General features: G+C 51.6%; 8 protein-coding genes and 2 non-coding genes across 13 annotated transcripts in view; 5 read left to right on the plus strand and 5 right to left on the minus strand.

Moving 5' to 3' along the window:
• Window positions 1-28,040, minus strand: part of KIAA0100 (KIAA0100 ortholog) — a 37,026-nt gene extending 8,986 nt beyond the window's left edge. The window contains exons 1-25 of one of the 3 annotated variants that reach the window (XM_033171395.1): window positions 27,896-28,040; window positions 21,237-21,366; window positions 20,859-20,908; window positions 19,486-19,639; window positions 19,274-19,392; window positions 18,650-18,710; window positions 17,728-17,902; window positions 17,107-17,260; window positions 16,731-16,855; window positions 16,043-16,110; window positions 15,768-15,916; window positions 14,683-14,798; window positions 13,351-13,514; window positions 12,160-12,442; window positions 11,077-11,282; window positions 9,063-10,152; window positions 7,526-7,717; window positions 5,989-6,191; window positions 5,749-5,867; window positions 4,792-5,012; window positions 3,504-3,694; window positions 2,320-2,419; window positions 2,032-2,234; window positions 1,334-1,628; window positions 142-299 (exon numbers count right to left, since the gene is read on the minus strand). In XM_033171395.1, the coding sequence (XP_033027286.1) occupies window positions 142-299; window positions 1,334-1,628; window positions 2,032-2,234; window positions 2,320-2,419; window positions 3,504-3,694; window positions 4,792-5,012; window positions 5,749-5,867; window positions 5,989-6,191; window positions 7,526-7,717; window positions 9,063-10,152; window positions 11,077-11,282; window positions 12,160-12,442; window positions 13,351-13,514; window positions 14,683-14,798; window positions 15,768-15,916; window positions 16,043-16,110; window positions 16,731-16,855; window positions 17,107-17,260; window positions 17,728-17,902; window positions 18,650-18,710; window positions 19,274-19,392; window positions 19,486-19,639; window positions 20,859-20,908; window positions 21,237-21,366; window positions 27,896-27,966 (4,797 nt within the window). In that variant the 5' untranslated portion in view covers window positions 27,967-28,040. Of the gene's footprint in view, window positions 1-141; window positions 300-1,333; window positions 1,629-2,031; window positions 2,235-2,319; window positions 2,420-3,503; window positions 3,695-4,791; window positions 5,013-5,748; window positions 5,868-5,988; window positions 6,192-7,525; window positions 7,718-9,062; window positions 10,153-11,076; window positions 11,283-12,159; window positions 12,443-13,350; window positions 13,515-14,682; window positions 14,799-15,767; window positions 15,917-16,042; window positions 16,111-16,730; window positions 16,856-17,106; window positions 17,261-17,727; window positions 17,903-18,649; window positions 18,711-19,273; window positions 19,393-19,485; window positions 19,640-20,858; window positions 20,909-21,236; window positions 21,367-27,895 lie in introns of those variants that run through there. The other 2 variants (XR_004427942.1, XM_033171394.1) reach the window with 2 other exon arrangements.
• Window positions 28,041-32,182: 4,142 nt separating this feature from the next.
• SDF2 (stromal cell derived factor 2) lies at window positions 32,183-35,251 on the minus strand. Its single transcript, XM_033171562.1, has 3 exons — window positions 35,056-35,251; window positions 34,229-34,425; window positions 32,183-32,757 (listed from the first exon to the last, which is right to left on the minus strand). The coding sequence occupies exons 1-3, from the start codon at window positions 35,249-35,251 to the stop codon at window positions 32,470-32,472; spliced, it is 681 nt and encodes a 226-aa protein (XP_033027453.1). The 3' UTR covers window positions 32,183-32,469.
• Window positions 35,252-43,661: 8,410 nt separating this feature from the next.
• On the plus strand, window positions 43,662-74,448 carry SUPT6H (SPT6 homolog, histone chaperone and transcription elongation factor). Its single transcript, XM_033172429.1, has 36 exons — window positions 43,662-43,854; window positions 44,522-44,674; window positions 45,012-45,082; window positions 45,997-46,192; window positions 46,602-46,686; window positions 47,257-47,530; window positions 47,775-47,876; window positions 49,164-49,280; window positions 49,511-49,600; window positions 50,537-50,679; window positions 51,530-51,681; window positions 53,186-53,284; window positions 53,882-54,011; window positions 54,973-55,123; window positions 55,732-55,886; window positions 56,146-56,341; window positions 57,691-57,830; window positions 57,940-58,057; window positions 58,431-58,507; window positions 59,732-59,867; window positions 60,534-60,671; window positions 61,137-61,304; window positions 62,797-62,924; window positions 64,399-64,606; window positions 64,705-64,852; window positions 65,230-65,372; window positions 65,822-65,962; window positions 66,416-66,611; window positions 67,182-67,420; window positions 67,512-67,625; window positions 67,953-68,077; window positions 69,084-69,196; window positions 69,993-70,070; window positions 70,160-70,326; window positions 72,224-72,414; window positions 73,922-74,448. The coding sequence occupies exons 1-36, from the start codon at window positions 43,749-43,751 to the stop codon at window positions 74,106-74,108; spliced, it is 5,175 nt and encodes a 1,724-aa protein (XP_033028320.1). The 5' UTR covers window positions 43,662-43,748; the 3' UTR covers window positions 74,109-74,448.
• Window positions 74,449-75,862: 1,414 nt separating this feature from the next.
• Window positions 75,863-81,214, minus strand: PROCA1 (protein interacting with cyclin A1). Its single transcript, XM_033172412.1, has 4 exons — window positions 80,655-81,214; window positions 78,616-78,748; window positions 77,803-77,937; window positions 75,863-76,534 (listed from the first exon to the last, which is right to left on the minus strand). Exons 1-4 carry the CDS (start codon window positions 81,079-81,081, stop codon window positions 75,877-75,879), a joined length of 1,353 nt encoding a protein of 450 aa, XP_033028303.1. The 5' UTR covers window positions 81,082-81,214; the 3' UTR covers window positions 75,863-75,876.
• Window positions 81,215-83,376: 2,162 nt separating this feature from the next.
• On the plus strand, window positions 83,377-96,310 carry LOC117059755 (adenine phosphoribosyltransferase-like). The gene is made up of 8 exons (XM_033171563.1): window positions 83,377-83,526; window positions 83,726-83,858; window positions 90,495-90,572; window positions 92,440-92,597; window positions 93,799-93,892; window positions 94,473-94,619; window positions 95,669-95,764; window positions 95,920-96,310. Exons 1-8 carry the CDS (start codon window positions 83,377-83,379, stop codon window positions 96,075-96,077), a joined length of 1,014 nt encoding a protein of 337 aa, XP_033027454.1. The 3' UTR covers window positions 96,078-96,310.
• A 2,325-nt stretch (window positions 96,311-98,635) lies between these two features.
• On the minus strand, window positions 98,636-109,187 carry RAB34 (RAB34, member RAS oncogene family). Of its 2 annotated transcripts, XM_033172243.1 has the most exons (12): window positions 109,117-109,187; window positions 108,056-108,114; window positions 107,175-107,273; window positions 105,665-105,756; window positions 104,460-104,525; window positions 103,937-104,038; window positions 103,728-103,792; window positions 102,872-102,923; window positions 102,341-102,422; window positions 101,550-101,640; window positions 100,630-100,737; window positions 98,636-98,812 (listed from the first exon to the last, which is right to left on the minus strand). In XM_033172243.1, exons 3-12 carry the CDS (start codon window positions 107,226-107,228, stop codon window positions 98,745-98,747), a joined length of 780 nt encoding a protein of 259 aa, XP_033028134.1. In that variant the 5' UTR covers window positions 107,229-107,273; window positions 108,056-108,114; window positions 109,117-109,187; the 3' UTR covers window positions 98,636-98,744. The 2 variants fall into 2 exon arrangements, with proteins under 2 accessions (XP_033028134.1, XP_033028135.1); XM_033172244.1 differs by lacking the exon at window positions 108,056-108,114 and having other exon boundaries at window positions 109,117-109,181.
• A 2,381-nt stretch (window positions 109,188-111,568) lies between these two features.
• RPL23A (ribosomal protein L23a) lies at window positions 111,569-117,701 on the plus strand. The gene is made up of 5 exons (XM_033172032.1): window positions 111,569-111,666; window positions 114,406-114,586; window positions 115,599-115,775; window positions 116,671-116,740; window positions 117,545-117,701. Exons 1-5 carry the CDS (start codon window positions 111,642-111,644, stop codon window positions 117,557-117,559), a joined length of 468 nt encoding a protein of 155 aa, XP_033027923.1. The 5' UTR covers window positions 111,569-111,641; the 3' UTR covers window positions 117,560-117,701.
• LOC117060437 lies at window positions 115,439-115,511 on the plus strand. Its single transcript, XR_004427995.1, has one exon. It is a non-coding gene; the product is annotated as a small nucleolar RNA Z17 (small nucleolar RNA).
• LOC117060436 lies at window positions 115,845-115,908 on the plus strand. The gene has a single exon (XR_004427994.1). It is a non-coding gene; the product is annotated as a small nucleolar RNA SNORD42 (small nucleolar RNA).
• Window positions 117,702-128,780: 11,079 nt separating the features above from the next.
• TLCD1 (TLC domain containing 1) overlaps window positions 128,781-136,619 on the minus strand; it is a 7,968-nt gene continuing 129 nt past the window's right edge. The window contains exons 1-4 of the mRNA XM_033172309.1: window positions 136,543-136,619; window positions 134,462-134,544; window positions 130,848-130,930; window positions 128,781-129,220 (exon numbers count right to left, since the gene is read on the minus strand). The exon at window positions 136,543-136,619 is cut by the window's right edge and continues 129 nt beyond it. Of these exons, the coding sequence (XP_033028200.1) occupies window positions 128,840-129,220; window positions 130,848-130,930; window positions 134,462-134,544; window positions 136,543-136,619 (624 nt within the window). The 3' untranslated portion in view covers window positions 128,781-128,839. The remainder of the gene's footprint in view (window positions 129,221-130,847; window positions 130,931-134,461; window positions 134,545-136,542) is intronic.

Here is a 136,619-nt window from a genome sequence, read left to right on the forward strand (position 1 = left end):
CCCCCAAAAGCTGCCCAACCAAGCAAAGAATCCCTACAACCCTGACTGCTCACTCCGCTAGGCAAGAGGTGGCAGCAGCCCCCATTTCCCCCCCATCAGGGAGGCAAGAGCGGGGCTGCGGCAGGTGGTAGTGGCAAATACCTGGCAGTTGACCAGCTCGATAAGGCAGTTTCGGTTGAAGATGTCGTCCGTCTGGCAGGCAGCAATGCCACACAGCTGCTCGCTCACCCCTGAATCCTCCTCTGTGAACACCACAAAGCGGTCCGTCTCCTCTATCAGCTTCTTGAGCATGTAGGCTCCTGGGAGGGGGGGGGTGCACAGATTTCAAGAGTTGGGGGGAACCCCAAGGGCCAACTAGTGCACCCCTCAAAAGACAAAAGGCTGGGGTGAGAGGTGGGTGTAGGAAGAGCTCTGGGGTCTGGGTGTGAGAGGAAAAGTACACAGAGCTGGACCGGGAAAGTTTGGCCACAGTAGTTCATGCGCTGCTGACTTCAGGACTGGACTACTGCAGTGCGCTCTGTGTGGGGCTTCCAGTGCATGTGATTCAGAAGCTGCAGTTGGTGCAGGCTGCTGCAGCCCAATTGCTGACAGGAGCAAGGCTTTGTCAGCATTGAACTCCTGTGCTCAGATATATGCACTGGTTGCCAATTTGTTACTGCGCAAATTTCAAATTCAGCCCGTAATAACTTGGGACCAATTTGCCTACAATACCACCTGAGCCCACATGCACCTCGCTTGACTACTCTGATCGGCAGAACTTGCCCTGTTACAAGAGCCACATTATATCACCTGCACTTGGGAACTCCCTGCCTCTTGATATCAGACAGGCGCCTTTGCTGCACTCTTTTCAGCTAAAGACGTTCTTGTTTAGACAAGCCTGTCCAGATGTTCAGCCTATTGTTTTGCTGACTTTTCAAAAGTCTCAAATTATTGCTAATTCTTCTCAGGGATGTTTTATTGCTTTATCTTTCTCATCAACAGCTCAGAGGTTTCTTTACAATGGAGCAGTGTGTATAGATTTTATGTAACAAGCAAAATAAAGAAAGGAGGAAGCTAAAAAAGTGACGTTCTTTCCCACTTCCTCTCTCCGCTCTATGGTGCGTTTCAAGGCTCAGGTCCGTTCTATGGGGTCCAGCTCAGATATTTACATACACCCTCCCCTCTTTTTCTGTCGGGGGGAATGGGACACTGATCCATCAGTGATTAGTGACCGGGGTGTGTGTGTGCTTATAAAACTTGCTCCAAAATTGAAAACCCCCACACGCGAAAGGAGGGGCTCTTGACAATTGCTCCACCTGCTACTTTACAGCCGACCCCTTTCCCCCTCCCTCACCTCCGGAGGGGCTGCGCTCCGTCCGAGTGCTGCTGGGTGGGGCGATGGCCCTCAGCGGAGGCTGGTAGCTGGGGGGAGGCCCCCTCTTGGGCTTCTTGGCCGGCAGCTGGGGGTCAATCCTGAGCCCCTTCAGGGCCTCAGTGGAGAGGTTGCGCTTGAGGACCGCCGCTTTCTTGTAGCCGTCATAGAGGCCAAAGGCGATGTCCCGGTTTGTTGTGGTCCAGGAAGCCCGCAAGTCCACCAGGTGCAGCTGGTGCGTGTGGAAGACGTCGTCCCCGTCGCGAAGAGGCAGCTCCTGGCGGGGAGGGGAGGCTGTCAGGCACCACATGTGCCCCAGGGGAGGAGGCAGCGCAAGGGAATGACGGGGCCAGGAGCAGCACATCACGACTGCTTGTCACACGACTGCTTGCGTGCGCGCACACACACACACACACACACACAGACAGGAAAGCCTGGAGAGCTTCTAACAAAAAGTGTGGATAATGTGGAGCTACTGGTTCCACAGATCTTCCAGATCATGGGGACTAGAAACTTAAGTTTGTTTTTCAAGGGAAGAGCCAAATCTCGGGGACAGAGCACCTGCTCAGCTTGCAGAATGCTTGCACTTTGGGGGCTGAGGAAACCCCCCCTGCCTGAAACCTGGGGAAAGGCATGCTCCCTGCTGAAGGAAGGGGGGCTCCTGTGCCGCTGCTGCCCACCTCCTCGGCGGTGCGGACGCTGTGGCGCTGGTAGGCGAGGGAGGAGAGGCTGAGGAGGTGGGTCTTCTTGACCAGGGAGTCCAGGCGGTGGTCGGCATTCTCGTCGCAGGTGGAGGCCATCAGGTGCACCGTGACAAGGCTCAGGTCGCTCATCATCTGTGTGATGCTCCACTCGGAGATGAGGCGCCGCATCACCGTCCCAGCTGCAGGGTGAGAAGGGCGGTGTGAGAGAGGGAGGGGAGCAGCCAGATCTCCTCCCAGTTCCCCCCCCCCCGTGGGCCCACTCACCCTGGGGGATGAGCCTCTGGGTGCCTCGCGTGAAGATGTGCCCCTGCCCACACTCCAGCTGGATGCCACGCTGCTGAGCAAAGGAGGCCCAGTAATGCACCTGTGGGAGAGCAGGAGAAACAGGAGCTGCTTTTGTCTGGGTCTACGGGGAAGTTCGCTCAAACAAGGCACACAGGATTGGGGGGGGGCAGAGGTTTTCCACTCTCCCTCTTCTGCAGCGCGACACCCTACTCCCCCCAGAGCCAGCTGGTCTAGCGGTGCCGCTGCTCTTTCCAGGAACCATGCAAATTGCATAATGCGAAGAGCCGACCATCCACCGAGCGACAATGGCCAGGCTGCAATTCTAACCTGGGCTTCCCAAACTCGGGTCTCCAGCTATTTTCGGACTACAGTTCCCATCATTCCTGACCAATGGTCCTGCCAGTTAAGGATGATGGGAGCTGCAGTCCCAAAACAGCTGGAGACCTCCTGGGGTTTCCAACAATGGATTTTCAGAAGCAGAGCCACTGTGGCTAGGAGCCATTGATAGCCCAAGCATTTGTCCAATCCTGTTTATTAATTAGTTATTTTTTGCCAAATCATTTTTATTGATTTTTCCTCATTTTTACCAAATCAGCCACAACAAAACAAATTTTGCAAAAATTGGTTTCCCGCACTCCGTTCTTGATGCGCCTAAAGTTTCTTCTTGTTGCTGCGTTACTTCCCTAGTTACTTCTAATTCACATTCCATTCCTTACTATTAACTTTATATTACAACAGTTGGTTGTTGTTTTAAAACTTGCTGTCCTTAACCATCAGCAATCCACTTGCCAATTTCTGCACGTACAATATTTTAACACTTACAATATCTGCAAGTAAGGTTAGTCAAATAATTATCAGTCCAGAATAAATGATAATTATTATCATTTCTAAAAGTTATTTGAATTTATTGGCTAATCCTGTTTAAAAGCCACCCAGGTTGGTGGCCCTCAATGTGCTGTGTGAATAAGTTCTTCCCTTTTCTTGCAACATGCAGCTTCCATGGGCGTCCCTAAGTCCTAGTGCTATAAATCTGGGGGTCTTTACCATGCCAGTTGCCCCTTACACCCCTCCCCACTCGAGCCAATGGGCTTCCCAAGTGCAAATCTGAAGCCAGGTGAGACTCCACCCCACATCGACTTGTGGGAGCCTGGCCTGCATCTCACCTGGAGCTTTGGGAAGAGGGCTGTGAAGGAGAGCTGCCGGTAGTGCTGGCCCAGCTTCTTCCTGATGGGCTTCAGGTTCCCGAAAAGTTTTCCCCGGCAGATGGGGCGCGTGACGCTGGTCCATGTGGCCCAGAAGTTCTGCATCCAGCGCAGAGTGCTGCTGTAGAGCAAGATGCGGGGCTGGGAGGGCTCTGCGGAACAGAAAAGTTGTCAAGATCAGATCATCATCGCCATCAAGACAACAAGTCCCAGGGCAGGGACTTATACTCCCTTTAAATGGGATACTTGATCTTTAATTGCACTTTATTCATAGCAATATGGATGTCCTCAGAAGGTGGGCTCTCTTTTGTTGGGGTTTTTAATAATAATAATTTTCATTGATTGATTGATTGATACCTTGCCCATCTGGCTGGGTTGCCCCCGCCACTCTGAAGTTGGAAGGGACCCTGGGGGTCAGGAATCTCAAGTAAAGCACCCCTGGCAGGTGGCCACCCAACCTCTGCTTAAAAACCTCCAAGGAAGGAGAGTTGACCACCTCCCGAGGGAGACCGTTCCACTGTCAAACAGTTCTTGCACTCAGAAAGCTCTTCCGGATATTTAGTTGGAAATTGTTTTTTAAATAATATTTTTATTGGTTTTACACATTTTCAAACATTTAAGTGAAAGGTTCTTTTGAACCTCCGGACCTCCTTCCCTCCCTGGCTTCCATATTTAAAATAAGATATTCTGCATCTTTTACCATTATCCATCTGTTATATATCCACAGTTACCATAGATAACCCTGCCAATGATTCTAACTGTTTATAGTGGTCTTTTAAACGAATTAAGAATTTACTCCAGTCTTTTCAAAATACTTTATCTTCCTGATATTTACTTGGAAATTAAAATATTTCCTCTTGAGGGAATCAGACTCAGCCTGGCTCCTGTACCCTACCCTATATAAAAGTGGGGGGAACACATGACCCTGTCTTCTGTCATGGATGCTTCAGCTGAGATTCCAGCATCGCAGGGGGTTGGACTAGATCAGTGTTTTTCAACCACTGTTCCGCGGCACACTAGTGTGCCGCGAGATGTTGCCTGGTGTGCCGTGGGAAAAATTGAAAAATTACTTTATATATAGTCAATATAGGCACAGAGTTAATTTTTTTAACATTTTCTAATGGTGGTGTGCCTCGTGATTTTTTTCATGAAACAAGTGTGCCTTTGCCCAAAAAAGGTTGAAAAACACTGGACTAGATGACCCTTGGGGGTCCTTTCCACCTCTACGATTCTACAATTCCGCACTCACCGCCGCTGGGCCGCGTCAGGTCCATGCAGATGCAGAGGTTGAGGTTCTCGGAGCGGAAGGCGCGGTAGGAGTCGTAGTCCTGGCCCACGGGCACCTCGGGAAGGAACTCTGGGGAGCGCAGCACCACCCCGTGGTGGTCGTGGGGGTTCCCGTGGCACAGCCACGTCAGGTCCAGTGTCATGCACAGCTGCGGCAGGTGCAGGAAGCAGCAGTCGTCATACCTGCCCCGGAGGAGGAGGAGGAGGAGGAGGGTCAAACGAGTATTACACCCCACGGCAGGAGGGGAGCACCCTGGGGAATCTCGGCCTCATATGGATATTAATATAATTAATAAAGACATAATATTGTGCTTTGATGTTGTAACCCATCCTGGGACCTAGGAGTCAAAGGCAGCCAATTATTAAATAATAGCAGTGCTTTTTTCTGGTGGGAACACAGGGGGTACGCATACCCCTAAACATTTTGTGAATCTTTGTACTTTTGTCCATTTACTGTATTTATTTTTCACGATTTGAACTATAAAATGGTGTTTTTCTTGAGTCAAAATAAGATTACCCCTAAACATTTTTTAGAACAAAAGCACTGAATAATAGTAATAATAATAATAATAAGGCACCTTTATGCTCATTTTTCTTTACGCGAGGACAACTCTTATCCGGGTTTTTTCTTTCTTTCAGTGGCTTGCTAGACTCACTTGCTTAGCCCACATAACCCCCCCCCCCTGTATTCTGCATGCCTGGTTCATGCTTTGGTTTCCCATCTTTCCATTTCCACCTACTGCTCTCTCTGGCTCCCTTCCCACGCTACATTCCTGGGATTCTCTGGTTACTGAAGAAACGCCAACAGAGGCAGGATTCAGTACCAAACGCCTGGGCAAACGTGATAGCGCCCTCCCCTGAAGAACCACCTCTCTCCCCCGCGCTCCTGCCCCCGAAGCCCCTTCCCATGGCTGCTTACTTGGAGGCTGTCCGGACGTTGACATCCAGGTCCCCCTTGAAGACAAACTGCCCCGGGCGCCAGTGGAAGGAGAGGTGGCTCCACTCCCAGTGCATGTTCTCCGTGGTGTTGTAGGGGTCCTGCGGCAGAAGGCGAGGTTGGAGCAGAGACCACACTGCCCCCCTTGTTGGTGGCCGCCCAAGCCCCCGACCCGCCGGGCTCCCTCCATGCACTGCCCCGCCCCGCCCCGCCGGGCCTCACCTCCGTGGCCACCTGGTGCAGGTTGGCCTGCTCAATGTCCATGTGCCAGTCGCCGTGGAGGAGCAGGCGGCTCTTGTCCCACCAGGGCAGGGGGGCGCTGGGGTCCTCGGAGGGCTTGGTCAGCAGGTCAATGGCCTGCCCAATCAGCGTCCAGGCCGGGTCCCAGCACGGGCCCCACACGATGGTGTACTGGAAGACCTCGGCTGCGAAGGACAGGGGGCTCAGGCGCGGAAAAGCACACTCCTCCATTCAGAACCATGAAGACCAGGTACCTGTTTCGTTTTGACCGGGTGAGCTGTAGCTCACGGCCAGAGCCCCTGCTTTGCCTGCAGAAGGACCCTGGCTCCATCCGCTGCAGCACGTCCAGGTAGGGTTGGGATAGGCCCCCCCTGCCTGAACCCCTGGAGAGATGCTGCCAGACAGTGTAGGCTCCATGGGCTTGGGATAAAGCAGCTTCCTGTTTAAGTCAGCTGTTTATTCCACCCCATGAAGACAGGAACCTTACTTAACTTTCAAGGGAAGTGACCAAAGCTCAATGAGCTTTGCAAGCAGAAGGTCCCTGGTAAGAAACAATAACAGTAACAACTTTTGTTTTATATATAGCTGCTGTAAACCATGCTGGGGTTTTAAATGAACAATGGCATATAAATATTTTAATAAACACAATGCAGTAAAATACTATTATTCTGAATTCTAGATTCAGTCCCCAGAGGCATCACCTCTGGTGGGCTGGGAAAGATTTCCTGCCTGAAGTTCTGAGGAGCTGCTGCCAGTCCGTGCTGGCAGTACTGAGCTAAATGGACTAAGAGTCAGGCAGCTTCCAGCATTCCCATATCATTGCACTTTTCACTCCACCTTTCCTCTCTGACAACTTAGGGCACTGATTGTGGGTCTCACCAACCCAGCGCCCTGTTTTATCCTCACAACAACCTTATGAGGCAGGCTGGGCCATGAGACAGAGAGACTGGCCCAAAGTCACCCAGCGGGCTTCATGGCTCAGAGGAAATGTTAGTTCACACCTTCCTGGTTGGAGACCGACCCCTAAACCCAGCCTTCTTTGCCTTTGGGTGCCTGAATGTTGCGGGACTACAACTCCCTTCATTCCTGGCCGTTAGATTGGCTGTGGATGGTGGAAGTTGAAGGCGACAGCATTTGGGGGTCTAAGACAGAATCACTAGGCATGGAAGAACCATGCCACAGGTTCAATTCCTGGAAGCATCTCCAGTTTAAAAACAACAGACATTCTTTCTTTCTTTCTTTCTTTCTCTTTCTCTTTCCCTCTCCCCCCCATTTTATATTTCCCCCCTCTTCTCTCTTTCTGTTATGTTTTTCTATTCACATTAGCTTTTTAGTCTTGATAAAAATAATAATCTTTTTATCCCCCCCCCCCAAATTTTAATAAAAGAAAAAAGGACCAGGTGGCAGAAGTGGGATTGGGGCAAGGACCCTTCTCTCTGCCCAAGATCTGGGGGGGGGGGGGCATTGGGGCTGCCTCCTGCTCCTTCCTCCTAGCCTGGAAACCCTCGCGGGGACTCACAGTGGAAGTCGTGGTAGAACTTCAAGGGGGGCATGTTTCTCTCCACCGAGATGTCCCCCCACGGCGGCCCCAGCTTCAGCACTTGCCGCCGGCGGGAGCAAGGCTGGCCCCGCTGCTCTGCCCCGGCCAGACGCCCCGAGAGCCGCCAGTCCCGGATCTCAAACAGGTAGCGGGGGTAATCGCGGATCCGCACTGCAAAGTCAAGAGGTGGAGCGTCAGGAAAGGGCAGGTGAAGTGACCCAGGGGATGTAGGAGCGACAGCTCTCTGAGGGAGGCTGCAGCATTTGGGGCTTTTGGGAGAAAATGCGAGGAAGAGGCGGAATGGCAGAAATTTATAAAATGATGCATAGCCTGGAGAAATTGGAGAGGGGAAAATTTTCCTCCCTTCTCTCATAACACTGGAAGTCGTGAGCATCAATGAAGCTGAGTTTTGGAAGATCCGGGACAAGTAAAGAGAAACAACTTGTGCAGGGTTAAACTGTGGAACTCCCTCCCACAGGAGGCAGTGATGGCCACCAAGCTAGATGGCTTTAAAAGAGGATTAGCTGCATTCATGGAAGGAGTAGGTGGCTATCGACGGTGGCTCTGCTCTACCTGCACAGTTGGAGGCAGCAATGCTTCTGAATACCAGCTGCTGGAAACAAGGGGGGGGGGAACTGCTCTCGTGAATCCTGCTGCTTGCTTCCCATTGTGGCATCTGGCTGGCCTCTGTGAGAAGAGGATGCCGGACTAGACTGGCCATTGACCTGATGCAGCAGAGCTCTTCTTACGTCCCCAATAGTGCCTCTGAGCATGTGCAGAGGGGATTCCCCCCCCAACAAGTACCTACACAACCCACCCCGCATTCTCAAGACAAATGGAGAGGAGGAGTCCTGTGTACACACCACCCTGAGCTTCTTGGAGAAGAAAGGTGGGGTGTAAATGGAATGATAATAATGTTTAGAGCATTGGGTGGTTTATCAGTAATGCTCAACTTATTTATTTAATGTCCCACAATTTTTCCTCTGAGGAGCTCATGGGTTCCCCTCTCCGCGTTTAATCCCTATGAGGTAGTTGAAGCTGAGAGTCAGTGACTGGCACCCCCAAGCTTACCCGCAGCACTTCAGTGGGGATTCAAACCCTGCTCCTCCAGGGAGAGCCACACTCTGGCTCTCCCTCAAGATTTATGAGGCTCAATAACAAATCATTAATTAGCTGCAGCTGGCCCCCAAACAGTCACCTGAGGACAGCGCAGAGACCTTTCCACTAGAGAACCCCTGGGCTCTAGGGCTGGGCGACATTTGGTTATCAACATTGCGATATATCACCAGCTAAACCAAACCGGAAGACCGGAAGACTCACTTCCGGGTTTGTGGCATTCGGGAGCCAAAACATCCGGGTACCAAGGTGTTCAGGATCCAAGGTATGACTGTGTATCAATATATTGCCCAGCCCTACTGGGCTCCCTCCCTTCGCAGCCCCTCAAATACCCTCCCCACACGCCCTGGGATGAGGACAGCAAGCCCCCCCCCCCATGCTGGGAGCACCAGGCCCTCACCGAAGAAATTGTTGATGCTCCCCTTGACCATGCGGCACCAGTGGGTGATGAGGTCCAGCCCGTCAGCGGGAAAGGGGCTGGTGGCGTCCAGCTCGCGGATTTGCCGCAGGACCCTCTCGGCACCATGGAAAGACTCGTCAGCCAGCGCCACCAGCTCCAGGCCGGCCACTGTCCAAGTGAGGAGGGCTCTGCGCATGGGCGTGTTGCCATAGAGGCGCTGGGAGCGCTGGATGTAGATCTCGATGTTCTTCTTCTCCAGGGAGGCGTACAGCTCCTCGATCTTGCGGGCCGGCAGCAGCTCCCCGTGCTGCTTGCGCAGGGCGGCCACCTTGGCATCGAGCAGGTGCAGCCGCTTGGCGCTCTCCTTGCTCTCGTCCTTCATCAGCTCGTAGTTGTCACGCAGCTTCACCTCAAAGACGTCGTCCAGGAAGATCCAGGAGAACTGCTGGACTTTCAGCAGCAGGTCTGGAGGGAGCCGGGAGCCGGGGATTCCTCCGGCGCCAGCGCCGCTTCTGCTATGGAGGCCCTTCAGCCACTTCTGGATGCCCAGGGCTTCATCCAGGGTGGCCGAGAAGTCGTACTGGTAGGGGAACTCCACCGCCACGCTGGCGCACGACAGGGCCCAGACGCGGTTGCGCAGCGTGCTCAGGGAGTGGAAGGGCCCTCGGTGCAGGATCATCTCCTCCAGCTCAGGGAGGGCTTGCAGCTCGACCTCCTTCAAGACAAAGATGCTGTTGCCGTCAAAGCCGGCCGCCAGCCCTGGGCAGTAGGCGTGGAGAGACGGGCCATGGCGGTTGACCAGGAGGCGCTCGGCTGCCAGGCTCAGGTAGTGCATCTCCGAGACGAAGGCTGTGGCCTTGAGGGAGCTGAGCTCCAGCGTCAGGGTCAGCAGGCGCCGAGGAGGGGAGCTGGCCTCAGGGGAACCCCCCTCGGCGGGGGCGGGGTGGCTGTCAGGGGGCGGGGCAGTCCTTGGCGGGGACAGCAGGTCCCGCAGGGTCTCGTAACAGTGCAAGGTGGACAGGAGGTGCTGGAAGAGGTACATGTGGTTGGCGGGGCTCCAGAGGATGGTCAGGCTCTCGCCACACTGGACCTGGCGGGTGGAGAGGGGCAGAAGGGTGAGGCAGGAAAGAGGAGAGAGAGAAGGCAAGACCTACCCCCAAAACGCGGGGGAAGAAGTGGCTGAACGGTGGAAGATTCGGGACACAGAAGAGAAAGGAATTCTACATGCAGAGCGGAGTTAAACTGTGGAACTTGCTGCTGCTGCAGGAGGTGGTGATGGACCACCAACTGGGATGGCTTGATTTAAAGAGGATTGGGCAAATTCATGGAGGAGGAAGAGGGCTTAGCCTCTGGAAGCTGGGGTGGGGAGAGGGTGGGGAGGCTGGACTAGATGGGTCACTGGCCTGATCCAGCAGGCTCTGCTGACGTTTCTATGAAACCTCCTGGTCCAGATGCAGTCTATCTAGGGAGGCATCTGACCACAGGGCAAGGTAGGCCCCCTTTGGCCCAATCCAGGGGGGCTCCTCTTATGTCTTTATGTGCATCGATAATAATTATAACAACAAAATAAAAATTCTATACCGCCCTTCATCCAAAAAGCTCGGGGCAAGCCACAAAATAAAAATACAGTCGTACGTTGGTTTTCAAACAGCTTAGTTCTCGAACGTTTTGGCTCCCAAACGCCACAACCCCGGAAGTGAGTGTTCCGGTTTGCAAACCATTTTTGGAAGCCGAACGTCCTATGGGGCTTCCACAGCTTCTGATTGGCTGCAGGAACTTCCTGCAGCCAATCAGAAGGCGTGCTTTGGTTTTCAAACATTTTGGAAGTCGGGCGGACTTCCGGAACGGATTCCATTCGACTTCCGAGGTACGACTGTACAGGTAAGAGCACAAATAAATAGTTAAAAGAGAAACAAACAATAACGCCCCCCTCCCTTGATGCCCCTTCTCCCAAGGTCCCAGGGGAGCAGGGAATTGCTGCCCCTCCCCCCTCGACAAAGGTGGGCAGTGATACCTCCAGGGAGCGGATGCTGCTCCGATAGGTGAGGGAGAGGCTGGAGAGGTCGGCCAGGGGGCTGGGGATGGCAGGCGCTTTGCAGCAGGGCTGCATCTTCTCCGTGATGCTCTTCACCAAGGCCAGCGCCACCCCCTGGACACTGATGGTACAGCTCTCAGCACTGCCCAGCATGGTCAGGGTGTCCAGCCTGGCCTCTGTGGCCCCTGGTGGGGGGGGGGGAGGGAGAGAAGGAGAAGGAGAGGGAGGGAAGGAAGGAAGGAAGGAAGGAAGGAGGGAGAAAGATGGCACGCCAGTCAAGCTCCACTTATTTATTTATGATATGATTGTCTTATTGCATTATTAGAATTAATATCATTAATAACCACCTATACTTCAACCCGTCCATACAATGTTAAAAACAGTTGCAAACAACTCACAATCCATTTTTGTTTGTTTGTTTGTATGATGAAAAGAGAGTTCTGGGAACAGCAGTTTATTCTGGGTGCTGGGAACTGTAGCTCCACGAAGGGCGAACTACAGTTCCCATGATTCTTTTTGGGGGAGCGGCTGCTTTAAATTTATCTTATTTATTTATTTCATAATTTACAGACCTTGTAAAAATAAAAAAATAAAAAACCAGACAAACCTCAAAGCAGTTTACAAAAAGAATATAAAATAAAATCATTCAAAATCAGTAGCAAGAAGTGATTAAAATCAGCTAAAAGGCAGATGAAAAGCCAGGTTTCTTTCTCTATAGCATGGAGAGGCTTTGCAAAGGTGCCTGCCTGGTGTCAAGAGGCAGGGAGTTCCAAAGGGGGGAGTGTGCAACTCTAAATGACTGAAAATGATTTCTTCCTCTCTTGTAACACTAGAACTCAGACATCCAAGGAAGATGAATGCTGGAAGAAACAGGACGGATAAAGGGAAGTCCTTCTTCATGCTGCACTGAGTTAAAATTTGGAACTCACTCACTTGTGTTCCTAGGGAAGGGTGCCCCAATGGGTCACTGAGACCCATCTCCAGTCTGTCTGACTTTGGGGGGCAGAAACAGCCTCCACTGCACCTCAAAGCTCTTGTTCCGCCCCCCCCCCCAGCACTCACCGGCCAGGCTGGACAGAGTGAAGAGGTTGACATCCTCCACCTTCAGGTCAACCTTCCAGAGGACCCCCAGCTCCTCCCCAATAGAAAGAGCCTCCTCCTCCTCCTCCTCCTCTGGGCATCCCGGGGTCTCCTCCATCCTCTGGGGGCGCCAGAGGGACAGCACCCTGGAGAGGCACTCGGAGCAGGTGTCCGAAGACTCCACCTGCAGTCCGCGGAGGGTGCAGTCCAGGAAGAGGGTGTCAGCGTGGGTGCTGGAGGTGCCCAGAGGCTGGTTGTAGCTGCCCTGTGGAAGAGGCCAGAAAGGAGTCGCTGGGGCGTTGTGATCCCATGAGGACTAGCATCTCGGTTTCGTTTTTTTGGGTAGATACCGCTTTAGAATTGTGAGGTCCAGAATCTTATTTTCTCTTCAGGAAAGGGCGACAGCTCAGGGCAGAAGGGTCCCAGGTTCAATTCCCCCAACGGCATCTCCAAGTAGGGCTGGGAGAATCCCCCGCCTGCAGCCCTGGAAAGCTGCTGCCAGTCCGTGTAGACAATACTGAGCTAGACAGACTTGGTTAAAGGGTGCTTCTTAATGTCCCTTTAAAAATGTAGAAACACGAGGGCAAAAACTTGCTTTGGGGGGGGGGAGGAGTTGTAGCTCGGCGGCAGAGCTCCTGCTGTGCACACAGAAGGTCCCAGGTTCAATCCCCAGAATATCCAGGGAGGGATGACCCCCCCCCCGAGACCGCAGAGAGCAGCTGCCAGTCAGTGCAGACAATACTGAACTGGCCTGACTCCTGCATTCCCTCCTACAGCTTTTGCTTTGCAGGGGGAAATCAAAGCTATGCTCTCCTTGAATATTCACGGAGGTGGGAACTTGGATTAGCACCTTCACTTTTCTCCCTCTCGCTTCTCTTCTCTCCCCCCCCCCATAAACCCTCCATCTGTTCTCAGCTCTTTCGCCCCACCCAAAAACAGGACAGGAGATGCAAGATTCTCTGTGCCCTGGGATGCAACAGGGATGGGAAGGCCTGCAGAAAAATGGGATGGGGGCAGCCCTGGGATGCAAGGGTGGGGAGGCCCTGAGGTATACGGTGGGGGGTGGCACCCAAGCCGGACACTGCCAGCAACCTCCCAGAATCTGTGCCAAGCTCCTTCCCCCCACCCCCACCCCCCTGCCCTCTCTGCCCCAAGCCCCGTCCCCTCATTCACTTGCAGATTGAAGGAGTCGAGGATGAGGGCCTCTCCCCAGACGTGCATGTTGGGCGGGTGGGGGGCACGCTGGATGTGGGAGTCAGCCCCCACGCGCCAGCAGAGGTGGTCGACTGCCAGGACAGCTCGCTGGTGGACGCTCTGCGGACGCAGGTGCTGGCAATCTAGAAGGCAGAGGGAGGGAAGGAGGAGGAGAGGGAGAGGGAGAGGAGAGAGGGAGAGAGAGAGAGAGAGAGAGAAGGAGGAAGGAAGGGAGCTTATCCAAAAACTCTGCTGGGAAAATTTCCCAACAAACAAAATTCTCCCCAAAGCTGCAGGAAATTGCTGGTCTTTGCGGACCCCTTAAACAACAGCTCCCAAAGTGGGCAGTACCACGGGTTTACTTGGGGGGCATGTGAAGAGGCAAGGGGGTAGCAGAGGGGCAGGCTGCAGGTGTCAATGACCACCCAACTTTGACAGCTGGCATCACTCGATCAGGTTTTTGATCCATTTGTTGCATTTATATCCCACCTTTTTCAAGGTGGTGCACATGGTTCCCCCCCCCATTTAATCCCTCACAACAACCCTGTGAGATAGGTCAGGCCCAAAGTGAATGACTCTCCCGAGGTCACACCCTGGGAGAGCTTCATGGCCAAGTGGGAGGATCCGAACCCTGGTCTCTCGCAGGTCCTAGTCAGATGCTCCAAAAACTGCTCCACCCTGGCTCTCAATTAAAATAAATGGTTTTAATTTGTTTTGGAATCAATGCGTAATTAATTGTGACTGTTCTGAATTTTATTGCGTTATCATCTCAGGCTCCAGAGCAGCCGACAGATGTGCCATTTTGAACGAAAAAGAAGCAAGTCCTTTCACACATATTAAAACTCTTAAAAGAATTGCCATTAAAAACATCTGAGATTGGTTACAGTCACAGATGTATTGCAAAAGCAATAAATTAGAAACAGTCAAAACTTTTGAACAACAGTTTTAATGCTTTATATCTAAGCATGCCAATTTTCTAAATTTATAGTATTATTTTTGAAAATAATATCTATCTATCTATCATCTATCTATCTATCTATCTATCGCTGCAAATGGACGAACCCCGTTTTTTTTTTAAAAAAGAGGCCAGTCCCCAGTGAATTGCAGGGGGTTGGGCTAGATGACCCTTGAGGGTCCCTTCCAATGATTCTACGATTCTACCTGGCACTACTAGTACTACTAATAGTAGTAGTAGTAGTAGTAGTAGTTGTTGTTGTTTATTAAATTTGCATAACACCCTATACCCGCAGGTCTCGGGGCGGTTTGCAGGATTAAATCACAATACAGAAACACAAAATGCACAATCCCTACCTAGGGAGACCGAGTTCAGGCCCAAGGCAAACGGTGGGGTGTCTCCCAGCTGCACGGAGACATTGACATTGGAGACCGAGGCACTGAGGATGATGGTGGCCAGGATCTGCGGCATCCTAAATGGGGGAGAAATGGGTGTTGTTCTGCATTGGATCTGCATCCCCACCAGAGATGCCATATTTGAGGAAGGGTGGTGTGATGGACCCAAGGCTCCTCTGGTGGCTCTGCTGCAGCAGGCCAGCTCCATCAGGCCTCCTCCTCTCCCCCCAACTGTTGCCTGGGGGCCGCCATCCCACCAGGCTGCCTCAGTGAGAAAGGCAGGAAGCACTCCATCACCTCTGCTGAAATAGCAGGGGGTGGGGCTAGAAGACCCTTGGGGCTCCCTTCCAACTCTGCGATTCCACAATTCCATGAAAGCCCAGCTCCTTCAAGCACCCCTTGCCCCTGAACTGTGCCACCTTGTCAATATAAAAAACCTGGTGCCTGAGCTTGCTTCTTTCCTCTACCCTCCTTGGCCCTTTTCCCTCGTGTGTTGTGTATTTTATATCATAAGCCTGCAGGCAGGGGATGCCTTGCTTTATGTGACTGAATGCAAACCCTCTGGGAGACTTTTCGGCTGAAGGGGGGATGCTAATATCCAGAGCGCTGCCATGTGGATGGTGGAGGAAGCTTGTTTTCTACTGCTCCGGAGGGGAGGACCAATGGATTCAAATGAGAAGAAAGGAGATTCCAACTAAATGTTTGGAAGAACTGACGGTGAGAGCTGCTCGACCGTGGAACGGACTCCCTCGGAAAGGGGTGGGCTCTCCTTTGCTTTAAACAGAGGCCAGTTGGCCATCTATCAGGGATTCTCAGACTGCGATTCCTGCGTGGCAGCGGGTTGGGCCAGATGACCTCCTGGTGCCCCTTCCAATATAACAATTGTATGCTCCAAATAAATAAATCTTATTTTTTGAACTGCCCTGAGACCTGCAGGTATAGAGTGGCATACACATTTAATAATAACAATTGCAATTATAAATACGCAGCAGGTCTTTGGGCGCTGAGGGAGGGGGGCAGCGGGGAGGGGAGGAAGAGACCCTGACCTCCTGTTGCTGTTCCTGGCGGGGGCCGGGGGCCCCTCCTCTCTCCGCGCCAGAGCCAGCATGCTCAGCCAGTGGGAGAACTCCTGGTGGCGGTAGTGGACAATGCAGGTGTTGAGCACCACGGCGACTGAGATGTCGATGGCCATGACCTACAGATGGGTGAGAGAGGAGGAGTGCCATTGGCCGCGCGGCTGCGGCGGCCAGACCTGCGTTGCGGGGGTTGGGCTAGATGACCCTTGAGGGTCCCATTCAACTACAGCAAGAGAAACACTTGCCTGCAAGGTGGCTTTCAGCAGGCTGAGGCAGACGATCCGCTGGCGGCTCTGAGAGAGCAGGAGCCCATCTGCAGGGAGAGCAGAAAAGAAGAGGGGCTTCGTCGGGGTTGTGGGTGGCGGAGTCTCCCGCTCCCTCCCGTGATCGGATTTATGTTCCTCGCCTAGAGCACGGGGGCCACATTCCACTCCGAGGGGCCAGGTGCAAAGGGACACATTTCACCCCTTCCTGAGGTTGGCTGGTCTCCTCCCTCGAGGAAACTCCCGTGTAGGGAGGACAAAGGGCGGTGCAGACATTCAATATATAAAATAAATGAATGAAAGCAAGGGCCAAGCTGGATCTAGACACATCAAAGAAGCGCTTCAGCTAAACGCGTTGCAAACTTTGCATGAGAAATTGGGTTAGCAAAAACGCAACTCCACAGCGCCATCTGGTGTCACAGTGTTAGAATGCACAAACCACATATAAAGTGCTTTTTCGTTGCCTATGTAGCTGAGTCCCCAGTGAGCAGTGTGACCTAGGGAAAGAGGATGTGGCTAGGGAGAGGTGTGACCTAGGGGAGAGGGTGTGGCTAAGGAGGAGGCGTGGCCTAGGAAGTGTCATGAGGGCCGGAGAAAGAGGCTCTAAGCGCACACCATGTGCCCTACTGTTCCTCTGCCCTCCTCTCACTACTTTCCTCTGAGCACTTGCCTTCCAGAGCAAGTTCGACGCTCATCTGGGGCAGGTCGCAGGTGGGCGTGAAGCTGCGGAGTGGGATCTGCTCCCCGTCACACTGGTACGCAAACTGCAGCAGCTTCAGGGTCCAGGTGAGGTGCCTGCAATGGAGACGACAAGGGGAAGCTCCCCTCAATATACCAAGTGGGACTCTTTGCCCATCTAGCTCAGTGGTGCCTACTCTGACCGGCAGCAGTTCTGCCGGACTCCAGGAAGGGGGTCTCTCTCCCAGCCCCACCTGCAGAAGCCAGGACTGAGCCCAGGACCTTCTGAGCTAAGCTGAAAGCAAGATTCCAGTCTTCATGGCTTTGGATTAAAGGTTTGCTCCCTGAAACCCCCCACTCTCGGTTACCTCTTCTGGCTGTTCATAGAGAGCACCAGGTTGGTGTTCTGCAGCTCCACCTTCACCCGGCAGGGCACGTACTTCAGGCTAGCCAGGCTCACCATCGAGGGGCGCAGCTCAACGGCAGGGTCTGGAAGTCGGGGAAAGGGCCATGCGTGAGAGGCTCATGGGCGTCTCAAACCCAAGACACTCGCTCGAGGGCACTGCACATGAGGAACGGAGGAGAGCCAGATCCCTCTCCTGGCTCTCTCCCTCCCTCTCTTGTGCACTTGCCAGTTTCAGGGCAGCGAACTACAGACCCTTGCACCCCATGACAACCCCCCCCCCCACCGCAGCTGGTTCCTTCAACTATCACACCAACCATTCATTTGGAGGCAACCCGCTGAAAACGGAAGTCAGCAAACCAAGGGTTGGGGGTCAGGACACCAGGCACCCTTTCCACCAGCGGGGCAAGAGAGTATACTTCGCTCACTTGGGAGGAGCGGGGCCATCGCCCCAGGTGAACAGGCGAGTTGCAAATTGTGCCTGAGCTCTGGGAATCCAAGGAGCAGGAGGAGGAAGAGGAAGGAGCCCACCCTCAGCCTTTTGATGCCCCCTCCCAAACACCCCGGGGAGCCCAGAGTTCTCGACCTGCCGTATCTCCGCCTCTGACGCGCCGCAGCAGCTCGCTGTGGAAGAGTCCCTCATGCAGCTCGGCGTGGAGGCTCCAGACGCCCACCTCCAGGCCACGGAGCTGCCACTTGCTCAGGCGCAAGTCCAGGGAGACGGTGAGGGCCAGCGACAGCTCAGCCAGGCAGGCGTCGGCCTGCAGGGGAGAGGGAGAAGGAGGAATCCGCCATGGGCGAGATGCATTGATGCCTGTTAGGGCTGGACGATATATGCCAATCTGAAATCCGTAGCATGGTATCGGTTTCATAACTTTGGAGCCGGCAATATATCGCAACTCATGATGTGTGTTGTTTAGACAAGTCAGCCTGGAAACTTGGAAAGCTGGTGTGAATTGTAATATGTTTTTCGTCCACTGCTATTTTAACTTTTGGAAAGTCTTAGGCTTTTTCTTTTCTTTTACTTATTGACCTTTTTTTTTTGCAAACCGTTTTGAGGGTGGTGGCTGTTTTAACAACCAAGTGCTGTATATGAATCAATAAAGCATGCAGATCTGAGAAAGGCAGGAGCCATTGGGGCAAGGGAAGGTTGCAGCTGTTACTGATTGTCAAAAGTCGGGCACTCAGCACAGCATCCTTGATGCTGCAGGACATGCATCCAGCAGAGATGCAACAGGCACCCTCTCACTTTCAACTTCTGGGCATCTCTAGAAGACTCAGACCTATGCAGTTACAGTACTTCTAATTATGCTTTTAAAGAAAATCGCTTTCTTTTATTTCTTAGTGCTGGACACTGTTTTATTTCTTAGTGCTGGACACTTAGTGCTGGACACTGCTACATCTTATCCTACAGACTGGCAGTCTGGAAACACTTTTGCAAATAAATTGACAGAAGCAAGCCCCCAACACCAGGTGTTTCTCTCACCTCCCCCCCCCCCCCGCCTTACCTGTCGGCTGCTTTTCAGGACTTTGCTGTTCACCTGGGAGAAGGTCGCCTCGCAGGCCATGCTGGGGGAGGGGAAAGGGTGGGGGACAAGAGCAATCCAACTTTCAGTGATCAAGGAACAAAGAAAAACACCCACAACGGAGAGATTTATTTTTTAAGAAATAGTACAGGCATAAGAAGCGCCTGGTTGCTGGATCAGGCCAGTGGCCTTCTAGTCCAGTCTCCTCTTCTCACAATGATAGGAATCTAGATAGACTGCCTCTGGACCTGGAGGTTCCATAAGAACCAAAGAAAAGACTGATGGATTAGGCCAGTGGCCCATGAGTTCCAGCTTCCTGTTCTCACAAGGAACAACCAGGTGCCTTTAATCCGAAACCCACAAGCAGGATCTGAGCATAACAGTGCTCTCCAGTTGTTCCCCACTGCCTGGTATTTGGAGGTAGACTGTCCCTGGGCATGGAGGTTCTGCTATACCAACATACCTCAATAAGAAGAGCTGGATCTGGAGACCCCGGGAAATGAACCCAGAACCTCTCGCACGTTAAGTCAGGTGCTCTGTCCTGAGCTGCAGACCCTTCCCACAAGGCAGGGCTACGGGTAGCCAAAACCACCCCCATAGACTCACCGTCTCCCGTCGCCATCCAGCAGGATCTGTGTCCTGGTCACCTGCACGTGCCACAGGGACTCGGAGGCTGCCGCATGCAGGACCATGATGTTGACCGCTTCCACGTGGACAGAGCAGAGCTGGGGAGGGCACAGAAGGGGGTGTCTGTGAGGAGGCATGGAGGTCCAGACCCACCCACCCAGGCTCCCTGCCCAGACCTGAGCCTCTCTCACCTGGCTGAGGAGCCGCAGCAGCGAGGGTCCAACAGAGAGCGCTTTGCCTTGCTCAACGCCACCATCGGCTGGGGCCTCCGAGGATGGCAGCCTGGGTGCCTTCTGCAGGTCAACGCGGACGCGCACCTCGCCAAAGCAGAGTGCCAGGTAGCGCCTGCAGAAGGAAGGAAGGGGGGCGAGAATGGGGTCAGGAGCAGGGGGTGCAACCACCTTCCCCCTGCCAACCCTCCCACCAAGAGACAGGATTTCAATGCAAGCAGAGCTAGCCCAGTTCGGTGCCAAGGCTTAAAGAGGAATTTTTAAAGTGTCTAAAAAGCAGTTTGGGGATTCGTAGGAAACTGACTTCTCCTCCGACATTTGGGTCTGTCCGCACTGACTGGCAGCAATGGCTCTCCAAAGGGTCCTTCCCTGTCCCTCTTGGAGATGCCATCAGGGATTAAGCCTGGGGCCTTCTCCCAGAAAGCAGCAGCTCCTCCTCTAAGACTGAAAACAAGATTCTAGTCCTCATGGTTCTCAAGGAAAGCTTTAAGCAGGGGCACAGGATGCTGCCTTACACTGAATCAGGCCATTGGTCCGTCTAGCTCTGTACACTGACTGGCAGCAGCAGCCAGTAGGAAAAGTGGCCAATGGACAGAGCAGTGGGAGCTGAAGTTCAGCAGCGTCTGGAGGCCCACAGGCTCCTTTCTGCTGTAGGATGGTGGTACAACCATCACCACCAAGCCCTGTTTCCCAGCCCTAACTGGAAATGCAATGGGTCAGCAGAGGTTATTCTTATCTTCCCCGATTTATATACTGCCTTTAAGCAGAAGATCCCACAGCAATGTACAACATAAAGAACATAATTTATGTTATGAGGGGCTGAGTGTGTTCTGGGGCCAAGCAGAGGTTTTGACACCACCCTTCCTCCCCAAATCTGGCCCATAATCCACCAGGGTTCAATATCCACCTGCCCTGCAGGGTTCCATGCCAGATGAGTGGATGCAGAGAGCGTTCACTGAAGGATCGACCGGTGGGGAAACTACAAGGCAGTAGAGGCAGTGTGGTGTAGTGGTTGGAGTATTGGACTAGGACCTGGAAGACCCGGATTCAAATCTCTCACTTGGCCATAGAGCTCCCCGTGTGTGACCTGGGGCTCTCCCTCTCAGTCTAACCTGTTGTGGGGATTCAAGGACTAGGACCCAGGAGAGACCAGGGTTCAAATCCTCACTGAGCCATGAAGCCCACTGGTCAACCTTAAGCCCAGTTGCTTCCTCTCAGCCTAACCTCCCACACAGGTTGTTGTGAGGGTGACATGGGGAGGATGAGGACCACATGCGCCACCTTGTTAACGTTCGAGCAAAGGTGGAATATGAATGCAATAAATAAATACTCACGGGACATCTTGGTTCAGGAGCTTGCTGGAGATCCAGACGCTGTCAATTTCCTAAAACGGCACAGCCAAGAGACACCCATGATGGCTGCATGTACATCCCTGCTCCCAAACTTCTCCTCCCAGGTATGTGCCCTCTGCCCCATAGATTCAGTGTGGCACACCCACCGCTATTCCCCCGCCCCCAGGGACAAGGTTCAAGGGGCAGCACCAGCTTAGTAGGGCTGGAGCAGGGGAAGAATCACACCAATGCCAAAGCCGCCTCTTGCGTGTGGCTCGCCTCCTATTGGGGCAAGCCTCGCCACAGCTGAGCAGGAAAGTCTGCAAGCCTCACCAGACCAGTGTCTCACACACACACACACACACACACCCCGGTACCTACCACTGTCTGTTGCTCCTCCTGGAACTTCAGGCTGAGGTTCTGGATCCAAAAGAACCCAAAAGAGCCCACCTTCAGCTCTGCCTGCAGCCGCCGGCGACACCAATTGGTGACCAGGATGTACAGGAGCCACCTAAGGGAACGTCAGGATTCGAATCAGTGGCAGCCCATGCAAAATGCAGTCTTCCCTACGGCACCTGTTTTCTGCAGTATAGCTCAGCAGTGGGGAAACTCTACCCCAGGAATCAAACGTGTGACTGTAAGGAAATGAAGAAGCAGGAAATCTCCCCTACTGCAGTTTCCAGAAACTGGTATCCAGAAGTATCGCTGCCTCCAACTTTGGGGGCAGAGCAGAGCCCTCTCCTCTTCCATGGATTTGTATAATCCTCTTCTGAAGCCATCCAAGTTGGCGGCCCTCCCTGGCTCCTGTTGCAGGGAGTTCCACCGTTTAACTCTGCCCTGCACGAAGAAGGGCTTTCTTTTATCTGCACCGAACCTCCCAACAATCAGCAGAGGAAGGCAGCCAAGGTGTCTGGAAGCCAAGATGTGGCAGACTCAGCAGGCTAACCACCAAATGATGAAGTCACGGATCCCACCACTGACTCCCCCTCACGGTATGCTATTGACACAAATGTCTTCCATTTACCACAGGCTAAGTGTGTCTTGCGTGAGGGACTTGCAAGTCTCAGGTGGGAGCTGACCCAACAAGAAAAGTTCCATTTGGATCAGGAGAGGCGTTCTTTCAGGCAGAAGTTAACTTATGGCTTGTGCTTCAGGCTGAAACACAAGAGGCACAGCTTCTCTGGAAGTTCAGTGACTCAAAATCAGTTGTTACACTTCAGTTGGAAGTTTCCACAAGAGGTAGTAAGATGCAGGGCTGGATTTAGGTTTGATGAGGCCCTAAGCTACTGAAGGTAATGGGGCCCTTTATATGTCCAGCTGTCCTTTGACTGCGGAAATGGATAAAAGCCCCCCATCCAAACAATGAATATCATCAGTGAAGGTAAGAAATTTTTTAATTTTCATTTTTATCATCTACAATACTGTTTTATTTCTTTTATAGTACAGTAGCCTATATTTATTGCTTTCATTTTATGGATCAGTGGTCTTGTTAGATAGTAAAATTCATGTTAAAATTGCTGTTTTAGGGGTTGTTTTTAAAAGTCTGGAGCGGATTAATCCGTTTTGCATTACTTTCTATGGGAAAGCGCGCCTTGGTTTTGGAACGGACTTCCAGAACGGATAAAGTTTGAGAACCAAGGCACCACTGTATATATAGAAATGAGCAAACCAGTGATATTCTAGGGAGCAGGCTAGCAGGCAGGGCCCATGACTTACATCACAGGAGCCTACACAAGACAAAACACTGTTGCTGTATGGAGGTTTTGGAGTTTCCTTGGCAGGGGTACTGGAGCGGCTTGCCAGTTCCTGCTCCAGGTGGATCATGTTGGGTCAAAACTCTCCACTCTGACCTGTCCATCTTGGGTGGCCCTGCACAGCACAGCTCATAGCTTCTCTGAGTTATTCCAGCCCCTTCGCCACAACAAGGCACCTCACGAGAAGAGAAGCCTCCCTGGAAAAGACCCTGATGCTGGGAAAGATGGAGGGCACAGGGAGAAGGGGACGGCAGAGGACGAGGTGGCGGGACGGTGCTCTCGAGCCTGACCAAACTGCGGGAGGCAGTGGAAGACAGCAGGGCCTGGCGTCACAAAGTCGGACATGACTAAACGACTGAACAACAACAACAACATCCTGTAGGTTTTGTTTTGTTTTTTATCTTCTATTTTGGAAATGTACATCCAGTTTTTTCCCCCTTTGTGTTTTTTGGGGGCCCCCAAGAGAGTGGGGCCCTAAGTTATAGCTTGTTCAGCTTATGCGCAAATGTGGCACCGAGGAGATGTTCCTCTGAGCTTCTGCTTACTCTCATTCCTTTACTTAGTTGTGACAGGTGTCAGTTATAGTGAAATATTTTGGACGCAGCAAAATCTTCCTTCGCCGCTTCATACTTTGGCTCCCGAGTGAGGAGCCCTTTCCCTCAGTTGCCCTCTCTCTTAGCAATGCCCCTCCTGAGGCGTTTTATTTGGGATACCAGATCCCAGGGAATCCTCTTGGCCCTTGTAACTGGCTTGAGAGCCTCCTCTTTCTAGAAGATCTCTCCCAAGAGGAAGAGTGGCTTAAAAAATAAATTAATTAATGTACGGTATTTTTAATCTTTTGTTGGAAGCCGCCCAGAGTGGCTGGGGTGACCCAGCCAGATGGGCGGGGTATAAAATTATTATTATTATTATTATTATTATTATTATTATTATTATTATTATTATTATTATTATTATTATTATTATTATTATCACCACAGTGTCTGCCTCTCCTGCCTCAGCCCTCCATTTCCTTCCCCAGACCCTCAACCGGGTCTTAGAGCCAGTTCTCCCTCAGCCCAAGCCCTGACCGACTCTCTCCCTCAGAAACGGCGCCTTTTATTCTCCCACCCAAAAGAGCTGGCTCCGCCCCTCCCGCCGGCTGCCCGTCTCAACAGCCAATCGGAGAGAGGCTCCGGCCCTCCGGAGGAATCCTGAGGGACTGCAGAGCCAGACTTGGGCTCTGCTGTCCGTCACACGCGCCTGGTGAGGAACGGTCGAAGGAGCTGGGGATGTTGAGCCTGGAAAAGAGGAGACTGAGAGGAGATAGGAGAGCCATCTTCAAATAGCTCAAAAGTTGTCAAATGGAAGAGCGAACAAGCTTGTTTTCTCCATCTCCAGAAGGTGGGACTCAAACTGATGGCTTCAAATTGCAGAAAAGGAGATTGCTTGCTTGGAGGGAAACGGATGAGGAGAGTCTGTGCAGAAACTAGCCTACCGTCCAAAATGGGAAATGTGCCTTAGTTGCTCCGCCCACTTTTGCCTCTCGCCCCACCCACCAGCAGCATGCAGCCTTTTTTGCAAGTGATTCCTGGAAGGTTGCATAGAACTGGATTTGGTTGCTTTTAGAAGACAGGCTGAACAGGTTTTTAATTTTTTAATATATATATATATATATATATATATATATATATATATATATATATATATATATATATAATCTGCAAATGTGTGCCTTCAAACACTATTGACCTTATTTCACACAGTTCCTCATCCTGATCTTCTGAACGCTTCCCAGTAGCATATACTGTACAGCTAAAGAGGCTCTTGGGAGTGCTATATTATTTTTTGCTATAACAAATCCACCTCAGTTCTCACCGAATGCCATCATTCACTGGCTTTCCACTCTAGCCTGAGTTAGCTCGTTTGGTTTTAATGAACTGCATTGTATTTTTTAGATGTATAAGACTGGTGAGACATATTTTTATGGACAGAAGAAGGAAGGAAACAACAAGAAAAATGTGAGAATTCCACATCAAAAAGTTAATTCCAAAATTCCGCGCGGCAGGTAGAATTCTGCAAGCTGAATTGAACACCAACATTTGCACCTATTTGTTTATTTTGCACAGAATTTGATTCCGTTTCCTTTCACGTTAGGGAGGTTTCTCCTCCTTCTTCACCACTCCAATCTCAATCCCATCTCTCAGCAGCCAGTAAGGACTAGAAACTTTAATTCCGCACCCAACGGTTCTAAATTCTGCACTGGCACAGCGTCACTACCGGAGCAAAAAAATCTATGCTGCAACAGCTAAGCCCCTCATCATTCCCCTCACCTCCCCATCGTGTCTGTTCCATGTAGGGGGTTGGACCAGATGACCCTTGGGGTCCCTTCCACCTCTACAATTCTATGAAATCGAGATTGCTCATTTTTTCAGTATGTCAAAACCAGACTATTGATCCACCCGGCTCAGTATTCCTTACACTGACTGGCAGCAGCTCTCCAAAGTTTCAGGCAGGGGATATTCCCAGCTCTGCTTGAAGATGCCACTGGGGATTGAGCCTGGGACCTCCTGCATGCAAAGCAGATGTGTTGTCCCCCCCCCCACCTCCTCCCCCCTAAAAATGAAGTAGAACGCTAGTCCTCATGATGTTAATAATTAGCTGGCTTAAATAGGAACATAGGAAGCCAGCTTGCACAGAGTAAGACCACTGCTCTGTGTAGCTCAGTGTTGTAGACACTGACCGGCAGTGTCTTCCAGGGTTTCAGGCAGAGGAAACCCACAACCCTATCAAAAGAAATCGGGCTCTGCCACTGAGTTACAGCTCTTCCCCTAGAGAAAGGCTATTAAATTCAGGACCAGGAACACAGCAAGTTGTTTTATATCACGGCCTTTGCTGTCCCCACAATCATCCAAAATGCTCACAGCCAAACACAGAGCGACTCGCTATGGAAGAGGAAGATTTTGCTCTCCTGAAATCAACTCTTTCCCCCCTATCACTCCAAATCAACCGCTGAGGATACCGCCATAAATAAGCCCTGATCCGCAACCACGGCTGAAGACAAGCCTCGCACCCGGGACCCAGACAAGGCCTACAGGATCAGAACTGCAAGGAGCCCAAAGGGAAACCTGTGGTCCTTTAAGGGTGCTGTAGTTCCCAAACTGAACCCCGATAAAAGGGGTCTCCCTGACCTTTGCAAACAACATCTCCTGGGGAACACTCGAGACACCGTCTTTGCATACCTGGAGCCTGGCAGGTGTTTTGGACTACAACTCCCATCAGCCCCCAGCCAGCACGACCCAGGGGGCAAAGGCTCTTCCTCCCTGTGACCAGGCCCCAAAGGATGCATTCACTCTGATAACTTGGGCGCAGGCACACACACACACACACACACACACACACACACACGTGAGCTGCTCTTGCTTACTGGCAAAGGAAAAGAACACTGCACAAGCTCAGGGGCACTCCTGTCATCAGGAGTATTCTTCATTGCAATTAGTATTATTAATGCATTTCTGTCCTGAACTTTCCCCTTTCAAGGTGGCATGCATGGCCCTCCCCACCCTCATTTAATCCCCCCAACAACCCTGTAAGGTAGGTTAAGCTGCGAGGCACTCTAACCACTACACCACACTGGCTCTCGCTAGCACCTTGTAACGTTGTCACACACACACACACACCCCAAACTGTGTGGGGCAAAATGAGCGAAACGCTTAACTGGCAAGGTGGTATATTTGGATTACCTATGTGGTGTAGTGGTTAGCAGGGGTCGGCAAACTTTTTCAGCGGGGGGCCGGTCCACCGTTCTCAGACCTTGTGGGGGGCCAAAGTATATTTTGAAAAAAAAAATAAGGAACAAATTCCTATGGCCCACAAATAACCCAGAGATGCATTTTAAATAAAAGCACACATTCTGCTCGTGTAAAAACAAGCTGATTCCCGGACTATCCACGGGCCGGACTGAGAAGGCAATTGGGCCGGATCCGGCCCCTGGGCCTTAGTTTGCCTACCCATGGGTTAGAGTCCCCCCCTCGGCCATGAAGCTCACTGGGTGTGACCCTGGGGGCCAGGAACTACCTCTCAGCCTAGCCAACCTCACAGGGTTGTGGCGGAAATTAAACAAGGAGGAGGAGAACCATGTGCGTTATCTTGAGTTCGAAAAAAGGTGGGACAGAAAGGCAGCAAGTGACCATCAGACCCTGGAATCTGGGGAGCAGAACAAACCCCGATAAAAGGCGCAAAGTTTAGCAGTGTTGTGGGCAGCACGGGGGGAGCAATGCCAGCAAGGGAGCAAGGAAGGAAGGGCACCGTCAGCCCCAGTAAAGAAGCAGAGGGCATCTGGGTGGGTGGGCAGCAGTCCAGGGACAGGAGACACCAGGGGCTCAGATTTGGGGGAGCAAAGGGGTTGAAGACTGGGCCGGTGGTGTCGAAAGACGGCAAAGTGGGACAGGCAATGCCAGGCAAGGAGGGGAGGGGTGAAGGAGAGGCTGGCACAGATGCAGACAAAACAAACAGCACAGCCACTGGCAGCTTTGCCAGCCGTGATGCCATGCAGAGTGGGTGTAAGGCAGCCCCGACTTGTAGAGGTGCCCACACCTAACAGGGTGTTTGGGGAGCCTGTGGGTGGCATTTTGGATGAGGGGGGAGAACAGGTGCTTTGAACCCTGGTTTCTTCTCTCCAACACTACACCACAGAAGCCAGACATGCCACCCCACTGCAGAAGGACTTCCCCAATTCCGCCCCTTGCCCTTGGGGGGGGGTGCGGAATCGGAGAGCCAGTGTGGTGTAGTGGTTAGAGCAAGCCGAGAACTTAAGGAAGGGGCTTTCAGAGGCCGGAGCTGGCAGCGCTACCTGGAATCTGAGTAGTGCCAGGCTGACAAAAGGTGGCAGCGACCGCAATCTGTGCCATGGCAGATAAAAGTGGCAACGTTTACCCAGGGTGGGGGACCAGTTGGCATGAGGAGGGAGGGAGGGAGGGAGGGTGGGCGGCACACACAATAGTTGGGGGAGGGAGCTAATGAAACTGGCAGTGCCCCCTGGCATCCAGAGTGGGCAGAGCTGGGGGGCAGAGGACTAGGCCAGGGTGGCAGTGCCAGCTCAGCTGCAGAGAGGTGAGCAGCAGGGGGTGCCCAGTTTTCGGGGTTGGGGGGAGCGGGGAAGACAGGCTGGCAGTGGCACCTGGTCATGGCAAGCGGGGGTGGCAGAGGAGGGTCTCGGGCCTTAATGGGGACGGGGAGGGCGCCCCCTAAAGCGATGCCCCCCCTGGGGGAAAAGAGTGCTGCAATCTCCCTCGCTCTCTCCCTTACCTCCCCAGGCAGAAGCCGCCCAGTAGCACCAGCAGGACCAGTAGCAAGGCGCCCAGCACCGGGCCCGCCATCGGGGGCGCCTGGGCAGCTCCTTCCAACCGCCCGTCGCCGGCAGCGCCTGGGGAAGGGCCGGCGGGAGCGCGCGGGCAGGGAGGGCGGGGGAGGCGGAGGTGCGCGCGCGGCCCCGTGCGCTGCAGCCATAGGCCGGGGGCCGGGGGAGGGGCGGGACTAAGGCCTCTCCGGGGAAGCCGCGCCCCTGCCTGCCGGCGCGCCAGCCTCCGGGTACGCACAGAGCGCTTCGGCAAAGGGCGGCTGCCAGCGCCGGAGGGAGCTGCTGGGCAGGTTCAAGGAAGGGGGGCCCTGCGGCACCAGCGCCCCCAGAAGGCTTGCTGAGCGAGCCCCCTCCTCTCTCTCCCTCTCCGACGGGCAGGGGCGGGAAGGAGGGGATAAAGGCTCTGTTGCTCCCGGGAAGATGCAACAGCGAGCGGATTAGTGGCCCTCGCGTCTGCATCCAGCTCCTCCTGGAGCATTCTGGGAAATGTAGTCCCTGGCCTCGGCCTGCCCAACTGAAAAATCCCCAGGGAGGAACCTGCCGCCTGTGCAGTGTGCAATCGAGGAAGGAGCAGAGGCTTCAGCCAACAGCTTCCAGGTTTTGTTTTGTTTTGTAAGAATGCTGTGCTCTCTGCAGGATGTCTTTGCCCTGCCGTTGTCCCCCAACTGCATCCATCCACGCGATTGTCAGCTTTCACCAATCAGCCTGGGGGTTGGGGCTCCTGGGAGTTGTAGTCCCAGACATCTGGCGGGTGCCCAGTGGGCGAAAATAAAGAGAGACAGCACATTTAGTTTTTGCACCACTGTGTGTACTGTATTTTATTTCGCTCCTGGATTGCAGGGGATTGGGCTTGATGATCCTCAGGGTCCCTTCCAATTTTCAATTCTGTTATAATATGCTCCTTTTTAGATGGATCAAATGTGGAACTTAAAAATAATTAAAGGTGCTTTAAAATATTTAACTGTTTAAATATGAAAAGTTTTAGCCCTACACGGGAAAACAAGCATTGCAATGAAAAAAAAAGTCTGTGAGGGATGCACTGCGTCATTGTCTGCTCTACAACATACACTCCCCCCCCCCCCAAATGCATTGCAATCTCCTTAAGGATCACTTTTAGGGAGGGCTGGGAGACTACCCAATGGGACGCGGGTGGCGCTGTGGGTTAAACCACAGAGCCTAGGGCTTGCCAATCAGGTCGGCTCCCTGCTCCTGCCAACCTAGCACATGGGTAGGCAAACTAAGGCCCGGGGGCTGGATCCGGCCCAATCGCCTTCTAAATCCAGCCCGCAGATGGTCCAGGAATCAGCCTTCTAAATCCGGCCCACGGATGGTCCAGGAATCAGCATGTTTTTACATGAGTAGAATGTGTGCTTTTATTTAAAATGCATCTCTGGGTTATTTGTGGGGCATAGGAATTCGTTCATTCCCCCCCCCCCAATATATAGTCCGGCCCCCACAAGGTCTGAGGGATAGTGGACCGGCCCCCTGCTGAAAAAGTTTGCTGACCCCTGACCTAGCAGTTTGAAAGCACATCAAAGTGCAAGTAGATAAATAGGTACCGCTCCGGCAGCAAGGTAAACGGCAGGGGCGTAGCAAGGGGGGGGGGGCATGGGGCGGACTGTCCCACTTTCCATAATGGAGGGGGTGACAAATTATCAAGGAACAATTACTGCCCTACTAGGGCGGTTCATAGAAAACTTTTTTAAAATGCCTGCTCCAAAGGTCTTATCTTACTGTACTAGGGATTATATAGCTATACAGTATATGAAATTTCATGCATATCAGTTAATATCTTGACCCTCCTCCACCAAAACAGCTGTTTACTTGGCTGTTTTCCTATGTCGTGAAGGCTGAAATTTCAGTTCAATGGAGCACTTACTGTTCCCAACCCTAACCCTGTGGAAAGCCATCTAAATAGACTTTAATTTGATTTTGAGATATTTTTAGGAGGTAATTTAATTATTGTTTGATTTTATACCAATGTTATGTATCTGATGTTAGCCACCCTGAGCCCGACTTCGGCTGGGGAGGGCGGGATATAAATAAAAGTTTTTTTATTATTATTACTTGTTATTATTCCTTTATAAGAAAATATGAAATAACGTCAACCATTTTTGCAGGGGGGGGGAGAATCAATGGGGGGGTGACAAGAATTTTTCCACACCGGGTACCACCTGACCTTCCTACGCCTCTGGTAAATAGCATTTCCGTGTGCTGCTCTGGTTAGCCGTTAGTGGTTTAGCACATGACCCGGAAGTTGGACGCCGGCTTCTTCAGCCAGTAACGCAAAATGAGCGCCGCAACAACCCTAGAGTCGTTCGCGACTGGACCTAATGGTCAGGGGTCCCTTTACCCTTAGGAGACTACCCATGGGGGGGAGGCAGGATTTCTCCTCCCTCTATCCCCATCTCTAAGACCAGCACTGCGTTCCATGTAACACCCATTCCACATTTGGGAACTCAAGCCTTTTAGTGCGGCATCACTTGCCCTTTGGAACTCCCTGCTTGATACTAGGCAGGTGCCTTCGCTGCAAACTTTTGGCTGCCTTCTAAAAACATGTTTAGAAAGTTGGTGTGAGCTTAAATCTGCTTTTAGTCTATTGTTGTTTTAATTTTGCAAAAGTCCTCTATTGTTAATTTAGGTTTTTTCATATTTTTATTGTTTTATCTTTTCTGTAAACCACTTTGTTTTTTTGTGTTTTTTTACGATCAAGCAGTATATAAATTTTATGAAACAAATGAACACCAAATATGTGTGCCACCCTAGGAAAAGTTCCAACCATTCTCTTTATAGGTAGCTGAAGAAAAGGCCCTGTTGGTGTAGGGCAGATTGTGTGGCAAGCATGCAGCCCTCCAGATGTTGCCAACCCCATCACCTCTGTCTATTGGCCATGCTTGCTATTTCAGCAATATCTGGAGGGCCGGAGGTTCCCCATAGCTGGTCTTGGAGGAAAGCTGCCTCCAGAAGCCGCCTCAACTGAGTTCTGAAGTCACACCAGAATAGAGCAGAGATACTTGCAAGGGGTTTGCAGAGGGAGGGAGAGATTCTATTTATTGGTTCAAATGCAGGACGTCACAAAGCATGGACTGGATGGAATGTATTCATAAAAATCAAACATTAACTCGGTTTCCCCAAGCAGGTGACCTCTGGAAGTTTCCGACTGCAATTCCCCTTCGCTCCAGCCACCACTGGCATAGCCAGAGATCGCTACGTGTCAGAAAAAAATGACAAGACTTTCATTTCACAAGTCAAGGTTTCTCACCAGGGAATGAGGAAGGGCCTTTGGCAAGCACAAGTGTGTTAGCTAAGCACACAGAAGGTCCCAGATTCAAACCCAGGCAGTGTCTCCAGGTAGCGGTGGTCTAATCAGTTTATGCCCATCTCATGTCAGTTTATCCTATATGCAAAAAAGGGCTCCATGTCATCCTATTTACATACAGGTGTTTTTTGGTATCAAAAAAACCCCTTTAAAATCTACATCCTTGTGTTTTTAGCTTGTGAATTGCCCTGAGATCTTTTGATGAAGGGCAGTATATAAATCTAATATGTAAATAAATAAAATGAGCGCATGCATTCCCTTGCAGACCATGCTGCTCCCAGCAATGTAAACAAACCCACAAGTTACTAGCTTTTAGGGAGGGCTAGGAGACGTTTTCCAAGGCTGATGGAAGCAAATTGGTAATCCTCCTCCAGAAAACCCGCTTGCTCCCCTGGATGCAATTCCTCTTTGCCTATGGCTACATGGAAGAACTGGAGCCATACAGGACTCGATGGGGAGTGGAAGGAGGGTCCTGAAATGATGGCTCAGCTGAAGCAGTGCACCAAAATTAGGAGGGAGGGGACAAAGTAAAGGGACAAAGCCAGCTCCTACATGGGAACATGCATTTGGCATCTTCCTCTCAGTGCGGAGAAATACAGAAGAGACCTTTAGAGTGTGCATGTGATCTTGGCTACCATTGACCAGCCAAGAGCTGCGAGCTCAGCACAGGTGGGCTTTCACCCATTAACTTTTTGTAAAAACATGAAGCTGTCCTGGGGAACTGCCGGCTTCCTTTCAATGCCTTTCTTTGAGAACTGATGTGAGAAACAGAAGATACTATGAATTGTGAGGTGATAGAAGGAAACACCCAGTAACAGACATTTTAGAAATCTCACTGCTGACTCACAGTAAGATTTCTGTTCTTACTGTGAACATAAGATGGGGAAGAGAGAAAAACCACAAAGTACTCATTGCACCGGTTTGACTAACCTGCATTTATTTATGGCTGACTCCCAGGCACACGGGTGCTTGAATATCAGCAATAGGTGTGCAGGGAAGGAGGGATGGGGGAACACTGTTGTGCGGTTGCAGATGGCGGCACACGGAGTGGCAGATAACCTTTGTCCTGGTATTCCCACAACAGGACAGCGTCTTAGCACCACTGCAACACCTGCAGCCTCAACTGTCTAAGGATCAACATGGAGCCTGCTGGCCCTGAACACCAGGCTGTTGGCAGAGGAGGAGGGGGAAACCTTGATGCTGTCATAGCTCAGAGTGGTAGATTTCTGCCTTCAGGAACTCGGACGGCTTCATGAAAATCCCTTCCATCGCCTTCCAGTAGCTGTCCTGGCTGGAGTAGGACATGCCGTGGACTTCCCTCTGGCCATGAATGGGCCGCCCGTACTGTTCACCAGTCACGGAGAGCAGCACGTCCGTGGAGGAGTGCTTGAAGCGCACCTCACTGTCCCGGTCCCAGTAGCTGCCCCCGCACAGGACAGTCCAGTCATCCAAGAAGTCCCCCTCGCCATCCTCCCCAAAGGCGCTGACCTCCTGGAACAGACAAGGCCACATTAACAGACGCACACACTCTTCCAAACAGAATAAAAAATAAAAAAAAATCCTTCCAGTAGCACCTTAGAGACCAACTGAGTTTGTTCTTGGTATGAGCTTTCGTGTGCATGCACACTTCTTCAGATACCAACAAGTGTGCATGCACACGAAAGCTCATACCAAGAACAAACTTAGTTGGTCTCTAAGGTGCTACTGGAAGAATTTTTTAAATTTTTATTTTGTTTTGACTATGGCAGATCAACACGGCTACCACCTGTAATCTTCAAAACAGAACAGCCTCCCTTTTGAAGGTGGTGGACTCTCCTTCCTAGGAGGTTTTTAAATAAAGATTGGATGGCCACCGGTCAGGGAGTCCTTAGTGGCAATTCCTGCACTGCTGGGGGTTGGACTAGATGACTGTCAGGTTCCCTTCCACCTCTACCATTCTATGCAACACTCATCAATGGCAAGTTAATGTAAGGCAAGTGACAGAGAACCTTTGCCACTAGCTAGAGCAGCTGGTGCCAAGGTGGTGCCCTCCAAAACACATGGTGGGGGTGGGATACCAGGGTGGCAAAGAGTGGACTACAATTTGTAGAGCTCTACCATAAAGGGTGCCAGCCAAGACTTTCCAGTGACTCTGTTGTCATGTGAGAGAAGAAGCAAGTGGTTATGCGCTGTCCAGCACAGGGCTGGCAGCACAGTGTGAAAGGGGTGTGGAGACCTCCCCATTTTAGGTGTGCAATGGCCAAGACACTCACTTCTGTTGCTGATATCAAGCATTCAAGTTTGGGGGGGGCATGAAAAACAAAAACAAAATAGAAATCTGGGGTTGAAAAGAGCTGCAGATCACTGGAAGAGCCCCTGCTTTGCATGCAGAAGGTCCCTGGTTCAATACCCAATGGGAGATACTTCCTGTTCAGAGTTGGAGTTAACTCTTTATTACAAAAAATAAAATAAAATGATCTTCACACTCAGCACAGCGGCTCCTCCTCTGTAGGTCTTACTCCATGAACCAGTTGCAGAGACTGAAAGTTGTATGCCCCACACAGCAGCCCACTGCACCTGGGTGTAGCCTGTCACTGCTTCACCCTCTTCATGCCTCTTCTGGTTTTGGGAGACAGCTGGGAGAGGAGACCCTCTGGCTCCTTCACCGGCCAGACCCATCTCGGCCTCTTGACCGCTCTCCTCCTCCCACTCACTGGCTTCCGCTTCTGATTGTGGACTCCTCTCTGCCACAGACTCTCCCAGCTCACCAAGCCCTGTTACTGCTTCAGCTTCCGGCACCTCCTCCCCGCCCCCCAGTCCGCTCATCATTGTCCCACCACCAGTCCCTGGGGTCTCTGAGCCTTCTTCCCTTGGTTCCCCAGCTCCCACTGTTCCTCTGTGTCCATGACACCACCCTCCACCTGGCAGTACAGGTGACAATTCAAGCCTTCCTCCTGCGTCACCTCCAGTCCACCAGCCTCACCTGGTTGCCCGAGAGGGGGGATGTGAAGTGGTGGCTGTGCAGGTTGCGTCCGGTGTTGATGTGGGTCAGCCTGATGGCCTGCCCGCACTGCACAGGGGTGCCCCTTTCACACACCGTGTCTGTCTTGCCCCGGACCCGCCAGTAGCTGTTGCTGTCGTCCACCGTTGTGACCCCCGTCACCGACTGCTGCCCGCTACCTGTGGGGAGAAAGGAACCCACAAGTTTGCCGCACCCTCCCTTTGTTCCAGGCGTGACGCCTGCAGGCTTATCTGGAGTGATCTTTGTCCGTGTGCTTCTATGTCATATAGTTCTGCATAGATATTGAAAAAAGAGCAAGGCCTCTTTCTATTTTTTTTAATTAATTCACTGTCACAGGAAATAGAATAAAAAGAAACATAATTTCAATGGGTCTACCCTAAATAGGACTTTTTACTATCTGCATTTTAATTTAATTGTTTTCATGTTGTTTTAGTGCTATCATATTTTCTTTATATATACCATTATATATCAACTTTCTGTGTTTTATCTGTTTTGATTTTTGCAAGCTCCCTGAGACCCAGTTTGGGGGGGGGGGGAATGTGGGATATAAAATAAACATAACAACAATTGCTGTTGTTATTTGTTCACGTGTTTTGTATACCAGGCCACTAGAAATATTTTGTCCAACCCGGAACTCGAACCCACGACCTGAGATTAAGAGCATGGGCAGAGTGCTGCCCTCCTCGCCCCTTGCGCCTGTTCCTCTGGGGGCGGGGCTTAAGGCAACCAAATGGCGAGCGACCCCCCCCCCCCGCGAACTCGAAGGGTCTCGAAGGCGGCGGCCTCACCGGAGCCGTATCGGACGTCGTGCGAGTGGAGGCGCACTCCGTGCCGGGGGTTGAGCAGCTTCACCACCGAGCCGCACGTCACCAGCCCCGAAGGGGAACCGTCGGCACCGCCTTCCTCCGCCGCCGCCGCCGCCGCCGCCGCCGCCACGGCGCCCAAGAGCAGCGCCGCCCACAAGCGGCCCCGCGCAGCCCCCATCGCCCGCCGCCGCCGCCGCCGCCGCCGCCTTCGTCGTCCCTCAGGCAAACCGGAAGCTCCCCTCAGAGGCTCCACCATCCGAGAGGGAGGGAGGGAGCGGCGCCAGGAGCTACTTCCAGTTCTGACGTTGGCGAGGTGGGAGGAGGATTCTCCCTGGAACCATAGAGAGAGGCAGCTGGGCGGAAGTTCCGGGAGGGAGGTGCGCATGGCTGACCATAGAGTACGGCTTGTATGAGGAAGGGGAAGAGGAACGAGATCGAGCGCTTCTGATCTCCCTGGTTCAAGGGCTGCCTGGGGGGACGTGTGCAGCGCGGGGGAGGGCAACTTCCAGCTGTTTATTTATTATTGATCCCGGTCGCTTTTCCTTTTGCACCAAGCCGTGCAGGCATGGCCAAACTTGGCCTTCCAGCTGTTTTGGGACTACAACTCCCATCATCCTTAGCTAACAGGACCGGTGGTCAGGGATGATGGGAATTGTAGTCCCAAAATAGCTGGCGGGCCAAGTTGGGTCAAGGGGAACTCAAAAGCGAGTTGCAATCAATATGTAAACAAACAAGCACGTGTTTGGAAAACAGGAGGAAAAAAACACAGGAAGGTTTTCTAAAAGGCAGCCCCAATCCCTCTTGGGCAGGGCCGAAGCATCCCGCCCACCTCAAGGAGGCCCTGGGTGTAACTAGGAGCCGAAGGCCTGGCGGGAAATCATCGGGAAGCTTTTAATGTTGGACATATTTTATTTTTTATTTCATTTTGCCGGAAGCCGTCCAGAGTAATGGGGGGGGTATAAATAACAATTGTCGTCGTCATCATCATCTACATACGGGTGTTTGGGAGGATGCCGGAAGTGGGTATGGAGAACCGGAAGTCCCCGCTGAGGCCGCTCTGCCCCGACGCCTCCTCTGCTCCCTCCCTCCCCGCCCCCAGTCTCGCCGCTGCGGCTGACGGAGCGAGGCCTCCATTTTGCCTGCGAGAGGCCGGCGCCGTGGCTCGGGTGGGTGGGCGGCCCCCGAGGAGGTGAGGCTGCCTAGCAGGAGGGCGGCGGGGACGAGGAGGCCTGAGGCCTTTCGGTGCCCAGGGGGCCGGGCTCCTTCCCGCAGGGGCGGGGAAGGGGGCGAAGTGTGTGTGGGGGGGGGGGTGTCGGGCTTCGCCTCCGAGGCCTCGCGGCGCCTTCAGGCCTCCTCCGGGCCCAGGCGGGGAAGGGGCGTCCAGATTGTGGGGTGGGAATTAGCCAGGGACAGAGGAAGGGGGAGGCGGGGGAAGTGAAAGGGAGGGAGGAAAAGGACCGGGGGGGGAGAGGGTCTTAATTGTTAGGGAGGCTCGTGGGGGTTGCAGTTTCCTTGCTGCTGCTATCCGTAATCGTGATCGGCGTGGAGTGGGTGGGTGGGTGGGTGGCATTCGCTGGTTATTGGTGTTCCTCCTATTAATCAAGGTGATCGGGGGGGGGGGGCTGGTTGGACTTCCCTTACTGATCTCCTTACTGATCGTGATGTTTGGTGCCCGCGCGGGGGATTGGGCTCCTCTTAGTGTTGTCAGCATGGAGCCAACTGCGACGGGGGGGGGGGTGCGTCTGGCACCGGATGGAAGTGCTTCTTGCAATATTTCTGGTCCTCCCATCCCCCTCCCACCCAAAAAAAAACCTGCTGGCTGCCGGAGTTTGAGTGCAAGAACATCTGGAGGACCACAGGTGTTCTCTACCCCTTGTTTACCGAAACAGTTTGTAATGAAATCCGCGTTTACCTTGTGGTTTCTAATGGCTTTTAATCTTTCCATAAGTCACTTAGAGATTTCTTTGGTGGTCTGTTTCTTATACTGGATAAATAACATTTGGTGTGGAGTTTGTTATGAGAAAAATAAACTACTCCCTTTTCCTTATGGGGTACTGCAGAGCCCGTATAGAGTCCTTGAGGGTTCCCTGTCAGTAGGAGGAAATAACAGAGGCCAACCAGAGTGTATTTGAGAAGCAAAGCGACTAGTAAGCCTAATCTTTAAGGGAAAATAAACTTTTGCAACAGGGTCCCCAATCACCACACGCAGGAGGGAGGAGAGCCCTGAACAAAATGGTGTATAAGCCCTTACATAGACTCTTGAAATTGCCCACCCTGTAGCACAATACCACCACCCCAAAACATCATACATCCATCACAGAAGGAGGCGGTCTACAGCAGAAATCCTGTATGCCTGATAATGGTCACTGATTGCATTACCTGGGCAGTCTGGCCATTCTTTTGTGATGCTTAATACACAAGTCCAGGTCACAGGCTCACCCTATTCATACCCAAATGCACCCTTAACTGACTGCAGAGGAATATTTGAGGTCATTGGGAGAGTCAAAATGGCTTCAGGATTGCTGTCCCATACTATTTCAGATACGTGGTTTATATACATGTATGTGTTTGCCTTGTAAGTTTATGAACATTTATTTTATATTTTATGCTTAAGCATTCTTATAACAGGTTGAAAATTGCTTTTTAAAAAGCATTTATCCCCCTTCTTAGTGGCTAAACAACAACAACAAAGCACCCAGCCAAGAATCTTGTGCTATCTGAAAGGCTAGCACATTCATTGCTTATGGGGCCCCCACTTTGTTATAGACTGCAGCATAGCCTCTTGTCCACGAAAATACCCTGATGTAATAAGTGCACTTGTTTTTAAGCTGCCACAGATTCTTCTGCTCAGGGATCCCCCTGAAGAATCCTCCCACGTTACTGTCTCTGGCACTTGCTCCATGTTTTCCTTGCCTTCTCCCCACCTCCCAAATTGCTCTCTGTAGCCAGGGTGGAATTCCCCCTTCTATTCAGAAGGAAAAAGAGGCTCTTTGGTGCCTGCTCTGGGGGATGTGGAAGGCAGCAGGTAGTATCATGCTTTACCTTATTCGTACTACACCACATCTCAGCCGCTGTGTTCCTCAAAGCTGCTTATATTATCATTTTTTTAACCCCCTGCTCCTAGGGCCAATCCTGTTGTTTTTGGAGGAAAAGTCTAAAAGGTCAGTGCTATTGACAGTGGGTGCTCTTGTGCAGGAATCCTGCTTGTGGATTTGCCATTGGGGCATCTGGTTGGCCACTTGGAGAACAGGCTGCTAGACTAGATGGGCCCTTGGCCCCTGATTCAGCAGGGCTCTTCTTAACATTCTTACAGAGGACAAGGCCATTAATGGCTACTAGCGACAGTGTTGATACTTCTGAATTCCAGTTGCCGGAAGCCACAGGAGGGGAGAGTGCTGCTGCACTCAGGTCTTGCCTGCGGGCATCTGGCTAAACCGGAGGCTGGAGTGGCAACTGGCCTGATCCTGCCAGGCTCTTCTTACGCTCTAGGCCAGTGACAGCCAAACTCAGCCCTCTAGCTGTTTTGGGACCACAGTTCCGATCATTCCGATCATGGCTGTCCTAGTTGGGTCAGATGGGTGTCATAACCCAAAACATCTGGGGGGCACCAGAAGAAGGCTGCGGCTTACATCCTCCACTCTGCATCCTCATCCTTCCCTCTGAGATGCAAAAACTATATAGGCTAACTTAAGAGGAAGGTGGTTTTTCATTTCCTCCTATTTATTTATTATTAAATCGCATGGATAGTGCTTTGTTGGCTGTTTTATGTCCCCAAGATCTTTTGTGATGGATCTGGGAAGTTGGATGGATGTAGGAAGCTACCTTATGCAGAATCAAACCCTAGGTCCACCTAGCTTGGTTTTGACTGGCAGCAATGCCTACCCATGATGTCAGGTTGGGAGTCTTTTCGAGTCCTACCTGGAGATTGAGCATGGGATCATCTTCATGCAAAACATGTGCCTTCCCCAGCCTGGTGCTCTCCAGGTTTTTCGACTACACCTCCCATCAACCCCAGCTAGCATGATATAATGGCCAGGGCTGATGGGAGTTGTAGTTCAGCAACATCTGGAGACCAAATGTCCCCCACACCTGATCTGCATAAAAAGCCAAGCATTTAAAGAGCTACTGTAGCATCATGACAGAGACTTGAGTTGTGAGCTGGGAAGCACCCATTTCAAATACCTTTTTTGTCCACAAATTAGCTGACTCTCTGCTCTCTGCCTTGGCTCCCCAGCTGCAACGTGGCAGAAATGGTTCTGGCATAAGGGTTGTTGCAAATATTACCAAGAAGCTGTGTGGTGCATTGAGTGCTCTAAAGTGTTCTCCTGCAAGAGCTGTGTGCTATTAATGCGGGAAACTGAGAAGATGGATGTTTTCTCAATGCCAAATGCTGGAGGAGCCAAGAAGAGCCTGCTGGATCAAGCCCAAAGGGGCCATCTAGTCCAGCATCCTGTTCTCATAGGAGCCAGACCAATGCTTCAGTGGGAAACCACAAACAGAACCTGTGCCCAAGAACCTTTCCCTCCCCTCCCCTCCCCTCCTGTGGGTTCCAGCAACTGGTATTTAGAAGCAATACTGTTTCTGACCATGGATGCAAAGCATGGCCATTCTTCATCCATCCCTCAGCCTCCCCTTGCCATTGCAGCATAGGAAGCTGCCTTCTCCTGACTCAGACCATTGGTCCATTTAGTTCATTGTCTGCACTAACTGGAAGCTACGATTCAACATTTCAGGCAGGAGGGACATTCCCAGCCCTATGTGGGAGATACCAGTTGTTGAAACTGGGACCTTCTGCTACAAAGCAAATACTCTACCAATGGGTTATGATCCTCCCTTTTTAAATGAGGGTGGCAGGGTCCCAGTTCTGTGCATCAATGTACCTCCGTGCTTTGAAGAATGCCACATCAGCCAGCTTTCATTCGTTGCTGGAAGTTTGGCTTGCTATTCTCCCCACACCCCAGTTAAATCTTGAATATTTCTTTTGGCTTCTCCCTTCTGTGCTCCCTGAATCAATGTGGTGCCACTGAGGCATGCAGGTCCTTCCTCTCTGCCTTAGTGACCAAAAACTGTGAGTTTCAGGAATCTGCAATGATTAACCCAGAGCCACATCCAATTCAAACCAATGGCCGGTGTATGAAGGGCCAAGGGTAGCCTGTCCCCCTCTGCTAGGGGAAAGTATCCAGCAGTAAAGATCTTTCCAGGAGTAGAAGGACGATGAAAAGCCTTTGATGCTTTGCCTTGGAAAGAAAACAAGAGGGCAGCGCTTCTGGATTGAAAGTAGACCCAAAGGAAATGGGCATGGTCCTTGGTGCCAACAACTCCTGAGTAAAGGTAAAGGACCCCTGGGCGGTTAAGTCCAGTCAAAGGCGACTATGGGGTGAGACGTTCATCTCGCTCCAGGCCGAGAGAGCCGGTGTTTGTCCACAGTTTTCCGGGTCATGTGCCTGCATGACCAAACCTCTACTAGTGCAACGGGACACAGTGACAGAAACCAGAGCGCACGGAAACGCCTTTTACCTTCCCACTGCAGCAATACCTATTTATCTACTCGCACTGGTGTGCTTTCGAACTGCTAGGTTGGCAGAAGCTGGGACAGAGCAACAGGAGCTCACCCTGTTGCAGGGATTCGAACCGCCGACCTTCTGATAGGCAAGCCCAAGAGGCTCAGTGGTTTAGACCACCGCGCCACCCGTGTCCCTGAGTGGGGTCAACAAAATAGGAACCATACAAAGCTGCATTACACTGAATCAGAGCAGTGGTCCACCTAGCTCAGTATTGTCTACATGGCAGATACTCTACCACTGAGCTGTCTCTCCTCCCCCCCCCCCCCGCCCCTGGTACATTTTGGATTCCTGTAAATGTGCACTGGGCTAAGAGCCCAGGTGGACAGAATTGTGGAAATCCTAGTTGAAATGCATTTTTCAAGGTCCCAGCTGAGGAGTAGGTGGGGTTTTTGTGGCCAGTGCTGTCAGTCTGCCAGCCTCTGGGTGCAACCCAGCCCCCTCCTTATGCACCTTGCCATTTTAAACCCCCTTTCCCTCTATGGGACAGTGGGTCTGAGATCTCTGCTGCCAGGATTGTATAGCATGCTGCAATGGGAGAGAGCCTGGAGGCTGTGGTAGTGCTGGAAAAACAGGAGGGAGCACTTGTCTGATGAAAGGCAAAGGGAGAAAAGAGAGAGGTGCTTTATAATTAGAAACCTGCCTATGAAGTAGGAACACCCTTGCAAAGTATTGTTTGGGCAATGAGGATGCCGTTTTGGAAAGGAGGATGGCTAAATACTGTATGTGTGATCTAACAATGCGCTTGCCCATGGAGGACTTGTTCCAGTCACAGTCATGGCATCTGAGCCAGGATTAAGAATTGCCAGGGGGGTCTGTTTCACCCAGGGAGGAGGAAAGCCTGCACAGAGCCTGGTGCCCGAGCAAGGATCGCAGGGTTGGTTGGGATCTGTCGCTTGTGTTGTGGCTGGAGCAGGGCATAAGCTGCTGCCCCCTTGCATCCAGCGTTGGTGGTTCTCACCTCTCACTTCTCGTCCCCCTCTGTCAGTAAACAAAATGCTGGCAAGAGGCCATTGATCTGCCTGGAGCCTGCAGAATGTGCAATCTGAACCCTTGGCCAGCCCCTGCCTCAGACCAACAGACAGGAGAAATACATGCTCCTTCACCTGTCGGCAATTGTCCCCTCATGGGAAGGATTTGGGGAGTGTCCCTGAGGATATCCTAGTGCCCACCTCTGCCGCCCAAGCTGCAACACGGAACCCACTTTCACATTTTCACTTCCGATTTATGCTTAATAGTGCCAACAAAGCATGCTGTTGATCCTGAGAGAGTAATTCACGGAGCAACGTATATCGTGTTACCTCAGCATTACTGCATTAATAAATGAAAATTACTACTGCTTTGTGGCAGCAGAAAGGCATGAGTGTGGTTTTGGCCAGAAATGCATATCTTATTTTTAAAAATGTCTCGTGCCTTTCTCCTGCCATACTCATGCAGCACTTGTGGAATCTGATAAAATGAGCATCTCCTCAGAAGAGTGCCCTAGTCCAGACACACGAGGAGTGCTCCTTTGGTCCAGTCAGCCCCAGATGGAATCCAACATTGTGGCAACAGCTGTGCCGTGACCCACCTCACAACCCAGTGGGTGAAGGCCTACAGCCCGGCAGATCACAGCTGGGTTTGGAATAGCTGGATATTTGACGGGGGCCTGAAGAAACCTCTGTGTTTGCATGTCAGGGTCAATGTGTCCAAAGCTTTGGGTGCAAAGAATGGGTGGCGTGGGGGACCTGTAGAGCTCCTGCCAGCAGTCTCTGTCCACCACTGACCACCCCAGTCTTTGTCAAAGAGACCCCTTCAAAGTTTCTTGGAATCTTGACTATAGCTTGTTGGAAGTTACATGAGAGTATCTGCTCTATATTTTGGAAAATGGGTTGTCTGTTCTCTGTAGGTTCCGCCACCTTTCTGGATATCATTGGCACGAGGGTTTCTAAGGTGGGATCAGGGGGCCGTTGTCAGATTTGGGCCACTGGCTGCCATTTTGAATCCAGATAGCACACCAGAACATTGCCTGGAAGAACCTGGCAGTGTGAATTGGCTCTTCCTTGGATAGAGAAGGATAACGGTGCACATGTCAAGCACAGTTGCTAAGAACAGCCAACACTGCCACAGCATGAGATTTGTGCGCAGTGGTAGATCTTGCGGCCGTCAAAAACAGTAAACCTGAGTGATTAAGAGGCTTAACCATTCCTTCTTCCAAAGTCCGTATCAGAGATTCTAACTATTTGTTTTTTTTTTTTAATAAGATTTTATTAACTAACTATTTGATCAAGCTTTAGAAATTTTGTAAGAAGGTTTGAGGAGGGGGCATAGCTCAGGAGTAGAGCACATCCTTTACATGTGCAAATGGTCCTAGGTTCCTGAGGTAAACATGTCACATTTCCAGGGCGGATATACAAAGGCTCCCTGGGAAACTGCTACCATTGTGTATAGTAGTGAGCAAAAGGAACCAGCGGCCTGACCTGTGATGGAAGGTAGTTTTCTAAGTTCTTAAGAAGTAAGCCCACCCAGAGTGCAGGGGGGCCAGACCAGAGAAACAGACGCTTGCGCTGGGGGTGTTGTCTCAGGGGTTCTGTTGGGAGAGGGGTTGTGGTTGATACTCATTTTTTGTATCTTTATTTTCATATCTTTTTAGAGTTATGTGGAAAATGTTCAATTTGGTTGTTTACTTTTTGATGAGTTTTATTTATTGTTTATGACTACTTTTGTTATGTTTGTAATTATGCACATTTTTTTCACATTGTAAGCCACCTTGAGCATGGTTTTAACTATGGAAAGGTAGCATACAAATAAAATGATTGATTGATTGGTTACTTTGCTCGATCTATGACATGGTGGGTCCACATTCACAAATTATGCAGTCGTGTTTTCTTTTCTCCTAAAAATTTCTGGGCCACGCCGGGCCCTTGCAGTGAGATCTGCTTCCCTTCAGCAGCTAGCCCTGCCCTGCCTTGCCCTCTTGCTTTCTTTGTGTGTGACGGCCTTATCCTTTGTCTCCTTCCCTCCTTGTTTCCTCACAGGTGCTGTAACCCAGCAAGAGAGGGCTTCTTCCTTCGCTGACTTTGGCCCCTTCCTCCTCCTCTTCTCCCCCCCACAGCCCCGTCTATAACCGCAGCCATGTCGGACTTTGTGGAGAGCGAGGCTGAGGAGTCCGAGGAGGAGTACGACGAAGACGGGGAAGTCGTCACCAGGCCACCCAAGAAGTTCGTGGAGGATGAAGACGGTGAGCTTGCTTCGCTTTCCCCCTCGGGTTTGGGAGTTGTGCCAACAGCCTGTCCGTGTGAGTCTCTGCCAGAAAGCTTCCAAGCAGCTGAGGGGGCATCTGGCCTACTCCACGGCAGCAATAACAACCAAGGCTCCTGTGACTCGTTTCGGCTGGCGGTTTTGGGGGGCTTTAGCCGACAAAGGCTTGCCCAGGAGCTGTGCCCTGGCAGGCCAGCTGCATTCGGGGTTTGTTCAATTGGGCACAGGCTGCATCTACAGGCCTTAAGTGACTGGAGGAATGTAATTGGATTTGGGGGCAAGAGGAATGAGCGGATTGAGAAAAACATCCACTAGGTGCCCCAATGTGAAAACTAGACTTTGGAAAGGGAACAGCTGTGTGTGAGCTTCAGGCAAATGGCACGCCTTCGTGGAAGTTTGGTGCTGGCAAACAAACCCCCTTTTATATTTTGTGTTTGTGCATTTTTATGTTGCGAACCACCCTGTGAAGCACAGCATACAAATTTAATAAGTAAATGGATAGATTTTAAAGCCATCTAGGTTGGTGGCCATCACTGTCTCCTGTGGCAGGGAGTTCCATAGTTCAGCTAATTCTTTGCCTCTGCCTCTGAGATTTGCTTTCTCTGCACCTCTGTATATTTATTGTATTGACTTTCTCCCTCTATCAGAGGAGGAGGAGGAAAACCTTGATGACCAGGACGAGCAGGGAAACTTGAAAGGCTTCATCAATGATGATGACGATGAGGAAGAGGAGGAGGAGGAAGAGGCCAGTGATTCCGGAGACTCTGAGGACGATGTTGGTCGTAAAAAGAGGAAGCGCAGTAAGTTATTGGGGGGGGGGGCGTCAGTAACAGGCAGGTCCTGTCAGTCTTCATTCTCTGTGCCAGCCCCCCTCTCCAACCTGGGTCTCTCTGGATGTTGTGAACTACAACTCCCATCAGCCCCAACTAGGCCAGATGGGAGTTGTGGTCCACACCATCTGAAGGGCAGCCCTGGGTCATTTGTCCTCAATGAATTCCACCTGCCCATAGCGCCACCTTCTGCCTGACCTGGGTGACGCATCTTCCCCCCCCCCCTGCTCTCCTCCTTCCCACCAATCTTTTCCAGCTTCCGTTTCTACTTGTTTGGGGTCCTGACTTTCCATTTCTCCCCCTCTAGATTTTGATGACCGCCTTGAGGATGACGACTTTGACCTCATTGAAGAAAACTTGGGTGTCAAAGTTAAACGGGTGAGTAGCACGTGGCACTCTGGTGATGGTTTGAGTGAGCAAGGTGCTCTCATGTCAGCTATCCTAATCTACTACTATTTCGATTTGCTGGATCTATTTCTGTAAAGGGAATGGCTTCCTCAGTCACCTCTCCCTCAGGCAAAGTCTTCTGCCACCATGCAGTCTGAGAAGGCTGTGCTGGAGTCCCTCTCCGCCCTCCAGGTGTGCTGACTGGGACTGATGGGATTTTTTGTCCAAAATGTCTGGACGGTACCTGGTTGGGGAAGCCTGGCCTCAAAGTAGATGGGGTCCCAGAGCAGCCTGGCTCTTACCCCTTATCACACACCTGTCTTTTGTTTGGCTGAGGTGTGGACCTCAGTGTCTGGCCAAACGATGGGGGTGGAGATGCTCCTTCAGGTATACTGGGCCAAGGCCATGTGGGGCTTTAAAGGTCACCAACACTTTGAATTGTGCTCGGAAACTTCCTGGGAGCCAGTGTAGGTCTTTCAGGACTGGTGTTATATGGTCTTGGCGGCTGCTCCCAGTCACCAGTTTAGCTGCCGCATTCTAGATTAACTGTAGTTTCCAGGTCACCTCCAAAGGTAACCCCACAAAGAGCGTATTGCAGTAGTCCAAGTGGGAGATAACCAGAGCATGCACCACTCTGGCGAGTGGTCACAGCGTGCGTACCAGATGGAGCTGGTAGATAGCTGCCCTGGACAGCAGTGGGCCTGCCTTCTACTACATCTTGAATGATCTCTAGGCAGGGTAGAGGCCTCCCTTTACAGGCAACAGGGTTAGGAAAGACGGTGTCCCTGATAGGTTGTGTTGGGTGTGGAGATGAGGGGCTGACTGTTGAGTCCCCAGAAGGTGTGGGGAGTCCCTGTCTCAAGGGGCCCGCAGACTGGTCAAACAACATGCATTCCGCTCGGCAGCAAAAATTCAGGCGGGTGAGGAAGATGTCGGATGATGAGGATGACGAAGAAGAGGATTATGGGAAGGAGGAGCACGAGAAGGAAGCCATTGCTGAAGAGATCTTCCAGGATGGGGAGGGCGAGGACGGGGGAGAGGGCGGCGAGGGCCCTGTTGCCGCAGCCGAGGAAGAAGAGGAAGAGGAGGAAGATGAATCTGGTAGGTATTGATGCTCACTCCCCTGGGATACTGGATGAAATGATAGGAAGGGCTGGGAGTTGAAGGAAGGTGTTCAAAGGAGCCAGTGGCAGCTAGTGGCCTTTGGAAAGATTCAGAAGCCAGCCTTGGGGACAGCAGTGGAGCTCTTATCTAACATTGGAGCAACATATTTCTTATTTCATTAAATTATTTTGCTCAAGCTGGAGCCCCCATGGCAAAGCAATAGTATATTCCAGACTGGTGTGAGGAGGAGACCTCCCTCCCCCCCCCCCCAGCTGAATGGGGGACCCCTGGCAGAGATGCACCAGCAACTGGGCCTAGATCGATCACTGGTCGAGACAAGGGTGGGGGGAGGGAAGCGCCAGTTCCAGCCACCCCTCTGAGCGGCGGCCATTGCTGTTTCTTCCAGACATCGATGACTTCATTGTGGATGACGATGGGCAGCCTCTGAAGAAGCCCAAGTGGAGGAAGAAGCTCCCTGGATACACAGACGCGTAAGTCGGCCAAAGGCCACGGCCCTTCTTTCAGGTTCTGGCTGCGGGGAGGGAACCACCACCAAAGGGAAATGTTGGGTGTAAGGGGTGGCGTGATAGCCATCTGCAAACACCCAAAGGGCTGTCACATGGAAGATGGAGCAAGCCCGTTTTCTGCTGCTCCAGAGGGCAGGACCCAAACCAAAGGTTCAAATTGCAAGAAAGGAGATTCCAGCTAAACTTTAGGGAAAGAGCTTCCTGAGGGTAAGAGTCATTTGACATTGGAACGAAGTGGCACAGAGGATGGTGGCCTCTCCTTCCTTGGAGGTCTTAAGCAGAGGTCGGATGGGCATCTGCCAGAGTTGCTTTAGCTGCAATTCCTGCATTGCAGGGGGTTGGAATAGATGACCCTTGGGGGTCCCTTCCATCTCTACAATTCTGCAAAATGCTTTTCCTTGCAGTGGCCCCTGGAGTTGCCCAGCTCGCTCTTTGTGGGCGAGTCAGCTGCTGCCCTCTGTCCTTCCCCCACCCCTGAGACAGGGAGGGTCTTCTTGAGATGGGTTGAGTGATAGTGTTTCTGTCGTCTCCCAGTGCTTTGCAAGAGGCTCAGGAGATATTTGGAGTGGACTTTGACTATGACGAGTTCGAGAAGTACAACGAGTACGATGAGGAGCTGGAAGACGAGTACGACTATGAGCCCGAAGAGACAGAAGGGGAGATCCGCGTCCGGCCCAAGAAGACAACCAAGAAACGCGTCAGCCGCCGCAGCATTTTTGAGATGTATGAGCCCAGCGAGTTGGAGAGCAGCCACCTGACTGACCAGGACAATGAGATCCGGGTGACTGACATGCCCGAGAGGTTCCAGGTGAGGAGACCTGCCTGTCCGGTCCATGCTTCTCCCTCCTCACCTTCAAGCTGCTGGAACTACCTGCTGCATTTAAAGCAAGGGTGGGGGGGACATCTGTGGCTGCCCCCCAGATGTTGCTGGAGTCTAGCGCCCATCACCCTCATCCCTGATCACTGGCCCTGCTAGATTTCTGGGGATGTAGAGTCCAGCAACATCTGGGGGCACAGATGTACCCCTTTGCACTCTGTTTTCCTCCTCCCAGCTGCGCTGCATCCCAGTGAAGAATGCCGAAGATGATGAGCTGGAAGAGGAAGCCGACTGGATCTACCGGAATGCTTTTGCCATGCCCACCATCTCCCTGCAGGTGAGGATCTGCTTGCAGTGACAGCCGCTCTTGGAACGCTGTGGGACATGTCTCTATGTTGTTGTTGTTGTTTTGTTATTACCCCTCCACTCCAAGGTCCCAGGGCAAGTTGTAGCCTGCAAAACAATATTGAAAACAATGCAAGGCAACTTAACAGCCATAAAATTCAGATGGGTTTTGTCAAAAGACGTGTGTCTTCAGCATCCTTTGGAAGTTGTATAATGAAGATGCCAGAGACACACCTCTAGGGCGGGAGTTCTACAACTGAGGGGCCACCACAGAGAAGACCCTCCTTTGGACTGCCACGCCCCCTAAACCTCTGAGGGCAGAGGGAGTACCAAAAGGGCCCCCTTTGCCAATCTCAGCACCTAAGGGGACAGTAGGGAAGGAGGCGGTCTTTCAGGTATTGGGGGCCTGGGTCATTTAGAGCTTTAAATGCTAACATGAGCACCTTCAATTGGGCCTCAAGGCAAGCTGGCCACCAGTGCAGCTGTTTCGAAAACGGTTTGCATGAGAATTAAATGCAATCTCAGGTGGTAGGTAGTCTTGCTGCTGCATTTTGGACCAACACTAAGCATGCAGAGCCTGCAATATTGAAGAGAATTAATCGCACTTCACAGCCTTCTGTTGAGGGCTGTGTTTTTTGCCAGCTGGGCATCAACAGGGCTGAGGTTCGGCTGTCTGTGGCACACAAGTATGGTAGTCTGTGAGGTGGGGGCTTTGTTGAGGACAGTGGAACAGGGGGAGATATTTGACATTAAATATATAATTACAGTAAACAATTGGCTTAAAACAGCTAGTTTAAAACACACGTCAAACTTAGAATCTTAGAACTGAAGAGTTGGAAGGGACCCTGAGGGTCATTAGTGCAACGCCCTGCAATGCAGGAATATGTATGTGGCCCATATGGGGATCGAACCCATGACATTGGCGCTGTCAGTAGCATGCTGTAACCAGCTGAGCTAACTCTCAGCCTACTGGTCTCACTAAGTTTTCCCGAACAAAAAATATGTGTTCCAGCTAATTCTATTTAAAATTTAAAAATATAATTAAAATCAGCAGCTGAAAATGCATGTCAAACCCACATGTCTTGATAGGCTGTCCTGAACAAAAATATTGTTAGCAGGTGCTTGAAACGAGTACGGTGACAGAGTCTGCCTGGTGTCAATAGGCAGGGAGTTACAAAGGGTGGGTGTTGCCATGCTCAAAAGATAGTACAGTATTTGTTCTATGGTTGTAAGAAACGTCTGTGTCATCTGATTCCCCTGCCTTCTCCTTGCCCCCCAGGAGAGTGCCGACTACCTGGACCGCGGCCAGGCCAGCAGCAGCTTCAGCCGCAAGGGCCCCAGCACCATCCAGAAGATCAAAGAGGCCCTGAATTTCATGAGGAACCAACACTTTGAGGTGAGCTGGGATGGGGCGGCTGAGCTGCTTCCTTGAGGGTAGATTTCTTTCATTGGTGGAAGCTGGAGTCCAAAAGCACAGCCACACTGACAGGGGCCGATGGGAGTTGGAATCCCTAATCCCTGGCAAGTGGCCGGGCGCCGAAGCCTGCCGTGAACAGGAGCGCTGCCATCCGTGAGCCCAACCTCCTTGGGTTTAATGGGCTTTCTCCATTTCCCCCCCCCCCTTAGGTTCCGTTCATCGCCTTCTACAGGAAGGAGTACGTAGAGCCAGAACTGCACATCAATGACCTGTGGCGAGTGTGGCAGTGGGACGAGAAGGTGAGGCTCCCAGCCTGAGACGGTGATTCTGCTCTAAGATACTTGCTGTTATCACTGAAATGGGAAAGATGGAGCGGACACAATGGATTCCTCTTTTTTTAAACAGTAATAGGGAAGTGCATTTGTCTGTAGCCGCTTGTTGGTGGGAACTTTGCCTGAGAAGATCCTCCCTGGCCACCATAGAAAGGGCCGCCATTTCTTTTAACAAGTAACAATATATATCTTCCTTTGATGTCACTGAGCAAGATCTCTGTGTGAGGGGGAAATGGGCCCTGTTCTCCTGTCCAAAAGGTCTGTGCCTCCTAGATCTCTTCCCTCTGCAAACTTTAATGACCACGACCAGATTATCGGGTGCCGTGGGGTGTTGATGTTCATAAGAACACTAGAAGAGCCTGCTGGATCAGGCCAAAGGGGACCCATCTAGTCCAGCATCCTGTTCTCACAGGGGCCATTCAGATACCCGTGGGAAAACTACACAAAAGCCCTCTCCCTCCTGTGGTTTCCAACGACTGGTGCGCAGAAGCATGGCTGCCCCTGACTGTTGAGGCAAAGCCGAGCCATCGAGAGCCCCTCTCATACATGACTCCCTCTACAGAGCCAGCTAGCTAAGCCCTTTACTTCGCTTCCAGCATGACCCTGGCCGGGAATCTCTCATTCCTTTCCCTCTCCCAGTTTACTGGCCTTTGCAAGAAGTGGGTGTCCAAGCCTCCCCACCGTTGGAAGGAAGCCCCCGCCCCCTGCACCTTCCATGTTCAGACCCACTACTATATTCTTGTGCTTGCCGGCCAGAGGGACCTCTCTGGCTCTGCTCTGGCACTTGCTGCTTTCCTTCCTCAAGGAAGTTAAGTCGGTGGGATGGTTCTGAGAAGGCAGTCAGGTGACCCCATCTTTCTTTCTTTCTTTCTTTCTCTCTCTTCCCCCACCTCCTTGCCCCAGTGGACCCAGCTGAAGATCCGTAAGCAGAACCTGACCAGGCTCTTTGAGAAGATGCAGGCCTACCAGTACGAGCAGATCTCTGCGGACCCAGACAAGCCTCTGGCAGACGGCATCCGAGCCCTGGACACCACCGACATGGAGAGGTACCGTCTTGCCTCAGAGCTGTTAGGCCAGAACTTCAAGGCACAGCAGTGCCTTGCCTCAGTGGAAACACAAGGTTCCCCCCTGGTCAGCTTGTCTGCCTGTCTCTTCCCGAGAGCCTCGAGGAAAACTGTCTGTGTCTTCCTTTCTTGACTAGGACTGCCCTTTTGCCATCAACTTTTCTTGTCATCGCCGTGATTTTGAACTCTGACAAGAGGGACATTGCAAGTAGTTGTAAGGAGGGTCTCCTTACATACAATCGTACCTTGGTCGTCGAACGGAATCCATTCCGGAAGTCCGTTCAACTTCCGAAAACGTTCGACAACCATGTCACGGCTTCTGATTGGCTGCAGGAGCTTCCTGCACACAATCGGAAGCTGCGCCTGATGTTCGGCTTCCAAAGAACATTTGCAAAGCGGAAACACTCATTTCCAGGTTTGTGGCATTCAGGAGCCAAAACATTCAAGTCGCAAGGCGTCCGGGATCCAAGCTACAACTGTACTTAAGAACTGAAGAAGAGTCTGGTCCCTGGATCAGGCCCAAAGTCCAGTACTCTGTTCTGACATAATCAACCAGGGACTCTTGGTTGCGATCCCTCCTGCTACGAACCCTTGCGAAGCCAAGCGAATTCTCCATTGTTATTTTGACTTTTTGAAAATCAAGTTATTGTCGTCAGTTCTTACTGATTGCTTGTTCTTTCCTTTTTGTTAAACCACTTTTGAGTTTTCTTTTACCATCAAGCAGTCTTACAGATGTTATGAAATGAAATCTGTTTATTGTGGCTCCTGCCAAATGTGTGTGTGTGTGTGTGTGTGTATTTTTAAATGCCTTCCCGTGCTTCTCTTTTGGCAGGCTGAAGGACGTGCAGTCCATGGATGAGCTGCGGGACGTGTACAACCACTTCCTGCTCTACTATGGCCGAGACATCCCCAAGATGCAGAACGCCGCCAAGGCAAGCCGCAAGAAGCACAAGAGGGTCCGGGAGGACGGCGAGGAGGAGGAAGGTATTATGTGGGTTGCAAGAAGGGGCTGCCTGGTTTCTAAGGCGATCGTCTCCACACTCCTCCCCCCCCCCCCCGCGGTGCCTTCACTGCAGGGCTGTCTCTCCACCCTCCCCTCTGAGCCTGTCTTTCTGCACATGGTGGTGGGGCCTGGCTCCATACCCTCCCTGGGCCAATTGCTGTGGGTCGCAAAAGCCCTGAAACTGGGACGCTGCCACAGAGGCTGGCACTATTACTGGTAGTTATGGTTGCTTATTTATTTAGAAAATCTAGATATACCACTCAACATGTTTGGCAAAAGAAACAACAACAACCCAAAAGCCCTAACCAGTGAGGTGAAATCATTAAATGAAGATCTTTTTCTAATTAATAATCAAAGTATTAACTTTGCTCAAGGCTAAAAAAGACTTGCCTGCAGGTTAGAAGGGCAAAAGCCACTTAAATGTGCATTGAAACGTAAGCATCCGTAATTGAATTGTGGACTGAAACAAATGGCAGCAGGATGGTGTCCTCCTGGGCGCCAAGGGAGCCAGTCTGCATCCCCTCTGTTCTTCTTCCCTTCCTTTCGCACCAGAGGTTAGTTCAGCCTCCCCCCCCCCAGGGTTTTCTCTGGGCATCCTTGCCCTCTGAGGCATCTTCACAGCCATCCTGCCTGTTGGACTGGTGGGTGTTGTAGTCCCAAGTCATCAGGAGGAGCACCAGGCTGGGAATGGTTGCGCTAGAGAGACGAGATGCTCATGGTGAATCTTGCCCCTTGCTGGGTGGGGGGGAGGAGGCGACCCCTCTCACTCTGTCAGGGGGGCTCCCATTTCCCTCCCTTGAGATTTCTTGTTTGTTGATTTCTTGGATTTATATTCCACTTTTCCTTCAAGGCACTCTTAAGTGGCGTACATGGTTCTTCTCCCCATTTAGTCCCCACAACAACCCTGAGGGGTAGGTCAGGCTCAGAGGCAGTGACTGCCTTCCAAGATCACCCATGGCTGAGTTGGTGAATTTGAACCCTGGTCTCTCCTGGGTCGGGACGTGGGTGGCACTGTGGGTTAAACCACAGAGCCTAGGGCTTGCCGATCAGAAGGTTGGCGGTTCAAATCCCTGCGACGGGGTGAGCTCCCGTTGCTCGGTCCCTGCTTCTGCCAACCTAGCAGTTCAAAAGCACGCCAGTGCAAGTAGATAAATAGGTACTGCTCCAGCAGGAAGGTAAACAGCGTTTCTGTGCGCTGCTCTGGTTTGCCAGAAGTGGCTTAGTCATGCTGGCCACATGACCCGGAAGCTGTATGTCGGCTCCCTCGGCCATTAAAGCGAGATGAGCGCCGCAACCCCAGAGTCGTCCGCAACTGGACCTAATGGTCAGGGGTCCCTTGACCTCTCCTGGGTCCTAGTCCAACACTCTTAACCACTGTGCCACAGTAGCTCTCTGCTGATGGTCCCAGTGTGTCTGCCCTCTCCTGGTCCTCCCCGGTTGTCGAGCATTTTCCCAAGGGCCTCTCTCTCTCTCCTCCTCCTCCAGGCGAAGGGGAGGACGTGGAGGACGAAGAGCAGAAGGGGCCGGAGCTCAAGCAGGCGTCTCGCCGGGACATGTATACCATCTGCCAAGCAGCTGGCCTAGGTAGGTAGCAGCTCCTGCGCTCCCTCGGCCTTTGCAGTGAGTCACTTCTCTGCGTCCGCCATTGGAGGCAGCCATACTTCTGAATCCCAGTTGCTGGAAACCTCAGGAGGGGAGAGGGCTGCTCTTGCACTCGAATCCTGCTTGCGGACTTCCCTTGGGGGCATCTGCTCGGCCCCTGTGACGACAGGAAGCTGGGCTAGATGGTGATGATAATAATAATAATAATAATAACAATAATAATTTTATTATGTATACCCCGCCCATCTGGCTGGGTTTCGCCAGCCACTCTGGGCGGCTTCCAACAAAAGATTACAAATACATTAAAACATCGGTCATTAAAAACTTCCCTATACAGGGCTGCCTTCAGATGTCTTCTAAACATCAGATAGTTGTTTATTTCTTTGACATCTGGTGGGAGGGCGTTCCACAGGGTGGGCACCACTACCAAGAAGGCCCTCTGCCTGGTTCCTTGTAACTTCGCTTCTCGGCGCTGGACCTCAGTATCCGGGTTGAACAATGGGGGTGGATGACTGACAGTTAACCCCAGCAGGGCTATCCTTATATTCTCATGACTAACGGTTGCTGTCGTCCACCTAGATGGCTTAGCCAAGAAGTTTGGGCTGACCCCTGAGCAGTTTGGGGAGAACTTGCGCGACAGTTACCAGCGCCACGAGACAGAGCAGTTCCCCGCTGAGCCCTTGGAGCTGGCCAAGGATTACGTCTGCAGGTAGGAGCCCTGGCTCAGGTGTAGCACCCTCCCGGCTGGGGAACGGAGGCTCTTTGACCTGTCCTGCCTCAGTTTCTTTCTTTGGGAAGGAGCTCAAAATGTATTGGTGTTGGGCGTGTTCGTTTCTTGTTTTCCGGGCTCTTAAACTTTTCTCGGCTGATTCAGTTGTGACTTGTGTGACCGGGTTGTGCTTTTTAGTTGACAAACATTGCTTTTGACAGGGTTTGCTCCTACAGACGTCTGCTTTGCGGGTCTCTTTTGCATTGGCATTTACTTTATTTAAATGTTATTTATTTGTTCATTTCGTTAAAACGTATACAACAGTTGATTGTGAAAAAACAACACAAAGCAGACAGACCTCAAAGTGTGTACAGAAAAAAAGATAAAGCAGTAAAATTATTGATAATAACAATTAACAGCAGTAACGTTAAGGCTTTTGGAAAGCTAAAATAGCAGTAGTCTAAAAGCAGATTAAAACTCGCAGCAACTTACCTAAACCTCTGGGTAGGCTTGGCTAAACCGGAATGTTTTCAGTAGATTCCAAAAAGAGTACAGCAAAGGCACCTGCCTGTTTGCAATAGGCAGGGAGTTCCAAAGTGTTGCCACACTAAAATATTCTTACAAATGCGGAATCTGTAGCAGCGCCAGCTCCATCAGTTGAAGTGGTCGAGTGGGCGTAAACCACACGGGTTAAAAGTCCAGAAAACATTGCAATTAGTTTAAAAATATCAGACACATCGGTACAGAAGCTAGTTGGCAAAGCCTCTTGGGTTTGACAGGGCTGCCTGAATAATGCACATTTTTAGAAGGCTTCCTTCCTGTGGGTGGGCTGTGATGAAGACGGAGACGGAAGGAAATGGGTGGGTGGGTGGGAGTTGTGAATAACAGCTGGAGGCTGGAAGGGGGTGATCCTGCTCCCTGCCCTGACCCAGCCGTGCCCTTGCCTTGGCACTCTCCGCAGCCAGTTCCCCACCCCGGAGGCCGTGCTGGAAGGGGCCTGCTACATGGTGGCCCTGCAGATTGCCCGCGAGCCCTTGGTCCGGCAGGTCCTGCGCCAGACCTTCCAGGAAAGGGCCAAGATCAACGTCGCTCCTACCAAGAAAGGGAAGAAGGTAAAGCGCACCTGCCTGGGTGGTGCCTGGGAGGAGGGAATAAGGGCCCCTGGCAACCGGGGGGGGGGGATCTGATGCCAAGGCTCTCTCTGCTGCAGTGGTGGTGGAGCTGTTTGGCTTGGGCTCTGGAGAGACCCGGGTTCAAATCCCTCTTCGCATGGATGTCCCCAAGGCCCAGCCAGTAACTCTCCAAACCTGTTTGCGGCACACTTGAAAATTCACAGTTCAGCAAGCAAAGGCTTACATTTAAAAGTTGAGCAAGCAGGAGCTGTGAAAGAAAATGTGGAAGAGGAAGTGAAAGACCATGGCAGAATCTCTCTCTCTCTCTCTCTCTCTCTCCCTCTCTCCCCCTCTCCCTCTCCCTCTCTCAGCCTGGTCCTAGCTCACAGGGTTGCTGTGAGGGTGGCGGGAGCAAGAACCTTGAGTTTCCTTGGGTTGGAGGGAAAGCAGGGGGGGGGGAAAGAGGCAAGCCTTGGTGGTGGAGGGGAATAGCTGAGTTCCAAAAACATTGGCATGGAATTGGGGGCTGTGAGGGTGTCCTGGGTCGGGCTGCTTGGAGTGCTCCTGAGTCGTTGCCTTCTCTCTCCCTCCCCTCCTCAAACCGGCAGGATGTGGACGAGGCCCATTATGCCTACTCCTTCAAGTACCTGAAGAACAAGCCTGTGAAGGAACTGCGGGACGACCAGTTTCTGAAGATCTGCCTGGCCAAGGACGAGGGGCTCCTGACCATTGACATCTGCATCGACATGAAGGGCGTTGAGGGGTGAGTCTGAGCCGGGCGTCACTCTTCCCCCCGCTTTGTCGCCGGTGGGTGGATCTTGGGTGTCTTTGGGTGGGTAGTAAGTTGCTCAGTGGCAGATCATCTGCTTTGCTTGCATGCAGAAGGTCCCGGGTCCAATCCTGGCATCTGTCTCCCAGCCAACTAGCGCCCAGGGGCCTTGACTGCCTCCCAGTAGAGGGAGGGATGACGTAGCCCTTATGGCTAGGAGCCACTGAGCGCCTCTCTCCTCCTTCCTTTCCAGCTACGGCAACGACCAGTCCTACTTCGAGGAGATCAAGCAGTTCTACTACCGTGACGAGTTCAGCCACCAGGTGCAGGAGTGGAACCGGCAGCGCACCTTGGCCATTGAGCGGGCGCTCAACCAGTTCCTCTACGTCCAGATGGCCATGGAGCTGAAGAACAAGCTGCTGGTGGAAGCCAAGGAGTTTGTCATCAAGGTAGGTGTCCAACACTGCCCACCCCAATCCCCCTTGGCTTAGGCTCCTTGCTGGCAGGCAGCTCCTGCTTCTAGCAATCCTAGAATTGTAGAGTTGGAAGGGACCCCTTGGGTCATCTAGTCCAGCCCCCTGCAGTGCAGGTATCACGGCTGAAAAATCCCTAACACCTGAGTGGGTGAGCAGGTGCAGGTGAGCAGGCTTTTTTACTGCAGGCTGGGGGTGGGGTTGCATTTGGCATCTGAAAAATCCGTGTTTTAATTTCCCCCTCTTTGTTAAGCAAAACGTATGGTGAAATCCCAGGGGAGTTTGGAGGAGACCCTCTGTGCCATCCAGTTTTCCACTTCCCAGTGCCAAAAAAAAAAGTCTTTGGGAAACATGCATTGTGAATGCAGAATAAATGCCTGCAGAGCAGATGTGCATTATTCTGTCCGGCTTTGGTTCCAGGAAATAAGAGCCAGGTGCGCCAGGTGTGGCGGCGGCAGATACTCTGGTCCTTTTCTCAGTGTGCTCCAGAGACGGTGCCTTGCTTTGTATGAAAGAAGGAAATGAGCATTTCTTTTTGCGTATTTAATATTTTACCGATTTTTCTGTTGCGGGGAAATGCAAATATAGCAAAAAGAAATAAAAGTTAAATTTTAAAAATAAATAAAAAGACTGTAAAGTGCTACAGCCTGGTAGGACAGAAGTATAATTATACAGCACTGCTCCAAAGGGGTAATGAAGACATACAAGGATTTCCTTTACAAATGCTAAAAATATATATAAACATGAAAGTATTTGCCAGCTGTGAATGCCATCATTAATGACGATAAAGGTTCTGTAAAGTCTTGCATGAGCCAGATGTTTGCCTCTACAGGTGACAGTGGGCGACTTTGTGTTTCGAGTATTTGCACCAGAGATAAAATTGCATCATAGAAGTGGTTCCCAATCTTTTTGGGGGCCACAGCCCCCTCAGATCCATAAAGTCATCCCCAGGGCCCCCTGCCCTTTGAAAAACATCATTCAGAACAGCTGTTTGCACGACCCACTAATAACACAATGAAATTCAAAAGAGTAACAATTAACTGGACATTTATTCATAATCCAGTTAAAACTATTTAATTTAATTCAGCAAAGCAGAAGAACTTTGTCCGGTGAGACCAGCCTTTCATAGCTTTCCCACCTCCAGTGCCCCCCTAGGGAATTCCACCACCCCCTTTGGGGACCACTCTCATGCAGCCCAAAAATGGTTCTTTGAGCTCTGCCCTTTAGATACTTCCTGAGGTTCTGCCAAACCCTCCCATCCCGGGTCCAGGTGGAAGTTGCTTCCGGGGCCTGCCCCTGAGCCGCCTTCCTCCTTCCTCTTCCAGGCTTGCAGCCGGAAGCTGCACAACGCGCTGAAGGCGGCTCCCTACCGGCCAGACCAGCAGGTGGAGGAAGACGACGACTTCATGGACGAGAACCAGGGGAAGGGCATCCGGGTGCTGGGCATCGCCTTCTCCTCGGCCAGGTACGGAGGCAGCGTGGGGCGGCTCCTTTGCAGAGCTGCGTCCCAAACGCCCTTCTGGAGTTCCCTCCCTGCTTTTCTAACGGTGTATCATTATTCCCTTTTCTTACAGAGACCACCCTGTCTTTTGCGCCCTGGTGAATGGGGAAGGGGAGGTGACGGATTTCCTGCGCCTGCCTCATTTCACCAAGCGAAGGAACGCCTGGCGGGAGGAGGAGAGAGAGAAGAAGGTGAGGGGAGAAGCTGAAGGCCCTCGCAGGGTTGTTGTGGGGATTAAATGAGTGGGCAAATCACGTAAAAAACTCCTTGGAGGAGGAAATGGGATATAAATCCACCAAACTGAACAATCCGCCCATAGGCTTGCTGGCCATCTGGGAATCCCACACAAACCAGGGGGGACGGGGACCCCTCCCCCCCCCAACTCCCTGGTAGAAATTTGAGCCCATCACAAGTCCTGCCTGCATATTGGCTGAGAGGGTTTTGTTCCCATCACCAGATCTCCTGCTTCCGCAGCCTGCTTCGTGTGTAAAGTCGCAGTAAAGTTGTGTGTGCCTGGCATCCTTTGTGCCTCCCTCACTCTCTTCCCCCTTTCTCTGCCCTCAGGCTCAGGATATCGAGACCCTGAAGAAATTCCTGCTCAGTAAGAAGCCCCACGTGGTCACCATAGCAGGAGAGAACAGGTGAGGCAGCTGAACCTCCAAAGAGCCGGGCTGCTGGATCAGGCTCAGGACTCCTCTGATCTAGTGTCCTGCTCTCACAGCGGCCTGCCAGGTGCCGCTTCCTAAGCACATTCAGCCCTCATCCCTTGTTTTTAAAAAATATTTATCTCCTACAACGATCACGACTCCAAGCAGCTTTCTGCATACTTTGAAACAGCCAGCTGGAGTAACTGTGTGTACAGGGCCTCCTCTGCTGCTGCCCCTGAGCAGTGGAGCTCCCTCCTGCCTGGGTCTTTTTGAGGGCTCCCTTGGCCTTACTGACATTTGATTTTCTTTCTTTTTATTTCCTTTGGGTTTCTGCTTGATGCTTTTTTTTTAATCATCTACTCCTGGTTTATATTTGGTGTTTTCTTTTTTTGTTTTCGGATTGGCTGCTTTAAATACTTGTTGCAAGCTGCCTTGAGTACTTCTGCTGCTGCAGCAGAAAAAGAGGATATGAATGTTTTAAGAACAGCAGAAGTTTGCTCAGGAATGAGCAAGTAGCAGCTCAGTGCCAGGGGATGGGGGACCTTTTTCACCCTGAAGGCCTCGTTCCCTTCGGGTTTTTTTATTTTAAAATATTTTTTTATTACAAATTTGCAACAAATTTTAACATAATCAAAAATGCAAATTACATTTACATTTCAAAATCCCCCCATGACTTCCCCCAACTTCCCTTCCTGGTTTATCACTTATTTATTTCTTCTGCTTATAATATACATCTTATACACTAAAATTAAAGTTATACATTATTAACCTTCTTTTTCAACCTTTTAACCACATATTTATATTTTCTATTTTTTAAATGTAAGTGCTGGCCATGTTCCCTTCTGGATGCAGCCTGCCAGGGGCCACATGCCGGGGTGGGTGGGGCCAGAGGCAAAATTGGGAGGAGCAACAAATGTAAACTCTGCCTTTGCATGGTAGACTAGTTTCTCCATTCAGAAATCCCTTTGCATCCTTCATCCAGAGAAATGAGAGGCATCATCAGGGTCCAGCCGGGCAAAAACACTCAAGGGCCGGTGATGGGGTGTGTCCTGAGGGCCAGATAGAAAGGTTTGGGGGGGTCATCCTTTATGTAGAGCAAACAGGGACAGGATGCCTTCTGCTGCACAGCTCCCTTTTGGGGGGGGTCAAGATGCCACACGGGTTGCAGCTGTGGCCAAGCTCTCAGCTGTTTCCTGCTTCCTCCTCTCCCTTTGCCAGGGATGCCCAGATGCTGATCGAGGACGTGAAGCGCATTGCCCACGAGCTGGACCAAGGGCAGCAGCTCTCCTCCATCGGGGTGGAGCTGGTGGACAATGAGCTGGCCACTCTCTACATGAACAGCAAGAAGTCTGAGGTGAGCCTGGAGACACTCCCCCCCCCCCATTGCCCAAACTCGGGACAGTTGCTGTCCCCTGCCTGAAACCCTGGAGAGCCACTGCCACCCAGGGTAGGCACTGCTGAGCTAGGCGGACCAAGGGTCTCGGAATGAGGTACCGTAGTTTTCCATGTATAAGATGAGGTTTTTTGACTTTTAAAATATGTTTAAAATTGGGTGTCATGGAGGGGACAGACAATAGGTGGTTTATGTGCCGTGCGCGATTGGCAGCATTGGTCGATCTATGGGCAATCCTCCCCCAAAAAAGCTCAACAACAACTCTAGGCAACCCCCCCCCCCATTTTCTTAATTTTGAGTCCTCCAAAATAGGGGGTGTCTTATACATGGGGGCGTGTTATACACGGGGAAAGTGTTTTGTTTTATTTGTGGTTACAGTCCAGCAGCCTTCAGCAACACAGCAAATTTGAAAACTACACACTTATTAGGAAAACTTTTTCCCGGTCTTGATGTCTGCTTTTATTTCAGTTGTTTGAATCGTTGTTAATGTTGCTGATTCCCCCCCCCCTTTCTTATGATGCTATACCTTATTGCTGTTCGTATTATTTGGATGTCATGGGAAGCTGCCTCGCGTGTGGTTATGAGAGGAGGGGGGTCTGAACCCCTTCTGGCGCGATTCTCTTGCAGGCCGAATTCCGGGATTACCCCCCTGTCCTGCGCCAGGCCGTCTCCCTCGCCCGGCGCATCCAGGACCCCCTGATTGAGTTTGCTCAGGTCTGCAGCTCCGACGAGGACATCCTCTGCCTCAAGCTGCACCCTCTGCAGGTAAAGGCCACCGGAAGGAGCTCTCCTGCGGAAGGCTTTAATCCGCTTTAACTGGTTTCTTAATATTGTGTTCTTAAATTGTTGTAACCTGCCCTGGGACCTCATGGAGGGGAAGGCAGGTCAAATAAATAAATACATAAATTACATTCCATTACATTTGTATGCCACCCTTCATCTGCAGATCTCAAGGTGGCTCACAGCACAAAATTACAATATGAGAAAGAGAAAACATAATAAAAATATGAATGAAAACAGCCCAATAAATCCCCCTCCCGCAACACATTTAAAAGGGCATCCTATGTCGATCAGTTAAAGGCCCGACTGAAGAGCAACGTTTTCACCGGGTGCCTCCAAGTGTATAATGAAGGTGCCCTTTGACGAGGGCTGCCCTGTGCCCTGCAGTCTGCCACCCTGGAGCTGAATCTCACGGCCGCGGTATGTGATGGTGTCTTTTTTCCCCCCCAGGAGCACGTGGTGAAGGAGGATCTGCTCAACTCCCTGCAGTGCGAGTTCATCAACCGCGTGAACGAGGTTGGGGTGGACGTCAACCGGGCCATAGCTCACCCGCACAGCCAGGCCCTCCTGCAGTACGTCTGTGGCCTGGGGCCCCGCAAGGGCACTCACCTGCTGAAGGTAAGTGGAAGGCCTTAGCAAGTAAAAGACGGCACTTGCCTCACTCTGCCTCCTGGTAGGAGGGGCCTGTCCTGCTCCCAGCTCTGCATTGCCTGCCTGCAGAAGCTCCCAGGTTCAGTCTCCTTGCCTGAAATGCTGCAGAGCTGCTGGCAGTCGGTGTAGGCGGCACTGAGCTATATGGACCCAATGGTCTTATCTTGGTAGAAGGCAGCTTCCTGTGTTTCTATGTAAAACATCTCTTCATTTAGAATCATGAGGACTAGGGTCTTCCTTTTGCGGGGAAGCAGCTTTAGGTTAGTGGTAGAGCGCCTGCTTTGTATGGGAAGGACTGAATGTCTGAAGCCCTGCGGACAACACTGAGCTACGTGGAACTCTAGGGGAAACACTAGTTTCCTTTACTGGAGGTCAGTAATAAATCCATCTGTGTTTATTTTGTGCATGCAAGGTGGCAGCCCTAATGCGAAAGTCACTACTAAGAATTCAAATGCAGTACAAGCATATGTGTAGCAACAAAAGACCATCCACCGTGCTCCTTCATTACGTGCGCTCAACACAGTCGTAAAGCATCGTTTAGCGACACTAACCAACCAGCAGTTTACCCCTTTAGACACAAACGGCCCCTCTCGTTGGTACTCTGTTTTACACCGCCAGCTATGCAGAAGTGCTCGATCTGCAGTTCTCTTTGCAGCTTCTACGGTATTTGTTGCATTCTCCATCTGCTGATGTCTCCAAATGTTCTCTTTTCTGTAACATGGCTCGATCGCTCCTTTTCAGCCACGTCAACTGTGGCCTTGTCTTTCCCCCTCCTAACAGTTTCTCTTCAGGGCAACTTAACGATTTATCTGTTTTGGCCTCTTGGTATAAGGCAGCCTCCTACACTCGTATATCACGGAAGAGGCCCAGCTCAGCAGGAGAGCCGCCTGCCTCGCATGCAGAAGTTGCCAGGTTCAGTCCCGGGCATCTCCAGCTGAAAAAGGGATAGGCAGGAGATGACAGGACAGGACTTTCTCTGCCCTGGGACCTTGCAGAGCCCCTGCCAGCCAGAGGAGGCTACAGTGGGCTTAGAGGGACATAAGGCAAGAGGACATGGCTTTGAGGCCCTCGCCCAGGCAACCCAACCTCCTCATTTCGTAAGCAGCTCCTTTCTGCCAGGACGAAATGCCTCCCTCCGGAAAGAACTGTGCAACATAATACCCGTTCTGCATTTGTAAAAACTCAAATCTTTTAGTGTGGCAGCATCTGCACTTTGAAACTCCCTTCTGTTTTACCCCAGGCTGTGTTCCTTAAAGCACCTGCCAAAAACTTTTTTTTTATTTAGACGAAGCCTACTTGAATGTCTAGATTGCTGACTTGTTTTTAGTTTTAATTTTTGGAATGTTTTAATTGTTTTTTGCTAACAACCCTGTTGTTTTATTACTTGAGGTTTTCTACGATCAAACAGCGTGTGACTTTTTATGAAATGAAATAAAGGACTGCCCTGTGCCCCTCTTAGATCCTGAAGCAGAACAACACCCGGCTAGAGAACCGGACCCAGCTGGTCACCATGTGCCACATGGGGCCTAAAGTCTTCATCAACTGTGCCGGCTTCATCAAGATCGACACAGCATCGCTGGGCGACAGGTGAGCAAGCGAGGCGGCAGCGGGGTGGTGGTGGTGGTGGTGAAATGCTCAAGAAGGCCGGAGGTTTCCCTCCCTGTCCTTCAGGTCTCAGGTTGGTTCACAGGAAAAAAATCGCAATGTAGAAACACAAAATACACAAGCTCTGCAATCTGCGCAGGAGAGCATAGGGTGCTGCTGGCAGAGACCCCTTTGTGGGGCAGGCTGATCTCTCCTTCCCTGAGGCACCTGCTGTGGGGGACAGGATGGGCATCGCTGGCCGGACAGAGAACAGGATTCTGGGCTGCAGTGAGCTTTTTCCCTGATCCAGGAGCGAGGCTGCCTTAGGCTCTTCTCTGCCAGCAGAGATTCGGCAGGCACCTTCCCTTTCAACTTTTAAATGCCTGCTGAAAGCCCTTCTATTCCAACAGGCCTAGGCAGGCTATTCAGAATCATAGAATTTTAGGGTTGGAAGGGCTCCTAAAGCTCATCTATTCCAACCCCCTCCGATGCAGGAATCACAGCTAAAGGATCCCTGGTCATGGGCCACCCGACCTCTGCTTAAAAACAAAGGAGAATCCACCAGCTTCTGAGGAAGCCCGTTCTGCTGTAGAGCAGCTCTTACTCTCGGGAAGGTTTTCTTAAGGTTTACTCATGAGCTCCTTCCTTGTAACCTGAATCCATCAGTTCGGGGCCTGCTCTCCGAAGCAGCAGAAAACAAGCTGGCATCTTTCCTAGGACAGCCCTTCAGATATTTGAAATTGGCTCTCTTACTGCCTGTCAGCCTCCTCTTCTCGAGGCTAAACACCCCCATCTCCCTCTGTTGTGATTCCAGCATTGCAGGGGGCTGGACGAGCTTAGGGAAGTTTTTAATGTTTGATGTTTTATCAAGTTTTTAATATTCTGTTGGGAGCCACCCAGAGTGGCTGGGGAGGCCCCGTCACATGGGTGGGGTATAAGTAATAGATGATGATGACGACCATTGGGATCCTTTACAATTCTTGGACCTTTCCACAACAGTTCACTGACGTCTGAATGGTTTCAATTGCATGCTTTCATGTCGCTGTAAACTGTTTTGATTACTATTATTTTTTCTGAATAGTGCTATAGATTTTTTATATATAAATAAAATAGAATAGAGTCTGGCTGCTGGATCAGGCTAGAGGCTCAGCATTGTGCCGTCACCGTGGGCAGCCAGATGCCTGTAGGAAGCCCCCAGGTGGGAACCAAACACGAGGGCCCTCTGCCCTCCTGGGGTTTCCAGCAACAGGTCTTCAGAGGCATCCTGCCTCCCACAGCAGAGGTGCAGAGCAGCCATTTTGGCTGGTTGCCACTGATAGCCTTCTCTTCCTCCGTGAATTTGTCTCATCCTCTTTTATAGCCATCCCTGCATCAGGACTTCCTTCTGTTCCAGGGGTCTCGGTCACTTTTGCAAGGCCAGCGCATTCCGGTTTTTCACACCTGCGGCTCAGTCCTTCTTTTCCTTCTCTTTTTGTAGCACGGATTCCTACATCGAGGTCTTGGACGGGTCCAGGGTCCACCCAGAGACCTACGAGTGGGCCCGGAAGATGGCTGTTGACGCCCTGGAGTACGACGAGTCGGCTGAGGATGCCAACCCGGCTGGAGCTCTGGAGGAGATCCTGGAAAACCCAGAGCGCCTGAAGGACCTGGATCTGGATGCCTTTGCCGAAGAGCTGGAGAGACAGGTTGGTGGCGGGAGGAGCCCTGAGGGGGCTTGGACGGGGCGGAGGGAATCTGACCCTCTGGTTTTGATTGGTTTTCACTTCTCCTTTTTCTTTCTCAGGGCTACGGTGACAAGCACATCACCCTGTATGACATCCGAGCTGAGCTGAGCTGCCGCTACAAGGACCTGAGGAGCCCCTACCGCTCCCCCAACTCGGAAGAGGTCTTCAACATGCTGACGAAGGAGACACCCGAGACATTCTACATAGGTAGGAGATGTTCTATATAAGTCTGCCTCTCTCCTCGGCAAGGCCTACCGAGGAGGGGGGGGGCAGTTGCTATTCTGGTGCTTAGGGCCAGAGGAGAAGCTGTGGCATTGATGGAGACTGGGGGGTGCACCCATAAGCTCCACCCTTCCTATCCCATCTATGCCAACTTTTAAACATCTCCAGAAAACTTTTCTATTCCTCTAGGCCTATGCAGGCAATTAAGAGTGCCTCCTGGTTAATGGAGGTCTGCTTTTGACTTTCTAAATATGGTTTATATGTTTTTTATTACATGGCTTTATGTATTCTCACTGTAAACTGCTTTGCGAGAGAGAGACGTATACAAATATTTTTACAAGTAACCAACCTCCCATCCCCAGGTAAACTCATCATTTGCAACGTGACGGGGATAGCCCACCGGCGGCCCCAGGGGGAGAGCTACGACCAGGCGATCCGGAACGACGAGACGGGCCTGTGGCAGTGCCCCTTCTGCCAGCAGGACAACTTCCCCGAGCTCAGCGAGGTAACAGAGCGACACCCGTGTGGTGCGGTGGTTAGAGAGGGTCAGACTAGGACCTGGAAAACCAGGGTTCAAGTCTCCATTCAGCCTCGGAGCTCGCCGGGTGCCCATCGCTGTGTCTCTGCCTAGTTTGCATCGCAGGGTTGTTGTGAAGATAAAAGGAGGAGGCAGAGAACCATATAGACCACTTTGAGCTCCTTGGAGGAAAAGGTGGAATATAAATGCGACAAATGAATAGATCTGTGCCATCAGCAAGTCTCGCTCCCTGGCAGCTGCTGCGATGCTTGCTAGGCAGGGGTGCCTCACCTGCCCTGGCCTTTGGAGAGATCCAGGCTGAGGGCACACATGGCCAGCCAAGCAGCTACTCGTGTGTGTGTTTGCCTGGGTCCTGGTTAGGCAGAGCTCCACTGGCCTTCTTTTGCCGTGACCTCGCTTCCTCTGCTCCGTTCCAGGTCTGGAACCACTTTGACAGCGGCTCTTGCCCTGGCCAAGCCATCGGGGTGAAGACACGACTGGACAATGGCGTGACGGGCTTCATCCCGACCAAGTTCCTCAGCGACAAGGTGGTCAAGCGGCCAGAGGAGAGGGTCAAGGTAGGCCATTTCCCTGCCTCCAACCCCCTGCAGTGCAAGTATCACAGCTAAACAATCCCTGACAGGTGGCCACCCAACCTCTGTCTAAAAACCACCTGTGGGCTTCCAAGGGAGTCCCTTCCACCACTGAACAGCTCTGACTGTCAGAAATTTCTTCCTGATGTTGAGTCGGAATCTCCTTTCTCATAACTTGGAGCTGCTATTGGTTTGTGTCCTCCCCCCCAGAGCAGGAGAAAACAATCTTGTTCCCTCTTCCCTGTGACAGCCCTTGAGATAGTTGGAGGTGGCTCTCCTATCTCCTCTCAGTCTCCTCTTTTCCAGGCTAAACATACCCAGCTCCTTCAACCGTTCCTCACCAGGCTCGGTTTCCTTGCTCCTCTTGGCCGCCCTCCTCTGCACACCTCCCAGCTTGTCTTTCTTCTCCCGCTGACTGCCTGCCTCTGTCTTGCCCAGGTGGGGATGACCGTCCACTGCAGGATCATGAAGATCGACATTGAGAAGTTCAGCGCCGACCTGACCTGCCGGACGTCGGACTTGATGGACAAGAGCAACGAGTGGAAGCTTCCCAAGGACACCTACTACGACTTTGATGCGGAGGCCAGTGACCACAAGCAGGAGGAGGAGTACAAGAAGAGGCAGCAACGCACGAGTGAGTCCGTGGCGCACTGGGGACAGCCAAGGGGGTGGGCTGTGGTTCCAGTCAGTGGGGAAGTGAACAATGGCAAGAGCCTGCTGGATCAGCCCAGTGCCCATCTGGTCCATAATCCTGTTCTTACAGTGGCCAACCAGATGCCCCTTATGGGAATCCCGCAAGCAGGATTCAAGCACCAGAGCGCTCTCCCCTCTTGTGGCTTCCAGAAGCAACTGTGGAGGCAGAGCCTAGCCATTATGGCCACTAGTCAACGATAGCCCTCTCCTGCTCCATGAATTTCTCCAGTCCTCTTTTCAAACGCTCTAGGCTGGTGGCCATCCCTGCTCCTGAGTTCCACAGTTTTAACTTTGCGCTGCTTGGAAAGACTTCCTTTGACCTGTCCCGTGTCTCCCAATACCCCACCGCTGGGTGTCCACAGGGTCTAGTCTTATGAGAAAAAGAGAAAGCTTTCCTCTTCCCGCTCTCGCCATGCATAGCTCGCACTGTGTCCCCTCGAACTCACCTTTCCCCCAAGCTAGAAAGCTCAATGCACTGCCACCTGTTTGCCTCTCTTCCCCCTCCCCGCAGCGTACATCAAGCGTGTGATTGCCCACCCCTCCTTCCACAACATCAACTTCAAGCAGGCTGAGAAGATGATGGAGACCATGGACCAGGGGGATGTCATCATCCGCCCCAGCAGCAAAGGAGAGAACCACCTGACGGTCACCTGGAAAGTCAGCGACAACATCTACCAGCACGTGGACGTCCGCGAGGAGGGCAAGGAGAACGCCTTCAGCCTGGGGGCCACCCTCTGGATCAACACAGAGGTGAGTCCGGAGGCAGAACGCCTGGTGGGCTTGTGGGGACACCCACCTTGGCCCCTCTGCCTGTAACCCTCTCTGCCTTTTCCGCTCCAAGGAGTTTGAGGACCTGGACGAGATCGTCGCCCGCTATGTGCAACCAATGGCGTCCTTCGCTAGAGACCTGCTCAGCCACAAATACTACCAGGATTGCAACGGGGGAGACAGGAAGGTGAGCACACACACATCTGGGCAGAGCTGAGCTTGGGGGCTTCTCTTTTCAAGAGAGAAATGAGCCATGGGCATTCCCTGCCCCTGCGAGTTGGCACGGCTGCTGGGCGAGAGGAACTTCTCAGGGAAAAGAGCCTCACCAATGCCCACCAGATAAGGCCAGGGTGCCAGGTGAGGCAATGCTGTCTGGGCTTCGCAGCGTGTCCAAAAGCCCCTTGACTTCCCCGGGCGGCCATTCAAGGAGGGGAGAAGCCCCTGCTCTGGATCCCCCCCCCCTTCAGAGGCAGCATTGGAAGCCCATTCTGTTACTGCTCTGTCTGTGTGCCAGAAACTGGAGGAGCTCCTGATCAAGACCAAGAAGGAGAAGCCCACCTTCATCCCCTACTTCATCTGCGCCTGCAAAGAACTTCCAGGCAAATTCCTGCTGGGCTACCAGCCACGGGGCAAGCCCAGGTGAGTGCGCCCCCCCCAAGGGACTGGTCCTTGCAGGAACAGGGGAGGTGATGATAAGCTTCCTCTTTGTCTTCCTTGGGGGATCACTTTCCCCTTCCTGCCCACCCCCTACAAACCCCCCTTGGGTTGGAAACTGCTTTATGCCAGGCCATTTCTCCATCTCCTCTGATGCGCAGCGGCTCCCCAAGAAAGAGCACCTTTCCTGATACCTCCTCTGGAGGTGCTGTGGTCCTGCACACAAAGCTAGACTGTGGTGCCTCCCAGAGACCCAAGCCTGATGCTGAAGGGGGTGGGAATGGTCAGGGGCAAGGAGAGGTGCTGTGCCTTCAGAAAGGGCTGGACCATCAGGCTGCAGAAGCTCAGGTGCAGAAATGCAAGTTGTGAAGTCCATCCAGTTCTCAGACACCTGAAGGAGGGCTTGGGGTGCCTGGCAGGATTTTGGTTGATGCCCAGGGAGAAAGAAAGGGACCTTCCAGGTGTGTCTGGACTCCCAGCAACAGAGGAGGAGGAGGAGGAGGAGGATGGGAGTTGGAGCCCAGCAACATCTAGTGCCAACTCCCCGCAAGGTCTGGGCTCTTTGAACAGAGCTGCCATGTTGGGAGAAGGGCTCTTGCTAGTCTGACTCGAAGTGACCCTCTCCACACGAGATGTCTGTCGATTTGCTCATTGCATTTAGAGAACGCTTTTCTGCCTCGGCACCTGAGGTGCTTAACCATTTTTAAATTATGAGAATAGGCAAATGCTGCGAGATAGATATTCTCAGGCCAACTTCAGGAGCTGGTGGCAGGAACTCCCTGGCCTGGCTTTTCTCGCTTTTGCCATCCCTCAGGGCAGACGTGTCTTAAGGAGTCCCAGGAAATGGGGGGGGGTCCCTCTTGGGTGGTGGGTGGCCCGGTCTCCCTGGCCTGGGCCTCATCGCTTCCCACCTTGGGATGACTCTGAGCGGGTGTGTTCAACTCGACAGCCAATGTCACCGGGGGGGGGGGCACTTCCTCTCTCCCCACAGGATTGAGTATGTGACGGTTACACCCGAAGGCTTCCGATACCGCAGCCACATCTTTCCCACGGTCAACGGGCTTTTCCGGTGGTTCAAGGATCACTATCAGGATCCTGTGCCAGGTAATCCCAGCCCCAATTAGGGGACAAAATCAGGGAGAGCGCGAGTGTTGATGCGTTCCATGGGGCTGCGGGAAAGGCACCCACCATGAACCAGAAATGCCACCTCGGACAAAATAGCACATCCTCTCCAGAGTTTCAGCCGCTGGGGGGCAGAAGACGGGCTTGATGGCCCCTCCAGCGTCACCCTAGAGCAGGCATCCCCAAACTGCGGCCCTCCAGATGTTTTGGCCTACAACTCCCATGATCCCTAGCTAACAGGACTAGTGGTCAGGGATGATGAGAATTGTAGTCCAAAACATCTGGAGGGCCGAAGTTTGGGGGTGCCTGCCCTAGAGCAGTGGTGGGGAGCCAGTGCCCTGCCCCCCCCCCCATTATGATATTGCTGGACTTCTTCCTTCCTTCCCATTGGCCACGCTGGCCGCAGGGGCAGATGAGAATTGGAGTCCAACAACCTCTGGAGAGCACCTGGTTCCCCCTCCGTGCCCTAGAGCTAGCCAGCCTTCTTCCTCCCTCCTTGCTTGTGAGCGCACACCGGGACCTTGTGAGCCTGGGGTGCTGTCAGCTTTGGGGCCTCCAGCCTTCTTTCTGTCTCCCGCTGAGGCAGCCTGGTGGGACAGCCACCCCCAGGTGGTGGTTATGGGGAGAGGAGGGATGATGGGGCTGGCCAGCTGCAGGAGAGCCGACGGAGAGAGCTTCATTCTATTCCACACTGGGGTGGGGGTGGGGGAGACTCCCCTTGCGCAACGACTTGGTCAGATCCCCAGCCCTCGCAATTCCCCCCTCTTCCCACCCCCAGGAGTCACCCCCAGCAGCAGCAGCAGGACCAGGACTCCGGCTTCCATCAACGCGACTCCCGCTAACATCAACCTGGCAGGTGAGTCCCCTCCACCGCTGCCTCCCCTGCCCTTCCCGCTTGCTCTTGGCGTCTTTGCTCACGGTCTCCGCCTCGCTTCTGCCCCGCAGACCTGACCCGAGCGGTGAACGCCCTGCCGCAGAACATGACCTCGCAGATGTTCAGCGCCATCGCGGCCGTGACTGGCCAGGGGCAGAACCCCAACGCCACCCCTGCGCAGTGGGCCTCCAGCCAGTACGGCTATGGAGGCAGCGGCGGTGGGAGCAGCGCTTACCACGTAGGTGGACGTGGGAAGAGGGGGGGGCGGGTGGGGACTGGGGGCACCAGGTGGGGCTGCTCTAGACTCGTTCTTCTGGTTTTTGGGGCAGCACGTCCCAGCCAGCGCTCAGGCTCCAGTTAAGGTAAGAATCATAGCGTTGGAAGGGTCCCCAAGGGTCATCTAGTCCAACCCCCCCCCCGGCCTGCTCTTGATGGTTCGCACATCTGCCTTCCTTTGGAAGGACGGTGGCTCAGCAGTACAGCGTCTGCCTTGCGTGTGGAAGGTCCCAGGTTCTGTCTGGGTTGGAAGACAACCCCTGCCAGTCAGTGTAGGCAGCAGTGAGGTCTGACTTGGCAGAAGGCTGCTCCCTAGCTGGGCGCCTTCTATTTTCAAAGTGTGGGTATCGCAGCGTCACCTGCATGCGGATCCCACCGTTTTTCTTCACGGTGCGTTTTCTTCCACTAACTTAGAGCAGATGAAAGGGAAATCGGCCGTGGGCAAGTGAGTAGCCCCCACTCTAAAGGAATGTGCTGGGGGGGGGGGTATGGAGGAGGCAGGCTGGATTCTAGCGAGGGGGAGAGGAGGTGAAGGACGCAGCTAAGCTGCCAGCGAGAAAAGGCTTAGCGGAGGAAGAATTTGCTGAGCCGGCAGGCAGGCAGGCAGTGCTTGGCCGGCTGAACTTGCTAATCGGCCAGCAGGCAGGGGCTGTGAGTGAAAGGGCCTTGGGTCCCCCCCCCCCACTGACCTGGAATTAAGGGCACCTTCCTCCGCTCCTAATGCTGGCACCTCACAAACACTTGGCAGTGCCCTGCGGAGCACAGTCAGGAGAGGGCATCTGCATCTGTGGGGCAGAGGGCATCTGCTTCACAGGCAGAAGGTCCCTAGTTCAGACCCCAATGGCCCCTCCAGGTGGGGCTGGGGAAAAGACTTCCTGCCTGAAACTCCCCTGGAGAGATGCTGCCAGTCTGTGTAGACAGGGCTGAGCTAGATGGAGGCAACCGTCTGATTTGGTATAAGGCAGCCTCCTCTTAAATCATCCTTTAAGGCAGAACCATGAGGACCAGGATCTTGTTTAATTTTTAGGGAAAGAGCAGCAGCTCAGGAGCAGAGCACCTGTTTCGCATGCAGAAGGTCCCTGGTTCAATCTATTTTTACTCAGCGTTAACTGCTTTCCATTCTGAATTTTGAATGGCTGTAATGCGCCCTGGGACCTGCCAGTAAAGGGTGGGTAATAATGATGATGAGGGGCTGGGATTGCCCCCCAACTTGAAGCCCTGCAGAGCTGCTGACTCGGCAGAAGGCAGCCTCCTTTGACCTGCCTTCTCCTTACTATCTGCTGATGGCACACAGATTGGCTGGACGCAGAGGAATAGTGTGGGGAGCCCCCGACAGAAAAAGGCTCAGAGCCCGGGGAACGATGAGTGGGAGAAAAGGGAACAGACTGGGAAGAGGAGGTTGAAACTGAAGGGGTAACAGTGGGCAGAAAGAATATGTGACAGAGAGCAGTCCAGACTCAGGCAGAAGCGGAGGCTGGAGAGGAGGGGGGCCAATAGACCGAGTGAGGCAGGCTGCTGAAAAAGTCATGGGTCTCCCTCTTCTGCTGCGACTGGCTCCTCCCCCCCCCCATGGCCTCTCTGAACCAGAAGAGGCATGAAGAGGGAGAAGCAGAGAGGCAGGTGCATTGGCACAGTCTCAGATTGCTTGTGAGGGACCTGGTGGGGGAGGGAGGTTTAGGCAGATGTGGCAAAGCAGGGACATCTTCCTCAGTCCCCACAACTGCCTCATAGGGGCAAGACCTACCAGAACCAGTTGCTGTGCTCACTAGGCCTGGCCTCCTGAGTCAACTTCGCTTCCTTAAATAAAGAGTTAACATCGCTGACGCCGTGTGATTCTCTTTGTCTCTCTCTTGTTGCAGGTCTTTACAACTCCTGCCCAGCAGCCGGTGGCCACCCCACTTCTGACCCCCAGCTACTCCTACACGACCCCCAGCCAGCCCATCACCACCCCCCAGTACCACCAGCTCCAGGCCAGCACCACGCCCCAGTCCACCCAGTCTCAGCCCCAGTCCCAGCCGTCCTCCAGCTCAGCGCAGAGGCAGCAGCCCAAGTAAGTGTGGCGAAAAGGCTCCTTGTTTTATTATTTGATTTATTGACATTGCATTTCTATCCCACCTTTTCCTCCCAGGAGCTCAAGGCGATGTACATGGTTCTCCTCATTTAATCCCCATGGCAACTCTGTGAGGTAGGCTGGGCCCACAGTCACCCAGTGAGCTTCATGGTCCTAGTCCAATGCTCTAACCACTATGCCACACTGGGGAGGTTGGAGAGGGAAGGGGAGAGAAGAAGAAACCACCGAGGGAGAAAATTGGGGTGGGGTGAGACAAGGAGGAAAGGGCAGCACAGTTCAGTCAATTGATCAGCTGGGTTAAAAATATTCTTGATTTTTGGGGAGATTTGTAGAACACCTGGAGAGGGAAGGCTGGTGTAGATTAAAACAAGCACTTTTTTCAAAACTGGAAATTAAAAACAATGGCAGGCACCTCTTTAGAAGAGACTCCCCCCTATGTTTTGTGTGCATTTCAGTCCCTCTCACAGACTCCTCAGAGGCAGCGCTCACCTGCTGCAGGTGCTCGCCTCACCTGAGGCTCTGGCTTCTTCCTTCAGAGCCGCCTTTAGACAGGTGTGCCCTTTGTGCAGGTGGAGCCGATCGGCTGAGGCTCCTGCTCTTCACTGACACAGGAGAAACCAGAGCAGGAGAAACTGGGACCAGAAGTCAGCACCAGCAACGGGGTCAAATGCGGAAGGGGCTGTAGCTCGTTGACAAAGTGTCCGCTTTGCACATGGCATCTCCAGGTGGGGCTGCAAATGTCCCCTGCTTGAAACCCTGGAGAGCCACGGCTGCCGGTCAGTGTATACAACACTGAGCTTGATGGACCAAGGGTCTGGCTCAGTATAAGGCAGCTTCCTATGTCCGTATTTAAATCAGCCCTTAATTCAGAATGGGGAGGACTAGAATCCAGCCAAATCTTTAGGGCTAGGGCACTTTATTTGCATGCAGAAAGCTCTGTATTCAGTCTGCAGCAGCAGCAGCAGCATCTCCAGGTAGGGCTGAGGAGGGACCCTGTGCCTGGAACCCTTGACATGACTATGGTGTGTGTCCCTAAACCGTAGTCCTGCACCGAGAGCTCCAGACCCACAGCAGTCTCTGGATCGGCCCAGCATTCAAAACTCCTGTTCTAGGCGCATTTTGCGACAGGGAATTAGCACAAGTAGTTTCTGAGCTCTGAGGAGCAGTACTGCGCCTAAGATTTCAGTTTAAAACTGCAGACTGGAAGGAAAGGAGGGCTTTTTACTGCCTCCCCACTTCCAGCCAGTTTCTGAAGACAGGAGGAGAAACCCTCTTAAGAATACTAGGGGAGTGGGCATTGGAAGGACTAGACCATGTCAAAAATGAACATAATAGTTTAGCTGCGCTTCATTCATTTTCAGCTTTGCATTCTTGTTATTAACAAAAAGTGCGCCTAGAGATTCTGTTGCTGCGCCCGTAACTTTGGCTTCTAACCCTGGATTGGCCCGTTGTCCTTGACCTTCTTTCTCTCTTCCCCCCTGCCCAGGTCCAGCAGCCACACGGCCATCGACTGGGGCAAGATGGCGGAGCAGTGGCTGCAGGAGAAGGAGGCCGAGCGGAGGAAGCAGAAGCAGCGGCTGACCCCCCGCCCATCGCCCAGCCCCATGATCGAGAGCACGCCCATGTCGGTCGCCGGAGACGCCACCCCGCTGCTAGATGAGATGGACCGGTAGTCCTGCTCCCCTCGCTGCCGCCGGAGACCCCCTCCCTCCCTCCCTCCCTCCCTCCCTCCCTCCCTCCTGCCGGCTGGCCACCTCCCTCGGGGTCTTTGTTTCCTTTGCACTGGACACTTGAGGCATGTGCCAGGGACGCTGGGCAGCGCCCTCCTTGGGGGTTGGAGAGGAGAGGCCCCTGTGTATATACTGGCAGCGGAGGCGCCAGTCCTGACCCGGCCCTCCCGCTGCTCTTCTGCCTTTTGCTCTTGCAGCCAGCGTCAGCCGCTCCTCCCGCCAGCAATGTTCTCTTTTTCCGAAACTGCCCCTGGAGTGCTGGCCAGATCCGGCTGCGTGGGGGCAGGGGGGTCCAGGAGAGGGGCTCTGCCAGTGACTGGGCCGCCAGGGTTTGCTCTCTCAGTCTCTCTCTCTCCGTGTGTCTGTTTTTCTCTCCCTCCTTCTTTGCTCGTTGCCTGTATTTGTACGTATGAAAAGGGCTTTGCTTTTGCCCACCCCCCGGCATGCCAGGGCGAAAGGGGGGGGGGGCTCCGTGGCTGGAAGAGAATCCAGCCTCCCTCGCCCATCAGCTGGCTTTTCCTTGGCACACCCTCTCCGGGACAATATTTATTCAGTTGTGTTACTTTTTAAAAAAATGAGACTGCAGAGTTGAACGCGGGGCGACCGCGCCTTTTGTTTGGGAGCTGTGAAGTGCCGGGAGAGTGGGAGTTTCTCTGGCGGTTTTGCGACAGCCTGAATGCCAAGTAGTGCTCCCCCCCCCCCCCTTTCGCCACCCCACGGCCCCCCCTCCTCCGCTCACTCCCAACAGCACCGAGGAATAAATAGTGTTTCTACTGAACCTTCGTGGAGGTTTTCTCTCTCCTCACTTGCCAGCCAAAGAGGGGCAGTGGGGAGGTTGTGTGCGAGGGGCAGGAGGGAATCTGGGGGGGGGGGTAGGAGGAACTGGCTTGGGGGGGATTCTGGAGATGCAGGGATTTAAGTGCCTTCCTTTTCTGCCCAGTCTTCCATCTGCTGTGGGTGGGGGGCTGGGGACAGCTCACAAAGCCCCCGCAACTGTGCCAGCCCTGTGGAGGTGGACAAGGGCTCTGCCTCAATTCCTGAGTGGCGGATCAGGGCCAGGCCATGCCTGCCATCTCTCTCCTTCCTCCCCAACCCTTTCCCGTCCCCATGAATCTTGCAATGCAGACATGGGTGCATCCCAAGTGTTCAGGATCAAGTTGTTTCTCCTTTTGTCTACCTGATGACTGACTGTCTGTTCTGGAAGAAACAAGCATTTCTGTTCACTTACTCTATTTTTCAACAAACCCCAGCAGGGTTAGGGAACCTTAGACCAAAACACCTGGTTGGCGACAATGGGATTGGGGCTTGAGCTCTGGGGCCTTCTGCCTGCAAAGCAGCTGCTCTGCCCCTGTGCCCCCTTGGCAGAGCTATTGGGGTGTGGGAAGGGGTCTTGTGTCCTGTGCTGCTTCTGCCACCTAGCAGAAGAAATTTCGCAAAACGCAAGCAAGTACGCACCAGTTTGCACGACTTGGCAGGATTTCGTTCTCGAGTGCATGTATGGTATAGATGTCCTGGGGTGGGACACTTCGTGCCCACGGACTTTGGTAGGCAAGCACCTTTTGACTGGGCAGAGTGGGTGCCAGGCACCCTCAGCTTCTCCAGACCCCCCCCCCACTGATATTTCCCTGCCCTCCTCTGGAGGGGTCACGGGGAGGGGAGAGCACACAAGTAAAGTTAGGGTCTTTGGGCTCGATCTGATTTTGCCTGTTTATTACGCAGCCTGAACTGCGGAGACCTTGCCCCCCGAGTCTGGGTGGGGTAAATATTGGGACCGTCCATCTCTCTCCCTAAGACGCCTCCTCCTCCCTTTCCTCTTCCTCGGAGGAGGCTGGACAGTGGGAGGCCTGGGGGTGGCCTTGGGCAAGGCAGTTGGCTCCCTGCCCCCTGGTTCAGCCCCTCCCGCAGGGTCGTCGCCAAGGATGGCATTGAACGGATCTTCCTCCCCTAAGTCCGGAAGCCCCACAGGGTCTTGGAAGTCCACCTTGGCTGGCTCTTGCTCCACCAGCTGCTTTGGGTCCTCTCTCGCGGGATGAGGAACGGTCGCAGCCTTTGCTGCTGCCTTTTTCTTCTTCAAGCCTTTTCCTCTTCTGCCTTTTCTTCCTTTGCCCTTGCCCTTCCGCTGCTTCCTGGGGATGTCGCTGGGCCTCGCCTGGGGGGCAGGAGTGGTCCCAGCCGCTGCCACAAGAGCCTGGTCCGGCTTGCGGGGAAGAGGAGATGAAGCCACCGACAGACGGAAGGAGGTGGTGGTGGTGGAAGACTTTGCCAGGGGCGGCTGATGGGTCGCCAGCCCGTCTATGAGTCCCCCGCCGTATTCGTACAGCACCGGATCTTGCGCCACGGCAACTGCCACGGTTGTGTAGTTCTTGCACCTGGCAAAGATGGAGCAGACAGAGATTACCAGGAGTTGCAGGGATTCCCCGAGCACACAGGGAAAACTTCACAGGCTGGGGGCATCATTATGGCTTGTTTCAAAGTAGGGATGGGGAGGACTAGAAGCTTGACCGCTTTTTAAAGCAGGGGTGGGGAATCCTATGGTCTTCCAAATGTTCCTGGACTTCAGGTCCTGTTAACCACAGCCACTTTGGCCCAACAGTCAGGGAGGCTGATGGGAGGTGAAGCCCAACAAATTTTCCCACCTCTGCTTTAAAATGAAAGAGGTCAGGTTTCTAGTCCTTGTGTTACCATTGCTCCAGAAGCCAGAAGATTAGCTGGGGAGCCGAGGTGTGTTTTAAGGCCTGGCAGAGCTTCTGGCACCCATAGGCTAGCCACACACCTGTAACTAGCACCAGCAGAATAGATTACATGCATGGAAAGAAAATGTGCATTTTTTCCATATTTGCATACAGCACGTGTTTGCAGAATTTGGATTGTTCTGGAACAGGTTCCTTTTGTTTCATTTTAAGGAAGGCCAAGTTCAGCCAGCCCTAGTTGCAGGCTCCCTTCTTGATAATTGGTTTGAATAAATTCTGACCCTCCCAGGCGAGTTTAGCAAAAGTGCTTTTGTAACTGCAAAGCATAGAAAAGATAAATCCCACTAAAACCAGACTGCAGCTTTTCAAGCAATGATATAAAAATCACATTAAAGACTTTAAAATGTGCAACCTCATTGAAAAGCACAATTCTACCAGCAGGAAAGAAAACCAGGCCGCCTCTGTCTTGAATAAAAGCTAGAAATGGAGAGGGAGGGAGGCAGCCAGGCAGGAATCCCCATGGGAAGAAGAGTTGGCAAGTGTCATGAGAGAGCCAGTGTGGCATAGTGGTTAGAGTGTCAGACTAGGAAGACCAGGGTTCAAATCCCCCTGCACTCAGCCATGAAGCTCCCTGGTTGTGACCTTGGGCCAGTCACTGCCTCTTGGCCTAATCTACCTTGCAGGGTTTTAAGTGCAATAAGAAGATAGCATAAAAATCATCATCAACAACAACATCCCCTCTGCTCATTCCTTCCCTTCTTTCCCTCTGCATTCAAAGCAGCCTCTCCCAACTCCCAGCCCCTCTGTCTGTGCTTTGATGGAAAAGCCCGCTCTGTTCTGCTGCAGCAATAATAGCAGAGCCACTCCTTGAGCACTCATCCTGTTTCTGTTGCTCAAGTTTGAAGAGGAGGTTGCTGGGGGCGGAGAAGGAACTAAGAGCCGCTCACCAGACATAGAGATAAGGCTCCACACATTGCTCTTTGTAGGCAAACTCAAAGCAAGGCACTTGGATGACGTTGAAGAAGGCCTGGCCCACCACCCGGGAGGCTGTGTTGTTCACGGCCCGCAGGCACGCCTTTAACCTATAAAAGGAAGGCAGGGGGGTTTCCATTTCACCTATTCTGCATAGAATAAACATCTAGCTGTTCCGTTCAAAAAATCCCAAGGGGGCTCCCAAAACATGTCCTTTTATTAAAAAATAAAATAAAAACCACACTAACCATGTGTTGTGCATTGCAAGAGGGTTGGACTGGATGACCCCTGGGTTCCCTTCCAACTCTGCAGTTCTGTGCCATTGGGGATTGAACCTGGGCCCTTCTGCGTGCCAGCCAGGCCAGGTGCTCAAACCCTGGCAACCCCCCTGACGTCTTGGTATTGTGTTGTTTGAGGTTTTCTATGTCATAACCCACAATAACAGCACAGATTTCAGTTGCCTTATCTGGGCTGGCCTTGAAAATCTGGGTGTTTGGAATAAACAAATGGAGGGGAAGGCAGGGCTGAAGAGGGGCTGTTCCTCCTCACTTTTGGAAACTGCAGGGCCGGAGTTTTGCATGAGAGGCTGAGTTGGTTAGAGCTTGGTGCTGATAACCTGCTAAAGTTGCAGGTTTGATCCTCATATGGAACAGTTGCCTATTACCACATGGCACGGGGTTGGACTACATGATCCTCGAGGTCCCTTCCATCGCTACAGTGCTGTGGCTCTGTGCTTTGGGGGCCCTGCGGGAACTTCCTCCCAAACACTGACCGACCCTTCCGCTCACCTGTTATCGCAGTCGCAGTGGCTGATGGTGTGCCATCGGAAATTCCGGTACCCGTACTTGTAGGTGAAAGGGTGGATGACGTGCTGGCAGTGGTCGTGTTCCCGGCAGCACCTGTCCGTCTCCCGGTGAGCTCCTGGAAGGAGGCCGGAGGCATTGGAGGGCAGCAGGTACAAGGAAATTAGGAAGCCCATCCTAGGCATGGCTTTAGAAACAATGGCTCCACAAGCTCGTTCCCTGCCCTACCCCGAAAAAGCATCCTTCAGAATAGCAGCAGGCATGACCCACTAAGGTACAGGGCGACACAGTAAAACCCGCAACAGTAACAGTAATAGAATTGGAAGGGACCACCGGGGTCATCTAGCCCAACCCCCTGCAGAGTGTGGAGATTGAATCCGCAGCCCTGAGCTTAAGAGTCCCATGCTCTGCTGACTGAGCTATTCCTGCTATCGACTGCATGTTTATTCAAAAACCGCTTTAACTACTTAGTTTGACTAATTCAACAAAACTGATGAACTTGATGAGTGATGCCAGCTTGTCAAAGTCTGAGAGTTGCTTGCACCTCCAGCGCTTCTTGCTGCCCCCTGACATCTTAGCACCCACTAGGGGGCACTACCACCCTCTCTGGTCCAGGCCGAGCTGCTGCCCTCAAGGTGCTTTGGGCTCCTCCTCCTCCTGTCGGCCCCCATAATCATCACATAGCTGAGGACACAGGAGGACACAGGATGGCCCTCTGTCCTGGATGCTTCAGCTGAGATTTCTACACTGCAGGCGGTTGGACTAGATGACCCTTGGGCCCCTTTCAATTCTACGATTGTATGATGCTATGACACATTTCTAAGAGGAGAAGAAAAAGGTGCTCCTTGATGACTCCTAGCTCTGACCTTCCCTAGAGACTTTAGATTCTGAGATCAATCGAGGGGGGCCCTCTCCATTGTTCCATCATCATCAATAATAATAAGAATTACTATTATTAACATTATTGCAATTTACTAGCCACCCTGCATCCTAAGGTCCCAGGGTGGGGTGCAACTATTTATTTATTTATTTATTTATTTATTTATTTATTTATTACATTTCACAGAATCTTTGTAGAGTTGGAAGGGACCCAAGGGTCATCTAGTCCAGCCCCCTTGCAATGCAGGAATCTCAACTAAAGCATCCAAGAGAGAAGGCCATCCAACAGAGGTGTACCAAGCCGCTTGGCTGCCGGGGGTGGCAAGCCAAGCGGCACCCCCCAGGGGCGGGGCCTCGCTCTGTAGCGTATGTGCCATGACGTCTGCCCTACAGAGCGCAGCCCGGGCGGACTCTGCATGTCTGCACGTGCACAGTCTGCCCGGACTCCCAAGCCGCCGCCCGGCACCTCTTCCATGTGGCAGCTGCTTGTGCAGAAGGGCTGCCTTGTGGTGGCAGCTTGGGAGTCGCACTCGCGGGGGCGTGGTGCAGAGTGTCACCCTCCCCAGGCTGGAACCCGGGGCACACCGCCCCCAACGCCCCGCCCTTGCTACGCCACTGCCACCCAACCTTTACTTTAAAACCTCCAGGGAAGGAGAGTCCACTCTTCCTGTCGGAAAGTTCTCCCTGACATTTAGTCAGAATTTCCTTTCTTGCAACTTGAAGCCGTGGGTGCATGTTCAAGGTGGAGTAACAAGGTGGCCGGGGAGACCTGGCCAGATGGGCGGGGTATAAATAAATTATTATTATTATTATTATTATTATTATTATTATTATTATTATTATTATTCTCCACCCCCACCCGCACCCCGCTCATTGAATCCTGACGACAACCCTGTGAGGTAGGTCACGCTGACGGAGGCAGTGTCTGGACACCAGATGAGCTCCATGGTGGAGTGGGCGATTTGAACCCTGGTCTCCCAGGTCCTAGCCCGACCCTCTAAGCACTGCACCACACTGCCTCTCTAAGACATTGTACAGTTCCAAGTATCCGGAGGGCGCCAAGTTGGCGAAGCAAGTGAGGAAGAGGCTCCTGGCTGGAGAAGCCCCACCCCATCCCTCCCCGCACGCTCTCCATCTCCCGTTACCCAGTTCCTCGTAGCTCTCCGCGATGTTGCCGGCTCCGCACCAGAGTGTGCCCGGGTAGGTGAAGCCGCGCTTGGTCCGGCGCCGGGAGGAAGCCTCTCTGCCGTCCGCGCCGTCGAGACAGGCCGCCTTGGCTTCTTCCATCCCGGGGAAGTCGGGCTTCTCCTCCGCCTGCGCGCTCGGGGAACAGCGGCTCAGGAAGGCGGCCACCTCGCGGGGCTCCTCGGAGACGCGGCAGCCACTCAGGCCAGCGCGTCGTTGGGGCGCCCAAGTGGCGCTCAGAAGCTCCATCCCGTCGGACGCCTCCAAGCGGAGCACGCCGGCCCCCAGCGAGCTGCGGAGGACGCACAGGGCCACTGGGGGCCGGACCGGGCCGGATCCAGCCTCCGCTAGCAGCAGCAGCAACAGCGGCAGCGACGTGCCAGGCATCGCGGCGGGAGCCACCGACGGAGCGGGCGGCGGCGGCTTGCTTTCAGCACCAGGGCGCAGAGACAGCGCCCGGCGCGCCCGGCGCCTTTTAAGCCCCGCCGTGCGGTGGCCTGATCCGCGGGGAGGGGAGGGGCCGGAGCTCTCCCTCCCTCCCTCCCTCCCTCTCTCCCTCTCTCTCCCCTGCTCCAAATCTCGATGGGCTCACAGCTCTGGGAAGCAGAAAGCGCAGGCTTTTCTTAGTCCCGGCGTAGTTTTTCACATGACTGCTGGGATGGCCCAGCAGGCAGGCTAAGCAGGTGCGTCTGGGCACCAGCGAGGAAACGTGGGGTGTTCAAGGAGGAAGAGACCCCAAAGGTCCAGTCCAATCGCTTGCAATGCAAGGAAGCACAGCCAAATGATCCTAGAATCATAGTTCATGGTTTGGGGCACACTTATAGTTTCGATTCAAAGAAAAAACCCCAGTCCTGTCAGAGGTAGGAGTCTTCCTTGCCATCTGTTGTAAGGTGTTGGTTCGGCTATAGGATGGACTAGCTTGGAGCACACAAATGACTCAGGTTCTCACCTTGACATGAGAACAAACCTTTGTGATCATCATCTGAGGTCCAGAGAGTGGCAACACAAGAACGGGCCTTTTCAGTGGTGGCTCCCCGTCTGTGGGATGCTCTCCCCAGAGAGGCTCACCTGGCACCTTCATTGCATATCTTTTGGCACCAGGCAAATGTTCCACTTCTCCCAGGCCTTTGGCTGATTAAACAATCAATGGCCTTTCTAATGTGTTTGTGGGAGGGGGGGTTATTGGTTTGTTTCTTGTATTATTATGTATTTTGTGTTCTCATTTTGTATTGTTATGTTGCGAACTGCCCTGAGATCTACAGATGAAGAGTGGTATACAAACAACAACAACAACAACAACAACAACAACAACAACAACAACAGTTGTTGGAAGAGACCCAAAGGTCCCTTTGCAGGAAGCCCAGCAAAGCAGGCTGGGCATTGTGTTGGCAGTGAAAAAGTCTTAGCTGCAGGAGTGGGCTTGGCTGATGCCCCAGATCGAGAGGCTGGAATTCTCACACCCATCAGCAAGACATGTTACACATCCCAGCTCCCCTTGCCATAGGCCTGGAAAGGAATATTTGCAAAAATATTTCAATGCCACATAAACATCCACAACTGAATTTGATTCCAACTGCAAAGCTGGTACTTTAATGTTCCAAATTTACTGTAAGTGGGGTCGTCATTCCAAAATCCATATTGGGCCAATGTCTTCATTAGGCCAACCAAAATGTCCCCAAAATAGTTTTTTAGCAACACTAATATACTTGACCCATCAAGAAGGCTGATCGCCGAAGAATTGATGCTTTTGAATTATGGTGCTGGAGGAGACTCTTGAGAGTCCCATGGACTGCAAGAAGATCAAACCTATCCATTCTCAAGGAAATCGGCCCTGAGTGCTCACTAGAAGGACAGATCCTGAAGTTGAGGCTCCAGTACTTTGGCCACCTCATGAGAAGAGAAGACTCCCTGGAAAAGACCCTGATGTTGGGAAAGATGGAGGGCACAAGGAGAAGGGGACGACAGAGGATGAGATGGTTGGACAGTGTTCTCGAAGCTACTAACATGAGTTTGGCCAAACTGCGAGAGGCAGTGAAGGATAGGCGTGCCTGGCGTGTTCTGGTCCATGGGGTCACGAAGAGTCGGACATGACTGAACGACTGAACAACAACAACAATATACTTGACAGACGATCTCTACACCAGTTACAAGTAGGTAGCCGTGTTGGTCTGCCATAGTCAAAACAAAATAACAAAATAAAAAATCCCTTCCAGTAGCACCTTAGAGACCAACTCTGTTTGTTCTTGGTATGAGCTTTCATGTGCCTGCACACTTCAGATACACACACCAGTTACAAAGAAAAAATGTGGAAGTTTGGCACCAACTTGCTTTTGTTTACTGCCTAGCCTGATGACTAGTTTTGGATAAATTCGCACACTATTTTGACGTGTTTTGGTTGCCACAATAAAGGCATTGCCTTAAATAGGGATTACAAACCCTGTGAAGTTTCAGAAGGCTGCCACCTGCCACATACATTGCACGTTTCCCTACCAAATGCTGACAGAGACGAAGCACCATTGCATGTCAGGCATCAAATGCTGTCAAAGCACCATTGCAGGTCAACGATCAGATGCTGAGAGAGGTCCCATTTGTCCGGTGTGGAAATCGAGAACCGTCAGATGATAAAACACTCGGTGAATTAGCATTTCAGAGGCTGTTGGGAGGCTGTTTGGACTTGGTACCATGGAAGTCTTCACCCCTCCTTCCGCAGGGCTCCTCTCTTCCCCCTCCAAGAGAGCCATGATGCACCCAAGGGAGGCCTTTCGGGTGCCCTATGGGTGCAGATCCAGGCAGGCAGCCTTTCTCCCCCTGGAGCAGCCTGAGGACGAAAGGGTTAGCTCTTCGGCAGCTTCCTCCCCTCCTGCTGCTCCTGGGACTGACCGAGAGTTACCTCGCCAGCCCCCCCCCCCCTTCTCGGATTCATGACTGGCTTCCAAGAGGGTGGGCTGAGGCCGGTCGCTGTGGCAACTGAGATGGGGTGATCGCGGAGGGCCCGTAGGACGCGGCCTCCTTTGGGATGCCTTCCTTTCAGGCCCCCTCGGGACAGAGCTCTTTGTCCAAAAAGCTGCGCCCGCCATCCCGGGTCAACGAGGTGACGCCCGCCTGCCCTCGTGGACTGGAGGGACCCCTGCAAACCGGCTCTGGGGCTGAGCTGGTTCATGTGGGTTTGTGTGTGGATCATGGGGGAATTTGTGCATCTTGGGCTGGACAAAAGTCTAAGGCTGCTTAGAAAGAATCACAGACCTGTAGAGCTGGAAGGGACCCATGGGTCATCTAGTCCAACCCCCTGCAATGCAGGGACCGCAGCTGATCACAGCGCGCATCAGCCACCGGAAGGTGCAGTTCCTCTACAAAGGGGAGGATGAAGGAAAGTTGCAGCATTGGGGAAGGAAAAAGGCTGTTCTCCCTTCTCTCGTCACACTAGAACTCGCGGCCACCCAAGGAAGCTGAATGTTGGAAAGTTCAGGACAGATAAAGTCCTTCTTCACGCAGCACAGAGTTAAACTAGGGAACTCCCTGCCACAGGAGGCAGGGATGGCCACCAACTAGGATGGCTTTAAAAAAGGATCGGACAAATTCATGGAGGAGGAGAGGGCTATTGATGGTTTCTAGTCAAGGAGATAAATAACTATGCAACTTTTGGAAGACATCTGACAGCAGACTTGTATAGGGACGTTTTTAATGTTTGATGTCTTCTTATGCTTTTATATTTGTTGGAAGCCACCCACCCAGAGTGGCTGGGGAACCCAGTCCGATGCGTTCGGTGGAGTACAAATAATAAAATTAGTGTTGCTATTATTACTGCCACAATGGCTCGGCTCTGCTCTGCCTCCGCAGGTGAATACCAGTTGCGAGAAACCGCAGGAAGAGAGAGCTGCTTTTGTGTTCGGGTCTTGCTGGCTGGCTTCCTGGATATGCCACCTTGAGGAACCTGGAGAAAAAGTGGGGATGTAAATGGGTCTCTACTGGAGACATTGGTGTTGGGTGGGGTGGGGGGGACCCACAGCTGTATGCAAGATGGAGAGGATCCATTTCCCCCCAACGGCCTTGGCTGAGCCCTGAGCTGCAAGGCCGGGCTGGCCATGCCCCTCTGCCAGGGGGAGAGGCAGCGTAATTCGCCCATTCAAGAGGTGCCCATTCACTCTGCCCAGGGAACAGACCCTCGATTGAGGTGGGAGCCCAGCTTCGGTGCCTTCTCATCCTGCTTTTTTTGTCTTCCCTGGGAAGGCGCAGGCTCTGGCCTGACCCTGGCAGCACGGGGGAAACGGAGGCTGGCGCAGGAGTCCATGCCAGGAACCGGAGGGAGAGAGGTCCTAGAACTGTCGAGTTGGAAGGGACCCCATGGTTCATCTAGTCCAACCCCCTGCAATGCAGGAATCACAGATGAGGGAGTGGGAGGTGGCTAGGCGGGCAGGGAAGATGCCTGGCACAGTGGCAGAAGAGAGATGAGGGGGCTCGAAAGGGGAGGGGAGGGCTGTGGGTGACTACCAGCCACAATGGCTACGCTCTTCCCCCACGGTTGAGGCAGCAGTGATTCCGAATGCCAGTTGCTGCGATCCGCAGGAGAGGAGTGAGCTGCTCTTGTGTGTTGGGTGCTGCTTCTGGGCTTCCCGTTGGGGCATCTGATCGGCCACTGTGAGGGCAGGATGCTGAATTAGAGGGACCCCCTTTGGCTGGCTCTGCCCAGGCTTGTCTATTGTGATAGCAGAACTTCCATGCGCGAGAGCAGTCTACCTCTGAACACCAGACAATGAGGAACAACAATTGGAGAACACTCTTGCCCTCGGGACCTGCTTGTGGGCTTCCCTTTCGGGACTCTGGTTGCCCACTGTGAGAACAGGATGCTAGCTAGCCCTTTGGCCTGATCCAGCAGGCTCTTCTGATGTCCTTACATTCTTCCGGCTGCTGGTGGTTCAGGGACAGGGTTGTGACTGAGGGTTCATTCTGCATGTGTTTTTAATGAACTCCATGGCGGCTTTTGATTTCAATGCATTTTTACTTACGCTCCTCAATTTCTTTCCATTTCATTCATTACATTTATTTCCCCCCTTTTTCTCCGAGAAAATCCAGTGAGCATCTGGGGCAGCTGTCCCCCTTTCAAGGCGGGTGCAGAGCAGGGCCAGCGAGGGGTGTGACCCAAAGCAAAAGGGCGTGGCTAGGGATGAGGTGTGGCCTGTGGGGAGAGTCCCGCCAGGGGCCAGGCAGAGGCCTCGAGGGCCACATTTGACCCCTGGGTCTGAGCTCCCGCACCTTTTAAGCTGGCTAGGCCAATGATCATCCTGCTGTATAAGGCAGCTTGCGACACCCCTCTCTCCCCAAGTCTTCCGCCTGCTTGCAGTCACTGCGCTGCGTCCAGACCTTGGGATTTGTAGGGTCGTGATGCAGATCTCTGTGATGGAATAGCAGGGGGGAAACAGCCCTGGCTGTCTGGCCCCAGAGAGATAAGGAACAAGATATCTCCAACCAAGGCTTCAGAACCCAAAACACGCAGAGGCCTGACTCCTCCATCTCACTTCCGAGATGTTCCACAACATCCGAGCAGGAAGGTCGATGTGGAGGAGTGTGCGCAACCCCTCTTCTCTCCTCCCTCCCTCCCCCTCCTGAGCCAAGCTTCCCCCTTCATCTGTCTGACGTTGGAGGCCCTGGGATTTTGGACTTGCCAGCTTCTCCCCCTCTCTATAATAAGAACATCAGAAGAGCCTGCCAGGTCAGCTGCCAGACTCCTCTTCCTACTGTGCCAAATATCCCTATGGAACCGGGATGGTAGGTAGAGTGCCTCTGGATCTGGAGGCTCCATTGGTATGTAAGAAGAGCCTGCTGGATCGGGCCAGAGGGGCCCGTCAAGTCCAGCATCCTGTTCTCACAGTGGCCAACCAGGTGCCCTAAGGGAAGCCCATAAACAGGAGCCAAACACAGTGACAACTCTCCAGGCGGTCCCCATTGCCTGGTATCCAGAGGTAGACTGTCCCTGCATAGTGTTGCTCATGTGCTGAGGTCCTGCTTGCGGACTTATTACCTTTGGGGCACCTGAGAGCCCACTGTGAGAACAGGAGGCTGGTCTGTGATACGTCCTCTTTGGCCTAATCCTGCAGGCTTTGATTATGGAGGTCTATTGTGAGAGTAGAACCTCCATGCAGCCCCCCCCCCCTTTGTAGTTCCCAGAAACTAGCATTCAGAGGGCATTTGCTGCCTCCAACAGCGGTGGGAGAAGAGGGGCATTGTGGCTGGCAGGCCCCTGATAGCCCCCTATTAGTTTAACAAAATGGTTTGTTTTAATATCTCTGCAAAGCGCAGCGAACTCAGCCTCCTGCTCTATCGACAAAGCCGTTTCTTGACGGTCACTCTAGCAAGGAAGTGCAAGAGGAATAAATCTGCAGCCCGTCCTGCAGTTCTGCTGCGGGAGAGGAGAGACTGTCCGCAGCCCTCCTCTCTCGCTCTCCCTCCCCTACAGCTTAGGAGCTTCCATGCTCGGCTCTGCCACTTCGCCCCAGACAGGACCCCCCTCTGCGCTGGCCTACTGATCTGAATTGTAAATGTGTTCCCTGAAAGGCAGGAGAAAAGGGAGGGGGTGTCCCTGGCAAGGCCTGCCTGGATTTCAACCCAGTAGTTCAGCAGAGCAAAGGATTGGCTGGTTCAGGGGGCGGGGGCTCCCCGCCAAGTGCAGGCTCAAAAAAGAGGGTGCGGGATTCAGAGACATGCTAGAACTTGGCCATGAGGGAGCCAGAAGTCTGGTTTCCCCCACCACAACCCCAAGAAAAATCGGGATCCTGTGGGACCTTGAAGCTTGCTCACTTTTCGGCAAAGAGTCCTGTGTAGGTTTGAAGCTTGCTCGCTTATCGGCAAGGTGCTCTACCACAGAGCTATGACCCTTTCCCTAAAAACAAAGTAAGGTTCCAGTCCACGTTATGAATAAAGGGTTGATTTAAATAGGAAGCTGTCCTAATTATTCACAGTCAGGTCCATCTAGCTCAGTAGTGCCTACACTGACAGGCAGAAGCAGCTTCTTGATATTTCAGAGAAGTGTCTTTTCCCAGTCCTGACTGGAGAGGCTGCCAGATACCGCTAGCTTGGGTGGTTAGAGCATGGTTGCTGATAACACCAAAATTGTGGGTTCAGTCTCCGTATGGGCCACATGCATATTCCTGCATAACGGGGTTGGACTAGATGGCTCTGGGGGTCCCTTCCAACTCTACAATTCTGTGATTGAACCTGGGATCTTTTGCATTCAAACCCGATGCTCTGAGCTACAGCCCTCCCTGTAGTTCCACACCATTCCTCCCAGTCTGATCTGTTTCCTCGGCAGCCCCAGCCAGTCCAGACCCCATCAAACAATCTCGGGAGTTGTCTGGCTTGCCCCACTTTAGGATTAATCCCACAGGGCCTCATCATCTATTGCTCCATGACCCACTGGCAGGGCTGGATTTAGGTTTGATGAGGCCCTAAGATACTGAAAATAATGGGGCCCTTTATATGTCCAGCTGTCCTTTGTCAACAACAAATTGTCACTGTTTTTTGTGTTGAATATATGCTACTGTATATGGTAATTTATGGACCTAATGGGTATCTAAAGCCATTTGCACATGTTGCCATGCAACCAGTCCATGCAGAATGTAGGCACCCTATATATAGAAAGGAGCAAACCAGTGATATTTCAGGGAGCAGGCTAGCAGGCGGGGCCCATGACTTACATCATAGGAGCCTACACAACACAAAACACTGTTGCTGTATGCAGGTTTTGTTTTATTTGTTTTTTATCTTATATTTTGGAAATGTACATCCAGGTTTTTTCCCTTTAAATTTTTTGGGGCCCCCAAGAGAGTGGGGCCCTAAGCTAGAGCTTGTTTAGCTTATATGTAAATCCAGCACTGCGGCCACTGCGGAAGAATCTTTGGGTGCCATTCTCGACCTTGATGTCATTTGACTGCATATAGTTTGGGTTTTTGCTCAAAAGACTTGTGCGTGAGGTTAGATGTAGCTGTGGTTCCTGCACTGCAGTGGGGCTGGACTAGATGACCCCACGAGGTCCTTTCCAACTCTGACTCAAATCTCGCCACCAGTGCTACTCTGAACATCAGCAGCAGCATCATTTTTCATTTGTAAACCGTCTCTCTATCTTGCAATACTCAAGGCGATTTACAAGCTGAAGAAACAAAAATGTGCATCTTATAACAATCTAATGAAATACAAAAACGTGATAATGAAACATAACTTTAAAATAGGCAACCTGCATTAAAAAAGTAACATTCAACGATCATCAGAATAGTATTAAATAATAATAACATATAAAAGTTAAACAGAAATCCACTCAACGGTTACAATAAACAATTTCTAAACTATAATCAATAAAACAACGGCAAGCCACAGTACATAAAATACAGTACGAATACAGAAGCAGAGACTTAGAGGGTGGGGCAAGGCAGGTGGAAGGAGGTCTCTCCCCTCACCAATGTTCTCAGCTCCCTTGATTCCTTCCTTCCTTCCTGTAGCAGAGCTGGGCAGGATGATCACTGGTTATTCATGAAGTTCAGCCAAATCCAAAGAACAAGCTAGTGGCGCCCTCAGGCGTTGATTTGAGAGTCCTGCTCAGCCTTTGAGATGGACATTCCTTCCACTTCTCTGTCTGCCCCAGACATTTATATCACTCCCCCCCCCCAATAAAAAAATCCTGGGAACTCACGGGTCCCAGCACCACAGAACTACCCAGCCACTGTCAAGAAAAGTTCACTGAAAAGTGTTTCACTGTTATGAAAAGCTGGCAACCCTACCCCAGAGCCTCATAGAATCTTAGAGCTAGAAGGGACCCAAGGGTCATCTAGTCCAACCCCTTGCAATGCAGGAATCTCAGCCAAAGCATCCACAACAGAGGGCCATCCAAGCTCTGCTTAAAAACCTCCAAGGAAGGAGAGTCCACCACCTCTCGTGGGAGTCTGTTCCACTGTGCAACAGCTCTTGCCGTCAGAAAGTTCTTCCTGATGTTGAGTCAGAATCTCCTTTTTCGTAACTTGGAGCCATGGGTTCGAGTCCTACCCTCCAGAGAAGGAGAAAACAAACTTGCTCCATCCTCCTTGTGATAGCCCTTGAGATATTTGAAGATGGCTCTTACATTCCTTCTCAGTCGCCTCTTTTCCAGGCTAAATATACCCAGCTCCTTCAACCGTTCCTCATCAGGCTTGGTTTCCAGACCCCTGGTCATCTTGGTTGCCTCCTCTGCCCACCTTCCAGCTTGTCAACATCGTTCTCAAATTCTGGTGCCCAGAACTGGACATGGTCTTCCAGGGGTTGGCCTGACCAAGGCAGAATATTGTGGAACTCTCACTTCCCTTAATCTAGACACAAGACTTCTGGTGACTTCAGCCTGCCTGAAGCAGGATTTGCCCCACAGGTGGGTTTCCTCTGGGGCATGGTTTTCTCCTGAGCCAAAGCATTGCTCCATCTAGCTCCATGCTGCCAACAGTGGCTGGCAGCATTTCTCCGCAGCTTTTCCTCATTGCAAAGAAGTCCGATCTTTTGAGGAAAGCGCGTTTGTCCCAAAACCAACTGGATTGAGCCCTGCTCCTGTTCCGCTGCTTCTCTGGGCCTCCCTTGCTTTCTCCCCCTCCTGGGCTCCTCGTGGTGAAGGAATTGTGAATAGCTGCTTTAACTGTGAGGCCAGAGCTGGCCCCAGAGTCTGGACCCTGGCCAGGCAAGGGCTGGGCTTCCCCAGCTGTCACTGTCCGTAGCCCAAGGCCCTCCGTCCGTCCCTCCGCTTGGATCCAGTAGCAGCAGCACCTTTGGCCTCCCAGGAAGAAGCACCTCCTGAGTCTCCGTCCGTCCGGAAGAGGCCTGGGAAGAGGCAAAGGTCAGGCTCTTCCCAGCACTGATCTCTCCTCCTCTCCCAGGTACTTGGCATGCCACACATGGATCGGGGAATGGGAACTAGCGTGCTGTGGGGTGTTTTCTCCCCACGAGGGAAATCTGGGGCCGCCTCTCACGTTTGGGAAATGTCGGGTTTATTGGAGTGGGAGGCGGCAGGGGCATTTATGTATTTATTTCGGAGAGCAGAGACCCACAGGCAAGGATGGAACAGGATCCAGCCCACATTTGATTCCTCCTTTAAGAAATCCACGCCAAACTTCCAGACTGTTGCTGTTTCCACGCAGGATTCTAGCTCATCCCAGCAAATCCAGCTGGAGGGATTCTAGGCGGTTTGGGGACGGGCGGGGTTCTTGCACAACCATCTCGCTTCCCTGAAAAGACTGGGCTGCTGTTTTTGCAAGAAGGAAGGGAAGGGATCGGGCGTGACAGGCTGGGAAGGGTGCGATAACTCTGCTGGGATTGCGCTGTCGGCAGAGCCAGGGTCACGGGTTGGAGCCCCACGTTGGGCAGAAAGTTCCTACATTGTAGGGGGTTGGAATAGATGACCCTCGTGTCCCCTTCCAACTCCACAATTCTATGGCAGTACCTAAACTTTGGAACTCCCTGCCTGTTGATACCTTTTCGCCGTCCTCTTTTTGGCTAAACCTTCTTTAGACAAGACTGCCCAGCTGTTTAGAAAGTTGAGGCAAGTCTTAATCTCTTTTCAGTCTATTGTTATTTCAACTTTACGAAAGCTTTGAATTATTGTTGTTGCTGTTAATTTTTCTGATTGATAACGCTATTGTGTTTTTTTCAGTATTATTTTTTATAATCTTTTTATTTGATTTTCAAATATATAAAAACAAACATACATACATACATCAAAAAGGAGTATAAAATCCAAATATCGAGATTACTCTGAATCTCCTGATTTCCCCCCATCCCTTCCATCGGTCCTTTTGATTCTAGTTTCAACTGCTTATCAATACTTCTCTAATTTTTCATCTTCCTAAGTTATCTATACATTCTGTTACATTACAAGTGTATTTAAAATCCTGCTAATGTTTTGCCTGTTTACAATTATTTTGTATCTACATTATAAACATTTCCCATTCTTTTTTTAAAATTTCTTGTCTTCTTGATTCTCGAGTTTCCCAGTTAATTTTGCCATTTCGGCAGAGTTCATCAACTTAATGATATTGGTTTAGGTCTTTTGTAAACTGCTCTGAGGGCTAAACACCCCACCCCACCCCACCCCAATAAACTGAGGAGTAACTCTTAAGAAATAAATAAGTAACTCTCGTTTTGCTGCAACGTCCCCACAAACGAATCAGGAAGAATTGCTGAATAAGCTGGTCGTCAGAGAAGAGCCCTGGGCCAGAATGTGGGCCTCTTGTTCTGCCATTGAACCCCCAAGAGAAATATTCTGGTCATCATGATTCTGCATAATGGTCACTTTCCCCCCAAAAAATGGAAATAGGAAGCTGCCCCAGAGTGAGTCAGAGTGTTGGGTCTGTCTAGCCCCATACTGTCCGCACTGACTGGCAGAAGCTCTCCAGGGTTTCAGGCAGCTCTTCCGCATGCAAAGCAGATGCTCCTAGCAAGAAATATTCTAGTCCTCATGAAGGTCAGTTCCATCCCTTTATTGTTAGACTTCCCTGTGCAGGGATCGTTTTGTTCTCTTGTAGGCTTCCTGAGATGCTCTCAGCGATGCTTAAGTGTGCCTTTGCAGCTGTTAGAGGGAGCTTTACGACACGTGGCTTAATTCTGAAAAGGCAGCACACAAGGGAATGAGAAAGAGGAGAGTCTGCTCCAATTGGGTCAAGGTTTCTGGTGGCTCTCGAACCTTGCGATAGAAAGCATCTCTTTGCATTTATTCCTCTCCAGCCCCCCACCCACATTCCCTTACAGCTTCTCCTCCATCTGCTGACCCTAACCACGTCTCCATGGATCTGAAACACGTCCCCGACCCACGAGAGCAGGGCTGGTATTTGGGGCTGATGGCCCCCAACATCAAAGGCCCCAGCTTCGCCTGGCTGGACCCCTCCCGCCTCTACTGCCACCCCCAGGTAAGGGAGGCTGGGGACAACTTCTGGGGCAGAAGGTTGACATTTGCATCTGATGGACTGCAGGACAGCTCAGTCAGCAGAGCAGGAGACTCTTAATCTCAGGCTTGTGGGTTTGAGCCCCACATTGTGCTGCAGGGGGCTGGACTAGATGACCCCCAGGTACCCTTTCCAAATCTACAGATTCTATGATAAGGAGTTGAGGTAGTGCATTACAGTGGGGGGGGGGGTGGAAGTGAATGGGCAGAAGTAGCCTTTTTTAAAAGGTGAGCGCCTGGTGTGGAACTGGGCCTCTCTCAGGTGGGAGATGGGAGAGGATAAGAGGCAGTGTAGTGGTTAGAGCGTTATACTGGGACCTGGGAGGGACCAGGGCTCAAATCCTCACTCAGCCATGAAACTCTCCCTGGGTGTGTCCCACTGCTAGATTTACCATGGACCATATGCTGTTGCTGGAGAAAAAGGCTCCCAGAATAAATGAAAAAATTACATACACACACTAACAACAACACAATAGTAATAATAGAGATTTCCCCCTTCATTTATTTATTAAATTCATATTACACGTTAGTTGCTGTGCAATTTCAGCACTGTACATAACTTATATTATATTAAATATACGGATTCCCCACATCTAACCCTGAACCCTATTCACCATTTACCCAAATACCCATGTGACTTCCCCCACCCACTTGCCCGATGTCCTTCTCACTACATTAAAACTCTTTCATTGTGTTTGTATTTATTCATCACATTAATCGATCCTCTGTTCTAGAATCATCTTAGCTTAATGAACTCAATCAGTACTTATCCAAAGATTTCCACTGAAGTAATATTGTACAATATATTCTCCAACACACTTCCATTCCTTTCTTAATTTTGTGTTTTGATTGCATTCTAATTGACGCTGTCATCTTGGCTAGTTCAATATATTTGCAGAATTTAATTTGCCACTCTGACATTGAGGGAGTCTCCTCGCTCTTCCAGTTTTTGGCCACAAGTACACTGGCGGCCGCTGCTGCATATAAAAAGACTCTGACCTTGTCTTTAGGGATATAGTAATACCGGTAATAGAGATTAATGATACACATTAATATTGGGAATACACAGAATTAGAATGGTATCTGGAAGCTCCCATTAGAAGGGAAGCTTTGTGACCCCCCTGGACGCCCGCCCCCCAATCGCTCACCTTCTCTGATCTCGCCAGGCCTTCCAGGACTGCGTGGAAGATCTCCTGAAAACCTTTCGGGGTGACCCCATTGACCTGGTTGCCGGCATTGACGCAATGGGCTTCATCCTAGGTGAGTCAGGAGCTCGGCTTGGCTGGAGAGCAAAGAGCAACACAGAAGCGATCCAGGGGATAGAGATGCAGTGGAGAGTTAAACTGTGGGACTCCCTGCCACAGGAGGCAGGGATGGCCACCGCCACGGGGGAGGAGAGGGCTATCAATGGGTCCTAGCCGCAATGGCTGTGCTCTGCCTCCATGGTCAAAGGCAATAATGCTTCTGAAAATCAGTTGCTGGAAGCTGCAGGAGAGGAGAGAGAGAGGGCTCCTGTGCTCAGGTTTTTCTGGTTGGGAGAACAGGATGCCAGACTAGATGGGTCCCCTTTGGCCCGATCCAATAGGACTCCTCTGTTGTTCTTGTGTTCCTAAAAGTGCCTCTGCGCACATGCAGATGGCATTCCCTCTCCAGCGAACCTGTTCTGCATTCTCAATATGATGGCAAAGGTCTCTGGAGTATTTTCCAAGCAGGATTGAACCCCGAGAATAAGTTTGGTGAAAACAAAATGACTAGATTTGGGGCTAGGGATAAGGAGGGTATGGCGTGGCATCTCACGATTCAGGTGGACACCCCTTTGCCCTTCTCAACTCGCCCTCAGGCGCTGCCATCGCCCACACCCTCAAGAAGGGCTTTTTGGCCATACGCAAAGCCGGGCACCTGTGCGTGAAAACTCTCTCGAAGCCTTACAAGGACTACCAGGCTCGCGAGAAGGTGATGGAGATGCGGGCTGATGCCATCTCACCAGGTGAGCAGAGATAATGATAATCATAATTTTATTATTTATACCCCCCCCCACCCATCTGGCTGGGTTTCCCCAGTCACTCTGGGTGGCTTCCAATACATAAAGGTAAAAGTAAAGGGACCCCTGACCGTTAGGTCCAGTCGTGTCCGACTCTGGGGTTGCGGCGCTCATCTCACGTTACTGGCCGAGGGAGCCGGCGTCCAGCTTCCGGGTCATGTGGCCAGCAGGACTAAGCGAATCTGAGCAGCGCACAGAAACGCCGTTTACCTTCCCGCCGGAGCGGTACCTATTTATCTACTTGCACTTTGACGTGCTTTCGAACTGCCAGGTTGGCAGGAGCAGGGACTTATAAATACAAATTAATGGAGGTGACGGCTATAAATGGCTAATAGGTAGGTTCTACCTCCCCTGTTGGAGGCGAAAACCCCTCTGGATACCAGTGGCTAGAAACTGCAGGAGGGGAGAGGGCTCTTGCGCTCAGCTCCCACTTAGGGGCATCTCTCTGGGGCACCTGGTTGGCCGCTGTGAAAACAGGAGGCTGGACTCGAAGGGCCACTCGCCTGATCCATCCAGGTTCTTCTTATGGAGGTCTATTGTGATCGCAGAACCTCCATGCCCTGAAGCAGTCTACCTGTGAATATAGACACTGGAGAATTGTGCTCTGGTCTAGCTTGTGGGCTTCCCATTGGGTAGGGCTGCCGTATTTCTAGAAGTAAAACTCAGGACACAAAAGATGTTGAAATTTTTTTTTCAGGAAACGCAAAGTAGTGGAGCTTTTTCCGGGAAATGAAACTCAAAAGTTGTTGGCAATCAACCTCAAAATCCTGGACGTTTAGCCGATTTTCCGAAATTCCCCCCAGATGCTCTTTTTGCCGTGTGGCAACCCTACCCTTGGGCCCCCTAGGGCCTGATCCAGCACTGCAGGGCTCTTTTGTGGTTCCCTAGCTATGCTCCAGATCCACATTTTTTTGTAAACCTCTCAGGTGAGGAACGGGGTGGGGTGGAACTTGGTACACTAACCCCACCTTGCCCTCTGCCCCCTTTCTGACCAGGCCTTCGTGTCTTGCTGGTGGACCAGTGGGTCGAGACCGGGGGGACCATGCGGAGCGCCATCCACCTGGTGGAAGAACAAGGCGGCCTAGTGGCAGGTGGGTTGGTGAGCAGGTAGGCAGCCGGGCTCAATAGAGCTGCGGCGGCTGGGTGAGTGGAGCCTCCAGCTGCAGCAGCAGTGTACCCTGGCTCTGAGGCTGCCGCTGCTGCCTTGCAGCCGGTGATACCTGCCTTTTCCCCACTCTGCCTGCAGGCATCGCCGCCATCTGCGTGGAGGACAGTGAGGGCGGGCTCTGGCTGAAAGACCACTACAAGTGGGCACACTGTGTGCCCCCCCAACTGATGCCCCAGTTCAACGCTCACTGGCTGGACTCCTTCCAGGCCTTCAACCCCAACCAAGGACCGCAGTAGTGAGGAAGAAGCAGTTAAATGCATGTTCCCAAGGCGTGTCACAGCGACCCAATAGTGGCAAGTTCCGTCTGTTTCCCGGGCCATTAACCTCCGAGATCCCGCAAGCTCGTAACTCCGAGACCAGTTTGGGAATCTTGCCTGCGTGCCTTCCAGCTTATCTGGCACTCCATCAGAAAAATGTTCCTTCTCCATGTTCTTCTGCTCCGGTGTAGTTAATAAACCACCCGCTGAATTAGAATCCTAGTTCAGAGGGACCCTGAGGGGCCATCCAGTCCAACCCCCTAGAATCGCGGCTAAACGTTGGTAGCGTTGATGTACAAAGTGCTCCATGTTGCATTGAAAAACAAACAGGTCTTGGATAGAGGACCTGAGGTGCATAGAAACTCGGGTCACTTTTAAAAGAGGGGAGAGGGGAATGTTGTGGGGAGAGGAGGGTGTCATAGAATTGTAGAGCTGGAAGGTACACCAAGGGTCATCTAGTCCAACCCCCTGCATGGTCCTGGGGCCACACACAGATACTTGGAGGGCCACAGTTCCCCATGCTAGGAGTAAATAATGAAATTAAGTATTGGACAATATGATGGGGTTGTGCCCAACCCAAAGACACACTGGAATGGAATGGACCTAAGTTAGTCACACCTGTTCTCGTTGGAAGATTCTGGAGTGGTAAAAGAAAATAATAATAATAATAATAATAATAATAATAATAATAATAATAATAATAATAATAATAATAATACCCTGCCCATCTGGTTGGGTTTCCCCAGCCACCCTGGGTGGCTCCCAACTGAATATGAAAAACACAATGAAGCATTAAACAGGGCTGCCTTCAGATGTCTTTTAAAAGTCAGATAGTTGTTTATTTCCTTGACATCTGAAGGGAGGGCATTCCACAGGGTGGGCACCACCATCAAGAAGGCCCTGTGCCTGGTCCCCTGTAACCTCACTTCTCGTTGTGAGGGAACCGCCAGAAGGCCCTCGGAGCTGGACCTCCGTGTCCGGGCTGAACGATGATTGTGAAGACGCTCCTTCAGGTCTACTGGGCTGAGGCCGTTTAGGGCTTTCAAGGTCAGCAGCAACACTTTAAATTGTGCTCGGAAACGTACTGGGAGCCAATGTAGGTCTTTCAGGACCGGTGCTATGTGATCTCGGCAGCCACTCCCAGTCCCCAGTCTATCTGCCGCATCCTGGATTAGTTGCAGTTTCCGGGTCACCTTCAAAGCGAGCCCCACGGAGAGCGCATTGCAGTAGTCCAAGCGGGAGATAACCAGAGCATGCACCACTCTGGTGAGACAGTCTGCAGGCAGGGAGGGTCTCAGCTGGTGTACCAGATGGACACAGAATTGACCTGCGCATCCATGGACAGCTGAGTCCAAAATGACTCCCAGGCTTTCGATGGCTCCTGGAAGCAGCAATTCTTCTGAATCTCAGTTGTTGGAAACCAGGGAAGGGGGGAGTGTTGCTCTTGGGTTCGAATCTTGCTTGTTGGTTTCCCTTTGAGGCATCTGGTTGGCCACTGTGGGAACAGGATGCTGGACTTTATGGGCCCCTGGCCTGATCCAGCAGACTCAGCTGACATCCCTAGGGAACCTCCAGGTTCAGAGGCAGTCTATCTCGATTGGTAGGTTCCTAGGGGGCATTTGGCCACTGTGAGAAGAGGATGTTGGGCCCAAATACTCTTTGCCTCGGGGCCTGCCCTTGGCTGTTACATGGCCCCCAGAAAGTCCCCCACAAGGCAATGTGGGCCCCCCCAGGCTGAAATGACACCCCACTGCTGGCCAACCTCATCAATGGCCATTCAAGGCAACAGTTAGAAAAAGCACAACATTTCAACTTTTATTACGACTGAACGCGATTCGTACCAGGAGACCAGAGGTGCTTTGGTTAATGATTGCTGTCTGCAACAGGGTTTTTTGGGGTGGGGGTGGGGACAAGGGGGTCTTTGTGCCCAATGGGGTGGGACATGTCCCATGACACCAGAACCAGGGCACTATCTTACATGTCCTGGTACAGGAATAGATGTCACCAACAGGAAACCATGGAATGTAGAAATGAGGTTGAGCCGATTTCCCACACGTCAGAAGACAGATCCTAGCGGGGTGAGGACCGTCTGCAGGGGCCTCTAAACGCTGGAGCTCTTCCGAGGGGCAGATTCTCTTCCTGGGTAGCCCCACAAGAAGCCATGAGGGCAGAAACATTTAGGGGTAGGAGAGCTCCGGGGGCAGAAAAACAGACCAGCTTCACCTAGGGAAGAGGATCAATTATACAGTTGGAAGGGACCCCCAAGAGTCATCTAGTCCAACCCCCTCCAATGCAGGAATCACATACTGCTCAGTGGTTAGAGCACCTGCTTTCTGCATGGAAAACGATCCCAGGCTCAGTCTGTGGCAGCAAGCCCAGGTGGGGCTGGGGAGGTCTTCTGCCTGAAATCCCGGAGAGCCACTGCTGCCAGTCAGTGCAGGCAATACTGAGCTAGATGGAGTGATGGCTCGACTTAGTACAAAGCAGCTTGTGATGGTCCTATATATGAGGCAATCTGCTCTTTTCTTTTTTAAACAAACAAAAAAAAACATTAAAAAACAGCAACACTTTTCTTTGGTATAGAAATAAGTTCAGTGCAAATGTTCAGGCCGGTGAAATTCCTTTCCCCCATCTGTACGGCCCATGTCACTGGCAACATTTCGCTCTCCGGCGCTTCTCTGTCAGGTACAGGTCCCGCTCGTCACTGTGGATCCCTGAAAGAGGCAGAGCGAAAAATCCTGAAAAATCTCAGCCTCTATGAGCAAAACAAGTTTCTAGCCCTTGTGTAGGTACAGGCAAAACCAGGCGCAATGCCAGAGAGGGGGCTGGAGCACATTTCAGAGGCATTCCTATTATTAAACTAATTTTAAAACTGCTTCATGGCATGAAGCCATCAGAAGAGTGTGCAGGATAAAAACAAAACAAATGCACAAGCTCTAAGCCAGGGGTCAGCAAACTTTTTCAGCAGGGGGCTGGTCCACTGTCCCTCAGACCTTGGGGGGGGCGGACTATATTTTTTTGGGGGGGATGAACGAATTCCTATGGCCCACAAATAACCCAGAGATGCACTTTAAATAAAAGGACACATTCTACTCATGTAAAAACACGCTGATTCCCGGACCATCCACGGGCCAGATTGAGAAGGCGATTGGGCCAGATCTGGCCCCCGGGCCTTAGTTTGCCTACCCATGCTCTAAGCCTTGCAACACACCCTGAAAACTAACCCATCTCTACCAATTATTTAATTAAAAATAAATATATATGCCAGTGTGTGATTAATAGGCAGTGCAAATAAACTTTGTGGCAAATCACGCAAATTTGCTTGCCTTGCAAAACTGTGGATCGCTGGGAAGAGGCAGCCGTAACCTTGGCTACACGGAGCCCACCCCCCATCCCATTCTCACTGGCTAAACTCTGCCTGTCACCATCCATCAGCAGAAATCTGTGTTTACTGAAAAACCACAGAAGAGCAGGGAAGCTTCCCGAGAGTCCTCAGTCTCTATGAAGCAAACAGGTTTCTAGTCCTTATGAAGATGCAGTGAAAAAATGGTGGGCAGTGCCAGAGAGGGGACTTGAGAGGTATTGCTATTGTTATCTTAATGATTAGCTTATAGATCTTTTCAGTGTTTTATATCCTGTCTGTGTTGTTTTACTTTGTGTAAGCTGCCTTGAGTTCCTGCTTGGGAAAAAGCAGGATATAAAGAAATACACAGAATCATAGAATCCTAGAGTTGGAAGAGACCCCAAGGGCCATCCAGTCCAACCCCCTGCCAAGCAGGAAACACCATCAAAGCATTCCTGACAGATGGTTGTCAAGCCTCCGCTTCAAGATCTCCAAAGAAGGAGACTCCACTACACTCCTTGGCAGCAAATCCCACTGTCAAACAGCTCTTACTGTCAGGAGGAGGAGAAACTTGTTATATTTAACAAGTTTAGAAACTGCTTTATAGCACGGAGCCCTCCAAGATTAAAAGGCAGCGGCGGCAGCACAACACACCAGCTCTAAAAACAGAATAACTTCAGTGAACAAAAAAAGCACAGCATTAGCATCTCTACAAATTGTTTTCAAACACAGTAATTTTTGCAATAATAAATCATCATTAGATTTGTTTGTATCCTCTCTTTTCCCCTGGACTGCGGCTCAAGGCAGCTTACACAAATTAAAGCAAGGCGGACAAAATACAAAAACAGAACCAAAAGAGAACAAACCAATCTATTAATGCAGGTAATAAAAGCAAAACAGGCAGTGCAATGACTTTTGCAACAGTTGGTGGTGATCTGCTCAGCTTGCAGAACTTTTGCTGATGTGGCTTTTTCCCAGTGCAGAATTTATACTGAAGTTCTGCACAATGTTTTTGTTTTTTAAGTGTTGAATATACAGTACACAGATCTGTTTACAAAGGTCCGGATAGCACCAAGTTGGCTCTGTGGCAGAAGTGGGACTACCTCCGTGGAAACTGGGGGGCTGTTCGAAGCCTCCCCCCCCCTGCTATGGGGCCGGCTGGACTCATGCAGCGAGGGGCACACTTACGCACGACGTCACCGATCCTTCTTGCGCTGCTCCTCTCCAGCTCTGCCATCACACTGCCCTCAAAGGTCAGCGCTGCCACCCGGAAAAAGAACTCCCGCACGTTCTCACCTGCATGGAGAGGAGGGGGCAGTGGGGGCAGTAGTGGGATACCGTTTCCTTAATGACCATAGACCGCCCTCTCCTCCTCCATAAATTTGCCTAATCCTCTTTTAAAGCCCGTTAAGTTGGTGGCCATCGTTGTCTCCTGTGGAAGTGAGTTCCACAGGTTAACCAGGCACTGCATTCAGAAATCTTCTCTTTTAGCTGTCCCAAATCTGCCAATATGAAGACCCTGCTGCTGGATCAGGCCTATGGCCCATCTAGTCCGGCCTCCTGTTTTCACATGGGCCAGCCAGGTGTCTATTTATTATTATTATTATTATTATTATTATTATTATTATTATTATTATTATTATTATTATTATTAGAATTTATATACCACCCTAAACCTGGAGGTCTCACGGCAGTTCACAGAAAAGATCACAACATATAAAATCAAAACAAAAACACCACCCCACAAAAGAGCCACATTTTAAAAGGATATAGGATGTCAATCAGATCAACCAAAGGCCTGGTTAAAAATGAACTTTTTTCCTGGCACCTAAAGGTGTTTAATGAAGGCACCAGGCAAACTTCCCTGGGGAGAGCATTCCAGTCAGGGAGCCGCCGCAAAGAAGGCCCTGTTCTCATGTTGCCACCCTCCAGACGTCTCGAGGAGGAGGCACACGAAGGATGAGGTTTATTATGGTAAACCTGTAAGCAGGATCCGAGCACAAGGGCAACTCTCCCCTCCTGCAGCCTCCAGCCACAAATACTCGGAAGCATTTACTGCCTCCGACCGTGGAGGCAGAACAGAGTCAATGTGCAAGAGAGAAACTTACCTGTGAGCGAGGAGACAGCCCAATATTCGGCCTCCATTTCCTTGGCCACCTTGAGAGCATCCCTCTCGATGAGGCTGTACTGCGCTGGAGACTGTGAGAGGGAAGGGAAGGGAAGGGCTCAGGAGGAAGGAGGGACAGTGGCAGCCGCTCCAGGAACCCAGCTAGAAGCGCTTCTTCCCTGCCTCTGCTTCCCTCCGTGGTAAGTTTCAGATTGGAAGCTGTTTGGGGCAGAGAGCTACCCCCTTGTGAAGCACCTGTCACAAAGATGGCACTGTGGCTGAGAGAGTACAAGGTTTGTGGAAGTGTCCTCTTTCCCTGCCCCCTTAATGATGAATAATAGGGCTGGATTTGGCTGGATCCTGAACCGGGCTGATCCAACGGGATCCATGTTTCGATCAAGTTGGCAGGATCACCCCGAGAGCTCTCAGGGAGAGTGGCAAGTCGGGGGGCAGGTAGAAGGAGCTCTGGCTGTGCCTGTTCCCTACAAGCCCTCGTGAAGAACCTCAATGAATCAGTAGCCCCACCCCCCAGGGCATCATGGAATTGTGAAAGGGATCCCCAGAGGTCATCCATCCCCACCCCTGCCATGCAAATGATCTCTAGCTGGAGGGCCAGCTGTTCCTGGATTGGGTTGGAGGAGGGAGGGCTCTGCGCAGCTTCAATGAATGAGCCCTGAATGGAGTTTGCAGGAAATGCCTTCTGAATGAGACAGAGGGTCCTGCAGGGAGGTGGGGCAGGCAGGATCCAGCCCCCCCCCCCCGTCTCCCTCTCTCTTTTTCTCTCCAACTTACACTGAGATCCTTCTTGGTGCCGACGAGGAAGAGGATGGCGCTGGAAGGGTCGTTCTCCTTCAGGGCATCAGCCAGCCACTGCCTGGAACAGAGAGAGAATTTATTACTGCTGCTATTATTTATTTCCTTATCTTTCTATTGCCTTGATATCCAAGGAGCTCCAGGGGGCGTGCAGAGTTCTGCTCCTCCTGTTTTATCCTCCCAATGACCTTGCGAGGTAGGATAGAGGCTGAGAGGGGCCCTGACCTCCCCACAAAGGGTCAAAGGTACTAAAATGAAGAGGGTTGTTTTAATCTCTCGACGATACATACGGAATTGGGGGGGGGGAGCCCCAAGGCATCATCTAGTCCAGCTCCCTGCAATGCAGGAATCGCAGTAGGGTCACACGGGTGCAATTTGGTTTTGGAATCAATATTGAGTCAGGGGCTCAATCCAGCACAACTCACCGCCACGTACTCCTGACCCCCCCCCCCCAGTTGACAGCAGAGCTTTGACACCAGCTGGGGAGGGTGGACTCGGCAGGTAACTCACCTGGTGTGGCCCAGGGATGCCACGTCGTTCAGGTCAAAGACGATGATGATGGCTGCGGAGAGGCGGGGAGAGGTGCAGAGTTGAGGTCACAGAGGACTAAAGGGGACCCCTTCCTAAGTCCCCCCCCCCCAACATTAGACAGTTCCAGGTTGGGAGGAAAGGGAGGGCTTAGATGTTCTCGAGATGGTCAATTCTGGCCAATGCTGGATGGGGGACTTTCAAGCAGATGCCCCAAAGGGAAGCCCCCAGGCACAGTGGCATCACAACGGGGGAGCGGGGGGGGCGGTTTGCCCCGCGTGCCATGTGGGGGGGCGACACGTAGGCACCCCGCAGGGGCTTGCGCGCCACTGCAGCTGGACAATCCTCCGTTCGTGGCTGCAGCCTCAAGCAGAGGATCCCGGTGCCACCGGCAAACCGCCATGTACAGCGCATGTGCGGCGGCGCTACATATGGCGCATGCGTCGTACATAGCGATGCCGCACATGCGCCCTACTTAGGGACGCCCTGCCATGGGTGCCATTGGCCCCTGCCCAAGCACAACCTAGTTACAAGAAAGATTCATCGGCACACAGAGCCTCCACCATGGGTGGGACCCCAGTGGTCACAAAAGAGGTTCCTTTCTGCACTTTTTCACCACCCACGGAGAATGCCAAGAGGAACCCAGTTTTTCACTTTCAAATGTTGCTCGCATATCCTTGCAGGGAAGCCCCCGTAAGGTGCTAGTCCTCAAGGCTGCTTGTCCACCTGTTAGCTGTGTTCCAGGGAGCCATCTGCTGCAAAGAGAGACACAGACAGACAGACAGACAGACCGACAGACAGACACACCCTCCAGCCCCTGATGATCACATTGTCTCACCTTGAGCTCCACGGTAGTAGGTGGAGGCGATGCATTTGAAGCGTTCCTGGCCGGCCGTGTCCCACCTGGCAGGGAGGCAGGGAAGGCGTTAGGCTGCGGGTGCCACGGAGCTCCAGAGCAGGGCTTCTCCGCGTAGCGGGGATGACGGGGGAAGGAGGCCAAGGGAGGGGTCCCCCCGCAGGACGGACAGGTTGGGTGCAGGTACTCACAGCTGCAGGCTGAAGGGGACCCCCAGCACCTCAAACCGCTCCATCTCAAAGTCCACCCCAATGGTGGCTTTGTAGTTCTTGTCAAAAGTGTCTTTGCAAAAGCTGAGGATAAGGAAAGAGAGAGGGAGGTTAAGGGGGAGGGGGTTGGCTCCTGCATCAGCCTCTTCCTGCTCAAGATTGGCAAGTGGAGGGGGTGCTCCTCCGCAACCCTCCAGCAGTCGTCCCTTTGCACCGTTCTGAGAGACATTTGCAGCCAGGCAAAAACACCCAAGGAGAGTCAGGGTGGGGGGAGAACCAACAGCCAGAAGTCACAGATTCGTCATCCTGGCATAAAAGGACCTGCCTAAAATCCACACTTCACATTTAAAGCGCTCTAAACAGCCGTGGGGCACCCTGGGGGTCGCCGTTCATTCAGGGTGCTAAACTCTGTGAGCTACAGTTTCCTGAACCCTGAGCAAACTACAGTTCCCAAGGTTCTCCAAGACCTGGGCACACATCCGTCCAGGTATTCCCCCAGAGTTACCGGTTGATCAAGCAGGTCTTCCCCACAGAGAGGTCACCGACTACGATGATCTTGGAAATTTTAAACCTGTTGAGAAGAAAAAAGGCTGAGTTAATGTCTAGGAAAAAGGTAGCCGGAATTATTGGGGGCCTGGAGAGACGCCCCTAATTGGAACTGTTCATAATGCCAGGGGGCTTTTATCTAAGCTAAGATAAAGGGCAACTGATGGGAGATAAAAGGGGTGAAGTGTGATAGAGGTGGGTAAAATTACCCTTGGGGTGGCGAAAATTGGATAGAAAAGCCTTCTCCTTCTCACGTCATGCTGTTGTGAAAGAGACTTGCACATTTAAAGATGAACTGACTCTCAGTTTTTGAAACGTGAACAACACAGCTGTCCTTAGAAATTCACATTTCCCATGAATTTTGCAGTGCAGGTCTCCAGCCAAGTAAAGCGTGCAAGGATGCAAATGGTGCCTATGGATGCAGGCCCCCGTGAAAAATAACATAAAAGACTGCATTCTATTTGGGGAAACCACTGTGCAAAAATATTCATGTTAGACAAAACTGCATATGAACAGGAGGAGGAATTTGCAGGAAAATGCCGACAAATCAGCTGCGATGTTTGCATTCTGATGGTTGGACTAGACTGGCCTTTCGGTCCCTCCTTCCAGCTCTACAATTCCATGATTCTGTGCCGGAGATTCAGGAGAGATAAAAGGAATAGACTTCTGTGCCCATAACTGATCTGTGGATTTGGCCTCTGGAGGGTCATGGCGATGGTCTTTAAAGGAGGAGACAAGGGTCCCCGTAAATAAGAACATAATAAGAGCCTGGCTGCTGGATCAGGCCCTGTGGCCTATCTAGTTCAGCCTCCTGCTCTGACAGTGGGCAACCAGATGCCCCAAAGGGAAACCCACAATCAGGATTCGAACGCAAGACCCCTCTCTTTTCCAGCAACTAGTATTCAGAAGCATTTACTGCCTCCAGCTGTGGAGGTGGAGCAAAGTCATCCTGGCTAGGAACCATCAATAGCCCTCTCCTCCTCCAGGAATTTGTCCAAACCTCTGTTGAAGCCATCCAAGTTGGTGGCTGTTCCTACCTCCTGTGGCAGGGAGTTCCACAGTTTAACTCTGCGCTGCGTGAAGGAGGACTTCCTTTTATCCACCCCAAATCTTCCGACATTCAGCTTCGTTCAATGTTCTCATGTTCTAGCATTAAATACTCACCCCACAGTCCCCGTCCTCTGGGACTGGCACATCCCAACCACTTTGGGGTGGAAGGAGGTCCTGGAATGGAGGGCGGCCCCTTTGGTGAAGCACTGGGAACGAAAACAAGGCTGGGATGGGGCTGGGGAGAGTTACGGCACTGCCCCCCCACACTCTATATGCTCATTGCAGCCCCCCCCCAAGAGCTCTTCCAAAGCAAAGACTCCCCCCGGCACCACATACACAAGCTCACAAGAAACAAATAATTTGTGTGCATTTTTTTAAAAAAGTTTCCCCAACCACTGGGTTCACAGGCCACCAGAGCCAGTGAGGTGTAGTGGTTAAGAGTGGTAGACTCATAATCTGGTGAACCGCGTTCGCGTCTCCGCTCCTCCACATGCAGCTGCTGGGTGACCTTGGGCTAGTCACACTTCTCTGAAGTCTCTCAGCCCCACTCCCCTCACAGAGTGTTTGTTGTGGGGGAGGAAGGGAAAGGAGAAAGTTAGCCGCTTGGAGACTCCTTCGGGTAGTGATAAAGCGGGATAGCAAATCCAAGCTCCTCTTCACACACCTCAAAGTTTTTGATGCTCTTGAGCATGGGTAGGCAAACTAAGGCCCGGGGGCCGGATCCGGCCCAATCGCCTTCTAAATCCGGCCTGCAGACGGCCCAGGACTCAGCGTGTTTTTACATGAGTAGAATGTGTCCTTTTATTTAAAATGCATCTCTGGGTTATTTGTGGGCCATAGGAATTTGTTCATTTTCTTTTTCAAAATATAATTTGGCCCCCCCACAAGGTCTGAGGGACAGTGGACCAGCCCCCCACTGAAAAAAGGTTGCTGAGGAATCAAAAAAGTCTTGAGGAATCAAAAGGGTTTTCCCTCCACTGCTTTATCCCTATCAGAGCTGGAAGGGATCCCTAGGGTCATCTAGTCCAACCCAGGCCAGGAGACTGGGTTTTTTTCATTTTTTTCATCCTCCCCCTGATTTGGGCAGTGGGCCAGTTGAAAAAGGCTCCAGATCGTTTTTACATGGGGACGGGGACGGGGGTTGGGATAGATGACTCTGTGGGTCCCTTCCGACCCTACAGCTCTATGATTCTTTAAGCGGCCTTCTCTCCAAATACAGGTCGCACACCCCACTCTCTGTCCACGCACACACACAGCCCACCACCAAAACTTTCTCCAATCTGGTGCCAGCACCCCGAAATTCCAGCACCCCCAGTTGGGCTCCATGGCTGAGCTGTTAATTGCCTCCGTTCTCTTTTCCTAGCAGAGGGGGGGGGGCGAGAAATGTGCATGCCAGCAGGAGGCTAACTAGGACTGGGGAACCGTTCTCAGATCAAGGGCCACGTCGTCTCCTTGGCAACCTTTCGAGGGCCGAATATCAGTGGTGGGCGGGGCAAGAGGGGAAGGGGCGGAGCCACAGGTGCAAAAGCATCCTGGTGCTAAAATGTGAGATTCTGACCCCATAAGTGTTGCTGCTGAGCTCTGCCCGCCACCCCCTGCCTCCAAGGACTCCTGGCCCCCTTACCGACGGCAGTTCGGCAATGACGCGGTCACGCCTGACGGGGGCAAGGATATTCATCGCCGAGACTCGAGGTTTGACCGCAGAGCTGTCCAATATTCCCACCTGGAAGCACAGATTTTATTTCTGAAAAGTGGGCAGCACAGGTGTCCATGCTGCCACCACCCCTTGCCCTTCTCCTTGGGGCAGTTTCAAACCTTTCGCTGCAGTCTTTTCCCTGCCTTTTTTAAATCATAAAGAACAGAGCCTGCTGGATCAGGCCAATGGCCTCTCCAGGCCAGTATCCTGCTGTCACTGTGGCTGACCGGGGGACCCCCCAAAGGGAAGTCCACAAGAGCAACTCCCCTGTTGTTCCACAGGGCCTGATAGACTGTCTCTGGGCATGGAGGTCCTGCTATCGCAATAGACCTCCATAAGAAGAGGCTGCTGGATCAGGCCAAGGGCCTGTCTAGTCCAACATCCTGTTCTCACAGGGGCTGACCAGATGCGCGTTATCCATCGCGGACAAAATCTTCCCTGAATATTCTGTGTTACCTGATCCTTGATGTTTGAGGGACCTGCTCTGGGGCCCTGATAAGACCTCCAAGAGAAATATGGGGCTTCTGGTGGGAGCAATAGAATCCTAGATTTGTAGAGTTGGGGTGCCAAGGGACATTTAGTCCAACCCCCTGCATTGTAGGAACAGAGCTTGGAGCCTGGGCCCAGGGGCATGGTCGCAAGCACACTTCCCCACACCAAAAAAAGAAGCCCCTGGAGCCCTCCAGCAGGTGTTTGGGAAGGGCTGTGGGTCAGCACTACAGAGCACCTGCTTGCTTGGAATGCCAACCACCCCCACCCCATCATACTGGGTGCCTTTGGCTCAGGCACCATCTCTTCACCCGGCCTACCTTGCAGGGTTATCGTGAGGGTTAAAATGGGGAGGGCTATGCCAACCACCTTGAGCTCCCTGGGGGAAAAGGTGGGGTATCAATTGATAAAGATTAATAAATGATGGCGCTGCACCCACTTCCCCATTCATACAGGACAGCCTTTAGGAGCACCCATAAAACAATCCAGGGGGCACCCCCAAAACAGTGCCTTGGGTGAAGGCGTCCTGGCTGGCAGCAGGCGGTTGTAACGGAATTGCTGCAGGCCGCTAAGCTTTCCAGCCTGAGTGTACAAATTTTACAAAATGAGAAAGAAAAAACCTCTTGTGAGAGTTTGGATCCAGGCAGGGAGATAGTGTGTGTGTGTGGGGGGGGGGAATCATAGGATGCTCCCTACTGAGTCAGATACATTGGTCCATCTAGCTCAATACTGTCTGCACTGACTGCAGCTCCTAAAGGTTTCTGACAGGAATGCTACTTGGAGATGCTGTTGGAAGCCGCCCAGGGTGGACGGGGTATAAATTATAATTATAATTATAATTATAATTATAATTATAATTATTATTATTATTATTATTATTAAGCAGATACTCTCCCACTAAGCTATAGCCCCTCCCTTAAAAATAAATCAAGATTCCAGTCTTCCTGGCTCTGGATTAAGGGCTGGTTTAGAAGTGGCCTTATGCCTTTCCATATATATGATGCTCCCTACTGAGTCAAGACACATTGGTCTGCCTAGCTCAGGAGTCTCTGACCGGCAGCAGCGGCTCTCCAAAGTTTCAGGACTTCACTGGGAGCCTTCTGGATGCTGGGCAGCTGCTCTGCCCGAGAGCCCTTCCCCTTCTCTCCCCCCCCCATCAAAGCCGTCTGTTGTTTTTCAACTCTTCTCCTAAGCCAGGGAGGGAGCAGGCATCCCGGCAGGCCTCAGCATCTCTCCTGGATGCGGGCAAGACGTGGCGAAGACAGGAAGGAGGGGGGGGGAGAGAAGAGGGAGAGAGTGGGGGCGCTTTTTGCAGAGGGTGGGGGTGCTTGCAATGCCCTGGGCAAGGAAGGCATGGCGGAGCCGAGAGCTTGGTACTCACCGCCCGCCCCGTCGCCTCTGGTGCCGCTCGCTGGAAGTTTGCAGCCGGAGAGGAGGAGGAGGAGGAGGAGGAGGAGGGTCGCGTAACCCGATCCCCGGAAATTCCAGGGGATGCGGAGGAGGAGGAGGAGGAGGAGACCCGGGATGGCGAGACACCCGCTCCTTCCAGGTTCGCCTGCAGCCCAGACGGGGCGGGCGCAGGCGGAGGAGGAGGCTGGGCAGCCCGCCGAGGATCTGGTCCGGTCCGGGGAAAGAAAGAGGTGCGGGTGACTCTCCTCTTGGTCATCCTGCCCCACTCAAGGCGCTCTGCGTAGTCTCAGAGACGCCCTCGCCGTCCACAGAACAGACGCCGCCAACGCTCTCCTCTCCTCTGCGCCCATCCTGCTTTGCATAACCTCAGGGGCGCCCTCGCCGACGGCAGGGCGAGCAAAATAGGTGCCGGGGCTCCCGGAGGCCACGAACACCCATGTCATCCTATCCTGTGCTCAAGGCGCTCTGCGTAACCTCAGAGGCGCCCTCGCCAACGGCAGAGCGAGCAAATAGGTCCCGGGGCTCAGCTCACCTACCCACCCAGCCTCGGCGGTTTGCCAAGCGCCCCCGCCTCTCTGGCTTCTCAACACGATCCCACCCCCTCCGTGCGCCCCCTTACCTTCTGCAGGCAGGCGAGGCTCTGGCCGGAGGCATCTGCTCCCGATTAGTGACTCAGAGCCCGGCGGGGGCGGAGGAGGCGGCGGGGCGGGCGGAGCCCCCGAAGCAGCCGCCTGCAGGCGCCGACGGAGGGCGAAGAAGCCGCCTTCGCAGGGAGACTCGAGGGAGGTGAGGTTTGCACTCTGCACACGCTCAGATGCTCGCGCAATTTCTCACGGTGACTCCACCGGCGACCCGTTGGATTCGGATTCCGGCTCAGCTCAAAGCTGTTCTCCTGGCAAGACGTTTCTCTGTCTCTCCTTCCGATTGTAAGGCCCTCGGGGCCGACGGCGGCTCTTCCCTTTGGCTTCCTTCTCCTTGCGCTTCAGGGGCGGAAAGCGAGCGATCCGGTCGAGTTTGCCTCTTCCCCTAGGCAACGAAGAGCTTGACGGGGCCTCGCCTGCCCTTTGGAACTCCCTGCCCCTTGATTTCGGACAGGCGCCTGCTGAACACCTTTTCCCCAAGTCTCCGCAGGCGTGTCCTTTTTCGGCTGCATTCCCACTCGCGATTTTAAGTTAGTGTAGTCGGCATTCCAGAAAACATAAAAATCAATATTTTAAAAATGCATAAAAAAACCAAATATGCATACATAAATATCAACAACCTCGGATATGCTGATGAGCCAACCTTGAGGGCAGAAAGTGAGGAGGAATTAAAGAACCTTTTAATGAGGGTGAAAGAGGAGAGCGCAAAATATGGTCTGAAGCTCAACATCAAAAAAACTAAGCTCATGGCCACTTGTCCCATCACCTCCTGGCAAATAGAAGGGGAAGAAATGGAGGCAGTGAGAGATTTCACTTTCTTGGGTTCCATGATCACTGCAGATGGTGACAGCAGTCACGAAATTAGAAGACGCCTGCTTCTTGGGAGAAAAGCAATGACAAACCTAGATAGCATCTTAAAAAGCAAAGACATCACCTTGCCGACAAAGGTCCGTATAGTTAAAGCTATGGTTTTCCCAGTAGTGATGTATGGAAGTGAGAGCTGGACCATAAAGATGGCTGATTGCCGAAGAATTGACGCTTTTGAGTTATGGTGCTGGAGGAGACTCTTGAGAGTCCCATGGACTGCAAGAAGATCAAACTTATCCATTCTTAAGGAAATCAGGCCTGAGTGCTCACTAGAAGGACAGATCCTGAAGCTGAGGCTCCAAGACTTTGGCCACCTCATGAGAAGAGAAGACTCCCTGGAAAAGACCCTGATGTTGGGAAAGATGGAGGGCACAAGGAGAAGGGGACGACAGAGGATGAGATGGTTGGACAGTGTTCTCGAAGCGACCAACATGAGTTTGGCCAAACTGCGAGAGGCAGTGAAGGATAGGCGTGCCTGGCGTCACGAAGAGTCGGACACGACAAAATGACTAAACAACAACAACATACATACATACATACATACATACATGACAGTGTCATGGTTAAAGCAATTAAAGTGTTAAAAATCTTGGGTTTTTTATTTTTTATTTTGGTGTTTCATGCAATGTTGCTCATGTCCCCCCCCCCCCCATGAATATGACATATATCTGTTGCTTGTTCATTTCAAAAGGTCCGCCCGTGACGGCGACTCAAAACGTGGGCGCGGGGAGGCGAGGTAAACCACAATTCCCATCGCGCACCGCGGCGTTCCATGTCCCCCGCGAGGCTTCGTGGCGCGCATGCTCCCTCCTGCGTGGCCGGGGCCTGGGGTGCGAGAGCCCCGCCTCGGCAATCCCCTTCCGCCCGGCCGCTCGCGGCTCTCCGCGGGACTTCTCGCGGCATTTGGGCGCCGTAGCCTCGCGAGAGCTGGCGCTATAAGCTCGCGCGGGGCTCACGTGGTTCCCTCTTTTTCGCCTTCCTTTCCAAGATGGCGCCGAAAGTGAAGAAGGAGGGTGAGCCTCGTGTTGCGGGCGCAGGGGGGGTCGGGGGGGGGCTTCCTCTCTGGGGCAGCCGAGGACCTGGAGGGGCTGCAATGCGGGGAGGGAGTTATTTCACCCCCTACAATTGTTATTTAACTTTCTCTGCTGGGGGCCTGTTGGGAAGGGTTTTCGGGGGGGGGGGGGAAGAAACCAGCTAAGTTGGAAGTGGTTTGGCTGCGAGGCAGACCTCAAATAGGGGAGGGGGCTAAATTATAGGGAGGGTGGAGGTGGTGAATGGGGGCTGTGTACAGAAGGGCTTGTTTCCTGGGGAGGGGGAGGCTGCTGGTTTGTTCACCCTTCTCTCAGCACTGCCCCCCCCCAAGGTGGCTTGGATGAAGTGGGGTTGGGGGGACTGACATGGTATTGGCAACCACATTTGGATGTAAGAATGATTAGAAACATTAGAATATGCAGCAGAAATAGATGATTTGAGGAAACCCTGGAAGCATGGAATGGAAGTCGACCAAAAAAGAAATCATTTAATGAATAGATTGAAATGTTTTCTTTTTTCTTTCTGCCCCCCTCTTTTTTTAAAAATAATTACTTTATAGTCTAATGTATACTCCAGTCGTGTCCGACTCTGGGGTTGCGGCGCTCATCTCGCTTTAGTGGCCAAGGAAGCCGGCGTACAGCTTCCAGGTCATGTGGCTAGCATGACCAAGCCGCTTCTGGCGAACCAGAGCAGTGCACGGATACGCCGTTTACCTTCCCGCCGGAGCGGGACCTATTTATCTACTTGCACTTTGACGTGCTTTCAAACTGCTAGGTTGGCAGGAGCTGGGACCGAGCAACGGGAGCTCACCCCGTCGTGGGGATTTGAACTGCCGACCTTCTGATCAGCAAGCCCTAGGCTCTGTGGTTTAACCCACAGCACCACCCGCGTTCCTTATTTTATAGTCTACAAAACCATAAAATAAATATAAAACAGGTCAAAAAGCAATTGTCGTAGCAACAGTAAAAATACTCTTTATTTTGAAAAAAATATAAATAAGCTTGGATGACTTTAAAAGAAATTTTGACAGATTCATCGGGGAGGAGCGGGCTACCTGGGCCTACTAGCCACACGGTCAGAGGCAGCAAGTGCCTCTGAATAACGATTTCTGGGAATCGCAGGGATAAAAAGATTTCCCTCCTCTTGTAATAGTGAAACCTAATGAAGCTGAATGTTGGAAGATTAAGGACAGTTCAAATTGGAAGGGGCATTGAGGGACATCCAGCCCTGGCTGAGGCTGTAGGGTGACATGCGTTTGTGTTTTATGTGTTTGTCTGGCAGCCAGACCCATCTGGCAAGTGACGTAAGAGTTGACCTACTGTTGAGTGGCTTTAATTTCTGGCTTTTAGAAAGCTTGTAGGCTTCCTTTTTCAAAATAGGTTTTTATAGCAACAGGTAGCTTTCTCCCCCACCCCCACCCCAAATCTTTATTAACCCTGAGCGGATTTCTCTAGATCGGTAGAATCTGGTCTTTTCAGAAATGCTGTCCCCCCCCTTTTACCCAAACAGACACCCAGGGACCCACTTTTTAACTTCATGAAATATTTTTGTACAGCTGTAGTGTTGCTTTTGTAGCCCACTCTTAAATCAGGTTGTGACCCAATAGATCCTGACTTACCAGTGGACTAAGATGGCGTTGAAGCAAACACTATAAATTTACCCTTCCTGTTCTCATAAAAAGAGACCTGTTGAATCAGACTAAACATTCATATAGCTCAGCATCCTGTTGTCACAGTGGCCAACCAAATGGCAAGCAGACCATGATCACAACAGCACTGTCTATTTGTGTTCTCTTATGACTGCTATTCAGAGGAGGGTGCACTTAGCTGTCCTGGCTAATAGCCACTCAGAGCCCTCTCCTCTTCCATGAATTTGTCCAAACCTCTGGTTAAACCACAGAGCCTAGGGCTTATCGTTCGGAAGGTTGGTGGTTCAAATCCCCGCTTTGGGGTGAGCTCCCGTTGCTCAGTCTCTGCTCCTGCCAACCTGGCAGTTTGAAAGCACGTCAAAGTGCAAGTAGATAAATAGGTACCGCTTCGGTGGGAAGGTAAACGGTGTTTCCGTGCACTGCGCTGGTTTGCCAGAAGCGGCTTAATCATGCTGGCCACATGACCCGGAAGCTGTATGCCAGCTCCCTTGGCCAATGAAGCGAGATGAGCGCCACAACCCCAGAGTTGTCCGTGACTGGACCTAATGGTCAGGGGTCCCTTTACCTTTTGGTTGGTGCCCATCATTGCTTCCTGTGAAAACAAGTTCCATAATTTTAACTCTGCTCTGGGTGAAGAAATACTCTTGTCTGTCCTGAATCCTCTAACACTGGGATAACCAACCTTTCTAAATGAGGGTGGGCAGCCACAACAATACACAATATTCCAATAGAATTTGCACCATAGATTTGTATAAGGACAGTTTTATTTTCAGTCCCTGATGATCCCTAATGTGGAATTTGCCTTTTCCACAGTATCTCGATGCTGCGTCAACATTTTCATTGTGCTGTCATAACTATAAGACCTCTCTTGACCATTCACTGCTAGTTCAGAACCCGTTAGTTTATGCAAACTTTTCCCAATGTAGGTCACTAAAAGCACACGTTTCTTTTACTTGAATTGTTGTGGAGTAAATTGCATTGGCTTTAAAGGCCATGTGTTGACAATCCCGTTGAAGCTGTATGGGATCTTCCCCCACCTCCCTGCTCATCCTCATCTCTCTTCTCCTTGCAGCGGTCCCAGCCAAGACTGAGGCAAAGTCCAAAGCCCTGAAAGCTAAAAAGGCAGTCCTGAAAGGCGTCCACAGTCACAAGAAGAAGAAGATCCGGACGTCCCCTACCTTCAGAAGGCCGAAAACACTGCGGTTACGGAGGCAGCCCAAGTATCCCAGGAAGAGCGCGCCAAGGAGGAACAAGTAAGTCAGCCCAAGAGACGCTCAGCGCAGCCCACCAAGCTGTGGTAGCCAGGCAAAATACCCATGACTTGTCTACTCATGTATTAAAAGTGGATTTTTTAATGGCATATAGAATCTTCCTGCAATGAGTTCTACAGTGTCTTCCTTTAAAAATTGCTGATCAGTTTCTGCATTGTCCTTCTCAGCTCCAGTCTATTTTGACAGTTGTGTTTATTTTTAAAAAACAATATTTCTGAAGAAAAGTAAAATATTCACACATAGAAAATACCATAGAAATAATTGAGTGCAATGTCTTTAGTAAAATATTTGGAGGATAAAACTAGATTTACTCTATTTTTATGGTTTCTTAATGACGATACATGGATGGTGATTTCTGTTGCTGTTCCTGGGAGCTTGAGTTTCCCCACAGGCCCCCAGGTGTTCACTGTGAGAACAGAATGCGGGATCCAGCAGAGCTCTTTTTATGTTCTCATCTCAGTTCTTTATGAATGCGACGCAGGCATGTTGAAAGCTGTTTTATCCAGAGTCAGACCTCTGGCCCCTCTAGTTCAGCATTGTCTACGCTGACTGGCAGAGGCACTGGCAGGAGGGACTTTCCCAGCCCTACCTGGAGATTCCCCTGGGGATTGAATCTGGCACCTCCGGTGCTTCCCAAGTCTTCTACCAAGTCAGGCTGTTGGCCCATCTATCTTAAGCACACAGACTGGCAGAGGCCCTCTAGATTTTCAGGCAGGGAGGATATTCCCCAGCCCCACTGGAGATGCTGGGGGTTGAACCGGAGACCCCCATTTGCACCCAGGGCAGGGGTTCCATTACTGAGCCCATGGCCTTCCCCTTTGGCCAAGGATCAAAGGTGCAGAGGATGATGATTTAGCGACCAAAGCCTGATTGGTTGTGATTACAGCTTAATAGTGACTGATGCACCTGGATCTGATGTGTATTTGAGGACCTCTCACCCTCACCACTTCTGTGAGTAACTGAAAAAGCCCCCTTTTGCTGCCCTCCTTCCCAGGTTGGACCACTATGCCATCATCAAGTTCCCCCTGACCACTGAATCGGCCATGAAGAAGATTGAAGACAACAACACCCTGGTGTTCATCGTGGACGTGAAAGCAAACAAGCACCAAATCAAGCAAGCTGTCAAAAAGCTCTATGACATTGATGTGGCAAAGGTCAACACGCTTATCAGGTGAGCAGAGACCGTGTGCGTGTGTGTGTGTGAGAGAGAGAACGCAAGCAGGGAGAGGTGGCTACTCTTGTGCAAATGATGGAAACACTTCGAGCTGAAGAAAGTGATGCTTTCAAAGGAACCACTGATGCACAAAAAAATGCCCCTCCAGGGATCAACAGAGGTGTAAGAATGCTCAGGGGAGGGTATTTGATGTCTGTAAAGCTTTATTTCATTTTATAACGTACATCAAACAGAGTATATCAAACAGAGAAAAGTGATAACAGATTAAAATTTAAAAGATGGAAAACAAAGCTGTAAAACAGGCACATAGAACGAGCACAGTGGCACGTGAGTTAAAACAACAACATTCCAAGTGCAGAATATTATCTGATGGTCAAGCATTGTCCAAGACAGGGGTCGTCTTGAAAATGATGGTTCCACTGCATATGTCAGAAAAGGAACACCAAATCATATAAAAAGTGTCCTGGCATTCTAGTCCTTGTCGACATCTCAGATTATGCACAATTTTCTCCTGATAGCTATATTCCAGAGAGGGTGGTACCAAGCGTCCAGTGTAAGGTTTTGGACTGGAAATAAGGTTTTCTTTAAACATACGGTTGGAATCTTAGCATCTTGCAACGGGGGAAGGATTGTCTCTGCCAGTGTAAAGTAACTCAAAGCACACACCTAAAATTTAAATGAGGAGCAAGTGCTGTTAAGAGGAAGAGCATGGATTTTGATTTTTTTTAATATAAAAAAAAAGTTCTAATTGCTCGAGGTAGTAAAGTAAGCCGAAACAAGAACATCACACACCACACTTATCCCAGGGAACAAATGTGCACCAGGGCTGGAGAGTAGGAATGGTGCAGCACCGCTGCTTTTGAGGGCTAACACCACCCGTCTCTCCTTCCAGGCCTGACGGTGAGAAGAAAGCCTATGTCCGCCTTGCTCCAGACTATGACGCGCTAGATGTTGCCAACAAGGTAAGGAGGGGGAGAGAGAGAGACTGATAGACACTTTCCCCACAGCTGCGACTAACGGGGCCTTGGAGTAAGGGCAGGCAGGGCCTGGCTGCTGGATCAGGCCAAAGAGGGCCTGACGAGAACGGCATCCAGTCCCTGCAGAGGCCAGCCAAATTCCCCAGGAGGCCCACAAGCAGGACATGAGTGCAAGAGCGCTCTCCCCCCTTGAGAGTCCTGGAATTGAAGCCAGGAGAAGAGGAGGTAGGGTGGTCATCTTCAAATATCGGAAGGGCTGTCGCATGGAAGACGGAGCAAACCAATGGGTTCAAATTGAAAGAAGAAATTTTGAGTAAACATTAGGAGGAACTTTCTGAGAGCTGGAAGAGACTTCCTCAGATGGTGGTGAACTCTCCTTCATTGAGGGGTTTAAAAGGGGCCGGATGGGATTCTTTAGCTGTGATTTCTGCATGGCGGCGGGGGGGGGGGTTGGACTGGATGAGCCTTGGAGGTCCCTTCCACCTTTACAGTTCTGTGATTCTGTTCGTTACTGCTAGATTTTATGTTAACACTGAGAATACTTTCTGGCTGGTGGGGTTTCTAGGAAATAGCCCCAGATCTCAAATTCTTGGACAGTTTTTGCACTATGACGCTGAGTTGTGTAGGAAAGTGTGTAGGCCGCTGTGAAGCTCCTTTGCTAGAAGATGGCAAGTTTTTTCCCCAAGGAGGGAGCAGCTCAGTGGGTGGGTGTGAATCCCTAAGAGACGGAAAAGCTGGGGGAGATCAGGTGGCTAATGCAATTCTTTGCTTTTTCTTTTGTGTTTCCAGATTGGCATCATCTAAGTGGCCTGTTGCCAGCATTGTACAAAAAGACCTCCCACCTCTGAATGCATTTTGTACAAAATGTTTCCTATAGACTCCTGAGTCTAATCTCACCAGTATCTGTAAGAGGATTTTGCAATAAATTGCATCTTGGGCTCCATAAGTAACTCCAGACATGCTTTCAAACAAACGCCAAAGGGGGGGGCGGGTTTGTCACCAGGCAAGCCCTTGGAGTGTGGGTCTGCAGGCATCTGAAACCATGCTTATGTGTCTGCTTATTCTTTGGGAGCGGAATGATGGCTCCCTGTCTGCAGAAATTGAAAACGGAAGCTGCCGTTTTCTATTTAAAGCCATTTCTAAATCTGTTCAAAGTTGGGCACTTCTTCTTTCTGACCACGGGGAGGCAGATGTCGAGAGAGACGGAAGCAGGTTGAAACCGCAGCCGTTTAGTGTTTTCTTTTTATAAGGGTGAAGAACTAGAGAGACTTTCCTTTGGAAAACAGCCGCATCCAAGGAGGGTTGTGGGTCCACACAGGTTTTCAAGCATTAACAACTTTGTCTGCCCCCCAACCCAATGCTTCAGTGGCAGTTAAGCTAGGGCCAAAATCTGTTTGGCAAAAGACTGGAGCCTTGAGGTGGTTAGCCCTTTTTCTATCCCAAGGGCCGCATGGGCTCATTGCAGTCCCTATGGGGCCGCATGGGCTGACCACACACTTCTGCAACCAGGTACCTGCATATTGATAAAATAAGCCAAGCAGACACACACAAGAAAATGTGCATCTAGCTATATGTAATTTAACAAAATGTATATGCCGCTTGATTGTAGTAAAGCCTCTAAGCGGATTACATACAGTTACAGATAAAAATGTTCAATTAAAAACATTTAAAAATAATTAAAGTAAAAGATTAAAATGCATGCCAGCATCTACTACCCTAAGGAGTCTCAAAGCGGCTAACATTCTCCTTTCCCTTCCTCCCCCACAACAAACACTCTGTGAGGTGAGTGGGGCTGAGAGACTTCAAAGAAGTGTGACTAGCCCAAGGTCACCCAGCAGCTGCATGTGGAGGAGTGGAGACACGAACCCGGTTCCCCAGATTACGAGTCTACCGCTCTTAACCACTACACCACACTGGCTTGAGCGGATATATTGGGAGTGATGCGATCTTGCAGGTGACCTGGTCCCAAACTAAGGGTTTTAAATTCTAGCAGTAACACCTTGAACCTTACCTGGTAGCAAACTGGCAACCAGTGCAGATGTTCTCGGAGCACAGATGTTCTATTGGCATCTGTGGGGCAGCATTCTGCACTAACTGCAGCTTCTGGGTCATCCAATATTATATACTGCCAGAAACAGTTACAATATACCATATAGCCTTTGGTATACCATGTCAGGACTCTTCCATACCTTTCAGGGTGGGAGAACAGCTTTTACCCTCTGGATGCTGCTGGAGTGCAATTCTTGCTCCCTCTGAATTTTACAGATCAAAAGTCATAACTTAAGGAGGACCCTGCTAGATCAGACCAGAGGCTCATCTGGTCCACCAAGCCCAATGCCAGCAACTGGTATTGGGGAGCATTACTGCATCTGGCTATGGGGACAGACCACAGCCATCATGGCTACAAGTTCCATGGTCTAGCTGTTCTGCGTGAAGGAGAACTTTCTTATCTCTACTGTATCTTGAATATTCAGCTTCATTGGCTGTTCTCAAGTTCCAGTTTTATGAAGGAGAAAAGCACTTTCTCCATGCTATGCTTAATTCTTTATCGCAGTGTTTTTCAACCACTGTTCCGCGGCACACTAGTGTGCCGCGAGATGTTGCCTGGTGTGCCATGGGAAAAATTGAAAAGTAATTATAAAATACTTTCTTTGTGTTTATTTGATTCCTATTCAAGAGAATTACTTTATATATAGTCAATATAGGCACAGAGTTAATTTTTTTAACATTTTCTAATGGTGGTGTGCCTCGTGATTTTTTTCATGAAACAAGTGTGCCTTTGCCCAAAAAAGGTTGAAAAACACTGCTTTATCGTGTCTCCTCTTCCTCTCTGTTTCTCTAAACTAGAGAAAACCCAAACGCCACAGCCTTCCCTCCGTCTGTTTCAGTCACCCTTTTCTGAACCTTTCCCAACTTACGTCGCCAGAGCCTTTTTAACTAGAGAAGCAGTTGAGGATTGAACCTGGCACCCTCTGCCTGCTGCAACGTGGGGCTCCGTCTCCGAGCTATAGTTTCTCCCATTGTGCCAAACGCATTGTACCCGTGAGAGAGTTGAGAAGACGCTGCTTTAGTCAACAGCTGCCTTGGGAACTCTTTGGCCGAAATGCAAGACTCCATTCCCACCTGCCTTTGCGCCTGGCCTGATTGGAAACCCGAATCGCTTTGTTAGCAATCCAGCGGCAGGAAATCTGCTCATCTGCACATGCCTTCAGTGTGCCATCTATTCCGAGATTGCCGTTTTTCTTGGGAACGCTGGGGTTGAAGCTTGAACCCTCCCTGTGGCCCATTGCCCAGTTCCCTCCCACTGCCTGGTACAGTTCCCCATAACAAAGATCATGAAAAGAGCCAGGAAAAGCAGCAACCGTAAGCGAGGATGCGATGGCTTTTATGAAACCTATGTACGGTGCAAGTGGAGGACAGGAAGAGGTTTTTCTGAACCTGAGAGCCTGCTGGATCAGGCCAATAGCCCATTGTAATAAACAAAATCTGCCCTTATTCCCTTATGGGGTACACAAGAGCCCTTGTAGAGTCCTTTGTAGGTTCTCCATCGGTAGGAGAAAATAACAGAGGCCAACCAGAGAATATTGAGAAGCAAGGCAGCTAGTAAGCCTGATCTTTGTTGAACTGTTGGTAACAGGGTTCTCCCTCTCGCACAGGAGAAAAGAGGACCTAGAACAAAGGTGTGCCTGCCCTTATATAGACATTTAAAATTGCCCACCTTCAAGTTCAAGACCACCCCTCCATACATCATACATACATTACATAAGGGGTGTAGCCCAAGATCACCCCCCAGATACATCATACCTACACCACAGAAGGTGTGGTCTACAACAGAAATCTGAGTGCGTTGTTTTTCTCCTGTCCGCCAGGTTATCTTGATAATGCCTTATCAGATTGCCTTTTCTGGTAGTCTGGCCATTCCTTTGAGATAGTAATCACTTTAATTTCTGAGACAATGGGAAGGTTCCTCCCACCCCCTCCTCCCTTGCAGAGAAACATATTGTCAGTTTGGAAGTCAAAAATGGTTTCAGGGCCGTCCTCCCATGCTGATTCACACATGTGGCCCCTACACTTGTGTACTTATCTGCTTGGTACATTGATGAAATTATATTGGTTGTTCAGTCGTTTAGTCGTGTCCGACTCTTCGTGACGCCAGGCACCCCTATCCTCCACTGCCTCCCGCAGTTTGGCCAAACTCATGCCAGTCACTTTGAGAACACTGTCCAACCATCTCATCCTCTGTCGTCCCCTTCTCCTTGTGCCCTCCATATTTCCCAACATCAGGGTCTTTTCCAGGGAGTCTTCTCTTCTCATGAAGTGGCCAAAGTCTTGGAGCCTCAGCTTCAGGATCTGCCCTTCCAGTGAGCACACAGGGCTGATTTCCTTCAGAATGGATAGGTTTGATCTTGCAGTCCATGGGACTCTCAAGAGTCTCCTCCAGCACCAGAATTCAAAAGCATCAATTCTTCGGCGATCAGTCTTCTTTATGGTCCAGCTTTCACTTCCATAATCACTACTGGGGAAACCAGAGCTCTTGGTTAGTGGCAATTCATAGCATTCTCTGTGAATCTGCCTTTTCTTTTAAAGACACTGGGTTGGTCCCCCTCCCTGGGGAAGTGAGTTCCACAGTTTAACAATGCGATGCGTGAAGGACTCCCTGGAGCGATGGTGCCACGGAACTCTCTCAGCCTGGAGAGCACTCGGCTGCTCTTAAACTTCATTTGATCAACCGACGAGAGAACCTTGCCTTCCATTTGGTAATGGGTTTGGCTGCCAAGAATTTCCCCATAAGTGGAAGGCATGTTGCAAGTGGGGCTGGATGCTGGGTGCTTTAATAGGGAGGGCAGTGCCTGTTTGGATCTGAGAGATGGGGTGGAGGAGAGGGTTGGGAGTGGGGTGAAAGTGGAGCTGTTTGAGTGGGGGGCCCTGGATGGGTGTGTGCCAAATCGCTTCATTTCAAGGAGCTTGTTCAAGGGGGCGGATTTGCTATAGATCCTCACAGCAAGTACAGCTTGATGAAAAGGGGCCCATCTTCTTCCTGTTGGGAAACCCAGATGCTCCAAAACGGAACTCACAAGCTGGGCCTGAACACAAGAGCCCTCTCTTCCCCACTGTGGTTTCCAGCAGCTGGTATTCAGAAGCACTGCTGCCTCCAGCCGTGGAGGCTGGGCAGAGAAATCATGGCTAGCAGCCCTCAAGAGCCCTCTCCTCTTCCTTGAATTTGCCCAATCCTCTTTTAAAGCCATCCAAGTTGGTGGCCGTCACTGCCTCCCGTGGCAGGGAGTTCCACAGCTGAACTAAGCGCTTGGGAATAGGACAGCTTAACCGTGGGGGAACTGAGCTGGAAGCTGCCCAGAATGGCTGGGGAAACTCAGGTGGGTGGGGTATAAATAATAAAAATATTATTATTATTATTATCAGATGCAGGTTTGTGAGCACACTCTTATCTTAACGCACTGCAGAGAGAAGGAAGGCCATCACACTCAAGAGTCCCAGGATGGGAACAAGGCGTCACCAAGTTGACTGAGACAAGGACCCTCAACTGAAGTGGTCACATGCCTGAGCAGCCGTTTTGGAGGTTTAATCTCCACAAAGAACAGTAATTATCTGCTGTTCTGTAGTGTTTGGTGTTCAGGGGAGGCAGGTTGCCTCTGATGCTGGTGAGATAGCATCCAGCCGTCATGACCAGCAGATTTATTCTCTGTTAATTTGTCTTAATCTTTCAAAACCATCAAGGTGAGTGAGTTGCAGCAGGACCTTGTGGCAGCCAGTTCCACAGGTTCACCACGCCCTCCCATTTCATTCTCTCTGTTCTGAATCTTTTGTTTTTGTTAGATGACTCAATGTTCTGGCATTATGGAAGGAGAATTTAGGGCAGAAAGAAAAGAAAAAAAGTCCTTCATGCAGCTCAGAGTTGAACAGTGGAACTCCCTCCCACAGGAGGCAGGGGTGGTCACCAACCTGGGTGGCTTTAATAGAGGATTGGACAAATTCCTGGATGAGACTGCCTGCCTTCATAGTCAGAGGCAGCGAGGCTTCTGAATACCAGATGCTGGAGACCTCGGAGGGGGGAAAGTTGCCTTGTGCTCGAATCCTGTTCATGGATTTCTCCATTCCATTCTGTTCATTGCACTTACCGTATATTCTACCTTTCCTGCAAGGAGCTCTTTACAACAACAACCCTGTGAGGTAGGTGAGGCTGAGTGGCCCAAGGTCACCCAGGGGGCTTCCATAGCTGAGCAGCTATTTGAACCCTGGTCATTTTTCACCAGTACACCACCCTGGCTGGTTGGCCACTGTGAGAACAGGATGCTTGCTGGACTAGATGAGCCACTGGCCTGATCCGGCAAGTGCTTAGGTTCAGAAAATAAGAAAAACCTCTCCCTGCCCTTTGCTTGCACCATACATAAACACTATAAAAAGCCATCACAGCCAATTGCTGCTTTTCCTGGCGTTCCGGTGTGGTCAGTTTCCAAATCAACGGTTTTACGATTCTAGCAGGGGATTTGCTCCGTTCCCTCGGATCATTTAAGTCACCCTTGGTAGCAACCAGAAGCAACTCAATGAAGGCTGTGTGCACTTTCTGTGGTCACATGAGTCCATGAACCCAGAGCAAATTCCAGAAGCTGCGTCTGAAGAAAGACCCCCCAGGAGGAGCGAGCCTTCACTGATCCAGCGCTCTAGCCAGTCAACTGTGTGGCAGCCTTTTCCATGGCAAAACCTCCTTGATGTTCAGGAAAGAAAACTCAACATCCCATTTAGCAGTTCAGGCATGCATAGAGTGCCAGGGCCAAATTTATTTGGCCAGTCTTGGTGGGAAAAGGACTCGGGATGTGTGTGTTTGAGACTGCCTGCCCGTGTCCCTTCTTTTGCGCAAGCTGGGCTTGCAAAGTTCCCCAATTAATCTTCGCTTTCTTCCCATAAGGTCCTCCCCATCCTTGGAGCCAGAAATCTGTCCAAACTCAACACAAATAGGGCTGGGCTGGGCAGAGATCCTTCCAAAACAAGCCATTACAGAATTGTAGAGTTGGAAGGGACCTCCCAGGGTCATCCAGCCCAACCCCCTTCAATACAGGGATCACAGCTACAGATCCCCAACAGGTGGCCACACACCCTCTGCTTAAAAACTTCCAAGGAAGAAGAATCCACCACCTTCTGCGGGAGTCCCACCATCAAACAGCTCTTACCGTCAGAAATGTTCAGTTCCTAATGTTCAGTCAGAATCAACTTGTAATTTGAATCGACCGAATTTTTAACCATTTTATTCTCTTCCTGCAAGTTCCTAGTCCTTATGATTATGCTGGGAAATGGGCAATGTATTGGGAGAGGAATTTGCAGTCCCTTCTCTGTTCCTTCAGTCACCTTGGGTCTCACAATAATCTACCTCGCTTGGTTATTGTTTCTGAGCTCCTGCTGGGACCCAGATGGGAATAACTTGCCCTACTCTAGTGCAGACAACCAGTAGCTTCTTGTGCAGAGGTCAGCAACCTTTTTCAGTGGGGGGCCAGTCCACTGTCCCTCAGACCTTGTGGGGCCCCCAAATTATATTTTGAAAAAGAAAATGAACGAATTCCTATGCCCCACAAATAACCCAGAGATGCATTTTAAATAAAAGGACACATTCTACTCATGATTCCTGGAACGTCCGCGGGCCGGATTGAGAAGGCGATTGGGCCACATCTGTTCCCCGGGCCTTAGTTTGCCTACTCATGTTCTTGTGCTAAGATATGACTGATGTAATAGCTCCATTCTCCTGGCTTCTATAACTCCTGCTATCTCTGATGTCATTGCCAGGGTTGGCTGGGGCAGATAAAGTTGCAATCCACAAACATCTGGGAAGGTTATATTCTTTCCACAGCAGATGCCGCAAACTTGCTTTGTATTTAACTGGGCTCTCTCCCCTTTCTTCTCTTCATTCGATTTAAAAATACTTGAATGGAAACATAAACATCGTCTTCCCCACTTGTGATCCCCAACAACTGCTATTCAGAATAGACTGTGCTGGACACTGGAGGCACGACACGGCCTTCACCAATATTGTATCGTCTAATCCTCTTTTGGGACACGGGTGGCGCTGTGGTCTAAACCACAGAGCCTAGGGCTTGCCGATCTGAAGGTCGGCATTTTGAATCCCCGCCATGACGGGGTGAGCTCCCTCCCGTTGCTCGGTCCCTGCTTCTGCCCACCTAGCAGTTCGAAAGCATGCCAGTGCAAGTAGATAAATAGGTACCGCTTCAGCGGGAAGGTAAATGGCCTTTCCGTGTGCTGCTCTGGTTCGCCAGAAGCAGCTTAGTCATGCTGGCCACATGACCCGGAAGCTGTATGTCGGCTCCCTTGGCCAGTAAAGCGAGATGAGCGCTGCAACCCCAGAGTTGTCCACGACTGGACCTTACTGTCGGGGGTCCCTTTACCTTTACCTTTACTCCTCTTTTAAGGCTGCGCAGCTTCATGGCCATCGTTGCATCTTGCGGCAGAGAGTTCCAGAAGTTAACTCTGCATTTTTCAGGCAGATGCATAAGAAGCAAAAATAATTATGCAATGCCAGCTATTGTTGTTGTCAGTTACTCAGGGTTGAGAAATGAGGAAGGAGTCTTTTAAAAAATATATAATTCAAAGGCATACTGAGTTGCATCTAGCTCAGCATTGTCTGCACTGACCGGCAGCAGTTCTCCAAGGTTTCATATTGGGGGAGGGGGGTCCTCTCCCAGCCCTACCCAGAGATGCCCCCAGGGTTTGGACCTGGGTCCTTCTGCATGCAAGGCTGATGTTCTGCCACCAAGTGGCAGCTCTCCCCTTAAAAATAAATATTCTAGTCCTCATGGTCTGGAATAAGGAAGTGACTTAAACGGGAACAAAGGAAGTTGTCTTATTCCAAATGAGACCCACTGGTCTATCCAGCTCTTGTCATCTGAGGTCCCCCCCCCGAGAAGTTTGGAGAGTGGCAACACAAGAACGGGCCTTTTTGGTGGTGGCTTCCAAAACTGTGGGATGCTCTCCCCAGAGAGGATTGCCTGGCGCCATCACTGCATGCCTTCAGGTGCCAGGCAAAACCATTCCTCTTTGCCCAGGCCTTCGGCCATTAAATAATCTATGGCTTGTAAAAAGGGGGGAGGGGGAGGCTGTTATACTGACAGCCTAATAGAAAAATGATCATCAGAATGCTTTTTATTATGGTTCAATCACTGATGTTTTGCAATGTATTTCTAATGTTATGTACCGCCCCAAGATCTTTTGGTATATAAATTGAATTAATAATAATCAGTGTATTTTTTTCCTGGGGGTACGCATACCCCTAAACATTTTGTGAATCTAAGTTTGGCCTCATTGAGGGGCAGTATTTCAATATGAGAAGAAAAATGAGAGAACCCCTAAACATTTTTTAAAGAAAAAAGCACTGATAATAAATGATGATGATGATGATTCCTACACTGACTGGCAGCAGCTCTCTGGGGTTTCAGGCAGTGGGTGTCCGTCCCAGCCCCCCATGGAGATTTCAGTGTGGACTAAACCTGGGCGGCTCCACCACTCAGCTGCTGCCAGGTGTGTTTCTCTGCCTGAGCTGTGCTATTGCTAGCTGGCACCATACCCAGGGAGGCAACAACCCTCTCCTGGAGAAAACAGGCTTGCCGAGTTTCCAATTCCCAGCACAGCTAATTGTGGCTCAGCAGCCGAGATCTCAGGGCAAGAGTCTCTTTTGTTGCAGCCACACACACACCCTGCCTCAAAACCCGCAGTGCCTCTTTCGAGGCAGCCCAGCTGGCCGGCCGCCAGCTGAAAAGCACCCTTCCCATGGCAACCGGCTGGTTTTTCCACTCAACCCGGCCTGGATCCCGAGCCGGGGATTGGATGGGCGGCTCAGGTGAGGCGCCAGCCAGCCAAGCAGATCCTGCCTCTCGCTGTGGGACCGTTTGCAAGGCAACGAGAGCACCCTGTCGGCTCCACTCAGCCCCGTCCCCAAGAGGCCGGCTGGGAGATGAATTTTCAGGGCGGAGAGAGTTTGCTGCTTGACAGAGGCTCCCGCTCCCTCGTTCGCGCCACCACTAATGTCCAAAAGGAGCCCAAAAAAGAGCTTGCCGGATCAGGCCCATCTGGTCCAGCCTCCTCTTCAACCAGATGCCCATTAAGGGAAATCCGCAAGCAGGATTGTCTCCTCCTGGGGTTTCCAGCAACTGGCATTCAGAAGCATCCCTGCCTCTGATAATAGCCACTGGGGCTAGAAGCCATTGATAGAATCCGAGAAATGTAGAGTTGGAAGGGGCCCCCAAGGGTCATCCAGTCCAACCCCCCTGCAATGCAGGAGTCGGAGCTGAAGAATCCCAACCAAACACTGCTTCAAAACCTCAATCGAAGGAGCATCCACCACTTTCCTAGGTAGTCTGTTGCACTATCAAAGAACTCTTTTTTGTGAGAGCTGTTCGGCAGTGGGATTTGCTGCCAAGGAGTGTGGTGGAGTCTCCTTCTTTGGAGGTCTTTAAGCAGAGGCTTGACAGCCATCTGTCAGGAATGCTTTGATGGTGTTTCCTGCTTGGCAGGGGGTTGGACTGGATGGCCCTTGGGGTCTCTTCCAACTCTAGGATTCTGATTCTTATCAGAAAGTTCTTCAGATGTTGAGGTGGAATCTCCTTTCTTGTAAGTTGAAGCCATTGGTTCGAGTCCTACCCTCCAGAGCAGGAGAAAACAACCTTGCTGCCTCTTCCATGTGAGATATTTGAAGATGGCTATCCTATCTCCTTTCGGACTCCTATCATCCAGGCTAAACAAGCCCGACTCCCTCAACCATTCCTCATCAGGCTTGGTTTCCAGACCCTTGATCATCCTGGTCGCTCTCCTCTGCCCACCTCCCAGCTTGTCAATATCCTTCTTAAACTGCGGTGCCCAGAACTGGACACAGGACTCCAGGCGTCTTCCCAGGTCCCACTGTCAGGACTGCAGAAAAATGTGAAAATTCCTAAACTGTTTTTTTAAAAAACATGACCATGAAGACCCCATTAGACTTAGCTTGATGAGGATCCCGTTTTCCCAAAACGGCCAACCAGTTGCCCCAATGGGAACCCTTCAAGCAGGTCACCTGACTGCAGTAGCACTTACCCGCTGTTGTTACAGAGCAGCTTGAAATTCATGGGTACACTGCTCCTGAAGGTGGAGGCTCCATCTAGCCAGCCTGACCGGAAGCTTTCAAGAGCCTTCTCCTGCTCAGTGGAGTTGTCTAGACCTCCTCTGAAGCAGCTAAACCAATTCCTTCCTGGTGACAGCAATTCTAAAAGTTAGTTATGCTTTGTGTGAAGGAAGTTTATATTTTTTGTTGGGGAGTTTTATAAACCTCCTCTTCTTACTCACTCTTCTACTAAACAGAAAGACTCTCCAAATATTGTAGACTTGAGGTAGGGAACCTCGGGCCTGGGGCTCAATGTGGCCCTCCGCTCCCCTCCATCAGGACCTTGAGACTTTCTTCAGGCCACAAACACTCCCCCCCCCAGGGTAATTGCCAGGATGGGAAGTGTCCTTGAAGCATGGCCAAGCTTCTTACTCGGAATCAAAGAACGGGAGAGTTGGAAGGGACCCCAAGTCTCATCTAGTCCGGCCCCCTCCTTGTCTGGACGGAGGATAGCGAGACACGCATGGGAGCCTGTGTGGAATCGCCACCCCCTTGAAAGAAGACCTCTGGCGGGGTGGCTTTTATCAAGAACAGCTTTTAATGCATGAAACTACCCTTTCCCATTCCGTTTTCCAGACCACCAACAGCGAACAAGGCAAAAACTCAACCCCAGCTGCCAAATCTCCCCATCTTCTCTTGCTTCCTGCTGAGCTCAGATCAGCTCGGGCCGATTGGTGCGCATGGCCTCCCTCATCTAATAAGGCAAGGCCTGGGGTTGCGGAGCCCCCTAACCCCACCGGGCCCAGAACAAGGAAAGGAAAAAGGCTTTGAAACAACATCACAGTGAGAACGGCGCAGTCCTCGGCAGATAAGGCACACAGGCAGCAGCAGAGGAGCCAGACAGACGACAGCGGCGGCTCTCCCTTTGACACTGCCCCAACCGTCCTCTCCGCCCGCCAAGGAGTCTGGGAGAGACCACAGGAGGCGGCTCAGTCCGCCAGGAACTTCTTCTCGCTGTCTGGGCCCCGGGCCCCCGGGCAGAAGTCGGAGCGCATGAGGCGCGAGAAGTAGACGAGGATCATGCCGTCGAGGAGAACCAGGTTGACCATGAGGAAAGCGCCCTGGCCCCGCATCTCCACAAAGCGGATAAAGTACCAGGTCAGGTAGGCCTGGGGGGCCAGGCGGAAGAGGAAGTAGACCACCACGTTGACGTACTTGTTGACCAGGTAGAGGGTGGGGAAGGGCAGGTGGCCCAGGCGCATCATCATGCGGAGGGTCAGGAAGATGTTGCTCACCTCCACAGAGAGGGTCACCAGGCCAGCGGCCACAAAGCGGTTCAGGAGGATCCCAGAGAGCAATCCCATGATGGCCTGAGAAGTAAAGAGAAGCAGGAGAGGGAGAAATCGTGTCTTTAAACATCATAATAGGCGAGGATGAAGGAGATTGGCAAGAAAAACTAACAAACTATGCAGGACACACCGGGCAATTTGAAACCCTAGAAAGAATGAGGACATGGTTCTTCTTTTATTTTATTTTTCTCTTTTCTTTAAAAAAAAGGGGTGGGGGTGGGGGGAGAAATGTTCAGGCATAATGAGTGAGCTTTGTGTATTGGCTTCTACATTGGTTGACCTCTTAAAGGTCACCTGTAATAATATGCATAAGGTTTTAAAATTGGATAGTTAAGAGTAAAGAGTATAAGACTCAGTGGACGTGTATAAATAAGTAGAAAAACTGGAACCTGGAGCGGGAGTTGGCAGGAAGTCAATTAAGAAGTATGATTTTGATTGTGATTTTTTAAATCTGTTTTTTGTTACCATAAAATTAATAAATTGTATCAAACGAAACAAAACAAAACAACAAAACAATAGGCAGCCCTGCTAGATCAGGCCAAAGCGGGCTCATTTGCCCAGCACTCTTGCTCTCCCGGAATCATGAGGACTAGGAACTCACCACTTAAAAACAAAAGCGAGGTTCTCTGAAAGCTGAATTCTGTAGTGTCAAAGAACATCAGAAGAGCCTGCTGGAGCAGACTCAAGGGGTCCCTGGGCCTAGCCCAGCATCCTGTTCTCACAGGGGCCAACCAGACGCCCCCAGGGGAAACCCACAAGCAGGATTCAAGCACAAGAGCAGCTCTCCCCTCTTGCGTTTTCCAGCAACTGGCATTCAGAAGCGTTGCCGCCTCTGATCCTGGAGGAAGAGGGCAGCCATCATGGATAGCGGCTATTCATAGCCTTCTCTATCATCCACGAATCTGTCTAGTCCTCTTTTAAAGCCATGCAAACCGGTGGCCATTGGGGCCTCCTGTGAGAGGGAGTTCCACAGATGAAGGAAGGACTGCCTTTGAAGTCTCCCAAATCTCCCAACGTTCATGGGATGTCTAAGAGTTCCAGTGTTAAGAGAAAAAGGCTTTTCACTATCCACTTTCTTCATGCCAGGCATGATTTTATAAATGTCTATCCCGCTGCCTCTAAACTAAAAAGTCCCAAATGCAGCAACCTCCCCTCTGAAGAGAGCTGTTCCACTCCCTTGATCATTTTGGTCTATCAGAGTAGCAGAGATTAGCAAATCAAGGGATTCGCAGAACTGTAGTGTTGGAAGGGAACCCAGAGGGCATCCAGCTCACCCCCTTGGTCAAGGGAAGATCTGGAATACAGGATGCAGCCACAGCAGACAAGGCCCCGCAAACTCTTGCCTGCTTTGATAGAAGGTGGAGGGGTGTGAGCATGTGCAGAAAGCCTTCCTTGAGTGACCACATTCTACCTTTTTAAAAGTTATTTTTCTCATATTTAGTAAACCAAGCTTAAAAACACTGAAAATACCAAGCTCGTAGATATAACAATTTGCAAACAGCACCCATTCATGTTTACTAACAAACAGGACATTTTTTCCAGCAGGGAAAAAGAAAAAAACCAGGGAAATTTCCTGCTTCCCATCTCTGTGACTCAGAGCCATCAGCTGCTGAGTCGCCTCTCCTGGCCCACAAGGGCTGGTACTTGCCATGGCATGGTGGACCAGGTACTCCCACGAGGCCCGAGACTGGCGGCACACGATGATGTCCAGAGTGTCATGGATGAAATAACCTGGGGAGGAAACAATAAGAGTTATAGAGTTGGAAGGGACCCCGTGGGTCATCTAGCCCAACCCTCTGCAGGAATGGAAGCAGGAAGAGGTTCGCTCTCGCCACCCTCTGCACCCCCAAGGGTGGGGGAACCTGCGGTGTGGCCTTCCGGGTGCGCAGGAACAGACTTTGGTCATTTTTGATAATATGGCGCCCTGAGCAAGGACAAAATTTGGTGCCCCAAAACGAATCTTCTCCATTTTGGCCCCTCGGCTCGGCGCCCTGTGCGGGGGAACTGCTCTAAATCTGGTGCTAGGACTCCAGTTCCCAACTTAAAGGTAAAGGTAAAGGGACCCCTGACCATTAGGTCCAGTCGACTCTGGCATTGCGGCGCTCATCTCGCGTTACTGGTCAAGGGAGCCGGCGTACAGCTTCCGGGTCATGTGGCCAGCATGACAATGCCGCTTCTGGTGAACCAGAGCAATGCACGGAAACGCCATTTACCTTCCCGCCGGAGCAGTACCTTTTTATCTACTTGCACTTTGACATGCTTTCGAACTGCTAGGTGGGCAGGAGCTGGGACCGGGCAACGGGAGCTCACCCCATCGCAGGGATTCGAACCGCCGACCTTCTGATCAGCAAGCCCTAGGCTCTGTGGTTTAACCCACAGCGCCACCTGGGTCCCTTCCAACCATCACCTAAAACTATAAAAAGGCCCTAAAACCTTTATCCTTTTATCCTGAAAGGATAGCACCCCAACCCCCCTTGAATTTCAGCTCTTTTAAAACTCCTGCACCAAAAATGATCTAACCCGTTTGAGATTATTATTTTGTGAAAATGTTGTGGACAAATATTTTTGTAAATAAAAGGACAAAAATGACAACACTGCAACCATTGGGTATTAAACCGAGGAACATGGGGAGATACCTTGCATCGCAGACCACTGGCCCATCTAGCTCAGTACTACCTGCACTGACTGGCAGCGGCTCTCTAGGGTCTCCCCCTACCTGACCTGGGGATGCTACTGGGGACTGAACCTTCTGCATGCCAGGCAGGGCCTCTCCCATTGAGCTACAGCCTTAAAAATACATCAAGACGCCAGTCCTCAGGGTTGGTTTTAAATCGGAACAAAAAGAAGCTGCTTTTTTTCTAACTGACCATTCATCATCCACCTAGCTCCATCTGGTATGCAGGATGAGACCCTCCCTGCCCATGGACTGTCTCGCCAGAGTGGTGCACGCTCTGGTTATCTCCCGCTTGGACTACTGCAATGCGCTCTACATGGGGCTACCTTTGAAGGTGACCCGGAAACCGCAACTAATCTAGAATGCGGCAGCTGGACTGGTGACTGGGAACAGCCGCAGGGACCACATAATACTGGTCCTGAGAGATCTACATTGGCTCCCAGTACGTTTCCGAGCACAATTCAAAGTGTTGGTGCTGACCTTGAAAGCCCTAAACGGCCTCGGCCCAGTAGACCTGAAGGAGCGTCTCCACCCCCATCGTTCAGCCCGGACACTGAGGTCCAGCGCCGAGGGCCTTCGGGCGGGTCCCTCATTTTGAGAAGCCAAGTTACAGGGAACCAGGCAGAGGGCCTTCTCGGTAGTAGCGCCCGCCCTGTGGAACGCCTTCCCATCAGATGTCAAGGAAATAAACAACTATCTGACTTTTAGAAAACATCTGAAGGCAGCCCTTTTTAGGGAAGTTTTTAACATTCAATGAATTATTGTATTTTAATATTTTGTTGAAAGCTGCCCAGAGTGGCTGGGGAGATCCAGCCAGATGGATGGGGTATAAATAAATTATTATTATTATTATTATCATTATAGCTCAGTATTGTCCACACTGACTGGCAGCAGCTCTCCAATGTTTCAGAGAGGAGTCTTTCGCCTACCTGGAAACACCAGGGATTGAACCTGGGATCTTCTGCATGCAAGGTGAGCTACCCTGCCACTGAGCTACCCTGTATTCAAGGAAGTCACATGACGGAGCAGGCCGGCCTCCTCACACCCCCTCTTTCTGGGCCAAGGAAAACCTCCCGTTCAATCAGAAGGCTCCAAATATTGATGGGCACCCAGCAGAATCAGTCCAGCCTCAACCTCCACAATACAGAGTGCAGCTCCCAAGTCTCAGCTGGGGAAAAATTAGCAACACCAGCCGTGGTTCCGTTATGCTGTTGAGCAAAAAAGGAAGTTGGCAGCAGCACTGGGTGTCTGGTGGGTTTTATTTCCATACAGTTGACCTGCAGAACTACCTTGCTGCAGCACGCAATCGGGAGAGTTTGCACGCCGAGGGCCAGGAGAAAAATAGCTGCACAGAGAAATCACGGGGGTACGTGAGGTCGACCCAAAGCGTCAGAAACTCTGCCTGGTTCCCTGTAACTTCACTTCTCGTGGTGAGGGAACCGCCAGAAGGCCATCGGAGCTGGACCTCAGTTTCTGGGCTGGATGATGGGGGTGGAGGCGCCCCTTCAGCTAAGCAGGGCCGAGGCTATTTAGGGCGTTCAAGGTCAGCACCAACACTTTGAATGGTGCTCAGAAACATCTTGGGAGCCTTATCCTCCATGACCTAAGAAGAGCCTGCCAGATCGGGCCAAAGGGGGTCCATCTAGACCAGCAGGCTGTTCCCACCGTAGCCAAATGCCCCAAAGACCCTAGGAATCCAGATAGACTGCCTTGGGACCTGGAGGTTCCATAAGACCATAGGAAGACTCTGGTTGCTGGATCAGGCCAGAGGTCCACCTAGACCAGCCTCTTATTCTCACAGCGGCCAACCAGGTGCCCACAAGCTTGAGCACAACAGCAGCTCTGCTCTCCTGACATTTCCAGCAACTGGCAATACTTCCTCTGACCATGGTGGCAGAGCACAGCCATTGTGGCTAGTAGCCCTCGATAGCCCTCTCCTCTACAAACTCCCACCATCTCTGACCGCTAGCTGGGAGTCGTATCAGAAACATCTGGAGGTCAGGCGGTTGGCAAAAGCCATCCTAGATTCTTGCCCCACCCCCGGCAATCAATCAGACTAATGTTTAGGTACATTGCAGTTAAAAGGCTTCTGAAAGCCCCGCTCATTATTTCCGCCCAGCTTACAACTGCTCTTAACTTAGGAACAAAAGCATTAAGTGTACAGTAGATGCATTGAAATACGGGAAATGTGAGCCATTATCCTGTCTACCCAATCCAAAAACCACATATCCAGCATTTGCTCATCTTCTGTGGGAAAATGCTTCTAAACCCTCCATCTCTCTGAGTTGCATCTCGGAGAATCAGAAAGGACCTTCAAGGGTCATCCAGTCCATCTCTTTGCAATGCAGGAATAGCATCTATATTATTATTATTATTATTATTATTATTATTATTATTATTATTATTATTATTATCCCTAAGTCTGTGCATGTGATTATTCCCAATTATTACATTTGTCCCTACTGAAATTCATTTCCTTTTTTGGCAAAACTACTCTGCGCCGCCTTTTGCCTGTTACTCCACCAGAGACAAGGCACTGGGTTGCTGCCCACCTGAGCCCAGCACCGCTAGCATCACCTCCTTCTCACCTGCGGAAACACACAGCAGCAGATGCCCAGATCGAGAGGTTGAGTTGATGAGGTCGGCAAAAGCCCCAGGCATTTTCCACACGCTGGTTGGTGGGATGGAAAACAAGAGATTCACAGGTTAGGAAAGGCCATCTACAATAAGGACTTTTAAAAAGGGTACCGTAAATTCAGGAGATACAAGTTCCTCCTGACCTAAGCCTTACCAAGGTCACACACTCTTAAGTGCCCTTGATCAAACCACAAAATCCATTTCATATTACAAGGAAGAGATCCCTGAGCAAAACTGGTGGATCATGGAACTAAGCCAAACTAAGGGGAAGGGAATATATGACAGGCACAGACCACCAGATTTACTGGCCAGTCGGTTCTGGGCGAGGGGCTAAGGGAAGCCGAGCTCTTTCCCAGACCCAAAGAGGAATCTCTTGCACACAGACACAAATGCAAACTAAAATAATTAAGATTCACATTAGATGTCCCAAATCCAGCGCAGATACCATTTAGAATTTCCCTAAATTCAAAATGAGGGTGTTCCTTCCTTCTCCAAAATCCCAAGTGTTTAAAAAGAGAGAAACAGAGAAAACTAAAAATAAAATAAAATAAATTGGTTTGTTGTTGTTATTAGTTGCTACTAAATAACCCAAGTCTGCTTTTAGCACAATGTCTGCCACTCTTTAAAGTCTGTTTTCATTTGTTGTTTTTAAATGAAAGTTTTGTCCCATTTTATGCAAAATGCTTAAGATTATTTTTTAGCAGTATATAAATATTGCTAAATAAAACAACATAGTATTACAAATAATAACCATTTATTGCGACATGGGGTGGGGGTGGGGAGACTTCATGGCTTATCTCTCGAAGAAATCCCCATTAGGGATTTCCTAATGCACGAAGATCCCAAATCAGGTTCTTGGCATTCACACACACACAAACACACAGACAGATGTCCTTTTTGCAACTGAGGGATTCTGACTGGCATCTTGCCAGCACCTGCTGGAATGAGGAGGGCCTGGAGACCCACAACAGGTGCACAGTGGCAGGGGGCGAGCACCTGCCCCAAGCCCCCTTTGGCAACCCCAGCCTGCTAAGAGAGGCTGGGCCAAGGCAGGGACTGACACATCCAGGGCCTCGCCTGCAGCCTCCTCTTTGGGAGACGGACCAGTTTCTCCTTCGGAGTCGAGTTAAGAAACATCCCAAAGAACAGGTGCCCCACCTTGGCAGCGTGGGAGAGCAGAGCATCAGGTTATTGCTTGGCCAGCCGCAGGCTTCCTTGGGCGTTTCAAAACCCCGCTGAGGTTCGCTAGGTTCCCTCCCAAAAATCCATGTGGGCTTCCTTGAGAGAAGGGCAGCCCGCACTCTGTGTACACTCAGGGGCACCCTTTCCTTCCACTGACTTATTAGAGGTATTTCTGGTCCCTCCAGTTATCCTGGAAAAGGACAGACCTCGAGGAAATTCCCCAGGAAACATCATCTAGGGAACAGGTAGAACCAGGAAAGGGAAGATCCATCATCTCAAAGGACAAAAGCAGCCTTGTTTCAAGGCCCTAGACAGGCAGCCCTTGGCAAGAGCCTGAGGACAGGAGCCGGGTCTTAACCTGAGTGGTGCTGGCGCCAGGCTGCTGCCCTGGGAGAGGGGAGGGAGGGGAGGGAATAGAAGCGGCATCTGGTAGCCCCACCCTGGAGAGCAACGTCTTCCTTTAAAAAGAGACAAGGAAATAAAGTGTCCTCTGTTTTGCAACGCGCTGCCTAGGCTGCAGGAGGGAGGGCACTCTGTACATGCCCAGAGACCACCACCACCACCCTCACTCCTAGCCACCACAACGCCAGCCTTGCAAAATACATCCTCCCTGAGAGATGGTGCATTCTCTGTGCATGTCCAAAGGCAGCCAGGCTCCGGGAACTGCAAAGGCGGCGGCGGTGGCGGCGCGGGAGGCACTTTGTCCATGCTCAGAGACCACCCCGGCTTTCCAAGACGCCTTTTCCCCGGCAGTGGCCTGGCGGGGGGGATCTCTCTGTGCATGCTCAGAGGCAGGAGGGGAGGGCATTTGGTGCAGGCGCCGAGGCGCGCGGCCCTGCTCCGCACTCACCCGACCACGGCCCAGATCCCGGCCACGACGGAGTGGACGAAGGAGACGAGCAGGTTCCTCCAGCGCCAGGTGCGGGT

The sequence above is a fragment of the Lacerta agilis genome, chromosome 15 (assembly GCF_009819535.1).
Source record: "Lacerta agilis isolate rLacAgi1 chromosome 15, rLacAgi1.pri, whole genome shotgun sequence".
NCBI lineage: Eukaryota > Metazoa > Chordata > Lepidosauria > Squamata > Lacertidae > Lacerta > Lacerta agilis.

What these genes read in the sequence shown, in the direction of transcription:
- SDF2 (XM_033171562.1), bottom strand. Translation starts at nt 35,251, where the DNA reads ATGGGGGCTGCGCGGGGCCGCTTGTGGGCGGCGCTGCTCTTGGGCGCC. An exon ending in CGACGTCCGATACGGCTCCG is followed by an intron (nt 34,426 to 35,055) that starts GTGAGGCCGCCG and finishes TTCTCCCCACAG; the next exon opens with GTAGCGGGCAGCAGTCGGTG. An exon ending in CCCCCCTCTCGGGCAACCAG is followed by an intron (nt 32,758 to 34,228) that starts GTGAGGCTGGTG and finishes TGTCTGTTCCAG; the next exon opens with GAGGTCAGCGCCTTTGGGGA.
- SUPT6H (XM_033172429.1), top strand. Translation starts at nt 43,749, where the DNA reads ATGTCGGACTTTGTGGAGAGCGAGGCTGAGGAGTCCGAGGAGGAGTAC. An exon ending in TGCCCACCATCTCCCTGCAG is followed by an intron (nt 47,877 to 49,163) that starts GTGAGGATCTGC and finishes CTTGCCCCCCAG; the next exon opens with GAGAGTGCCGACTACCTGGA. An exon ending in CCAAGGAGTTTGTCATCAAG is followed by an intron (nt 56,342 to 57,690) that starts GTAGGTGTCCAA and finishes TTCCTCTTCCAG; the next exon opens with GCTTGCAGCCGGAAGCTGCA.
- PROCA1 (XM_033172412.1), bottom strand. Translation starts at nt 81,081, where the DNA reads ATGCCTGGCACGTCGCTGCCGCTGTTGCTGCTGCTGCTAGCGGAGGCT. An exon ending in GGAGAGCTACGAGGAACTGG is followed by an intron (nt 78,749 to 80,654) that starts GTAACGGGAGAT and finishes GCCTCCTTCCAG; the next exon opens with GAGCTCACCGGGAGACGGAC. An exon ending in GAGCCTTATCTCTATGTCTG is followed by an intron (nt 76,535 to 77,802) that starts GTGAGCGGCTCT and finishes CATCTTTGCCAG; the next exon opens with GTGCAAGAACTACACAACCG.
- LOC117059755 (XM_033171563.1), top strand. Translation starts at nt 83,377, where the DNA reads ATGGAAGTCTTCACCCCTCCTTCCGCAGGGCTCCTCTCTTCCCCCTCC. An exon ending in GGCTGAGCTGGTTCATGTGG is followed by an intron (nt 83,859 to 90,494) that starts GTTTGTGTGTGG and finishes GCACCTCCTGAG; the next exon opens with TCTCCGTCCGTCCGGAAGAG. An exon ending in GGCTGATGCCATCTCACCAG is followed by an intron (nt 94,620 to 95,668) that starts GTGAGCAGAGAT and finishes CTTTCTGACCAG; the next exon opens with GCCTTCGTGTCTTGCTGGTG.
- RAB34 (XM_033172243.1), bottom strand. Translation starts at nt 107,228, where the DNA reads ATGAATATCCTTGCCCCCGTCAGGCGTGACCGCGTCATTGCCGAACTG. An exon ending in TCATTGCCGAACTGCCGTCG is followed by an intron (nt 105,757 to 107,174) that starts GTAAGGGGGCCA and finishes TTTCGTTCCCAG; the next exon opens with TGCTTCACCAAAGGGGCCGC. An exon ending in GCATCCCTGGGCCACACCAG is followed by an intron (nt 102,423 to 102,871) that starts GTGAGTTACCTG and finishes TCTCTGTTCCAG; the next exon opens with GCAGTGGCTGGCTGATGCCC.
- RPL23A (XM_033172032.1), top strand. Translation starts at nt 111,642, where the DNA reads ATGGCGCCGAAAGTGAAGAAGGAGG. An exon ending in GCCGAAAGTGAAGAAGGAGG is followed by an intron (nt 111,667 to 114,405) that starts GTGAGCCTCGTG and finishes TTCTCCTTGCAG; the next exon opens with CGGTCCCAGCCAAGACTGAG. An exon ending in AGCGCGCCAAGGAGGAACAA is followed by an intron (nt 114,587 to 115,598) that starts GTAAGTCAGCCC and finishes CCTCCTTCCCAG; the next exon opens with GTTGGACCACTATGCCATCA.